The sequence below is a fragment of the Polypterus senegalus genome, chromosome 4 (genome assembly GCF_016835505.1).
Source record: "Polypterus senegalus isolate Bchr_013 chromosome 4, ASM1683550v1, whole genome shotgun sequence".
NCBI classification, from domain to species: Eukaryota; Metazoa; Chordata; class Cladistia; order Polypteriformes; family Polypteridae; genus Polypterus; species Polypterus senegalus.
In genome coordinates this window covers 228,878,438-229,005,412 of record NC_053157.1, presented here as the reverse complement: position 1 = coordinate 229,005,412, position 126,975 = coordinate 228,878,438, and the positions used below count along the sequence as shown (strand labels likewise).

Below are 126,975 nucleotides of genomic sequence, written 5' to 3'. Positions count from 1 at the left end.
TTTTCCTCTGTGTTTTGCAATTCCCTACTGTGTATTATTCTCTACTGTCTTTTCCAGTTCTTCTGTGGTGGTGATCTGTGCCACCACTAGCTGATCAGGGTGCCATGCTGCCCCTTTTTTTTTATATGAATTGAATTCTGAGTGTCCCTGATGTCCACATGACCACCATCATCTTCAGTTTCTTTCATGTGAAACCTGAAAACTGTAAGGACTTTGTTAGCTAAAATGCCCAGTTGGGACGGGTGATCTTTTGGCCTTGTAACCCCTGCAGATTTTTTTTTTTTCTTTTTTTCTCCAGGCTAACAGGTGTTTTGTTGTTGTTGTTTTCTGTCCTCCTGGCCATTCAACCTTACCTTTTTCTTTTTTACATACTGTATGACTTGTTTTGCCTAATCGTGTTTCTTTATTTTTATATTAACTTCCTTTGATTCATTTTGTAAAGCACCTTAAGCTACACTGTTTGTATGAAAATGTGCTAAATAAATGTTATTGTCTTGCCAGGAATCTTTTGCCCAGGCCCAAGTGTTCACTTAACTTCTTAACTGTCGTTTTTCAAACAGTGTTTTTGTATCTTTTGTTATTAATTCTGTACTGATGATGTTCTTTTAGTATTATATCCATGCGATATTGTGTTATTTAATATTATTTTATGAATATATGATCTTTTATTTCTTAAATGACCTGTTTCTAATTTGTGTAGCATGGAGAAGTGGGATCACCTAAGTGTGCATTTATGGGACTGCACCTAGCAGAATCAAACAAGATACTCCTGTTTTCACTGCACCTTTGGCATTGACTTAGTTAAATTCCTGTGTGATTTATGATTTTGTTCTTTGGATTTCCATAGCCTTTGTCCCCTGCATTATGTACTGTCTCCTGTATTGCGTTATTTGAATTTCATTAGCTAAATGCCAAAACCTATTTTTACTACACTGTTTTGGAATTGGAGGTTAGTACGTCTGAAAGAGACAGTACTGCTACAATAAATCATTTCATCGAAGGTCGCGTATGGAGCAACAGCATCTTCTGTGAGACATGAACAATCACTGCGCCATCGTGTTCTCATGTTTAATAAAATGCTTTTATTCCAATCATCATGAAAATGATATCACATATACATCTCAGTATTTTAATTATTCAGAGAGCTGTAATATCATGAATGTAATGGATTCTGTGTCCCGTCAGAGAAACAGAAAGAACGGAAGCATGTAGTGATTCACAAACATAGAGCACATTGAAGAACAAATAAAAAACAAAGTATTTAACATGCTACTTTAGTTACGATGGGATTTGAGAAACTACAAAGTAAAATGAATTTAGGATGAAGTTTATGATGTTCTACTTTAATGACAAAATAAACTACGTGATTAAAGTGGAAATTTCGAGATTAAAGTTGACATTTCATGTTTTTTTTTTTTTTGTCTGTACCCTAATAAGCTCAGACGGTGGGCTACAACTCACCTTTTCACGGTGACTTTGATATGTGACTTCTTTTTATTTTGGCACTCTGTGACTTTGTGAACTTGAGCTTTCGAGTTTCTCTGGCACACTATGTCACTCGATCAACTTCCTTTTGTAGTTTATTCCATGGTTCAAATCAACAAATAGTATATTTTTCCTTTGCCTCCACTTGGTATTCACTGAAATTCTTATATTTCCCCCCATGCTTTTCCCATTGTCTTTTCACAGAACACTGAGCTTAAGGGCTATTTAGATTGATTTGCATATTCAAAGAGGCGTAATTCTGGGAGGAGTTTGGGTGGGACAGCACGCGTGTGTACGAGCATTACTTTTCATGCTGACCAGGATTTATTGAGCAGAAGAAAGCGTAAGTTGGAGTACGCACAGATTCCTGCATCTGGATTTTTCTGTGTGTAAGCACATTTCGGCTTTTGTGCGTACGTCATGTTATAGTGTGAATTCTACACACAGCGTTATGCATGAGGCCCCTGGTGAGTGGGTTTACCACCGCTGAGGGAAACACGGTTTGGGATGGTGAAAGTAGCCAATCTGACAGTGTTATTCATTTCTCCTTGCTGCTGATTGTTTCCTGCCATGTGACACATCTCCGGGTGAGTGGGTTTACCACCATGGTTTGGGATGGTGAAAGTAGCCAATCCGAGAGCGTTATTCATTTCTCCTTGCTGCTGATTGACTGCTGCTTTGTGATGCGTCTCCAGCTGAGTGTTCTCGTGTTTTCCATTTTGTTATTGTTTTGTTATTCTTAAACACACACAATGTCGTTGAATTGCCCTGCGCCTTCTAAGGCTTCTGGAACTGAGCCTAAGCACCATAAGAAGTTTAAAACACTCCAAAAGAAGGTTGAACTACTGGATTTGCTCCGGGAACTACAAAGTTATGCTGCAGTAGAACGCTACTATGGCATTAAGGAAAGCACCGTATGCTACATAAAGAAGAACGAAGCAGCGATCTGGAGTACCGTATCTGTAAGTTTCTGTGATAGTGCCAAAAAGGTAATGACTATAAGGAAAAAAAATATTGTCAGGATGGAATCTGCCTTGGCACTGTGGATCACCAACTGCAGGAAGAACATTCCCTTGGACGGTAACATCATCCATGAGAAAGCACGGAAATTGTACCAGCAGTTCGCTACAGGAGACAATGTAGCAACTTCCTATCACAATGTTCCTTAAACCTATAAAGAAAAGCCAGCACAAAATCCCACCAGAAGAAGACCGTACAAAGATAGGACTCCTCCTGAAGCACCTGAAGAAGAGGCGCCACCCGAGGACTTTTAAATATTGTGTATTGTACTGCACAGCTAACTTCATCATCATCAATATCATTCATCATTGGTGACTACCCGTACATTTTACTGTATTTTAATTAAATGAAATTATTATGTATTGCTGTACTTATAACAAAGAAAACATGCTTGCATGAATTACAATACATATAGCGGTAACATTGGTATTTTACATTCTAGCACCGCGGGAGACATGGCAGTACAGTATACAGGTTTACCTTTACATTCTGTTTTTAGGTAATGTATTAAGGTAATTTTTTAGGTAATGTATTAATTAATTAATCTGAGTTTGCAATAAAATTAAAGTGCTTTGTGGGCATACTGTGTTTAGGGATGAAACTATAAAAATAGGCATTTAAAAGGCCTATTTTAACCAGGTCTAACCACATCCAAAAGTCGCGGTTTTTCACAATTCACAGGTGCTCTAGGAACATAATCCCCGCGAATTTTGGGGGTGAACTGTTCTTTTCCCAATGAAGTTGCAGGGGACACAGCAAAGCTTAACTGAGAAAAGCACAGCACTCCACAAAGTAGCACATTACAAGGAGAAAGACTTCACTCCAATGGTAGAAGAAGGTTCCATTTAAACTTGGAGCAACAATTCCAAACTGACAGACATCATCTTTAAAGACTTCATAAAGATTATTTATTTGCGCAAAAATAAAGCCAGTAAACAACTAACTTCTCTGTGTTATATGTTTGTTTGTCTGTCTAGTCTGTCTGCGTTCAGTCTTGTATGTCAACATATATATGTAGTTACCATATTTCTATAATCCTTGAGTTTATCATTAAATTTGTATTATTCTATTTCTTAAAACAAGTGTGTTTTGGTTACCTTGATATAAGTCTGATGGTCGAAGACCACTTCTTACAGACAAATAAATAAGAGGTAAATAAATTATATTAAAATGTATATTTTGTATGTATATATGTATATGTATGAAACTAGTTCAATATTGTTTTGTTACACCACAGAAGGTGAACGATCAGTAAATAAAGCATATTGATTTTCTTTTTTCTTTTTTGAGATTGTTTAACATTTTACCTTAGATGTAGCTGTGTTTTGTTCAAAGTTTCCGAAGTTCTGCAGCTTTAGCTTACTTCATAGAACAATTTTGGCAATAGTGTGACACATGTTCAGATAATTCAACAGTGCAAGTATATTCATTGTAAAAGTTTAAGTAAAATTCAAAGCAAAACAGTTCACACAAAAATAGAAAAAAAATTGATACTACAAAAAAGGAAAAAAATATTGCATAAAGAACGTTCAATTTAAGGCCTAGGTATCTTGTTACATACAGTTCTCTCTATGATGTTCATGCACTATGTTCATTAAAAATTTATAAAATGATCCAGTGGCATTCAGAGAACTGCATATCAGTGTTCTGACAGTCCATGCTCCTAGCAGTAAGACAGTTTCCTAGCTGGTTTCATTAACACTTTGTCTTTACAGGAATAACTAAGATAGTTACATGCTAACTTACAGGGGATAAAAAAATTATAAGATTATCTAAAGAACTATGTGAAACTGATATCCTATTCAAATTAGCAGACACTTGTGTGAATTTAACATTAGCATTGACTTTCTAACTTTATACACTAGGTTTATTGTATCTGGGCTGTACTGTCATATCTCCATTTATTCCTTACTACACCATTGTCCCCGGGCTCTTTATGTTTTTGGTGCGCCCTATCTCTTGGCATGTCAAAGGAGTGGGACTCTGTGAAGTGTATTCTAGCCCACTGTTGGGAGGCAATCTGGTAAAGGGTGTTGAGACGAAGAGACAGGGAGCAAGTTACTATTTATCTAGCTGGACTCAATTATAACCTCATTTATCTGGAATATGTGATGTCCAAGCACTCAAAAGGGAACTCTACAAAGACCTAAAGCAAAAGGTTAGTATGGCGCCTCCTAACTTTAAGTTTTATTACTGGGCGGCAATAATATCAATTTCTTTAGCTTTCTCAAACTTACATAGTATTTAATCAATGGAAAATGTCCAGGACTGAGACACTTAAAGTACTGTATATAGATAATATATTCTTATCTTATGAATAATCCATCCATTATCCAACCCGATATATCCTAACTACAGGGTCACGGGGTCTGCTGGAGCCAATCCCAGTCAACACAGGGCACAAGGCAGGAAACAAACTCTGGGCAGGGCACCAGCCCGCCGCAGTCTTATGAATAATTACACTTCAAATTTAACTTCCCAGAAACATAATGTTTTAATTATTTTCAAATTAGAAATTTGGTAAAAGACGTTTACTCAATTGTCTACACCTCCCACAAATTTCTGCTCCAGGGGAAATACTGGTCAGTCTTGAAGACTCAGAAATCATCTCAGCAATATATAAAATCATCTCCAAGATTCTTCCCTTCAACAATCCTATGGTATGGTGAGAAAAGTTTTCAGAAAATGAGTGAAGGGCAGCAATACGTCACTCTAAATGTGCAAAGCACTCAATAATTCTACTTAAAATCTTTCATCAATAACACTTATCAGGTTTAAAATTGTCAAAAATGTACCCAGGGTAAGCCTTGAGAGGGTTGCAGCCTAGCTCCAGCTTTACTGGGCAAACATGTTTTGCAAGAGCACTAAATTAACATCACTTTGGACAAAACGCTTATGTTGTGAAGAGGGGGGCTGGATGCACCCCAAAGAGACGTGGTCGTTCCTCCGAAACCCCCTCTTAAATGGTGATACAATGGGAAACAAATACATTTTTTTTTACCTCCTCTTTGCCCAATCAGCTGCTGGTTTGCTGCTGCTGTTGCTGCTGTGCCATGTGATCTACATCTCACGCAGCTCTTCAAACATTTAAAAGCCTGTACAGCAGCTGTCCTACTCTTTGTGTTTTATTTCCAGCTGTGGGTCTCGTCTTGATATTTTTTACTTTATAATTTAAAAATGGAATAAGAATATGTAACTCTAACAACATCACATTCGAGAATCAGACTAAGCCAGTGGAATTATATAAACATTTCCAACAAAAAGATCATGAGCCTATATTTTTTGGATTGGAACAGCAGAGCTATTGGAATAAAACCAATAGATTAAGAAAAGAAATGGAATGGATAAATGCTTTGGGGACAATTGTTCCGTATGGGCTAAATGAAAAAAGTTAATGATATTAAACTTAATTAGATTAAACTCAGGTAATTGAGGAAGGACATTATTGAAATTAATTATAATAATTTGGATTAGTGTACCAGTGTGTATGGCTATTTATAGCTATAATCCCCTACCCTAATTCTAACAACATCACATTAAGTTCAATTTTATATAGAGAGATTTTAGGATTGGGATTTTAAATAGAGAGAGTAGATAAATAGAAGTTCTCACTTTTCCTATCCTATTTTCCTATTTTATCAAGTTAAATTTCTTTCTCCTAATAACAGCTGAAATAACCATGAACACCCAGAAAAGCATAATGTAAATCATAAAAATCACACTAAATTATCACAATATATTAGACATAAACACTTACTATATTACAACAAAATTTAGCATACAATTTGTGGTGTGAAGCCTTTCATCTTTCATTGTCGTTGTCCCAGGCGTTTGTGCCACTCATTGTGAATTTTCATTATTAAGATCCATTCAAAGGAAACAGCTACCACAAGAAAAAGGTTTATTCAGAGTAAAGTCACCGTGAGAGTTAAAAACTTAAGACTTTTTAAAATGTATAAATTTATGTCGTGTGGAAATCTTAAAACATTAGTCTAAATGCAGAGTAACAGAAGGAACCAAAATACCCAGCTAAAGAAATGGGATCAATGACGCAGAAAATGGCTCACTCGTTGGGAAACTGGTGGGAACAACAGCCTGCATTCGCAGGACTAACTTTGGAAACCGCTGGTCTGCATACACTTGCAGTTTACTAATACAGTTATTCATCCGAGTAGGGAGGTGGCAGTAGGGTGCCTACTGAAGTGCCCAGTTGACCGCCTTCACCGTCAACAGGAAGAAGCTGCTGTGAGTTGTAACATGTCCTCTACTTCCGTGTTCATGAAGCTGTCAGAGTGAGCTACCGAAGCAACAGAGGTACGTCCTCGTAAGAAAGAGAAATGGGATATGGAGATTAAATATGTAGAAGGTTTAATGCGAGTGCCGGGGAGCGGAGCGGAGCGGCCTGCAAACCCAAGGACAATGAAGAAGGCAGCGCGGACGGGTGAAAGAGCTCGTTGGAGGCCCGATAAAGGAGAGGTGGGCAGTGCGGACGGGTTAATTGGATACATAGAATTAGCGAAAGACAGCAAAAGGAACATGTGACAGAGGGTCGTCGCGGGCAGCAGTGCCCTCCCGCAGCGAATCAGTGCCACTTTCGGTCGTACAAGCAAGTCGGTGTGCCAAACCAGAGTTGTTGAAAATTAATGTAGCGCCCGTTGTCGTGCGCTCCTAACCTCTAATGGCTGCTGTTCTTTCGGTCAGTTTCTCATCCAAGCCGCTTTACCCCGTGTGTTGTCCGGCTGTGGTTGACGTTGGATTCGAGAAGGTTGTCTTTGTCATTTTGTCGAAAGCCTTCCGTTTCTGATCGAATTGGTTTGTTATTACGGGTAACACCAAGCGTGTATCCGACACAGACTGTATTGGTTCTTGTGTTTCCTTTAAATAAGTGATTGACATGATGTTCACGAATAATGTCTGGTGGGTCCGTGTTTAGTCTGCGTGTTCTCCTCGTGTTTACACTCCAGAAACGTTTTCTTTTAAACGAGGGCTGCAGTGACTTCACGTATTCATTCCAGTCACTTTCTTCATTAGAAACCAATTACAATTACATCCTCTTTTTAATTGACTTGCTTTTTAAAGAAATATTACATCCAAAATTGATATTTTTTAATCTGCCCTTTACTCTGTGTTGTTTGTAGTTATGACTTGGGGGAAAATGTTAATGTCATGTTTTACGGAGACAACCAAACTCGTGATCAAAAAATGTTAATGGGAATTGATGGTGAACAACAGCAAACAATATCAAGACACATAATGCATGACAGTAAATGGCTTCTGATCATGCCACCTCCACATGGCATCCATTTTCAATCGAGACTCTTAATGTGCAGCCGGTCGCTGGTGGGACGAGTTGCTTCTGCGTTCATTAGAACTGCTGACTCCCTCGATATATTTCGGGGCATTTTCTTGCTCCTTGTGTGTATGGTTTGTTTTGAATCGGGAGATGATTATGTACTTTGTTTCAGTCACCAGTTAGTTTGATTGTGTTTCACACAGCAAACAGTGAAGTGAGCCAGAAGTAACAATAATCATGTTGTGGACATCTTTCATTGGGTAGAAACAATTTTTTCCTGGGAAAATTTATTATGAACAGCTATCAAGCCACCACATTTGCAATAACTATGTTTTGTTTATTATGTGCTTACTATGCATTACTTTGCATGCCACAGAAAGAATGCAGTACGTTTTATGCAGGCGACTGTACAGAACAGAGCCTGCTCTGTTGAGAGCAAACAGTGTTGTGGTTCACTTTTGTTCAGACAGTGAGCTTGTGATGTGCTTGGAATGTATAATGTTGCATATTAACTCTCCACCCACTATATGAATGTCACCTCTTTTTAGTTCATCTCGGGTCACATGTCTTCTGTCTTTAGGCCTGTAAATTTTAAATATTCAGTTTGGGATGTTTTTAACATTTACTAAATAGTAGCAAAGTCAGTGCAACTTTGGTGCACACATCATGTCCGAGGTGCAATCATATTGAAAAAAAGCCCACCCTTGCACATCACTCATTTTAGTGCAAGTTTATTTGGGGTTTAACCATTAGTCACACAGGGCATGTGTTTCTCTCACCAGCTTGGTATGTGATTTGATCGACCTGATCACAAGTATAATTTTTTTAACATGGTCAACTGCTTTATAATTGTGAGACAGATAATGAGGCTAAATCAGGTGTTTATACTGATCAGTTACAAGCTAAAATGTATCCTATAATGGCCAGTATTTCCTGAGATAAGATTTGTCCGGTGTCACACCACATTCATACCTCATTTGAACTGCTCCAGAGTTCACTCAGTATTGCACCGAGATCACGGTTTCTATAGGGTCTAGATTCAGTTGCTTTGGTCCACACTAGAGTATGATTGTCATGTCAACATCTAACTAAGCGAACTGGACTATGAGTTTGAAAAAATACTTCAAACAAACAAATCGTAAATTCACCTTAGGAAGCATCTGAAGACTTTCCTCTTCTATGAATACCTTCCTAATTGTCCATGTGTTTTATTGCAGATGGACCATAAGAGATGATCCTATTCTCCTGATTAAGTGTTTAAGTGTGAAACCAAAGCATTACTTTTTCATATTTACACTCACCTAAAGGATTATTAGGAACACCTGTTCAATTTCTCATTAATGCAATTATCTAATCAACCAATCACATGGCAGTTACTTCAATGCATTTAGGGGTGTGGTCCTGGTCAAGACAATCTCCTGAACTCCAAACTGAATGTCAGAAAGGGAAAGAAAGGTGATTTAAGCAATTTTGAGCGTGGCATGGTTGTTGGTGCCAGATGGGCCGGTCTGAGTATTTCACAATCTGCTCAGTTACTGGGATTTTCACGCACAACCATTTCTAGGGTTTACAAAGAATGGTGTGAAAAGGAAAAAACACCCAGTATGCGGCAGTCCTGTGGGCGAAAATGCCTTGTTGATGCTAGAGGTCAGAGGAGAATGGGCGACTGATTCAAGCTGATAGAAGAGCAACTTTGACTGAAATAACCACTCGTTACAACCGAGGTATGCAGCAAAGCATTTGTGAAGCCGCAACATGCACAACCTTGAGGCGGATGGGCTACAACAGCAGAAGACCCCACCGGGTACCACTCATCTCCACTACAAATAGGAAAAAGAGGCTACAATTTGTAGGAGCTCACCAAATTTGGACAGTTGAAGACTGGAAAAATGTTGCCTGGTCTGATGAGTCTCGATTTCTGTTGAGACATTCAAATGGTAGAGTCAGAATTTGGCGTAAACAGAATGAGAACATGGATCCATCATGCCTTGTTACCACTGTGCAGGCTGGTGGTGGTAGTGTAATGGTGTGGGGGATGTTTTCTTGGCACACTTTAGGCCCCTTAGTGCCAATTGGGCATCGTTTAAATGCCACGGGCTACCTGAGCATTGTTTCTGACCATGTCTATCTCTTCATGACCACCATGTACCCATCCTCTGATGGCTACTTCCAGCAGGATAATGCACCATGTCACAAAGCTCGAATCATTTCAGATTGGTTTCTTGAACATGACAATGAGTTCACTGTACTAAAATGGCCCCCACAGTCACCAGATCTCAACCCAATAGAGCATCTTTGGGATGTGGTGGAACGGTAGCTTCATGCCCTGGATGTGCATCCCACAAATCTCCATCAACTGCAAGATGCTATCCTATCAATATGGGCCAACATTTCTAAAGGATACTTTCAGCACCTTGTTCAATCAATGCCACGTAGAATTAAGGCAGTTCTGAAGGCGAAAGGGGGTCAAACACCGTATTAGTATGGTGTTCCTAATAATCCTTTAGGTGAGTGTATAATCCCCTGCCTAGGTACCAGTTTGAAGCCATCTGCATTTATCGGCTTACTTCTGCTCACACTCTAACAACCTCAGGGTTGACTACACTGATGTTATTTATTTATTTAACCCTCTAGTAAAGCAGGTGTAAACTTTTATTTCACGCATTATACGTGCTATTGACATGACATTTTCGCTGGATGTCGATAACAACCCAATTAGTCCACACATACAAAGAAATCATAACAAGTAAGTCCATAAGTTATGAGTAATAAAGTGGAATGACACAGAGAATAAGTATGGAACACACTTACTAAAATTTGTTTAATACTTAGTAGAAAAGCCTTTGTTGGTAATGACAGCTTCAAGACACCTCCTGCATGGAGGAACCAGTCACCTGCATTGCTCAGGTATGATTCTTCCACACAAACTGTCTTCAAATCTAAAAGGTTCCAGGGGCCTCTTCTATGAACTCTGTTCTCTCTTCTGTTCTTTCCAAAGACTTTCAATTAGATTCAAGTGGGGTGAGTGACTGGGTCATTCTAGCAGCTTTATTTTTTTTTCTCTGAAACCAATTGAGAGTTTCCTTGGCTGTGTGTTTGGGATCGTGGTCTTGCTGAAATGTCCACCCTAACTTCATCTTCAACACCCTAGTAGATGGCAACAGATTCTTACCTAGAATGTCCCTGTACATTTTTCCATTCATCCGTCCTTCAATTACTCACTGTTGGTGTGGCGTTTTTGTGGTGTTGTGCAGTGCCATTTCTCCTCCAAACATGTTGTGTGCAATGACATCCAAAGAGTTCAATTTTGGTATCTACTGACCAGAATCTTTTCTCCCAGTATTTCATTGATTTGTCTAAATGAATGTGCAGTAAACTTTCAACGAGCTTCAACATGCTTTTTCTTTAGCAGCAGAGTCTTGCGCAGTGAGTGTGCTTAGAGGCCATGGCAGTTGAGTGCATTACTTATTGTTTTCTTTGAAACAACTGTACCTGCTAATTCCAGGTCTTTCTGAAACTCTCCGCGAGTGGACCTTGGCTCTTGGACAACTCTTCGGATTATTGTTTTGACTCCTCTGTCGGAAATCTTGCGAGGAGCACCTTGTCGTGGCCAGTTTATGGTGAAATGATGTTCTTCTCACTTCCGGATTATGGCCCCAACGGTGCACACTGGAACATTCATAAGTTTAGAGATATGTCTGTAACCAATGTCATCAGTATGTTTTGCAACAATAAGGTTGCAAAGGTCTTGAGAGAGCTCTTTGCTTTTACCCATCATGAGATGTTTCTTAGGTAACACCTTGGTAATGAGAAACCTTTTTATAGGCCATCAGTTAGGTCTAAACCAGCTGATATTAATTTGCTTTCTAAATACTGACAGATTTCAGCTGGTTTCTTGGCTTACCATGTCTTTTTGCACCTCCTTTTTTCATGTGTTCAATATTTATTCCCTGTGTCATTCCAGTTTATTACACATAATTTGTGGATTTATTATAGTTCAGGAAACAGACACTTGCTGTCCATTTACGTTTCTGGGCACTGTGTTGTTAAAACCTTAACTGGATCGAGAACATCATATGTATTGTCAAGAAAGCCCAACAGAGGATGTTTTTCCTGCTCATATGAGGAAATTCAGTTTCCCCCAGCAGTAATGGCCCAGTTTTACACAGCCATCATTGAATCCTTTCTGACCTCATCTGTTACTGTCTGGTTTAGCGTTGCCGCTGCTCAGGCTAATGTTACTCTTTAGTGTATCATCAGAGGCTGTAACTTCCCTCCCATTCATATCTTATATACTGTAAGTCCAGGTTAAGGAAGAATACTACAAAGATCATTGCTGATCTGTCTCATCCAGGGCACCACCAATTCCAAAGACATTTCTCTGTCAAACACATTTGAGTGGTAAAAACTAAAACAACCCCTAACTTACATACAGTGCAGTTAAACTGATTAACTGGGTCTGAGTTTTTACTCAGTACCTTTGTACCTCTACACAAGCACGCTTATTTGCACACCCTGCTTAGCAGTTTTGCACTACTTTAATGTTTCATCTTCCAGCTGCTATGTAGTATGTTGTTTACAAGCATTCACACATTTTTTGTTGTGTGTAACTAGTTAGACTGCACCCAACTGCAATTTGATGACTAACTTTTTATTTAATTCAATATATATATTTTTTGTTTTTGTTGTACTATTTTATATTTTATATTTGTGTATTCCTTATATGTTTCTGTTAATGCTACTAAGAGAAAGTCCTGGTACATGCGAGTGTACCTGGCCAATGTAGTGAATTTTGATTCTGACTTTTAGCCTTTGAAATGTTCTCAAAGTAAAGCAAAGTGAAAATGGATGAGACAGCAGCACAACATGGATGGATAGCCATTTCTGGACACTGAATGTGCCCCAGGTATCAGACTTCCATTTCACTTCTGAGCTGATAGGACTTCAGTGCAGCTTGGCCTCTGGATGGATGCTGATGGAAGGGCAGAGATTGGCAACTGCTGTCATGCTATTATACTCCTTGCATGAATGGAGCTTTGTAGTTTAGGGTTTAACACTATTCTTGTGCTCTCTTTGTGTGCCTCAGAAACAGTCCTGAACAGGCACAACATATAGCCTTAAACCTTCTACCAGTCAGTGTTTCAAACATTTTTGTATTCTAGGGTAAAACATGTCTGTCTGCTTCGCAGCCCCAAAACTGTTTAATGTGTTATTTTAGATGACTCCAAGTTCCTCTTTCCATTGGTTTTGCCTTGCTATGCTTTGAACAAAATCAGCAGGCAAATAATGGTTACATATTTATCTATTATATAAAAAAATCCTGTGACTAGACAAGACATTTTGGAAGATTTTTTCAAGTCCTGTGAGTCAAGACTTTGGCTATGAGATATTTTCAATTCCCTTCCTCCTCTCAACCATAGAAAACAACTCACACAGTACTCTCCCTTCTCATTCGTGTAAATGCTTTTATCAGACACACTTCCTGCACTCTCAGCTGTTATACATTTTAATGTTTTCCTCACTTTATGTTCCCAATTAAGGAAGACGTATTATGTCCAAATCCTATTGAAGAATTTCATCACAGAGGGTTATAAACAGTAAAAATGAGTACACAGGCAGTCCTAGCACTGAGAAACGATGAAGTCAAACAAATTAATGCAAAAAATGTTGATTGGTTACACAGCAAATTGGTTAAATGCATATCAATAGACTCTGCTGAAACAGTTGGTGGTGATCATGGAGAAGATGAAAACATCAACTTACAAAATTCCGAAGAATATCTACAACTGTTAACACCAAAAGGTCTTCGTCTGCATGATTACTGTGGAAAGAAGGATGTATCCAAGAAACAATGTAGTACATCTTCAGCGGATAATATTAGACAACAAAGGAGATCTTGATATGCTATTCATATTAAAATGTTAACAGTTTCCCATTACAATAGCTTTTGCAAGGACAATTTACAAATTTTAGAGCCAAACATTTGAAACAGTTGTTTTATTTAATGGAGAGAAAGAAACTAAATTCAATCATGGGCAGTTATACGTTGCGTTGTCACGATGAAAGTCCAAACACAGAATCACAATTAAGTGTGATACTGATGAAAATTTAATTCAAAAAAATTTTTACTGAAGTTTAACAGTAAATGTATAAGTTTAAAAAGTTTTTGCGTGTTCATTTCAAAGCCAAACAGAACAAAATTGTATTGTGCAACAAATAACTCTAATACAATACGAAACATAATTTACTTTCAAATTATTATGTTTTACTAGCAAAATACCCGCGCTTCGCAGCGGAGAAGTAGTGTGTTAAAGAAGCAATGAAAAAGAAAAGGAAACATTTTGAAAATAACGTAACATGATTGTCAATGTAATTGTTTTGTCACTGTTGTGAGTGATGAGTGTTGCTGTCATATATATATATATATATAGCAAAATACCCGCGCTTCACAGCGGAGAAGTAGTGTGTTAAAGAAGCAATGAAAAGAAAAGGAAACATTTTTAAAATAACGTAACCTGATTGTCAATGTAATTGTTTTGTCACTGTTGTGAGTGATGAGTGTTGTTGTCATATATATATATATATATATATATATATATATTTACACACACACACATAAACATATATATATATATATATATATATATATACATATACACATATATACATACATATCTACATATATACACACACATATACATAAATACACACACATATATACACACAAATACATATATATATATATACATACACACACACATATATAAACATATATATACATATACATACATATCTACATATATACACACACAGCTATTTCGATCAGTGCAATACGCTGCTTGTTAAAATGGATAACTCCCGCCTTACGTGCAATAACAAATCAAATCATTCAGTTGTCTTTGCTCATATGTCATTTTAGAGCTGGTCGCCTGGCATCTTTTTTGGCCACAGGTTCGTTTCTGTTTGGTGTGAGGTTCTGTGTTGTGGAGATTCTCAGGATGGATTGCAGGTGCTCATCAGTGAGGCGCCTCCTGTGTGCTGTTTTGTTAGTCTTTATCACTGAGAAGAGCTTCTCACACAGATATGTGCTACCAAACATGCACAAGGTTCGAGCCGCATGTAGACGGACTTTTTGTTCATGAAAGTCACCAAAGCGCCGTGCAAACTCAGTGAGCAGTGCGCTCAGTTTATCAGCAAAGTGCGTATTTGGGAACACCGTAGTGACGACTTGGTTTAACAGTACTTGGCAACAGGGAAAGTGGGGCAAGGTGAACTGGTGCATTTGTGTCTCCCATAAAAGCAGCTTCACTTGAAATCACTTTGTGATTGTGCACGGGTTAAAACGTCCGCTGAAGTGTCAGATTCTTATTTAATTATGCTGTTTTCTGTATCTTCTGAATTGCATTCAGGTTACCCTGATGCAAGGCAGCTGAAGCGCTGCATTATGGGATCTGTAGTTTATTGTGTTACCAGCGCTTCATATACCGGGCTTTAATAACAATAATACAGTATATAAAATGATCTCGCGGGCGGATGTGGCCCCTGCCCTTGAGTTTGACACATATGGACTAAATAGAACTTGAAAAGATATGTTTTTCAAATGTGATCGCGCAATTCAGATAGAGTTGACGCACTACAGCCTGCATGCCTCAATGAGTCATCCTCCCTCGCACTTACTTTTTACCGCTCATCTAATGAATACACTGAGTATGGCTTTACCAAAACAATCATTGATGGCTAATAAAGTATCCATTATTCGAGTATGTAGAGCGGGATATATATATACATATATATATATATACCCGCGTATCGCAGCGGAGAAGTAGTGTGTTAAAAAAGGTAGAAAAAGAAAAGGGAACATTTTAAAAATAACGTAACATGACTGTCAATATACAGTATTTGTTTTGTGAGTGTTACTGAGTGTTGCTGTCATCAAGGATTTGATTATCATTATTTCTTTCAATCAGGTTCGTATTTGTAGGATGTGTTGTGTTCAAGTTACATTCCGTGTTTGTCAATCGCTGTAAAGATGACAGGTTTCATTCATCGATTCGTTTCTTACTGCATCAATAAACAGCTCGCCTTCTTCTTTATCTGAGACCTGACACACTGCATGCACGGGTTTTTTACACTGTCTTCCTTTAGCGGGACATTGACTTTTTCCACCGTGTGTTTTGTTTCCGCAGTAGCTGGATTTATGAATATGCTTATCAGACGCTTCATATTTTTGCTGCCTTTTCAATTGTGTAATTCGGTTTTGTTCAGCCTCTTTGGAACTGTTGCTTTTATCTGTGCACCGCGCCAGTTCACGTGAGCCGCTCGTGTACATGCATCGAAGGTTCCCAGCTGTGCTGGTGCCATCTCGTGCTATGTCCATAGCTTTATTTAATGTTACCTTAGTCCTGGCACTTAAAACTTTCTCTCGCAGTTTCGCTGAGTTTGTGTCAAACACCACCCTGACCATCTCATCTTCCTCTCCATAAGCACAGTTCTTCACCCGTGAATATTTACCCGTGGCAGTTTGCTATTGGATTGCCGCTGACGGACGGCCTTATATGGGCAGGCACTAAATTACAAACGCCAGCGCAGCCTGTCTATGAACTTAATTTAAAGTGTAGGTTTACATCGTGCTTTGTTTCCAAGTAGCAGAACTCATGAATATGGTTGTATATGTCACTCGCCGCTTCTTATTGTTTCGCTGCCTTCTCAATTATATAATGCATGTTTTCTTAAGCGTTCTTTTGAGCTCTTCCTGGTTTTCTATGTACTGCGTGATTACGTGAGAGGTGTGATGATGTCACACGAAACTCCCCACGGCGTTGAAGCTCATCTCCATTACAGTAAATGGAGAAAAACTGCTTCCAGTTATGACCATTACGCCGTAGAATTTCGATATAAAACCTGCCCAACTTTTGTAAGGAAGCTGTAAGGAATGAACCTGCCAAATTTCAGCCTTCCACCCACACGGAAGTTGGAGAATTAGTGATGAGTCAGTGAGTGAGTCAGTGAGTGAGTGAGGGCTTTGCCTTTTATTAGTATATATATATATATATATATATATATATATATATATATATATATATATATATATATATATATATATATATATATATATATATATATATATATATATATATATATACACACACACACAAACATATATACATACATATACATACACACATGCATACATACACACACATATATATAAACATATATATACATATACATACATATCTACATATATACACACACAGCTATTTCAGATCAGTGCAATACGCTGCTTGTTAAAACGGATAACTCCCGCCTTACGCAAGTCTGCGTGGATATTATGAACTATCGATTTGTTCAAGTTCTATTTAAATTTTAAATAGAAGGAATTTTTATTTAGTCGACAGAAATATCTTTGGTAGGAATGGTAAAACAGACAGGAATATTATTCCTGAATAAATCAACTCAAACCTTAAACAACTTATAATATTTTGCTCTCCATAAAAATATATCCTGTCTAAATTATACAAGTTAGAAATAAAGTAAACATTAAAAGAACAAACATTCAAATTTCTTTACTCTTATGTAATTTTATATATAAAAATAAACTTAGATTTTAAATATCCCAAAAGATTTTGCTCTCCATAAAAATATATCCTGTCAAAATTATACAAATTCAAATATGAACATGCTGCATAACAAAACCTGGAAATATAAATAAAATGTGTTCCTTTCAGCAATAACAAATCAAATCATTCAGTTGTCTTTGCTCATATGTCATTTTAGAGCTGGACGCCTGGCATCTTTTTTGGCAACAGGTTCGTTTCTGTTTGGTGTGAGGTTCTGTGTTGTGGAGATTCTCAGGATGGATTGCAGGTGCTCATCAGTGAGGCGACTCCTGTGTGCTGTTTTGTTAGTCTTTATCACTGAGAAGAGCTTCTCACACAGATATGTGCTACCAAACATGCACAAGGTTCGAGCCGCATGTAGACGGACTTTTTGTTCTTCAAAGTCACCAAAGCGCCGTGCAAACTCAGTGCGCCAGTTTATCAGCAAAGTGCGATTTGGGAACACCGTAGTGACGACTTGGTTTAACATTACTTGGCAACAGGGAAAGTGGGGCAAGTGGTTGTGTCTCCCATAAAAGCAGCTTCAATTGAAATCACTTTGTGATTGTGCACGGGTAAAACGTCCGCTGAAGTGTCAGATTCTTATTTAATTCTTCTGCTTTCTGTATCTTCTGCATTGCATTCAGGTCTTTCAGGTTACCCTGATGTTTTGTTCATAGTGCCGCCTTAGATTAAATTCTGTAATTACAGCCACATTAGCTCCACAAATGAGACACACGGGTTCAGTAAACATATACTCAGCCTCCCATCGGTTTTAAAGGCTCTATTTTCAGAATCAACTTTTCTCTTCAGCATCGTGTGAGCTAGCTTCGCAATAACTTGCAGCATCATAAGGTAGACTTGATTAACGCGTAAGTGTTCGCAAGGCAGCTGAAGCGCTGCATTATGGGATCTGTAGTTTATTGTGTTACCAGCGCTTCATATACCCGGCTTTAATAACAATAATACAGTATATAAAATGATCTCGGGTCGGATATAATTACACTGGCCGGATGTGGCCCGGCCCTTGAGTTTGACACATATGGACTAAATAGAACTTGAAAAGATATATTTTTTCAAATGTGATCGCAATTCAGATAGAGTTGACGCGCACTACAGCCTGCATGCCTCAATAAGTCATCCTCCCTCGCCTTACTTTTTACCGCTCATCTAATGAATACACTGAGTATGGCTTTACCAAAACAATCATTGATGGCTAATAAAGTATCCATTATTCGAGTATGTAGATCGGGTATATATATATACATATATATATACCCGCCATCGCAGAGGAGAAGTAGTGTGTTAAAAAGCTAGAAAAGAAAAGGGAACATTTTAAAAATAACGTAACATGACTGTCAATATACAGTATTTGTTTTGTGAGTGTTACTGAGTGTTGCTGTCATCAAGGATTTGATTATCATTATTTCTTTCAATCAGGTTCGTATTTGTAGGATGTGTTGTGTTCAAGTTACATTCCGTGTTTGTCAATCGCTGTAAAGATGACAGGTTTCATTCATCGATTCGTTTCTTACTGCATCAATAAACAGCTCGTCTTCTTCTTTATCTGAGACCTGACACACTGCATGCACGGTTTTTTACACTGTCTTCCTTTAGCGGACATTGACTTTTTCCAACGTGTGCTTTGTTTCCGCAGTAGTTGGATTTATGAATATGCTTGTATGTATGAGACGCTTCATATTTTTGCTGCCTTTTCAATTGTGTAATTCGGTTTTGTTCAGCTCTTTGGAACTGTTGCTTTTATCTGTGCACGCGCCAGTTCACGGAGCCGCTCGTGTACATGCATCGAAGGTTCCCAGCTGTGCTGGTGCCATCTCGTGCTATGTCCATGGCTGTATTTAATGTTACCTTAGTCCTGGCACTTAAAACTTTCTCTCGCAGTTTCGCTGAGTTTGTGTCAAACACCACCCTGACCATCTCATCTTCCTCTCCATAAGCACAGTCCTTCACCCGTGAATATTTAGTGGCAGTTTGCTATTGGATTGCCGCTGACGGACGGCCTTATATGGGCAGGCACTAAATTACAAACGCCAGCGGCAGCCTGTCTATGAACTTAATTTAAAGTGTAGGTTTACATCGTGCTTTGTTTTCAAGTAGCAGAACTCATGAATATGGTTGTATATGTCACTCGCTCGCTTCTTATTGTTTCGCTGCCTTCTCAATTATAAAATGCATGTTTTCTTCTAAAATGCTTTTTTGAGGTCTTCCTGGTTTTCTATGTACTGCGTGATTACGTGGGAGGCGTGATGATGTCACACGAAACTCTGCCCCCACGGCGTTGAAGCTCATCTCCATTACAGTAAATGGAGAAAAACTGCTTCCAGTTATGACCATTACGCATAGAATTTCGATATAAAACCTGCCCAACATTTGTAAGAAAGCTGTAAGGAATGAACCTGCCAAATTTCAGCCTTCCACCCACACGGGAAGTTGGAGAATTAGTGATGAGTCAGTGAGTGAGTGAGTCAGTGAGTGAGGGCTTTGCCTTTTATTAGTATAGATTATTTACAGCAGTATTTTAATTGTTTAATTGCCCACTGTAATGTAAAATAGTTAGTAAATTTTACATCTACATCCCCATACACGAGCGGCAGAACCGCAAAGAGCCTCGCATGTAGCGCAAGCATCGGGGTTGGCGAGCGAAACGAGTAGTTAACTAATAAGTTGCAGTACAAAGTCTCCTTTTTATAATTTATAGTTTTTCTAACTTCTGCCTAATCGCTTATATAATATTACAGTAAAATAGTTTATTATCAAAGATAAATGTAAATCTACCAATCATATGGTCCATCTCCATATCAATTATGGTTTCAATGAGAAATTCTTTTTGTAGTTAAGTTTAACTTGTCTTGATCTTTAATCAATATGATGGTTTATCATCTGTCTTGGTAAATGTTTGTAGTCTAGCATTGTAACACTTGCTTCAAAACTGACCCTTAACTGACATTGTCTTGACTATGTTGACCTCATTTGTAAGTCACTTTGGATGAAAGTATCTACTAATTAAACAAAACATAGAAAAGTTTTCTGTTTAAAACTTATTGTGTTAAGATTAAAGTATGTGACATTCTATATATGTTTGAATCCAAAAGGTGACTCATTGTGTTTTCTGTTTATTTTATTCATTCCTCTTTTGCTCAGTTTTTTGAAGGCAGTCAGTAATTTGTGAGCTGACTGTATTCTTATCCTAGCCCCACATCCACTCATTCTGAACTAACCAAGTCTGTTGTACTTTCTTTCTCCACAGAGGATTAAAGGGACACTGAGTTTCTTCCATAAGGTTTACCACCATGATACACCTGTCAGCCTCTGGGCTAGTGTTACAGTAGTGAAGAGAGCTCTCCGGACCTCTCATTGCAGTGGTAAAGTTTAAGCATGTACTTCCATGAAGCAGATGTGATGGTGCAAAAGATGGGACACATCAAAGAAGAGAACTCTGAGTGGGACACCATTAGACACACACCTTCCCTTTTGCTTGTGAAGCAAGAAGACTGTGACTTGAAGAGTGTTGTGATTAAACAAGAGCCATTTGAGCAGGGCATCAATATTAATGTGACAGATTTAAATCACAAGTCCATTAGTCATAAAATGCAAAATGATAAACCTATCGATATTTGTGAGGAAGGTGGTTCAACAGAGAATGAACCCAGTTTTAACATATGTCCAGCAGTAAAACAAGAGGTGTCTGGTCCACCTTTGAAAAATTCTCTTCCTGTGAAGTATAACTTGCTGGAATCGGAGGACAACATGATCAAGGATATGTGCTACAAGAAAGATGAGCAGGAAGAACCATCCATCAATAAGCATGAAAAGTGTAAGTGATGTAGTTTTTGCCAAACAATCTTTTTAGCACAGGCCTGGATTTGGTTGTGTGAAATTAATATCTTATTTAATTTGTTGCAATGTGAGAAGAAATTTGGTTAATAATTCATATAGTCAAGTCATGATAATTACCAAGTGTACACAAATGCAAAATACATATAGCATGCAATATGTATAATCAAATTTTATTCTTATAATTGACTACTCAGGAACATTCCAGTCTTGTGGGCAAAAACTGTCACTGAATCTACCAATATGAGGGCCAATGAAGAGGAGTGAGAAAAGGGCCATGCAAGATGGCTGAGCTCTTTAATCATTCTGTTTGTCTTTCTACTACAGCAGGTGTGGTATATGTCCTAAACACCTTGGTGCTAGTCTTAATCTGTACCACTTTCACACTCCTTTACCCTCAGGATGTGATAAGACCAGTGAGGGTGGTCTCCTCTGTCCACCTGTAGAAGCTTGTAAGAACAGATGGAGAAAAGTGAGATGATCTCAGATCTATAGAAAAGTAGTGGCGCTGGTGAGCCATCTTGACAAGACACAAAATGTATTGTGCCCATTTTAGTTTATAAGCATTAGTCACTCCAAGAAATTTAAAGTTAATCTCCTTCTTCATGGCCTCCACTCCGAAGTAGATGTTAATTTGATCTACCTTTTGAAGTTTATGACCAGATTATTGGTTTTACTGGCATTAAGAGTTAGACTGTTGTTCCACTGAGTCAGTAGGCTATCTTATTATTGTTTGTGGTCAGGTATGTGATGCTGGTGTAATCTGAAAAATTAATAATGCAGTGAGAGTTCTGTCTGGAGAAGGGAGAGGTACAGAATTGGGCTTGGAACACTACCTTTTTATGCTTTAATGTTATGTTACTATCTTGTACTAAAATCACTTAAGTTAATTTTCCCTTGCATCAAAAACATTCAATACACCAGAGTAAAAACACAATAAAAATGTGCATCTGCAATCAATTGAATTGCCAACAGATGGACTGTGAATGTGAAGCATCTGAGCCAGTTATCAAGTGTCACAGCAAAGTGACTGCATACTTGTGTCAATGGAATATTTCAGGTTTGATTTTTCTTTTCTTTTTTTTTTTTTTTTGAAAGAAACTGAATTCCTTTAATGTGATGACATCCTTTACATGTTCTAGAACTGCCAGTAACATCTCTTCAATACAGAATCAACAAGCTGTTTAAGAAGGCAGGCTCAGTTCTGGGACATACTCTGCACCTGCTAGAATTAATAATGGAGGTGATATTGAAGACAAAAGTGATGGCAATTATGAGCAAGGCTGTACATCCTCTCACTGACACACTAAAGACTTTTTGACAAAAAATTATTCAACAGAAATGTGTGAATAAATTCTACTGGGGCACCTTTATACCAATGGCAGTCGCCTTCTTCCTTCAGCTGTTCCCATTATGTGTTGCCACAGTGGATTATCTTTTTCCATCTCTTCCTTTCCTCTACATCTTGCTCTGTCACACCCACCATCTGCATGTTCTCTCTCACCACATCCATAATTCTTCTCTTAGGTTCCTCTTGCCTGGCAGCTCTGTCCTTAGCATCCTTTTTCCAATATCCCCAACATCTCTCCTCTGCACATGTGCAAATGGCAATAGAGCTTTATAATGCCTTACGGGAACTAACGTCTTATCAAGTCAGATGTTTTCCTTCTTTTTTTTTTGGTATTTTCTGTGTGTGATTGAGGAAGAGAAGGTGCACCAACAAAAGGGTGTAGTGACAAATGTGTGGAGCTAGTAAACAGTCACAGTACTAATTACAGGAACAAAACTTGCAAAATGAAATATGCAATGTGAGAAGAAACAGAATACACAAGTGGAACTGCAACACAAAACCATTTAAATTAAAGAGTAACCATACTGTGCGATTTATAGCACCTGTTTATGTGATCTTCCCTCGCAGAAGGTATAAAAAGGCAAATCATGTTGCAGTGTTGTTTTGATTTTTTGCCCATACAATCAAAAATTAACTTAATCTTACAAGGACAGTTAACAAATTGTATAACCTTAAAACAAATATTTTGCTCAAATGAACAGAATGAATTTAACACTTTAATATCAAAGCATATTCTCTTCCCAAATTGTACCTCACTTTTAAAACAATTTTCAAAACAAAAATAGGATACCAGGATGATGTTTCAGGCTGTCCTGATTACTTTATAACTTGTGAACAGATGGGCACCTGGGACTAAAATTGCCAAATTGGTTTACAGCTTGGGAAAGGAAGGGAAATTGATATACTTGAACTGATTTGAAGAGTTTCAACAAGGACATCCATCGTATTCACAGCCAGCCAATGAAAAGTGTGTAATGTCAAACATATTTTCTATCATTTCTTGTTCTGTTTGGTATTATTATTCATTTAATAAATACCATATTGCTTTTAAATGGCTGTACTTTGTATCTAGAGTGATTGAAGTAATAAACTGAAGATTAAGACAGTGTATGGGAGGCAGCCACATTACCTGCCCATAGGGTTTATGAAAGCTTAGATGTCACTCCTTGAAAGAAGAGACAACTGCAGTAAAAGCAGGGCATGTTGTTTGGTTGATAAGTGGCATAAACAAAAGAGTTGACTTTCAATTGTGTCGCGATGACACCCGTATGTTTGTCAGTGCTGGTGATAAGTAAGTTCTTAAGTAGACTCTTACAGAATATTATGAGATATATTATGGCTCCATTGTGTAATTAAAGATATTTTTCCAAGACTGCTGTAGAATATTGTGAGACATGTTTTCTGTTGTCTATTTAAGGATATTTATGTGTGAATGTGAGAGACTCCTATAGAATATTGTGGGATATTGTATGGCTCCATTGTCTCATTAAGGATATTTATGGGTAATCCCAAGTAAAATCATCACATCTTTGAACCTCATTGTCACAGATTTTAGTGAAACGTGGCGTGCTGATTTGGTCATATTAAGAAAACCCGTGGAACTGAAATTGCATGTGTCTTGAATTAATATTAATGATGAATTAAGCTAACAAAGTTTTAACTTAAGAGTATGGTAAATTATGACTTTGACTGGCTACTGTATATCTCCCTAAATACAAGTTGCAGAGCACTGATTCTCTTATCATTTTAAAGATATTTTCCAGCTGTATATTTTGCCTACATATTATGTCATCCCCAAAATAAAAAATTACCATGTTATGGGTGGTTATAATATTAAAAATTGATCAGCAAAAAAAAAAAACTCTTTAAAAAGTGATTTTTTTTTTTAACTAAAACTAGCTTATATAACATCATGAACATCTCTAGAAAATTTGGTCTTTGGTTTTTCATTCGTTGCTGAGATATCATTACTTATCTGAAGCATGCATCAAAACCAAAATTCCTTACAATACTCTTAAATAATAGTTAGTGATCAGTAAATAGATTAGATTCAACTTTATTGTCATTACACATGTACAAGTACAAGGCAACGCAATGCAGTTTAGGTCTAACCAGAAGTGCAATTAGCAGAAAGCGCAGGATAAAGGTATAAGTTCTACTGTAAGTGCACCTAAAAGGGATATGTGCAGGAAGCGCAGTCCATGTTAAATAGTATAGTGGTAATGGGAAGAGTATAGGGGTTGTGTAAGGTATGGGCAGGTGTCAGTGCGGGGCAGAGTTCAATAAGGAGACAGCTCTGGGAAAGAAGCTATTCCTCAGTCTGCTAGTTCTTGAACTTAGACACCTGAAGTGCCTACCAGAAGGTAGGAGAGAAAACAGTTTGTTGGCAGGGTGAGAGTAATCCTTAAGAATACTGTGTGCTTGACGCTCACAGTGTTTCTTTTGAATGTCCTCAATGGTGGGAAGTGGAGTCCCTATAATACGTTGGGCAGTTTTCACCATCCGCTGCAGTGCCTTACGCTCAGCAACAGAGCAGCTTCCATACCAAACTGTGACACAGTTGGTTAGAATGTTTTCTGTTGTACAGCGATAGAAGTTCACCAGAGTAGTTGAAGACAGCTGATTCTTCTTAAGTGTTCTCAAGAAGAATAGGCGCTGGTGAGCCTTCTTGACCAGGCTAGAGGTGTTGGTGGACCAGGATAGGTTCTCCGAAATGTGGGTCCCCAGGAACTTAAAGGATGAAACAGGCTCAACAACCATTCCGTTGATGTGAATCGGTTCATGTGAACCTCTTCTTCTTTTCCTGAAGTCCACAATGAGCTCCTTGGTCTTATTGGTGTTAATGAGCAGATTGTTGTCCGTGCACCAAGTGGCCAGGTGCTTGATCTGCTCCCTGTAGGTAGACTCGTCGTTGTTGCTGATGAGGCCAATCACCGTAGTATCGTCTGCAAACTTGATGATGTTGTTAGATCCATACGCAGGCCTGCAATCGTGGGTGAAGAGGGAGTAAAGGAAGGGGCTCAGCACACAGCCCTGTGGTACTCCAGTGTTAAGCATGATGGTAGTGGAGCAGATGTGGCCTGACTTAACATGCTGGGGTCTGTTGGTCAAAAAGTCCATAATCCAATTACAAAGTGAGGTGTTATTATCCAGATCTCTAAGTTTGCTAATTAACTTAGAGTGTAAAACAGTATTAAATGCTGAGCTAAAATAAAAAAAAAAACAACAGTCTTGCATAGGTGTTTGTATTGTCCAAGTGTGTGAGTACAGAGTGCAGCGCTATGGAGACTGCATCATCTGTGCTCCTGTTGGCGCAGTAAGCAAACTGGTGTGGATCTAGTGAGGATTGAAAAGAGTCCTTTAGGTGTGTCAGGACCAACCGCTCAAAGCACTTCATAATGATGGATGTGAGTGCTACGGGGCGGTAGTCATTCAGGCACGTTGGGCTAGAGTGTTTCGGCACTGGCACAATTGAGGTAGATTTAAAGCATGCTGGTACAGCTGCTTGGGCAAAGGACATAATAAAAATGTCTGTGAATACCCCAGTGAGCTGCTCTGCACATGCCCTCAGTACGCGCCCAGGGATACCGTCTGGTCCAGCAGCCTTGTGCACATACACGTAAATAATACAGGTTTATGGAAATAAAGACTCCTGTAGAATATTGTGAGAAATATTCCCCATTGTCTATTTAAGGATACCTGTGTGTGAATGTGAGAGAGTCCTATAGAATATTGTGATTTATATTACAGCTCCATTGCCAAATTAAGAATATTTAAGAAAGTAAAGACTGACAATTAGGCTTTCACCTGAGACGTGTGTGTGTATCTGTATGTGTGATAATCTTAAGGTGCAAGAGTAGACCAACCTGATAACAGACTTGACAAGTGTAAACCCCACAATAATACATGCTGTTGATTTTATCTCTTACGTTGTAGAAGTCAAAAGGTGTCTTTACTTGTCTATAGACTTGTCCTTACTCTTGGATTGTATCCCTGAAATTTGTGTTGGCTTTGAGAATTTTTTACTTTTCTATTGCCTGTGTTGCTACACACAGGCTGTGATTTTTTCTTTCCACCAAGATTACTAATTTTAGATTAAATTGGGAATTTGTCCATTAGGTATGCTGCTTTCAGTATTTTTGTTGCTGCCCCACCAAGGCTCTGGTCATTTTTAACATAAACAATCTCACTTGCATATTTAGACACACACCAGATGTAAATACTTTAGAAAGAAGAAGGGGGAAATAAAGACTCTATAGTGGAAATCAGTAAAGCTAATTTGATTCAATTCAGTCTGTTCTGTTTTTTCAATTGAATTGATTCTCGGTTCTCACCCTGGTTTTAATACAGAAAGGCCTTATTCTGTAATCTTATATAGCACATCGATAACTTTTGCAAAGTAGTTTGAGAGATTGGATATGGTCAAACAGGGAGACAACAAGGATTGTGAAAGTGATTTTAATGTATGTTGTGAGTTACTGGGAGTCTGAACCAATGTTGAGATTACAGAGCTGCTGTGTTGTGTCATCTTTAGTTCATGCACAGGCTGCAGTACAAAAATATGTTTAGTCATAATGTCCATGTGTCTGATTAAAGCAGTGCTGATTAAATAAAAGTGATATTTTAGGAGGTGAAAATAGTCAATTAAATTTGCTGTCAAGTTCTTCATTATTTAACTTACTGATTATATTTTCTATCTTAAAGCAGGTCTGTCGGAGAAAAGCTGCATTTCCCCATCTTCATCTTCATGTCATCAAATTTCAGCTCACAGTGAAAGTCAAGGGGAGCAGAACGATGGAACTATTGAGAAATCGGTATTGGGATTAGAAATTTTGAAACCGGATTCTTTTCAATGCTGTTTTCTTCCAGTTGTGAGAATGTCAAGGGACAACTCCACTGATCCTCAACAACAGTGTCAAAAAACAGATTGTCAGCCTTTGTATGCATGCCAAAACTGTGGGAAAATTTTTCAGCCTAAGTTTGATTCTAAGGAACAGAGAGAAGAGGAACCACATGATAACATGGAATGTGGTAAAGAGTTTTCATTCAAATGCAGTCTTCAGAAATATACAGAAATTAAGCCACTCCTGTGTAGTAAGTGCGGCAAGCAGATCTCAGCCAGCATTCTTCTGGACAGGGAATCAAAAAATGACATTGAGGAGGAGGCATACTGCTGTACAGAATGTGGCAAACAAACTACAGGCAACCAGCTTGAGAGATGCACAAAAATCCGTGCTGGAGAGAAGCCACATTGTTGTACTGAATGCGGCAAGCGATTCTCAAGAATTGCCCATCTTAATACACATGCAAGAATTCACACAGGAGAGAAGCCTCATTGTTGTCCTGAGTGTGGCAAACGATTTTCCCAAAGCAGTGTTCTTAATAGACATGTAAGAATTCACACTGGAGAGAAGCCACACTGCTGTTCCGAATGTGGCAAGCAGTTTTCACAAGTATGCCATCTTCAAGCACACATTCGAATTCATACTGGGGAGAAGCCTTACACCTGTTCTGCATGTGGCAAACAATTTGCAGACAGAGGACATTTTCAGAGACACACTCAGATTCATACTGGGGAAAAGCCATATAGCTGCACTGTTTGTGGGAAACGTTTTTTAAGAATTTCTCATCTTAATGCACATGCAAGAATTCACACTGGAGTGAAGCCATATGTCTGCATTGAATGTGGCAAACGATTCTCAACCAAAGGTCATCTCCAGACGCACACACGGATTCATACTGGGGAGAAACCATATGGTTGTTCAGAATGTGGTAAACTATTCTCACAAGTCAGTGATCTTAAAAGGCATGCAAGAGTTCACACTCGAGTTAAGCCATACTCTTGTTCTGAATGTGGAGAACTGTTCTCAGCCAAAGGTCACCTACAAGAACACTCAAAATGTCATACAGACAGCCCTGCAAACCTGTATGCATTTTGTGTTGAACGTATGCATTTAGAAGGTAAATTGTGTGGGTATGACTGACTAGGTAAGAATGTGCAAAATCAAAAACGTGAAAGTACTTACTACAGGAGATTTCTCACACTTCCTCTTCATGACATGACAACGTTTTTATATTATGTTATTTATTTTTTCTTTTTCTGATATGCAGCAAAATGTAATCTTTCTCTCACCTTGCTGAAAGTCTGTCTTTATTATTCCCACCCAAATGGAAAGATTGTGCCTTTAACCTGAGCAAAGCAGAAATGGTTCCAAGTATTGAGGTATTTCCAGATATTAACATTTTGTAAAGGCAAAAGCATGAAAAAGAACCAGCAATAAGCATCTTAAGATACCCTCCATTAAAAAAATAGTTGTGCATTAATTAAGGAAATATTAATCTTTTTTTTCTATCTGAGTACACTTTTCAGGTACAGGTCTATGTGACTGAAATCAGTCCTGGAAACCCTTAGTCACATCGGGCCGTTTGGAATGGAGGAGGAAACTGTGAAATCACAGGGAGAACATGGACATTTCATGCTGAATCAAAGTGGGTCTCGGGTATCAGGAGGCACCAGTGCTATTCTGAATGAAACCCTGTGAAATACATAAATTCTTTGAAAAAGTATTGTTGACAATATTACATAAAGAAATCTTCTCTGTTAACGTTGCCAGTTTCAAGATAATCAGAGGCAGAATTTTAAAATATGTTCAAGGTTTGTAGATAGACCTATATGAGCTTAATGGCTATCTCATTCCAAAATCATAGGCATTAATATGAGGTTTCCAAGTCCCAAAACACTGTAGGCCTGTAATAACAGGATCCACTCTTCTTACCACAAGATTTTGGAGTGTGTCTGTGAGAATATTTGCCAACACAGCCCAAAGAACATTTATGAGGTCAGGTAGTGATCCTGGACAAGAAGACCTGGCTTACAATTGGCATTAAATTTCACGCCAAAGGTGTTCAGCAGGGTTTTGTGTAAGCCACTTGAGTTTCTTTATGTCATTATGGAACCTGGCTTTGTGAACAAGTGGACACAAAAGAGCCTTCCGCAAACTGTTGCCACAAAGTTAGAATCACACAATTGTTTAATGTGTCTTTGTATGATGTAGCATTAACCACAGTCTTCACTGGAACCAAGGAATGTAGCCCAAACCCTCACATTATCCCTCCACCAAACATTAAAGTAAGGCACAATGTAGTCCAGAACATAGAGTTCTCCTGGCATGCAGCAAAACCCACATTTGTCCATCAGACTTCCAGATCGCAAAGCCTCCTCCATCACTCCAGAGAACATGTTTCTACTGTTCCAAATTCCAAATGCAGTGTGCTTTATACCACCCCAGCTGACACTTGGCATTGTGCGTAGTGATCTTAGACTTGGCCATAAATTTCCTGATGTACAGTTTGTCTGCTGATATTGCTTCCCGAGGGAGTTTGGAACTCTGTTCTGAGTGATGTATCAGATGATAGGCCATGTATACACACTTTGTGCTTCAACACTTGGTGGTCCTACTCAGTTTGCATGGTCTATCACTTCATGGCTGAACTGATGTTTTTTGATGCCTCCCCTTCAGACTAATGGCACAGCTAGAAATGTACATACTGACTTGTAGCAAAGGTAAAATCATATGACAGTGCTGTATTTAAAGTCACTGAGCAATTCAGTTAAATTCCAGTTCTACTGCTAATGGAGATTGCATGGATATGTGCTCCATTTCAGTAATAAAACACTCAGGCACAGTCATTTGGAAGGTTGTCCACATAATGTTGGCCATATAGTATACAGATTATGTTCTGTAGATTGTTTCCTGTGTTGCACATATGCTATATAGGTAACCCTATTCAGCAGTTTTCTTGGGTTTTACTAAAAAATTAAGTGCAGGAAACATGCTAAATGAAACAGATTTGACAGGATCAGATCAGTGCAGGTACAAGATTCCTGTGCTTAAAAGGGAACTGTTACATTTTTCTGTCATCTAATGAAAAGCCCTTTGTTTTTCCCAAAACAAGATGTGCCCGTTCACATGATCTCTCTGAAAACTCAGAAAGCTCTCTTATAAATTGGCAGAGAAAAGTGCCAATTTACAGAACGGTGACGTCACTGATCTAGTATTGCGCTCGTGGAAGAACTCAAAATCCCAAGAGTCAATGTGGATTTTCCTCAACTAGTTTAGTGACTGCACCTGTGTTGTTAATAGAATCAGAGCCTTTGTTAAATCACGTGAGCCCATCACCCTATTGCAGCGCGGCGCAAGTATCCTTGTGTTTTATTTTTTGAAAGCAAAACAAGGCCAAATTTACATGGCAGATCAGTTCCATGTCTTCACCCCCTATTTGACACGCATGATATTTTTAGGGAAGTGCAATCAGCAAAATGAGTCCTGGAAGCATAGATTTCTACTAGGATTTGTGGTACTTTGTAGCCCCGTTTTTGAATCAAAACGTTTCTTCTCTCGCTGCCGCTCTGCAGGTTTCTACGCTGTAAGAACTTCGCTCAAAACAAAAGCCGTGTTTTTTTCATTTATGTCCATCCCTTGCGGTAGCCAAAACCTATTTATTATATCGCTTCTTTCTGACAAAATAATTTTTATTCAATGTACATATCCGGATAAAACTCGGGTTAGACATATGTATACACGCTAACCAGGTTTGGATTATTCGTAAAATTAATGTGAAGAATAAAAAAATTAACAAAAACAAAAAAAAAAACCACGGAATAGTCACTTTTAGCTGCAGTACGAACGTATTCTTAAAATCTCGCGCTCGTTTAAAATCGGAAGCTTAGAGGTCCACTGCATGGTTTCAAATTAAGTTGCTGCAACAGTAAGTTTGCTAGTTAACAATGTTTTGCGTTTAAATGAATCCTAAAACTGGCCTCATATTTTTAAATTAAACTGTTTTCACAAGTTTTTGAACATAGAAGATGAGGTCATATAAAGTTCTCACTCTCTCTCTCTGTTTATATATATTTATATATTTTTTCTTTCCTTTTAATCCTTTTATTTGTACTGTATGTCACGCACTCATTAGTCCAGAAAAAGAATAACAGAAATCCTGACACATTGCTCATATATATGTACAGTATATACAATACATTATATATATACATTATATATATATCCCTCCATTATCCAACCCGCTATAGCCCAACTACAGGGTCACGGGGGTCTGCTTGAGCCAATCCCAGCCATCACAGGACGCAAGGCAGGAAACAAACCCCGGGCGGGGCGCCAGCCCACACACACACACACACACACACATATATACACACTAGGGACAATTTAGAATCACCAATGCACCAAACCTGCATGTCTTTGGAATGTGGGAGGAAACCGGAGTACCTGGTCGCAGACACGGGGAGAACATGCAAACTCCACGCAGGGAGGACCCGAGAAGTGAACAGGGATACTACTACCACCGTGTCGCCCCTGTGTATATATATATGTATGTATATATATATATATATATATATATGTATGTATATATATATATGTATATATATATATATATGTATATATATATATATATATATATATATATATATATATATATATATATATATATATATATATATATATATATATATATATATATATATATATATATATATATATATATATATATATATATATATATATATATATATATATATATATATATATATATATATATATATATATATATATATATATATATATATATATATATATATATATATATATATATATATATATATATATATATATATATATATATATATATATATATATGTATATATATATATATATATATATATATATATATATATATATATATATATATATATATAATGTATGTATGTGTGTATGTATAATGTTCCAGTATCAGTTCCTAATGGCTGTAGCGATTTCCATGAAACCCGGTACACATGTTTCTCATTGATCGACTAAAAATACTGTAGGGTGAAATTAACACTAAAACCCACCCCCTTCTGGGTAGGGTGGGGGTGATCTTACGGTCTTGTATGCATGTTATTATCCAGTTGACACTTGGAACGACCACTAGAGGGCGAACTATAGGTGAAGGTGACTGCCAGCATTCTTTATGTTTGAGCGCCACCACCGCGCGCCTGTTCTTTTGAAATTAAATCCAGTTTTACGTTTGGAAGTGTATGTGCCCGTCCGGCCCGGAAGTGAGACGTAGAGTCGGAGTGAGGGCTTCAGCTCTGAGGATGCGCAAGTGAGGCCAGAACACCGGCAACAAGAAACCTCCATAGAAAGACAGTCGCTTAGCTGCTAAAGCACAAACGATCCGAGCACGTTGACAACACGAATCATCATAGCACAATACTTTCAAGGACCCGGTGCTGTTGCTTACACAGTATACAGCAAGCAAATGCCTGCATTCTTTATGTTTAAGCAGCACCGCGGGCGCCTTTTGCTTTTCAAATTAAATCGAGTTGGCCGGTTCCGAGCATCAACGGGATGATAACATACATAAAAGACCGCAAGACAAGCACATTAGTGAGTCTTTATGGTTTGTTAATTTATTTTTATTTTCAAAGTTTTTTTTTTTTTTTTTTTTAATTATGTTTTTCCTAAACAATTACATAAAAAAAAACACTTTTCCTCCCGGGCAACGCTGGGTATTTCAGCTAGCTGACAGATAAAAAGAGAGATAAAAAGATTCCTGATATGTTTCTGTAGAACGACCATTTTGGAAAATTTCTTGCTTTATAGTCATTCCATTGTGTGTGTGCATATTAATTAAGTTATTTACTTATTTCCTTATTTATTGACCTATTTATGTATTATCTATTTAGAGAGCTTCGCCAAAAAAACAAATGTCAACCCTGGGGACAAATAAATTAATATCTATCTATCTATCTATCTATCTATCTATCTATCTATCTATCTATCTATCTATCTATCTATCTATCTATCTATCCTTACAGCATTGAGTGGTAGGCAAAAATCAATTGTGAATGGGAAACCTGTCTTTCACAGATTACACACTCACCTATCACCGACCGAAAAATGGCACCTAGCCTTGGTTGTTTTTAGCCTGATATTAGTGATGATATGGCACACTGTTTCCTCACAGTAGACCAGGGTCAATTTCCTTGTCCTCCAAGTATGAAGTTTGCATGTTGTCCCTGTATCACTGTGGGTTTCCTCTGGGTGTTCTGGTTCCCTCCCAAAGTCATGCAGGTTAGGTAAACTGGCAACACCCTTGTGTGTGTTTGGTGTGTGTCTTCACCATGTGATGGACTAGCACCCTTCCTTGTTCCTGTCTTGTGCCCTGTTCTAGCTGGGATATGCTCCAACACTGACCACGGCCCTGGTCTGGATTAAGCAGGTTAGAAAAACCTTCATTTGTTCATCAGACTGCCAGACATTAATTTCCTGATTTGTCACTCCAGAGAATGTTTTCACTGCTCCAGATTCCAAATGCAGTGTGCTTTACACCACCCCAGCTGAGGTGGCATGACCTTTTTTGAAGAGTCAAACTGAGAAATCCAAAAGTATTGTAAAATACCGATAAACTCTTAAGAAACATTTTTTTGTTTTTCTACTTTGCAAAAAGCCTTTGTAAAAATAAGAAAAAAACTGAAATATCAAGAATTCAGACTCATTGCTTCGTGACTTGAAATTTAGCTCAGGTACGTCCCATTCTAATGATAATTATTTGGAGTCCATCTGTGATCAGTTCATGTCATATTCATATTCATGTTGTGTTGTCATTTCCTTTCAAAGTATTATTGCCTCATGAATGTGTTGTGTAAACTCAAACAGTATTTCTTTGAGCTATGTCTAATACTGAAGCTGAGGGACAACCCAAGACCCTTTGGGTGCTGATCCTAACCGTGGAATTAATTAAAGTTCCTGTTTTGCTATTCTATCTTGATTTTGTGTATTCTGACATTCTTCTTTTTGATATTCTAAAGCTGACATGAAACTCATGCTTCCTTTGCAATGTGTCCTTTTAGACTGCAGATCATACTTTGAACCTATACATACCCTTTTCCATTTACCATGGAGATGATGCAAAGGGGAGGTGCTTTTGTGGTGCAAAAGAGAATTCAATTACTTTCACTAATACTATACATCAGAGTGCACTATAGATGCACACAGCCAAAGAGAACCCAAGCAACAATTCCATTGGCTTATGGTTTTTCAGTGGGGTTTTCAATTTTTGAAGAGTTTGGGGATATTTCTGTTGGCACAGTCAATAGCACATCTGTGCCCAAGGGCATGTTGCTGTCTGAAGCCCTGACAGGCTCTTATACCCACACTTTCTACTGACTTATAATATATGTGGATTTAAGTCTAATGTAGCACATTTACTGAGCTATTTGCAAGTTTTACTATGTATGCATTAGGCTAAGACCCCAATATAGCATGTTTTTTTTTTGTTTTTTTTTTCCCATTATATGCAATTGATGCACCTGCTCAGATCACTAAAAGCATTTAAGGTCTGAAACAAATGACTTCTTGGCTCCAGTTAGTACATGTTTGATAAACCTCAGTATTTTATGCTTACAAATCACAGTATTAAATAGTTATAGTGGTTTTCAATTTTTTTATTGCTTTTGGATTAGGTTTATTAGATTATGGACTGAATTTGCTTGCTTTGGTTTGTCTTTTAAACCTTATCTTTTTGAATACTTATTTTGGACTTCTTATTTCTAGTAGTAATAGTAGTAGTAGTATTTTATTATTTTCTTAAATGTTCATGTAATAAATCTTTAAATATAATTCATATTTTGTATTTTCTCAAGGTGAGACTGGAGTTTTTATGGGTTCCCCTCTCTGTTTTTAGATTAACCAGCCTGATGGCTTGTTGATATGCAGATCAGAAACCCTGTTTTTTGAGTTTTGACCTGGGATGGTTTAGTTTCTTTGCCTAAATAAAAACGTTAGATATACTGACATTTACAGAACATGCTATATGTTATGTTTGGAAGTACAATGTGTATACAAAACAATCCCCCCAAAGGGACAGAGATTAATCTGAACTGACTGATGGCTGTAATCAAAGCAAAAGGTGGTTCCACAAAGTACTGACACAAGGCAGTGATCCTTTAACGATCTGATTGATTCTGTTTATTTATTCATTCATTCAGGCCGCAAAGCAACAAAATGTGAGTATTTTGAAAGGAGGCGATTCTTTTTCATACACACACACACACACATATCTATACAGGCAGAGCCCCAGTATTTCTAAGCAATAGTGCAGGCTAGTAAAGAGAAATGAGGGGAGAGGTGCCACAGGACCTTCACATGTTCTGTACTGCAAAAACGTAAGCCTTGCAAGAGGGTGAACAAAGGAATGAGGTAAGATAATGTTTAGCTTATGTAGTTATGCTTCTATTTTGGCACATTTGCAAAAGCCTGAGATAAAAAACATGGCATGGGTCACCCTAGATTTTCTAACCAGTCCTAATGTTTAACCATTGTATTAGATCCTATAAATCTACCTGGTATCATTCATAAGTTTTTGTGTTTTCTTGGGCTGAGAGCTACTGCAAGAGACAGCACCCCAGTTGAAACTTCTTCCCTGAAAGTCACTGCAATCTTTCTCAACTCCTCTTGTGGTTTGTCAAGGAATGCACTCCCACAGCTGATCCAACATGTACCTCTACCCACCTTGTTTGGCCTCTGCAGTCAGTTGTCTTCCCACTCAGCCCATCTGCCGGCTCTAATATTTTAATGCAAATCCAACTAATATGCAATCAGTCATTTAGGACTACATAACAATGCTTTCAGAATGTATTTTCTAGGTTAAACTTATTTTTATTTTTGGGCTTTCAAGGTATCAAAAGAGTGAATTAAGGAGTCATGAACTACCCCGAGTCCCCTTGTATTTTGTACCTGTCGCCAGATCCCTGTAACCATAAGTTGGACTAAATTTGTGTGAGAATGTTATTTCCTTCACAGTACAGCATGTATATTTGTATGTTTGTTGCATCTGTATTTGGTATGTCGCTGTTTTAAATAAGAATTAATGTTTCACAAAACCACTGCCCCCCATTTTTGGAGGAACATAACTGAGAATCTTGATACAAGTCGGTTGTAGTCCATGCTGTCTTTTGAATACTGCAAAGAGGATGGCACAGTCATTGGAACACAGCAAGCACACATCCAGTATCTTGAGTCAAAATCCCATGGCTGCTTGCTCACTGTGATAAGTTTGAGTCGAAATGGGTATTGTAGGAGTGCATAAGGGATCTCTGTTTTACCTTCCAACTGGGACCCCAGAACTATGAAGAGATGTCTACAATTTAGGAACCGATTTCACACAAATGTTTAGACACATATTTTGTTGACATTTGAAATAAAAAAAATCCAATACAACATCAACAGTAAACTAAAACAACAACATTGTTAGGAAAAAAATAACATACAGATATGATTTATTTAATGAACTGAAAATGTTTAAAAAAAGTAAAAGGTTTTGTCACCCTAATGCATCAGTACTTAGTAATACCGACTTTGGTCTAAAACAGCAACATTCCTTATCCTTTGCTATGTATTGGTTCAAAGTTATGTGTATTTTATGTTTTATTGTTGTTTTTTGTTAATTTGTAAAGTTATTATTTTTCATGTATTTGTTATTTCTATTGATTTGAACTGCAATTCTACAATATAATTATATTCTGTTTCTGTGTCTGGTTGTTCCTTGTTCTTTGTGGGTAGAGTCCCAGGTGCTGGGGCCACCCTGATGTTTCATGTTTCATGTTTCAGCTCATTCTGAGTGAACTGAGAAGGCTCAGGAGCATGAGATCATTAATTTTCTTTGATTACAGGTTTTATTATTTTCTTTGCTTCTGATTAAAGGTTCTAATTTTTGTGTTTTTCTTTTTTTGTGATGGGGCTAATTGGCTTAGGACTGTCTTTTCGGGAAACTCTTTGTGTTTTGCTCTTTTAGAAAATACATTCATTTGTAAAGATTCCTGCTTGCTTTTCTATGCAAACCAGGTGTTTACAGTTATCCTCTTATTTTTAAGGCTTTTTTTGTACATTTTGTGTTGTTTTGCCAGCTTCCCATTTTTGAGGTCTGCTCTAGCCAAACCCAGAAATTAGATAGTGACCTGGCTGAGATCAGGTGAGGATCTGTTAAACTGGAGTTGCCAGGCGGACAGCGAAAACAGGAAATGTCCTCTGTTTTTGGCCTCAGGTCCTCCATCTGGCAGACAAAGCTAAGAAAAAAATTCTAATAAACGTGTATATTATAAATCTAATAAACATTTAGAAAAAAATTGAATGGAGTGAAACAATAAAGACACAGTGATGTTGATTACATTTAATCTTTTGGTATTGTAATAGCTATAATTTGTACTAATTCACTGCTTCATTCTGTTATTAATTTATTTTTCTTTTTGTGGTAAATCTTTGTGGGAACCTTAATAGAAGGTGTCTTCTTATCAATTCATTACAATCAAGTGTGTATCTTACCATATTACATCATGGCCCATATGTAAGTTATTGTGGTCTTGTACGTAATTCTTTTCCATTTTGAAAGACTGATTTACTCTTAAAATATATATTGTAAGTTTTGCTATGTACATTATCTACATTTTTATTAGGCAACGTTAAAAACCTATAAAATGTTCAGCTTTCACATAGTGTGCCAGCCCCATTCTGTTTACTGCACTTCACCCTTTCCAATCTACAAAGGGGAAGCCCCCTACAGAAAACCCTGTCTTTAATATCATTGACATACAGTCTTTAAAGAAATTAAGGTGCCAGAGTGGTTCTTCAGAGTGATGATATAGGGAAACCAATTTTGATTCCCAAAAGACTCATCCACATGAAGGTTCCAAAAGAAACCTTTATTTATTTAGGTTTGTAACAGGTTCCACATAGTAAATAACCATGAATAGATGGTAACAGATTTATAAAATGAGTCATGACTGCAATATGACTCTTTCTGAATATGTACAGCGAGACAGACTAAGTCCAGATTTTCTTAATCTGTTTGAGTCCTGATTACCATACCTTTAAGATTTATTTATTTTTATTTATTTTTTTTTTTTTGCATTTGATCCAGCAGAGTTCAAAGTGACAAACAAGAGGGAGATGACAAATCTATTTTGATTTTATTTAAAAAAAAAACCACCAGAGAAGTGCAGTTGGTTTGAGCCTGTTCTGAAAATTGCATCTATTGTAGGGCAGTCAAAGAGTAAATTCCAGATTAATCAGGATGGTTTAAAGACATCCCCATTCAAATTATTCAAGTTGCCAGAGAACCTGGCTGAAGCAACTCAATACCTTTAACTTCCTTTGTTTTGCAGATCACTAATCAATCATATCCACATAACTGAAAATCAAAGTGTGTACGTTCCACACAAAAGGCATACAAGTTGGCAGGACTATCAGTATGACATTTCACGTGTGCCTGAAGGTGGCCCTTGGCCGAGAACCGTTTCCCACATTCAGTACAAGAATATGGTTTTTCTCCAGTGTGAATTCTTGCATGTCTTTTAAGATCACCAATTGTGAGAATTGCTTGCCACATTCCAAGCAGCAATATGGTTTCTCTTCAGAATGAAATCTGGTGTGTTTTTGAAGATGTCCTTTAGATGCAAACTGTTTGCCACACTGAGAGCAGGAATATGGCTTGTCTTCTTTGTGAATTCTTGGTGGTTGGTGAAGATAAGACATAGGTGAGTGCTGCTGGCCACCTTTGGTAAAGCAATGTTGCTTCTCTCCATTGTGTGTCCTTGCATGCCTCTGTAAATGACCTTTATCTGAGAAATGTTTTCCACAGTCAGGACACCCATAGAGCTTCTCTCCTGTATGAATTCTGCTGTGTCTCAGGAAATGGCCTCTATCAGAGAACCGCTTCTCACATTCAGTACAGCAGTATGGCTTCTCTCCAGTGTGAATTCTTACATGTCTGATGAGAACACTGCTTCGTGAAAACAGCTTGCCACATTCTGTACAGCAGTGTGGCTTCTCACCCGTATGAATTCTCTTGTGCTTTTGATGACTGCCTTTGAATGAAAATCGCTTGCCACATTCACTACAGCTATGTGGCTTTTCTCCAGTGTGTACCCTAGCATGAGTATTAAGATTTAAAATCCTTGAGAACTGTTTGCCACATTCAGTACAGCAATGTGGTTTCTCCCCAGTGTGAATTTTGGTGTGTCTCAGAAAATGTCCCCTGTCTAAGAATCGTTTGCCACATTGAAGGCAGGCATAGGGTCTCTCTCCGGTGTGAATTCTTATATGTCTGCTAAGAACACTGCTTCGTGAGAATCGCTTACCACATTCAGTGCAGCAGTACGGCTTCTCTCCTGTATGAATTCGGCGGTGTATTTGAAGACTACCTTTGAATGAAAACCGTTTGCCACATTCACTGCAGCAATGCAGCTTCTTGCTAAGTCTCTGATCACTAGAAACAGATTTATAGTTAAACATTTTCCCACACACTTGACAGATGTACAATGGTGTAGGATTTGTGTGTCCATAAGTATTGCCTTTGGCTTCACTGGTCAGCTTTACAACAGGAAGAGAACAACACTGCAAAGAGTCCATAGCTTCGGAACCAGCAGTAGCTGTTGTAATGTTGTCCGCATACTCCACCCACTGAATTTCAAAAGGAGCAGATGTCTGATCAAATAAAGATGAAACCAGGGCTCCTGTGTCCTTCTCTACAAAATCTGTTACAAAATATAAATAAACAATTTGGTTACTTTATAAATAAGGAAAATAATGCTTACTGAAATATTTTATTGAGAATGCCTTCAAAAAAGATCAAGAAATTAACAATTTTTTAGTAACTGAAATGCTAATGCACTGGCATTTGGTATTTGGTGCACTATATTAATCCCCAAGGGGAAATTGTCTTTTTGCACTGTAATGCAAAAAAAAAAAGGGAGTCAATACGAGAGCTCACCCTATTGATTACAACATGACACAAATTAAGAATAGAGCCACTAATGAAAAAAAAAAAGCAATATATTTTACTACTTCCCTCAATTAAAATTTTAAAACACAACCAAAACATTTCTACTTGGAAGATTATTCATTTTAAAACCACTCACATTTTTCAGTATTCCTGACAAATGGATGTTCTGGTATGTCACTCTTGTCAACTACATCCTCAATTGTTTTGTCTTTAGGTTCCCATGTGTTTTGTTTCAGAAGAAATGATTTTTCCCAAGCTGTGCTAAGAATCTCTTCCTTTAACTCGGGGTAAGTGCTTAAACTGGGGTCATCCTTTAAAGCCACTTCTTCTTGCTTGAAAGAAGTCATGAAGTCATGTTTGTGCATATTACAACTACCTAATTCATTTTCAGAATGATCAGGTTCTTCCTCTTTAATTACAGTGGACCCCAATACCCAGTCTTCCTGTTTCATGCATTTAGAGTCTGCTGTATACAGCACAGTTTCCCACTCACAATTTTCTTCCTTGATGGAATCCATTCTGTGCTCCACTGCATCAGCTTCAATGCTGTTCACGTTAAATGCTTTCCTCTCCAAGAGTGTTTAAGATTATTTTCTTTACACTTAAAACATTGGTCTTGAGACTCTGACATATTCCTTTAAACTGGCAGTGCATGACAACTATGGAAGAAAAAAAAAAAACACAATTGTTTAAGAATGTCCCAGACAGAGGACAAACCTGAATATTCTGTTATCTCTGGGCCACCAGCCTCTGCCAGTGTAATACTTTTCTTTTTGTTAAATCATTTTTGTCTGAAAAGAAAAAAAACAACTCTTATTTAAGAAATCCTCTGCATAGGGAAAATAATTTCCTAAACTATATGATGTTAATGAGTTTTTCCTCCTATACCTATAATTTACTTTCCTCAATACATTTACTACAGTGCCAATAAAAAATAATGCATCTGCTTGGATTTTTTAACTTTTTGTTGTTATACAACATTAAATCCCAGTAGAATGAATTTGGCAAATTTTGAAAACAGATCTCTGCAGAGTGGTCTAAATTAATTACAAATGTAAAATACAAAATATTTATTGGCATAAGTATTTACCACCTTTAATGTGACAACCCTAAATCCTCACTGGTGCAGCACATTGGTTTTAGAAGTCTCTTTATTAGGTCAATGAAGGTGATCTGTCCAGGGTTTCAGTTAATTATACATAGTCTAAATGTACTTGACTCTATGTAACCAACTTGTGTGGAGTCAGTGTGGTGGGCTGCCCTACACAATGTAGATAAAAGAATACTCCAGGGAACTCTTTGAAAAGCACAGGTCAGGAGATGGAGACAAGAAAATATCCATCTCACTGAATATCCAGTTAAATCAGTCATTAAGAAACAGAAAGAGTATGGTATAGCTGTGCAATGCAGACCATACAAAAAAAACTGAAGAAGATATAGTAAGTGAAAGAGGCCACCAAGATACCACTAAGAACTCTGAATAAGTAAAATGCTACAGTGGTAGAGATAAGGGAGACAACTGTTGCCCAGGGCTTAATCAGTCACAGTGTCATGGCAAGAGTGGCAAAGAGAAAAAGATCCACAGAACACCTTGGCTGAAGACAAATAGGAGACCCTGAAGTCATTTGGAAGAAGGTTCTATGGTTGGATGTAAACAAAATTGAGCTTGTTGGCCATCTGCCTAAGTGTTATGTTACACTGCACATTATCAAAAAATACACACCATACCCACCACAAAACATGGTGGTGGCAGCATCAGGCTGTGGAGATGTTTCTCCGCAGCAGGTCTTGGAAGGTTTGTGAGGGTGAAAAAGAATGCAGCAATAAATGGGGAATTCCTGAAGGAAATCCTGATGCAGTCTGCAAGAAACCTGCACCTTGGAAGAAGACCAGCAAGACAACAAGGCCAAGCATAAAGCCAAATCTATACAAGAATGACTACAAAACAACAATGTTTATGTCCTGAAGTGACCAAGTCAGAGACGACATCTCACTCCAATGGAAAATTTGTGGCTGAACTTGACAAAGGCACTTCACTCACAATCAGCATAAAACCTGATAGAGCTGGAGCAGTTTCACAAAGAAGAATGGGAAAAATGACACAGCTGCTAGAGAAAGAGAGAACCCCATGAGTACAGACTCAAATCTTTCAATGTCTGCCATCCACTAACTACTGACTTAAAGAGATCCAAAACTTATATAATCAGTTATTCAGTGATTTATATTTATAACTAATTCAGTTATCTAGTTTAATTTTTTTAATTCGTATTTTTTTTATTCATCAGTGGTTAAGAAGCCAAAATAAACCCACTGTAATTCAATCATGTAAAACAATAAAATGTGAAAACTTCCAATGAGGTGAATCTTTATCTGTCTGTCTGTCTGTTTTTCACAAGAGAACTACTTAACGGATTTAGATCATGTTTTTTTCTGGAATTTGCTTGAATATTCCGGTTGATTTTGTGACTTCTCTCATTGCACTAAGTATCATAGTACGCTTGCAGTACCAATTTATTTGCGCCAATCCGAGACACAGGCTTCGGGCCGAGGGTAGGAGGGTGGGACCTTCCTCACTCTCGCATCAGCCTCGGGGCGTATCTTACATCCACTTAGCTAGCGAACAAGAGAACTACTTAACAGATTTAGATTGGGGTTTTTTTCTGGAATTTGCTTGAACATTCCAGTTGATTTTACGACTTCTCTCATTGCACTAAGTATAATAGTTCGCTTGCAGTACCGATTTATTTGCGCCAATCCAAGACAGAGGCTTCGGGCCGAGGGAAAGGGAAGCATGACATCAAGAGTGGGGAGTTGGGCAGGGCCCTCCTCACTCATGCACCAACCTCCATTTGAATCACTCTATCTCTCACCACATTTTGGAGTGGACCTGGCCTCTCCTTAGCTAGTGACACCCGTTTGTTTTTTGATTTTTAAAGTTTGTCCTGTTTCACTATTATGCAGGTGAAGTCGCGGGGGACAGCTAGTACTTTAGATATAGACACTGTAAGGGAACTGTTAATTTTATCAGCACAATAAAGCAGGTCAATGTATTATTATGTAGAAATAACTTGAAAAATTATATCTTGCTGGAAAAATTGTCCTTTCTAAATTGTAGGGTTCTTTGGACACAATAAAATAATGTCATATGTGGGTTGAATTTAAATCTTATTCAATCCATTTAGAACATTAATAACGGAACCAAGTTTGAGTCAGACTGCGGATTTTTTATTTTACTTTTCATGTTCATGGACTTGCATGGTGACAAACAGTAAGAAAGCCATTACTCAGTAAGTGGTCAACACACTGAGCACATGGTTAAGGAAATAAAAAGAGTTTAGAATTTTAAATCTTAAAAAGCTAGTCAGTTAAAATGTAAGCAAAATAGTATTACTATCACCCTCAAAAACACATAACTATAACAAGTACTAAAATCACAAAAATGGAAGAAAAAAAGAGTGAATCAAGACAAACAAAAGTCAAACTGGTATCTTATTAACATCTGACATGTTAAGAGAATTAAGGTCTTTGTATACTACTGCTTTTGTGAAGGTAACAGAGAGGCTATCGAAAACTATCTTTAAATGTATTTTAGTAATATAATTAGTGACTTGTAAAAATACAATATTACATTACAATAAATTATACAGTAGTATCCTCAATTTCCAAAACTATCCCAAATTTCTGTTATCCTCATAATTTCCAAGATTACCTCAAATTCTCAGTATTTTTCAGTATGGTACCAAAATAAATTCTGTTGTGCCTTCTAAGAAAAGCATCAAAAGGCTGAATTGTTTTTAAACGAAGTAATTTCTGCTACTTGGCTCCAGCAGACCCCCGTGACCCTGTGTTAGGATATAGTGGGTTGGAAGATGGCTGGCTGGATGGCTAATTTCTGCTAATTTATTTATGCTTGTTTTGTTATTTAATTTAACTTTAACTTATAAAAATGCTTAAAAAAAGCTACTTGGTAGGACTAAGCGAGTTTTTAAAAAGTACTAACATACAGTGCATCCGGAAAGTATTCACAGCGCATCACTTTTTCCACATTTTGTTATGTTACAGCCTCATTCCAAAATGGATTAAATTCATTTTTTTCCTCAGAATTCTACATACAACACCCCATAATGACAACGTTTACTTCAGGTTTTTGCAAATTTATTAAAAATAAAAAAATTGAGAAATCACATGTACGTAAGTATTCACAGCTTTTGCCATGAAGTTCAAAATTGAGCTCAGGTGCATCCTGTTTCCCCTGATCATCCTTGAGATGTTTCTGCAGCTTAATTGGAGTTCACCTGTGGTAAATTCAGTTGATTGGACATGCTTTGGAAAGGCACACACATGTCTATATAAGGTCCCACAGTTGACAGTTCATTTCTGAGCACAAACCAAGCATGAAGTCAAAGGAATTGTCTGTTGACCTCCGAGACAGGATTGTCTCGAGGCACAAATCTGGGGAAGGTTACAGAAAAATTTCTGCTGCTTTGAAGGTCCCAATGAGCACAGTGGCCTCCATCATCCGTAAGTGGAAGAAGTTCAAAACAAGCAGGACTCTTCCTAGAGCTGGCCGGCCATCTAAACTAAGAGATCAGGGGAGAAGGGCCTTAGTCACGGAGGTGACCAAGAACCCAATGGTCACTCTGTCAGCGCTCCAGAGGTTCTCTCTGGAGAGAGCAGAACCTTCCAGAAGGACAACCATCTCTGCAGCAATCCACCAATCAGGCCTGTATGGTAGAGTGGCCAGCCTGGAGTTTGCCAAAAGGCACCTGAAGGACTCTCAGACCATGAGAAACAAAATTATCTGGTCTGATGAGACAAAGATTGAACTCTTTGGTGTGAATGCCAGGCTTCATGTTTGGAGGAAACCAGGCACCGCTCATCACCAGGCCAATACCATCCCTACAGTGAAGCATGGTGGTGGCAGCATCATGCTGTGGGGATGTTTTTCAGCAGCAGGAAATGGGAGACTAGTCAGGATAAAGGGAAAGATGACTGCAGCAATGTACAGAGACATCCTAGATGAAAACCTGCTCCAGAGCACTCTTGTCCTCAGACTGGGGTGACGGCTCATCTTTCAGCAGGACAACGACCCTAAGCACACAGCCAAGATATCAAAGCAGTGGCTTCAGGACAACTTTGTGAATGTCCTTGAGTGGCCCAGCCAGAGCCCAGACTTGAATCCGATTGAACATCTCTAGAGAGATCTTAAAATGGCTGTGCACGACGCTTCCCATCCAACCTGATGGAGCTTGAGAGGTGCTGCAAAGAGGAATGGGTGAAACTGGCCAAGGATAGGTGTGTCAAGCTTGTGGCATCATATTCAAAAAGACTTGAGGCTGGAATTGCTGCCAAAGGTGCATCGACAAAGTATTGAGCAAAGGCTGTGAATACTTATGTACATGTGATTTCTCAGTTTTTTTATTTTTAATAAATTTGCAAAAACCTCAAGTAAACTTTTTTCATGTTGTCATTATGGAGTGTTATGTATAGAATTTTGAGAAAAAAAATGAATTTAATCCATTTTGGAATAAGGCTGTAACATAACAAAATGTGGAAAAAGTGATGTGCTGTGAAAACTTTCCGGATGCACTGTAAATGAAATGAAAACTAATATCAACATTTCAAAATAATGGACAGACACAAAATAGGAGTTATGGTTAAATCTGCAGTATAAATAAAACGCAAAGTAAACCTGGCCATGGGAGATGCACAAACCAGTGTGTTTCTTTGTGCTCTCCCCAAGCCTGGATAAATGAGGAGGGTTAAGTCAGGAAGGGCAATCCCGTGTTAAATGTTGCCAGATCAATATGCGCACAACAATACAGACTCCCATACCGAATTGCACAAGGCCTAGGTTAACAATGGATTCCACCAATACTGTTAGCCAACAGGATGCTACTGTTGGGCAAAGAAGAAGAAGAAGAGTGGGGAATGTGTGTACAGAGGCAGTAGGAGAGGAGGAAGGTAAAGAGAGTAGAAGCGAGGATAGAAACTTTGAATGTTGGTAGTATGGTCGGTAAAGGTAGACATTTAGCCAAGGAAGAGAAGGAAGGTTGATATATTGTGCATACAAGAGACCAAATGCAAGGGAAGTTAAGACCAGGAGTGTGAAATTGTTCTTCCATGGTGTGGATGGAAGGAAAATTGGGTAGGGATTATTCTGAAGGAAGAGTATGTCAAGAGTACTTTGAGAGGCTGATGAATGAAGAGAATCAGTGAGAGAGAGAAGGTTGAATCATATGGACATAGTGAATCAAAAAGCACAATGGGTTAAAAAGGCAGAAGTAAGGAAAGCTATGCAGAGGATGGAGAATGGGAAGGCTGTTGGTACAGATGATATACCTGAGGAAGCATGAGGGTGTTTAAGAGAAATGGCAGTGGAGTTGTTAACCTGATTGCTTAATGCAATCTTGGAATGCGAGAGGATACCTTAGCAGTGGAGAAGAAGTATATTGGTACTGATTGTTAAAAATATGGGTGATGTGTAGAGCTGTAGTAACTACAGAGAGATACAATTGATGAGCCACAGCATGAAGTTATGGGAAAGAGTAGTGGTAGCTAGGTTAAGAAGTGAGGTGATGATCAGTGTGCAGCAGTATGGTTTCCCACCAGGAATAAGCACCACAGATGTAATGTATGCTCTGAGGTTGTTGATGGAGAAGTAGAGAGAAGGCCAGAAGGAGTTGCATTGTGTCTTTGTGGACCTGGAGAAAGCATATGACAGGAAGACCTTGAGAGTGGGAGAGAGAGTAGGAGGAAGTTAAGAGTGGCAGAGAAGTATGTAAGAGTTGTAGATAGATAGATAGATAGATAGATAGATAGATAGATAGATAGATAGATAGATAGATAGATAGATAGATACTTGTACAGGATATGTACGAGGTAAGTGTGACCATGGTGAGGTCTAAAGGTAAGAGTAACTGAGGTATTTAAGGTGGAGGTGGGATTACATCAGGGATCAGCTCTAAGTCCTTTCTTATTTGCAATGGTGATGGACAGGTTGACAGACGAGATTAGACAGGATTACCCGTGGACTATGATGTTTGCGGAAGGCATTGTGATCTGTAGCAATAGTACGGAGCAGGTTGAGGAGACCCGGGAGAGGTGGAGATATGCCCTAGAGAGGAGAGGAATGAAGGTCAGTAAGAACAAGACAGAATACATGAGTGAGAGGGAGGTCAGTGGAATGGTGAGGATGCAGGGAGTACAACTGGCAAAGGTGGATGAGTTTAAATACTTTGGATCAATAGCACAGAGTAATGGGCAGTGTGGAAGAGAGGTGAAACAGAGAGTGCAGGCAGGGTGAAGTGGGTGGAGAAGAGTGTTAGTAGTGATTTGTGATAGATGGGTACCAACAAGAGTGAAAGGGAAGGTCTACAGGATGGTAGTAAGACCAGCTATGTTATATGGGTTGGATACGATGGCACTGACAAAAAAAAACAAGAGACAGAGCTGGAGGCTACAGGATTAAAGATACTAAGATTTGCATTGGGTGTGACGAGGATGGACAGGATTAGGAATGAGTACATTAGAGGGTCAGCTCAGGTTGGACAGTTTGAAGACAAAGCCAGAGAGTTGAGATTGTGTTGGTTTGGACATGTACAGAGGAGAGATGTGGAGTATATTGGGAGTAGGATGCTAAGGATAGAACTGCCTGTCAAAAGTTAAAAATGAAGACCTAAGAGGAGGTTTATGGAAGTGTTGAGAGGGGACATGCAGGTGGTGGGTGTGACAGAGCAAGATGAAAAGAACAGGAAGAAATGGAAACAGATGATCCACTGAGGCGACCCCTAACAGGGGCATCTAAAAGAAAAAGATGAAATATAAAATGCAAAGTTCACTAATTGACTCCATCTCTCACTCATCAAAAAAACATGTTTAATTAAAAAGCTGAAATTTGACAGGATGGTATATTTAGATCAGTAGGCACTCACTAAGAAAAGGAAATTTTGATATATTAATATTTAAGGGTAAAAAAAACTTACAATAGATAAACTAAATACCACAAAATCTCAAAAAATCACTTGACGGATCTGACTGAAAATTGTTGATGGTACAGAAAAATCCAATTAGTTGACACATTTTTCTTTTGTTTAATTTGTCAATATTTCTCAATGTTATGTTAACTTGCATGCTCTACAAGACACTGACAGGGGGCTTTATGGAAACAATGAATGAAGCAGAAAAAATTGACGGCAGTATCAGCCATTAAGGTGAACGAATGACAGAAGAAGAGGTGGTGTTTTGGACAGAGAAAACCAGAAATAATCATGCACATTTGCCCAGTACACTGAGGTGTGAAATATAAAAGAGAAAGTTCAGCTAAGCTGGAGGGAAATTCAAAGCTCTATGGTTAGCAAGAGCTATAAGACTCGAGTGCCAGGGTTAGATGTCTGTGGCAATGCAAAATCAAAAGGGCGAAGAGAGATAAGTAGAGGTGAAAGTGGTGTCCTTGGGTCCAAGTTGAGATGCAGGAGAGATGATGTAAATGTAAACTTAATGGCTCTCCCACGGCCTCTACTCCACTGTAACATAAATTCGCATCTGTGGATTTTGAAAGGGGACCCCGGCCAAAATCGTTTACATTTACATGCGTGTTTGCTTTCTTTAAAGAGGTATGACACCCAGGTCTCTGGAGTTGCATTACTAAGTCTCCCGTCGGAACTGCTCCCCTTCTGTCTCACGCACTCTCTCTTTCACGCATGCATGTATAAACCTCATGATTTCTGACAGCTCCGCACTCTCCGCGGAGCTTCTTTGACGCAGGCGCCTTGCTTTTCTCTCGCCCTATGCGGTCTGCTACCCCCGTGTACTGCCTTCACTCACCAGCCTCACTTCTTAATACCTCCGATTCTGTAAACATTGTCATTGTCTGAATTCCCAGCACATCTTTGTTTCATCTGTTTTGTTTTGGTTTTTTTTAAACCTTAAAATGACGGTAGCAAAAAACGGATCACGATACAGAGCAGACACTTCCTGTTGTTACCGAAGGCCGACGGGGCCGATCAACGTCTCATGCTGCCACCTACCGGTTGAAATAAATAAATAAATAAATAAATAAATAAATAAATAAATAAATAAATACTTCGCTCACTTTTTTCTAAACGTTTCACAAAGAAAATTGGCATAAGGCATAACAAACATAAACATAAACAGACTATTCTGTCATATTCTCAGTCATGGGTGCATCCGCACGGGAACAATTTAAAATTGCCGATCTACTTAAAGCAGATGTCTTTGGAGTGTAAAGTGCGCCTAAGATGGCAGATTTATAAAACATTCACATTAACTTTTATATTTATTCAGAAAGCTGGTGTTTTTATACAAAGTAGCTTCCAAACGAGGTCAGCTTAATCGAGTAAAAATTAGTCTGATGGAATGTTCGGGATACAAGTGTAGTACGAAAAAGTTTATAAGGTCACTAAACCCAGAGGCTCAGTGGTGTTCAACAAATAAATAAATGCAGAGAAAGATGATCGAGAAATCTAACAGAACACATTATTAAGTTGTTTTATTTTAGTACAATTACTTGCCCGTGCATTGCCGGAAAAAGCTCCAATTACAGCAAAACACGTGTCGTGTACGCTTTGTATTATTTGACAGATAATCTATAAGACGCCTGTCATCTGCTTCTCGCAAATATATATATATATATATATATATATATATATATATATATATATATATATATATATATATATATATATTTCTGAATAAATAAAGTCGGTGTCAGAATATATAAAGTCAAAACTTGAATATATAAAGTCAACATCGGAGTACTGTATATAAACTCATTCCTGAATATATAAAGTCAAAGTCAAAATATATTGATTGAAACGACTCAGGCACATTTTTAGTAAACTAAAAAAACTGAAATAAGTTAACAAAAACGTATTCAGAAAAATAAATAAAAAAAAAACACTGTTCGGTTAATGTTTTGAAAATGATGCATGTGCCCTGCCCAGGATTGGTTCCTGCCTTGCGCCTTGTGTTGGCTGGGATTGGCTCCAGCAGACCCCCGTGACCCTGTGATCGGATTCAACGGGTTGGGAAATGGATGGATATTCCACCGCTGACTTTATATATTCAAGTTTTGACTTTATATATTCCGACGCTAACTTTATATATTCAGGTTTTGACTTTACATATTCCAGCGCTGACTTTATATATTCCGACGCTGACTTTATATTATCAAGTTTTGACTTTATATATTCAGAAACAAGTTTTGACTTTATATATTCAAGTTTTGACTTTATATATTCCGACAGTGACTTTATATATTCAAGTTTTGACTTTATATATTCAGAAAATCAATGTATTTGCCTGTTTGGCTCCCCATAATATATATATAGTAAAAATATAAAAAAAATTTATAGTAAAAAAAGAAACGTCCTCTGACTTCCAACTGTTTTTACTTTCAGTAAACTTAATGTGTAAATATTTGTATGAACACTAAAAGAGTCAACACCATAAGACATAAACTAAAAATGTTTCACAATGTGAAATCAAAAGCACCAGTCAGTATCTGGTGTGGCCATCAGCTGCTTGAAGTACTGCAGTGTATCTCCTCCTCATGGACTGGACCAGATTTGTCAGTTCTTGCTGTGAGATGTTACCCCACTCTTCCACCAAGGCACCTGCAAGTTCCTGGACATTGCTGGGGGGAATGGCCCTAGCCCTCACCCTGCGATCCAACAGGTCCCAGACGTGCTCAATTCCTTCGACGATAAACACAAATCCGTCCATCACCCCTGGTGAGACAAAACCATGACTCATCAGTGAAGAGCACTTTTTGCCACTCCTGTCTGGTCCAGCGAAGGTGGGTTTGTGCCAATAGGCGGCGTTGTTGCTGGTGATGTCTGGTAAGGACCTGCCTTACAACAGGCCTACAAGCCCTCAGTCCAGCCTCTCTCAGCCTAATGCGGACAGTCTGAGCACTGATGGAGGGATTGTGTGTTCCTGGTGTGATTCGGGCAGTTGTTGTGGCCATCCTGTACATGTCACACAGGTGTGATATTCGGATGTACCGATCCTGTGCAGGTGTTGTTACACGTGGTCTTCCACTGCGAGGATGATCAGCTGTCCTTCCTGTCTCCCTGTAGCGCTGTCTTAGGCGTCTCACAGTGCGGACATGGCAATTTATTGTCCTAGCCACATCAGCAGTCCTCATGCCTCCCTGCAGCATGCCTAATGCACGTTCACGCAGATAAGCAGGGACCCTGGGCATCTTTCTTTGGGTGTTTTTCACAGTCGGTAGACAAGTCTCTTTAGTGTCCTGCGTTTTAGAACTGTGACCTTAAATGCCTACTTTCTGTAAGCTGTTAAGGTCTTAACGACCATTCTACAGGTGCATGTTAATTAATTGATTATGGTTAATTGAACATGCATGGAAAACATTGTTTAAACCCTTTACAATGAAGATCTGTAAAGCTATTTGGATTTTTAAAAGATTATTGTTGAAATACACAGTCCTGAAAAAGGGACATTTCTTTTTTTGCTGAGTATATATGTATATTTATTTGTATACTAATCAATATTGCCTAATTTGATCTTCTCTCTTTCTTCATCCTGTAAAGCACTTTGAGCTACATCATTTGTATGAAAATGTGCTATAGAAATAAATGTTATTGTTGTTGTAGAAATAAGGAGGTGGGGGAATAGGTGGATTTGGGGTGTTATTCATAAAGTCTTATTTATAATGTGCATGTTCCTCTTTTCAGATTTGCATATGCTGGGTTCAGGTCTAATTGTCTGTTTATGGTGTTTTCATTGGATAGCCACGTTTCAGCCAGCTCTTTGGTATTTTTACTGTTGGCCTTTGTTATGAAGAAATTTTGAGAAGGCAGACTTGCAATACGTTGTAGTCGCTGTGGTGTGTCGGTTAGAACACAGGAACTAATCCAACCATTTCAGGAACATCGCTTTAATGTTGAGATGCCAAAATTTCACATGAAGTAGAACAACTGTACAGGTAGGTGAGTAGGTGTATGTGTGGTTCTAACAGGCAAACAACAAAATAAGACATTTAGTACATACAGTATATACATGTTATCTCACTATGCTATACACAAATGTCCAATAGGTGGCACTATAGCTTCACACTTTCAACGTAAGGTGTTTGCAATTACAATTTCAATGTGGTAACGTAAAATATTAACTTAACTACTAATTCAGAACAGTTCTCTCTCTAACTTTTAACACTTAACTTCTAAATATGTACATAAGCACTTACCTTTGGTCAACAATGCACAAACTTAAACTTTCTCTAGTGACTCCAGAAATTTCCGGCTATCACGAGGTACATCTAATTCACGAGGTACATCTAATTCACGAGGTACATCTAACAAACGCACATGCTCACTGCCCACGCCACGGTTTTCACGTGATCATGCCTTTTTTACAGCCTTGAATTTTATTTGCACTGATCCCCACTTAAATGTGTGTCCGGTTGAACTTGTAGGTGTAAATCAGAGACCGTGTCCTTTCTTCTGACTGCACTGCAATGTTCATGTGTATGTGTGGCAAGTGTTTTCGATATCTGCCCCATGTATACCACTGGATATACATTAAATGGTATGCTACAAACCACCTTCCATGTCTCTGTTGCTGATTTCTTGCTTTTAGCATTAAAAAGGACTGTGCTCAGCGTGTTTGTAGGGTTGTGCCCCAAGCTCTGGACAGGACAAATGCTGTATCTTCTGATACACCATGATGATAAGGAAGTGTGGGATGGGGGGGTCAGGTATGAGTCGATTGTTTGCTGGGGTCTCTGACATCTCCTATGTAAGTATTGTCTGATGAATGTTTTTGGGAAGTTGTTTAATGTGAACAATTGTTAAGGACAGTGACTTTCATTCTTTTTAGTCTCCTTGCTATTACAATGGGTGTGAACTCTTCTGAACAGAGTCTTAGCACAGCTCCATTTATGTGATGACAGGTGATTGCTAGCAAAGTGTAATATTTTGTCTGCATAACATTCTTTACGGTAAACTCCAGTGATCAGGGTGGCATTGTTATGTCTTTCAATGGATATGTCCAGAAAATTGATGTGTCGGTTTATTTCTGTTTCTATAGTAAACAGGATCGCTGGGGATATTGCATTAAAGTGGTTATGACAATCCTTCAGTTGCTCATTTATTAATATCACAAATGTCTTGTCAACAAAGAGTATTCAAATTTTCGGTTTGTGATAATAAGTCTGCAGATGCAAAAGAGAGAGCAGAGAAATCAGAGAATTTGATGTGATGTAACCAGTTATAGAAATTATAAAGAGCACCAAATGCCAAATGTGGACTCCAATGTAAGCTGTTCCCACAAGCAAATAATACCAGCAAAAGATCGAGGCCACGTGTAAACATAATAGTTGACTCTACCCTTAAGTACAACTAAAAATAAAGTCTTGTCAGGTGAATATGTCTGGTAAACAAGTTGGACCTAACAGACTGACAAAAGTAGAAACTGTTAAGAATTCTAAAATAAAAATTACACTCTCTTTCTTAGCATCATTATTAGATCCTTCAATATAATGTTGCTTGTAGTTCCATGAAAGTTAAATGTAAAGTATTATTTAACACATAAAATAATTCATTACTATACAGTAGAGTAAGTTTTATGTCAAACTAAGGAACAGCTTCAACAAGTTCTTTTTTGGTTTGGTGCCTGTGCAAAACTCTGCTGAAGTGCTGACATAACATATTATGAAATCACTGGACCTATACTGAACCTATCATTTCATTAAATTCTGTATGAAGAACCACTGTAGATGCAGCTCTCTTATAGATAACATCTCTGAGTTGAGTGGGGGCTGAGTGTTGAATTTGATAGTTTCTATAAAATGTATTATTGTATCTGTTATATATACTGTAGTGGCAGCAATGGCAACAACAAAGCAGTCCCATTTGAGGGGTCAAATCATAAGAGCAATTGGGGGACTGTTAAGTAAATGTCATCAAAATCACCCTATAAAGAGAAGCATCTAATCAACCATCCTGTTTTCATTCTAGTACTAATGGCTGGGGGAGCAATCCTTGCTGAAAATAGTGAAGCAATAAATAACCATGGAAAAAAGTTTCAATTCATATGACCTTGCTACAATATTTTAGCGAATTGTATTTTGTGATTTATTATGGAGTATATGGTATTCATTCAGAACAAGTCTAGCAAGTGTGTGCCCCACAGTCTGACATCTTGTCCAGGACTGTTTTCTGCCTTGGATACGATGCTACCAAGATAAGAAATGGTTTTGACAATATTCAGAGGGGTAGCTATGGGCGGGAGGAGGCGGCGATCTACCCCGGGCAGCACATTTTTGGAGGCGGCCTTTAAATGGTCTCTCGGTCTAGTTCTGTAGGCTACACAATCATGGGGAAGACTGCTGACTTGACAGTTGTCCAAAAGACGACCATTGACACCTTGCACAAGGAGGGCAAAACACAAAAGGTCATTGCTAAAGAGGCTGGCTGTTCACAGAGCTCTGTGTCCAAGCACATTAATAGAGAGGCGAAGGGAAGGACAAGATGTGGTAGAAAAAGTGTACAAGCAATAGGGATAACCGCACCCTGGAGAGAATTGTGAAACAAAACCCATTTAAAACTGTGGGGGAGATTCACAAAAAGTGGACTGCAGCTGGAGTCAGTGCTTCAAGTACCACTACGCACAGACGTATGCATGACATGGGTTTCAGCTGTCGCATTCCTTGTGTCAAGCCACAAGATACAGTGTCAGAAGCATCTCGTCTGGGCTAAATACAAAACGGAAGGGACTGCTGCTGAGTTATGTTCTCTGATGAAAGTAAATTTTGCATTTCCTTTGGAAATCAAGGTCCCAGAGTCTGGAGGAAGAGAGGAGAGGCACAGAATCCACGTTGCTTGAGGTCCAGTGTAAAGTTTCCACAGTCAGTGATGGTTTGGGGTGCCAAGTCATCTGCTGGTGTTGGTCCATTGTGTTTTCTGAGGTCCAAGGTCAACGCAGCCGTCTACCAGGAAGTTTTAGAGCACTTCATACTTCCTGCTACTGACAAACTTTATGGAGATGCAGATTTCATTTTCCAACAGGACCTGGCACCTGCACAAAGTGCCAAAGCTACCAGTACCTGGTTTAAGGACCATGGTATAGATTTTCTTGATTGGCCAGCAAACTCACCTGACCTTAACCTCATAGAAAATCTATGGGGTATTGTGAAGAGGAAGATGCAATTCGCCAGACCCAACAATTCAGAAGAGCTGAAGGCCACTATCAGAGCAACATGGGCTCTCATAACACCTGAGCAGTGCCACAGACTGATCGACTACATGCCACGCCACATTGCTGCAGTAATCCAGGCCAATGGAGCCCCAACTAAATATTGAGTGCTGTACATGCTTATACTTTTCATGTTCATACCTTTCAGTTGGCCAACATTTCTAAAAATCCTTTTTTGGAATTGGTCTTAATTGATATTCTAATTTTCCGAGATACTGAATTTGGGACTTTCATTAGTTGTCACTTATAATCATCAAAATTAAAAGAAATAAACATTTGAAATACATCAGTCTGTGTGTAATGAATTAATCTAATATACAAGTTTCACTTTTTAAATGGAATTACTGAAATAAATCAACTTTTTCCATGATATTCTAATTTTATGACCAGCACCTGTATAGAAGTTCTAGTTCGTCAGAACAGCTATTCATCTGAGTCGCTAGGTGGCAGTGTGACATTTTGATTCGTTCAATCGGTTAGTAACGCTAACAGGAAGAAGCAGTTTGGTCCTAGGTTCGTCTTCCAAAGAAGTGTGCCTTTGAAAAGCAGTGGCTAAACGTTTACCGGCACAAAAGGGTAGTCGTTTAGCGACAAGGAAGACATGGCGTATAGGAAGCAGGAGAGGAGCGCAGTGCACAGCTGACGGGCGTCCCATTGGCAGTGAGAGACTGAACAGATGGGTGTCCCTGAGAGGCTGTAACAGGATGACAGCGCGTAGGCTCCAGACTTACAGCAAAGAGTCGAACGACATGTCTGGTCAGGTGTGAGATGGGAGAAGAGCACGGACGGTCATCTCGGGGACGGTGAAAGAGGAGAGTCAAGCGGGCGTCACTTGGCATGGTGAAAGACAAGAGGTAAGTGAATGGCTGGCCCAGAGAGACAGAGAAAGCAATATCTCAATAGCGACCCACTGCACTGGAGTCCATAAAAGTCTCGATACATGTTTATCTTGCGGGAACAAGGTTTCAACCAATGTGAAAACAAAATATTGTTTTGTTGGCGCGAGTTATTATCTTGTGGGAGCAAGATCGGTATGTTGTGAATTGAAGTTATTAACGAGAGTACACAAGATAATAAAGGCGTAATTCAGCAGGAGCAAAGAGTAAGTGAGACATTCTTTTCCAAAGAGTAAGATGTTCTATTCCAGAAAGGTGAACATTATTTTTCTTATTTATTAAACAGTGGTCAACATGATCTATAGGTAACGCTGCACCTGCTGAATTATTTGGTGTTTAGTACTTTATAAATCCCCAAGGTAGTACTAAAGTGTTGTACCGTCTTAGCCATTATGGAGGACACCTTTTATTGGCTTGCCTGATTGCCCGAAGAAGAGGCCTGAGTTGCTTGGAAAACTTGAATAATGTGATTATTTTAGTGAGCCAGTAAAAGGTTTCATTTTGCTTGACTTCACACTTACTTCCCAAGGTGAAATTATCTTTTTGCCTGACCTTTCCTCATGATCACTTTAATAACTTCATTTCACAACATACGGATCTTGTTAAACATAACAAACAGGAAACAAACAGATACGACTTGGGAGGCTCCATAGTAGAACTAACATGATGCCTCGTAAGGACACAAGAGGAAAGTCCTGGTGACAAAGTCAGAGAAGACTGTACTGTTGTTTGGCTAGAGCTGTCTATGGAGTGAATTTGGTGTCAAAAAAAAAAACTTGGAATTATTAAAAATCAAATTTACATTTCACACGTGTCTATTATGCTTTCGCTTCTGAAAATTGTTTGCTTCTAAAAAATGCGCTTGCACCTCCAAAAGTTACGCTTGCTTCTGAAAGTTACAAGTAAAATTCTCAAGCGTGAACAAACTGTCAAAAATACGTAATTGGATGTACGGGGCTTTCGCTGTCAAGGAAGAAACAATTGATTTTTGTTACTGTGCATGTGTCATAAAGGTAGGAAGGTGGAGTTATTTTTGACAGCAGTCGTACTTCATTCTTAGCCCCCTTGCAGTGGCTTCAAAGGGCAAAATGCAAAAAACAAAATTAAACCGACACAATGAAGTTCATTATACAATGACAACATGCAATTAGCAATAAAAGGCGAGAACGTGAAGTTAACAAAAAGTGAGAGCATCAAAGTAACAAATTAACACCACCCTCCAGGTGATGCATTTTAAACTTTACATGATGTCTTAGCTGACTGTCCAGATGTTTGTTATATATGTATAGAAGAGCGAGATGTTGCTCCCACCTTTTAGGTTTCGGCACTCTTGGTCAGAGATTTTGGGTTGGGATGGGATGCACAGAATTATGACTTCCCCCGGAGAATATGAATATATACAAAACTACAAAATAAATGTTAAAGATCGGGGGCTTTGCAGAAACCTCTAAAGCAGCCCCCTCGTGACAGCACTGAGTTAGATTAACAACTGAGTGTGGAGACACTGTTATAATGGAGAAATATTTAGGACAAAAATACATAAGCTAATTAAACCAAATGAACTGTGAAATATGACAATAAATTGATAGATACTTTATTAATCCCAAGGGGAAATTGTATACATTAAATGTATAATAACATTAAATAATGGAGTCTTCATGTCCTCCTCATGTCTGAAGATATGCAGGTTAGGTGGCCCGTCTGTATGTGTGTGTGTGTGTTGTTGTGTTCGCCCTGCGATGGACTGGCGCCCTGAGCTGTCTGGGATAGCAGACCCCTGTGACCCTGTCCAGGACTAAGCAGGTTTGAAAATGATTGACCGACATAAAGGAACAAAAGGCATATTTTGTGACCCATTTAATTATTTATACTTGCATTTCATGTTGTTATTATTTCTTTAGTGTCACATTTCACAATACTGTTGTCTATTTTCATTTTATTTGTGTATTTATCCATTCATCCATCCAATTTCTAAACCCACTTTATCCTGAGCAGAAGGAAGCTGGAGTCTAACCTAGGAAACATAAAGCTGTGCCAACTTTGCCAGTCAGTTAATTTCCTTCATTGCCACGTTTGCCAGCCAGTCTGACCCATGTAACTGCACTGCGACAGCAAAACTCAACTGCACTTTAACAAAGTTACAATTTGGGTGGGTCAACGGCATACAACCCTGTTTGATGCCATTTGAACATCACATTGAAATCTGTTCATTAGGTATATGGGAATATGATAGATTTGCCAGTCTGTTTGATCCATGTACTCACATTGGGTTGGGCCAAATTCAACTACAGTTTACCAAAAAGGTATCTGTCTTTTCTCAAAACTAGTGTAGTCCAATGCCATCCAACCCTCTGCAGTGCCCATTAAATGTCTAATTCCTTTCACTAGAATGAATGGGAATGTGCCAACTTTACCTGTTAATTTGACATGTGCACCCAACTCGGATATAATAAAGGCATCTGTCTTGTTGCAAAGCCGTGAAAATGAGGGCTGCCCATCATCCCCAAATGCCTTACTCTGCCCATGAAACGCCAGCGTTGGTCCTACTTGATGTAACTCCTTTTTTTCCTCAAAGAAAAGACCCATTTTAGTGATTAATATCTTTTTATGCTGCAGAATATTTTGAGTCACTCTTAACATTGAATAAATAACTTCTTTGTACAAGTTGTGTGGACAAGGAACTGGATGGATGCAAATAACTTCAGGCTTGCGTGAAGCAGCCATGTTCTCCCTATATCACTGTGGGCTTTATGTCAGACCTCCCAAAGTAGGTAGAGGGCCCAATGGCGCTCACCCGTGATGGATTACAATCACAGCCTGGGCTGACTGCCCATGAACATTCACTAAGTGCCGCTAGGGAAAACTCAGATCCCCAAGACCTCCAGTTAGATCACAAGCACACAACACCGAGTGTCAATTGAACTGACGACCAAAGCTTTAGCCTGTAAATATGGAGTTGGATCTCTATCAAAAATAACTCCCATCTTTTCACCTTTGAAATTGATTGTTTCTTCTCAAACAGCGAATGCCTTGTGTGTCCAATAACGTATTTTTGATCCACCCTTGAGAATTGAAATCCATTTTCATAAGCAAGTGTCATTTTCAGAAGCGTAACTTTAAGAAGCGCAAGCGTATTTTTCAGAAGCAATCGTAATTTTCCATAGCAAAAGCCTATTTGACACTTGTGAAATGTAAATTTGACTTAAATTAAGTTATGTTTGACAGCTACCTTACTCCATAGTTGTCTTTGTAAGAGTGCTGGGAGGCATTTGGCACATTTGTTAACATCCTGGTGACAATGAGAAAGAGGATTTCAGCACATCCATTTCAATATGGTCGAGCTGTAGAGCAAGCCTAGTGAGGGTCTGAGAGGGGACATCTGGTGACAGAAGAAAACCACACAGATTGTTGTTGTAAGAATGAAAAAGTTGGGAGGGGGGGCTCTGCTGTGAAAGCCAGAGATATCTGCGCATCCTCACTAAGGTTCCGCTAAAGAGAGTGGACTGGGTTGTCTGGTGAGGATGTGAGACAGGCATGCAGGTGAGAGAGAAAAAAAAAAAGCAGCTAATTATGGTAATGATGAGCATGGAAGTATAGTTAGGCCTTGTTCACACGGGCGTTAAAATCAAGCGTTTTTGCGTTCGTAGCGTCTGGTGAGCGGATCAAGCGCCGAGTGTTTTCTACACGTAGGAGTCAATGAGAGTGTTCACACGGGCTTTGGTGACGTGCATTTGTCCGGCAGCGCGTTTATACGGCATCAAAAAAACGTTGCATGCAGCTTTTTCTTGGCGTTCAAAACCCAACAGACGCAAGGAAACAGCCTTTAGTTCGTTTTCTGCGCGTTTATTTTACGCTTCGGAGGACCGGATATTTTTATGTTTTCATATACAACATATATATTTTCATATATGCTTATTTTATTTTATTGTCTCATGTAATTTGTAAACCATGAACCTATTAATTTATGTTCTAATATAATATTTGATAACGATTATGTAGGGGGGCAATCCATGGCGGGGGCATTTCAGTGCATAACACTGGTGTAAGCGCACACTCGACTACTGTTTCCTTACCTCAAAGTGACAAGTAGTCTCTCTTCGGGGATGACACCAAGTCGCATATTGGTTGATCGGCGTGCAATGTGGCATTGCACCAGCTGCAGCAGACAATCAAAAGTGGAAACCGACATCCGACAGTAATTAAAAAATTGCGCGGAAAGTTTCGCATTTCTTCATAAAGCACAAAAAAACTTCCTTTAACCCGACGTTGTGCAGTCAGAGGATGAACCCAGTAGCGGCGGCGATTTTTCTCTCCCTACAGCCGATTACGAGTATTTTTAAAACATGAAGATTAATATCTAACATAGCAAAATGGTCCATATTGAAAGGAGGCACCTCAAATAAAACGACAAGGGCTTTCATATCCAGTTCCCGACACTGCCTCCACAGGTTAACACACAAACTACAATTTGGGCTGCAGGCTGGCGTTAGACAGAGACAAACGAACGCCGGTGTAGAAGTCAATCGATCGCCACCACAAAATGCAACATAAACGTCTAGGACGTTCAGAGCAAGTTCGTTTATCCAAAAACTTAACGCCCGTGTGAACAAGGCCTTAGTCACAACTTGTGATTCTGATTCCCAGCTGTAGCAAAACAGTTTAATCTAGGGGACTCAAGCTCTGATCCTGTAGGGTTACAGTGACAGCTAGTTTAGTTTCTATCCTCTTTCTTACATAGTAGCCAATTATTGCTGCAAACATAAGATCCTCTTTGTCCCAAATTACAGCAGTCACTTACTAGAGAGGCATCCCAAGTGACAGGAGTCCCTAATCACTCCATGTCCACTAATGTCTGATAGTCAAAGAGGACTATCCAAAAAAAACAGACAGTGTATTAGCTCACCTAGTGATATGGAGCATGCCTCTAGTCTTCTGTGTCCTTCTATCTTTCCTTGGTTGTGACAGTAATACTGCATATTTGCCAATTACACAAATTTTAACCAAGTGAATAATATAATCATATTTAAAATATGCTTGTGAAATCTTATGGCACAGAACTCTTACAGGGCGTTCTGGGTTTCTAGATGCTGGGGGTGTTCATAATCTGCCCCATAACCAAAGTCAGATCCTTTTATAACATTACACTTTAGTGCAAGGCAGAAAGGCTCTTTCTCAAGTTTTTATTTTTTACCTAAAAGAATAGGAGAGCAAATTTGACTGGAACACGCCAATCAGTCCAACATAACCGATTAATCTCTGTTCACCTAAATCTTGCAAAACAGCAAGTTAAGGTTTCCCTAAAGATCTTCAGATACACAATGACCCCTTAGCCTGGAGGACGTATCCAGAATGTGTCAGTTACTTGAGTGGTTTACTGTTGGAGGCTTATTAGGCAATCGCTTGTCATATGGCTGGAGTAGAAGAATTTTTTGTTAATATAAAACAATGTTGAAAGATTCAGTGTTTAGAAATTTAAATGTCACAAAGAGAATGAGTTTAATATAGGATTTCTTATTTAGTAATTTTAGAGAACTGGTCAGGGGCATGAATTCTTCTGATACTGGATAACATTGACGTATGTCAGAGGTAACTGACGGGAAAATGGCTAATAACACTGGTTAGCATTGCTATATAGGAAAAGTGAAAATTGCGGCTACTTGCTCATGTACTTATTGTCAAAGATGCTAGAACCAAGCTATGTGGTTTTCACATGAGTTCAGAGTTACTAAAATGATTTGCAGCATACATATACTGTATTTTGTGTAATGGTAAATTTTCTATAATTAATAAAATGCACATTGACAAGTCACATCTAAACACAAAAGAGCAAACCAGCGCTATGACCGAGTGTGATATGCCATTTTATCTGGGCAAATCTTATTTAAACACACATGTTTTCCACGGCGGATAATTTTGATATTTTATTTGTATTTTAATCATTTTTCCCCAGACAAAAGAGGGAAGCTCCATTTTAAATCAAAATGGTCCCACCATGAGTCATGTGATAGCCAAAAGACCAAAATTATAAATGTGAAAAGGAAACCTTGGAGGTGCTCTCTGGTAAAGGATTCAAACATGAACTTTCTTGAAGCAGATGTTATGGAGCAAAGGACAGCCTCTGTCAAAGAAGAGGATTGTGAGTGGGACACATTGTATCATGCACAGGAGTCGCTCAGCCTGAAACTGGAAGAAGTGGTGATGAACCAGGAGGAGTATGAGATGGCATCAACAAGCTTCAAAGTGGAGACTCCTGAGTGTGAATTCTTCGATCTTAAAATGCAAAACCATGAAATTCTGAATGTTTTACAGCAAGACGTGTTTTGCAAAAACGACTCAAGTTTAAGTCCATGTCTAGCATTTAAAGACGAGATACTGTTGTCATCGTTGATGTCGCCTGTCTTCAATAATAACTTAACAGAGCTTGATGATGTGATGCTGAAGGAGATGTGTTATAAGACAGATGAGCAAACACGGATCTGTGCTAAAGAAGCTGGGAAATGTAAGTGGGGAAATTTTAACATTTTTATTGCAGAACAAATTGTTTGGATCTTGTTGATTTTATATATTGTAATATGGAGGGCTTTATTAATTCTCTTTGGTTGCTTTAAATGATATACTAAGATAACTTAAAAAGCTCATGATGAATGTCAATAATTATTGCTGTATTTCTCATCATTGCATCAAAGGACAAGTTTTGAGATTTGTTTTATCCATATATAGATAAGGAAGTCTTTTGTAGCTGTGGGAATGCAAAAGCAACACATTTTATTTGGTAGTTACATAACTAACCACAGTTGTTAGGACTTCCCCAGAGATTCCTATACCAGATAATACTAAACATTTTGTCCACATATAACATGAACATTTGGTTTCCTGCTTGTGTTAAATGCTGCTGCTTTGGGTGATCATTTGGCTATTAGCACATCTGTTAATTTCTCTCTCACTCTCATTCTATTTTGTAGACCACACACTCTTTTTATTTAATTATATGGTTGGGTTTCACGTAATGAAACAAGTTTCTTGTTAGGCAAAACAGGTGTCAGGCTGAAAAAACACACTATAACTTTATACATGGAGAGAGAAACCATGAACAACCCCTAGCCCAAGCAACAAAAACCATTTAAATGATTCTTTTTGGAAAAATGCAAAAATAGACAAACAAAAACAGAAATCTCAGAGCTAACCAAACCAATCCGAGATTCAGAAATCAAAAACCAAAGATGAATGCAAAATGTCAAAATCATAAAGTCAAAAGAACACTTACAAGTGTTGAAATTCTAAAAAATGCAAAAAATAGCTGAATGACAGATCTTTTCACTAATGTCACAGGGAGGGACTGAAGTCACTCAGCTCATTGTAACAGATGTAGATGTTCCCTCTTTTTTCCTTAAATTGTACATGCCTAATAGTTGAGCCCCCTGCAGCAGTTTAATAAAAGAAAGAGATAAAATTATCAAAAGAACCTAGACATTGGATATTGATTTTTTGGGTGATTCCAAACTTTTGAATGCTGGTGTGTTTGTATAATATATTGCAAATAAACTGGAAGAAAAAAAAGAATGTGGGCTCCAGAGAAGGGAAAAGTTGGTTATGTAGAATAAAAGGATAAGTGTCACGTCTGACGTATGTTGGGTTGCTAAAGCCGTAGAGTAACTTATGGGAATGTGGAGTTCCACCCTTTTCAGAAGCTTAGTCCATAGTGATTGGCTGCTTCATGTCATTTAGGTGACCATTTAAGTGGAAGTGGAAACAGAAGGGCCAGGGCTAAAGATGTACAAAACAGAAGTGATGTCAGAAATCTCCTGGATTGTACTTCTCCATTCTAAAGGGGAAAGAAATTGTGTCAGCAGAAGTATCACACCAAAACCCTTCCCCATGTTATTACTTAAAGCAATATCCGTGAGAGATTCCGATGCTCATGCTTGTAACTATATATATATATATATATATATATATATATATATGTTTGTGTGTGCATACAGTGCCTTCAGAATTTATTCATACGTCATGACTGCTTTCACATTTTGCTATGTTGCAGTCTTGTGCTAAAATCGTTTAATTTTTTTCCCCCCCAATACCCTAGAATGACAAAGCGAAAACAGGATTTTAGTAATTTTTGGAAATTTATTTAAAAAAAAAAATATTCAGACCTTTTTGTTTGAAACATGAAATTTGCAACAGGTGCATCTCATTCTGTTGATCACCATTGAGATATTTCTGTATCTTGTTTGGAGTCCTCCTTTGGTCAGTTCAAGTCATGATTGGACGTGACTAGAATTGGCACACATCTGTCTAGAGAAGGTTCCACAGTTAAGCAAACCCCAAGCCATGAGGTCAAAGGAATTGCTTTCAGTTCTTAAATACAGGATTGTATCAAGGCACATGTGCAGTGAAGGCTAAAAAAAACTTTTCTGCAGCATGGAAGGATCCCAAGAGTATTTGTCCTCAGTAATTCTTAATAGACGGAGTTTGGAACATCCACAACTCTTCCTATAGACCAGGAACCTGATGGTCACTCTGGGCCGAGCTACAAAGAACCTGTCTCTAGATGGTACAAACTTAAAGAATTATAATCATCCCTGTAACACTTCATTAATCTGGGCTTTATGGCAGAAAGGCCAAAAGACACTTAAAATCCAGTGTGGACTTCGTGAAAAATTACCTCAAGGATTCTTGGGATGTATGAGACTTGATTGAAGTTGTTGGCTTCAATTCTAAGTGTTATGACTGGAGAAAACCAGGCATCACTCATCACCTGTGCAATACTATTGCAACAGAGAAGCATAGTGGTGGCAGAATTATACACTGCTTTTTTCAGTGGCAGGGAAAAGGAGACTAGACAAGGTCAAAGGAAAGCTAAACAGAACAAAGCATTGAGATATACATAATAAAAGCCTCCTCCAAAGTGCTCTGGATCTCCAACTTTGGTGAAGGTTCACATTCCAACTGGACACAAAGCAAAGATAACACAGGAGTGGTTCTGGGTCAACTCTCTGAATATCCTTGAGTGGCCAAGCAGTGTCTGGCGAGACTTAAAAATAGCTGACCATCGACAATATTCAACCAACCTAACAGAGCTTGAGAGGATCTGCTGAGAAGAATGGCAGAAAGTCCACAGCTTGGTGTTTCATATCCAGAAAGATTCCAGGCTGGAATCACTGCCAGAGGACCTTCAGCTACTTACTGAATAAAGGTCCTGAATGGTTGTGTCAATAGGAGATATGAGATATTTATTTATTTGTTTACTAAGGGGCTTTGCTCCCTGCTCGCTTCGCTTGCCAACCGTCCCAGCCTGTGCTATGCACCAGCCAATTTGCGTCTCTGCTGCTAGAGTATGTAGATTTTACTTTTACCAAACAACAAATCTTTTAATTCTCGCAGATACGCCTCTTCATTGGGAAAAAAACACTACTTTTCCCTGATGGCAACAAGAATTAGATGATCTACAAGTCTGCGACTTATTAAATCTGAACAATATATTCAATCTCTTTTCGCTATTCCATTATTTCACCAAGTTATAATTGCCATTTGTTTGTGCTAATGCAATCTTTACTATCATTTTTTGAGACTTTAGAATTTTAGTACTTTCATTTTCTCTAACTTGCTCTGCATGTGTATCACACCAACGTTTTTGAATTTTTTATGATGTTCTACTTTTTCATCTACTCTTTGTCTTTTATTTCCAACCCCAGGCATGGTTAAATCTCTTGGTACAAAGTCTCGTCTCGCAGGACGTGAAAGTGTCTCTCTGAAAAAGTCGCGTCTCATCCCAGACTAAAAAGTCGCATCTCGTCCCAGGCTAAAAAGTCTCGTCTCGCCCCATGATTGTTTTATTATAATAGAGCTATTTATTTATTTATTTGTTTATTTATAATTTGCAAAATTTCCTATAATTATATCTTTACATTGTCAACCCAAACTGGATAATTGCTATTTCCTTATATTAAAAGAGTGCTACCCAAAAATGCTTTGAGATAAAGACATATCAATCAGGTATAGTTGATATATATTTCTGATTGATGCAAGATTTCATTTGTACACTTTTGTAACTAATTTTTTCCTGAACATTTATACGGTAGCATTGGTCACTTAGACATAGGCTGTTCTATTCAACTAATGGATTTCTTTAAGTCATTGTTTCTGTTTAGTTGGAGTATTCTGTTGAAAGTAAAGACTAAGAGCTTGAGACTATAATTTTTATCAGTCTATTAATTCATATTGACTATTTTCAAAACCTTTATTAATCACACATTGTGTTATTTTTTTAAACAAATCTATTCCATTTGAAACTTTTCTAATATGCCTTTTTTTAACAGCAGATCTAACAGAGAAGGACTGTGGCTCACTAGCAGCTTCCAAATATGGTCACATATCTGGGAAACTTGAAATTCAGTGGGAAAAAACTGATGAAGCTTTGAAAACTTCAACTATCTCTACACCTGTTGACCCTGAATCTTTTCTGTGCTGCTCTCTTCTTCTTGTGAAGATGCCAATGGAGGATGTTGTCAGTCTTCACCAGCACCAACAGTGTACACCTTTGTATGTGTGTCAAGTTTGTGGGAAAGTTTTTAACCAGGAATTTGCTTCTAAAACTCAGGTTGTTCCTGCTGGAGTTAAACCATATGGCTGTAGTGAATGTGGGAAACGCTTTTCTTTCAAGGGCAGTCTTCAAAAGCACAGACGAATTCATACAGGAGAGAAGCCATATTGCTGTACTGAATGTGGTAAGAAATTTTCACGCAGTGGTGTTCTTAGCAGGCATATAAGAATTCACACTGGAGAGAAGCCATATACCTGCACTGACTGTGGCAAACGATTCTCAGACAGAGGCCATTTTCAGAGACACAAAAAAATTCACACTGGAGAGAAGCCGCACTGTTGTACTGAATGTGGTAAACGATTCTCCAGAATTGCTCATCTTAATACTCATTCAAGAACTCACACTGGAGAGAAGCCATATAGCTGCTCTGAATGTGGTAAACGATTCTCACAAATAAGCAACCTTCAGGTACACACAAACTCCCATGCTGGAGAGAAGCCACACTGCTGTTCTGAATGTGGCAAGCAATTCTCACTAGTGAGCAGTCTTGAGAAACACATGAGAATTCACACCGGAGAGAAACCATATTGCTGTTCTGAATGTGGGAAACAATTCTCCTCCAAAAGCCATCTACAAACACACCTAAAATTTCACTCTGGAGAAAAACCCTACCCCTGTTCTGAATGTGGCAAGCCATTCTCACAAATCAGTGCTCTTAATAGACATGTGCGGATTCACACTGGTGAGAAGCCACATTCATGTTCTCAATGTGGAAAGCTCTTCTCACAGATTAGTGACCTTAATAGACATGCAAGAATTCATATGAAAGAAAAGCTGTATGCCTGTAGTGAATGTGGTGAACTGTTCTCCACCAAAAGCCATCTTCAGGAACACACAAAATTGCACACTGACAGTCCTGCCAGCTTATATGCATTTTGTGTTGAACGTACACATTTTAAAGTCAACATACGTGGGTATGATTAATTAATCAAGAGCATTCAAAATGGAAGAGGTTTTTAAGTGTTGATTTGTAACAAAGAGCCCTTTAAAAATGAATTTGGATGTTGGCACACATTAGGCTGTTCTTCTTATTTCAAGTTAGCGTCAATGAGTCTGCTACTGCCACCTTGTACAGGACTAGTTACTACTTTGTGCTGGTGGGGTCAGGAGAGGCTCAACCTCCCTTGACCTGAGTTGCATTATTGTGGGTTTGAGTATGTTATGTTTTTAAATCAGTCTTTGTTTCATGAATTGACGGTTATGGTATACACTAGTAAAGAAAATTTGAATGAGCAAACAAGATGGCCTTAATAATTTACTGCTACTTTGATGACAAAGTCTAAGTGTGTTTTTCTTTACAATTAATTCATTTACAGTAAAACCTTGGATTATGAGTAACTTAGTCTGCGAGTGTTTTGCAAGATGAGCCAAAATTTTTAATAAATGTGAACTTGATAAACGAGTGAGGACTTGCAATATGAGTAGTACGTATACACTTTGTCTGCCGAGCGTCACGTGATCACAACTGAGCCGATGGTGGTTCTCTGTTTGTGGGATTATGGGTAATCGTCTCCCATGCACGGTCTCAGTTGGTGTGCCTCACCCATATAGTCAACATCCATACGAGCGTATACCATTTACTGTAGTATTGTGACCACATGTGTGTGCTGTAACGTTTGAGTCCCTGTCTTGCACCCCAAAACATGAAGCTGAATCTCAGTACTTTATCAAAACCAGCTTTTATTTAGCTTGAAATGGGAACAGCACGTTTATTTATTGTATTGTACCACTCTCCTATACACAGACAGCAATCAGGCACTGTCTCGGCCAGGTTAATTGCCATGTAATACTGTGTCCTTGCATTTATAATGTTCCTTGCATCACCCATCGATAGCAGGCACTAATAGCATGACCGCAGTCTTTTCGGATTCACTTTTGTGGCGAACTGCAACAGCTCTGGGAGCCTACAGTTCCTTCAGGATGCTCTTCCGTGTGTCGTCCTGTTGGGGGGAATCCCAAAAGAGTTTAGAAACCTTTTGGTGCCTAAAGCAATTTTTAACTTTGTTTCCAAGTGTAGTGACTCTTCAGCCAAAATCAACTGTCATTGGATAGGTTCCTTGTTAAAGTCGCCAAAAAAGAAAAAGATTCCAGTGAGCCAACAGATAGCAGTGATTCCGTTAGGTAGAGTGAAAGTCGTCCTACACAATAACCCTCCTCCTCCTCTCCCCTCTCTCTCATCTCTCTCACACCAGCCACAATTCTTTTTAAAGGTAAAGTGCAGGTTAATTTGTTTTATGTATTTTTACTTTAGATTTTGTATATTAATCATTTTTATATGAATATTTTTTGGGTTGTAAAACGAATCATCTGAGTTTCCATTATTTCTTATTGGGAAATTCGGTTTGATTAAAATTAGAGTGTTTTGGATTACAAGCACGTTTCCGGAACAAATTATGCTCGCAAACCAAGGCACCACTGTATTTAGATTCTATGCAATGGATATAAAGTATCAAATTAGCCAATTATTCAGTTCAATTAAATCAATAAAAACCAACAAAAATACAGTTCAAAATGGTTGCGCTGATAGACACCATCAAATGCTAGAAAGTTTATCTAATGGTTTTTAGTATCAAAATAAGCAGCAATATATCGGGTATATCAAACCCAGACCCTGGATGGTCATTCCGGTCTGAAGGTTTTTGTTCCAGCCACTTTTTTTTCATTAGTAGTGAATTACTGCTGCAGATATAACGGACTTCTTTTGCCTTACAGTGTGCAAAGAAAGGAGATAAAATGAAAAAAAGGTTTGGGGTGCAGCAGGTTACCCATTCAATGTCTGGTGGTAGAAAATCCAAAGCAAATGGTAAAATGAATGCATGCTTCACTAGGGACATTTTGATGTCTTTTTCCAACCTATAAATGACTTTCTTCTGGGTGGCGTTCCTTTCTGGTCAGAAGCCAGGTCCACAATGACATTGGACTTCCTATGGTGATGGACTATGCAGGAGAGTAACCAGATGAGGAGAAGATGATGGGGTCCAGACAATAAACAATGCCTGTAGTCCTCAGGCTAGATCTCCTCCATTTCAGAGTAAATGGATGTTGTGTTAAAGGTAACATCACACCCAAATTATTCCCTATATTTTTTGTTGGAATCAAAACTGTGAAACCCACCAGACACTACTTGAGGATTCTTTTTGGATGTTTTCCCACTTTATTGTTACACAACATTGAATCATAGTAGATTTAATTTGAATTTGATAATTAAGATCAAATCTTGATATGTCCCATCTTCTTTTAACTGCTTCCATTAGGGGTCGCCACAGCGGATCATCTTCTTCCATATCTTCCTGTTTTCATCATCTTGCTCTCTCACACCCATCACCTGCATGTTCTCTCTCACCACATCCATAAACCTCCGCTTAAGCCTTTCTCTTTCCTGGCAGCTCCATCCTTAGCATCCTTCTCCCAATATACTTAGCATCTCTCCTCTGCACATGTCCAAACCAACACAATCTAGCCTCTCTGACTTTGTCTCCCCACCGTCTAACCTGAGCTGACCCTCTAATGTTCTCATTTCTAATCCTATCCATCCCCATCACACCCAATGCAAATCTTAACATCTTTAACACTGACACCTCCAGCTCTGTCTCCTGCTTTCTGGTCAATGCCACCGTCTCCAACCTGTCCTGTAGACCTTCACTTTCACTTTAGCTAATATCCAAATTACACAAATCACAAATTACTCCTGACGCTCTTCTCCACCCACTCCAATCTGCCTGCACTCTCTTTTTCAACTCTCTTCCACGATCCCCGTTACTCTGTACTGTTGATCCCACGTATTTCAACTCCTCCACCTTTGCCAGCTCTACTCCCTGCATCCTCTACATTCCACTGACCTCCCTCTTATTCACACACATGTATTCTGTCTTGGTGGTCCTACTGACCTTCATTCCTCTCCTCTCTAGAGCATATCTCCACCTCTCCAGGATGTAACAATGTATATATGTATATATATATATATATATATATATATATATATATATATATATATATATATATATATATATATATATATATGTATATATATATATATATATATATATATATATATATATATATATATATATATGACAGTGACAACACAATGACATTGACAATCATGTTACGTTATTTTCAAAATGTTTCCTTTAATTTTTCATTACTTCTTTAACACACTACTTCTCCGCTGCGAAGCGCGGGTATTTTGCTAGTATACAATATTTACAACAGTTCAGTGCACATCCCAGTGCCTACAGCACCAATTCCCCCAAAGTCCAGGCCTCTCACAGTCTTTCTTGCCCTTCTTCTGGCCGCCTCCAGTCCTCTCTCCAGCACCGTTCTCATCCACCCGACTTCCGCTCTCGACTGTTGGGAGGCGGCCCCTTTTATCACACTCCGGATGGGCTCCAGCTGCTTCCCGGCATTCCTCCGCGGACACGCCCCAGTGTGGCGGAAGTCCTGGCTGCGCACCCGGAAGCCCTCTGGGTGTCCCCATTCTTCTTCCCCCCAGCACTTCCTGGTATGGCGGAAGTGCTGTGCTCCAGGGTTCATTAGGCACCAGGGCGCCACCTGGCGGTGGCCACGGGCCCCTACAGGGTTGGGCTTCCAAGCCCCCTACCCGAAGCCACCAACAAAACCAGGGCGGTCGCCCCCTCGTGGTCGGGAAGAGGCACCAGCCCTCCTCTGGTCCCCTCGGGCGTCCCGGCTCGGCTCCACCTCTAGCCGCCTGTGACAATATATATATATATATATATATATATATATATATAGCATTTTAATGAAGGTAGATCATTTCGACCTGGTCATTTTAAAAATAGATCGCAAGCCGAAAAAGTGTGGGCATCCCTGCTGTTGGCTAACAGTACTTTTAGTGGTCATTGTTAACCCGGGGCTCGACAGATCCAGTATGGAAATTTGTATTGCCCTCATATTGATTTGGCAATTTTTTACACTGGATGCCTTTCCTGATAAAGGCCAAACACTTACTTACACCCCACTAAAGCTTTATGCTACTGAAGTCACCAGGCATGTCGTAGTTTGGTGATACAGTGCCATGTGCATCAGTTTCACTATCTTTGTGAAAGTCTGGTAACCAATCACTATCACTTCAACTAATTGTTCAGTTTCATTTGATTCTAACGCAGGCTTTACAGTTTCTCATTTACACGTCATTGTGTTTTGGTTGAACGATCCTCCCCACTCATGAATATTGAGTCATAGAAACATTCAAGATTATTTTTACAGCATGCTGTTTCTACATCCACTAAATGACAAGTAAAAGAGTTATTAGGGTGTTAGACTAAAAGCAGACCATTAATGGTCACCATAAATCTGACTTGGATTTAACTGTATTAAAACAGAATCACAAATATAAGTCAAGCTCGAGGGTAACCCTAAGGAGGTTAAATGCCAGATTCTCTTGATGAAAAAAAAAATGAAAGTAACATAAATCATGCCAGAAATCAAACCCCCATTATTGTGAAATTGCAACCTATATAAAGATGGTTTTAACAAAAAGCTGAGATGGAAAAAAGGTTATGAAAAATAGGCTGCATAAGTGTGCACACCCTGTTATCATTAAAGATGTGGTTGTGCTCAGTCTTGTGTTAAGTAATAATTTTAGTTTGTACCTGAAAACAACTAAAGTGACTCTGATTGCTTCCAAATAAAGTTTAGTTGTTCCTGTAGTTAGGATATAGCGGGTTGGATAATGGATGGATGGCTGTTTCTGTCTGACTATCCTGAGATTTTCTTGATTGCACCCTTCTGCTGAAGATATGGATCACAAAGAGCATTCAAAAGAGGAGTAGGTCCTCATTGTTGAAAGAAGACAGGTTTAAAGAGAATGTCCAAGGTCTTAGATACACCCTGGAGCACAGGGAAGGCAATCATCCATAAGTTTTGAAAAATATAGCACAACACTGCCACTACCAACAACAGGATGTTTCCCTGAAACTTATAAGACAAGCAGAAAACCAGTCAGGGATGCTTCCCAGTGGTCTATGGCAATATTAAAGAAGCTGCAAGATATTATGGCAAGAGCTGCTTCCTTTCTACATTGTGACTATAATCTCTGAGATTCTTTATAGGTCTGGTTTATGAAGTAGTGTAGTAAGATAGAAGTCTTGTCTTATGAAGTAAAACATCAAGCCCGGCTAGGTTTTGCCAAAAAATACATCCAGTCTCATGTAAAGCATAAAAACAAATCTGTACATTACCAAAAAAATGCCATGGTGAGGCATGGTGGTTGTAGTATCAGGTTGTTGTGTCTGCTTTTCTTCAGCCAGTGCTGGGACTGTAGTTAAGGTGGAGGAACTCATAAATAGATTGAAATACAAGTTGATTGTGGCACAAAACATTCATGTGTCTGCTAGAAAACTCAAGATGATGTGGGCTTTCACTTTTCAGCATGACAATGACCCAAACACATACATCTAAATCAAGAAAGGAATGGCTTCACCAAAAGAAGATCAACATTCTGGAATGTCACGGCCTGAGCCCAGACCTCAAAATCTGTAGGATGACATAAAGATGGATGTGTACAGAAAATGCCCTCACGATTTGATTAATGAAGAACATTTGTGCAAGCAAGAGGGTGGAAAACATGACCAAGTTGAGGTGGGCCAAGCTGACAGACCTTTTATCTAAATAGACTGAGTGCTGTAATCAGATCAAACAGGAACTTCAGCAAAAGTGGTGTACATACTTAAACATTCCTGGTTTTTGTACTTGTGCCAGGTCCTAAAAATGCCTCATAGGGGCACCGCCATAATAAAACACAAGCGCAGCCACTGAATACATTTGTCCAAGGATAAAAATTTCACAATCAAACCTAGCTTATAGTGTTCATACAAGAACTCGTGTTGACACCACATTTTCAAAAGGCTATTAAGAACCCCTCTTAGATCACTGACAATTGGATATAAACTAAAAGAACAGCAGGCTGACATTATGATTTATTTGAAATAAACCTTCAGTAATATAATAATTATTATTAGCTAGCTTAGCTAATGATAGCATGACATGTTGCAGTCCCAGTGAAGCATTATTCCGGTGCATTGCCATTGGTGTAAAGAAGGAGCAGTAGTGTTTCTTGACACACCTCTGTTGATAAATACATTAGCTGAGGTCCTCAATACTCGTATGTCAGAGGGAGGATGTACAGCTTTGGCACTCAGTTCTGTCTTCATTCTCCCCTTCACTTCAGGAGTATGTCCCATAATTGAGTCTCCCTTTTTAATCGGCTTGTTGATTCAGTGAGCCCCTGTTCATGAGGATGTCACTACCCCACATTAAATGAGCACAGTCTCATAAGAATAAAAAAAGCTGTTCTGCCTTGTCTTTTTAAGTTCCTCTATGTTATGAGTCCAGCCCAGCCTGTCAATGATGTCGACACCAAGTACTTGAAGAAGAACATCACTTCCACATCCCCTCCCTTAATAGTGACAGGGCATGGAGGTTCTTTAGCAGTTTCTTGGTTTTTCTGATATTAAGTTGTAGTTATTGCATAACCATCTAAGTATTTATATTAAGAAGTGTACAGGGTGAACAGAAAAGGTGACAGGACTATAGTTAAATACTGTATTTTTCCTCTTTCAATTTGCCTATTTTATAAGACACCACACTGGCAACTATTCCTAAACATCCTCATACTTTCGCTCCGCTAGATGGCAGTTGCGGAAGGTTTCGCAGCTCTGCCCTCCTTGAATAAAACCGAAAATGCAGTAGGCGGAGATTCAATGGATCGGAAAAAAAGACTCCCAAAAAAAGATAAAAGTGTTTTTTTTTTTTTCTTGTTTGTTTTTTTGAATCACAGAAGTTCAAGTGCTCGTGTTCTGAAGAGGCTTCCTACTTAACGTGAGTAAACTATAAGCAGAGAGAACCTGCGTATCTCAGAGTTAAATGTAATGCACAACTCAAGAAAGAAGGGCGAAGCGGGTGGGAGCCTGGGAAAAGAGGGGAGCAGTGGGCTCGGAGAACCTGCGAGAACTGGAGGCGATCAATGGGTGAGAAATCATCATGTTAAGAGGAGTGGGTGAGCAGGTCTTCCTGTCAGGAAATAGTAAGACCGCCAGCAATGAACGGGCCTCTTCGATGAGTTATGCGGGAAGTGCTGATGATCGGGGAGGGTAGGAGAAGTTCATATTTAAGCGTGTCATTCGTCCTGATTTCAGAACCCGTTGAACCCCATGCAGGATTGTGAGAAAAGGCAAAAAGGAAAGAAAAAGAAAACGGACTGATCATACGTTAAGAGAGAATGGCAGTGGACGGAATTGAGAACGGGAGAGAATGACGAGAGAATGGCTGAGTGTGACAGAACAACAACAACAACAACATTTATTTATATAGCACATTTTCGTACAAAAATAGCTCAGAGTGCTTTACATAATGAAGAATAGAAAAATAAAAGACACAGTAAGAAAATAAAATAAGTCCACATTAATTAACATAGAATAAGAGTAAGGTCCAATGGCCAGGGTGGACAGAAAAAACAAAACAAAAAAAAAAACTCCAGACAGCTGGAGAAAAAAATAAAATCTGTAGGGATTCCAGACCATTAGACTGCCCAGTCCCCTCTGGGCATTCTACCTAACATAAATGAAACAGTCCTCTTTGGATTTAGTGTTCTCACGGAAGGACTTGATGAGAAAGTTAACAAAGTTAACAAGTGGCCGTGGCGTCCAGCTATCTGTCACACCCTGCAGCTCAGTTAATATATTTTAGCGTTGGGGATGCCGGCTTAAAGTAGAACATCCATCCATCCATTATCCAACCCGCTATACCTTAATTACAGGGTCACGGGGGTCTGCTGTAGTCAATCCCAGCCAACACAGGGCGCAAGACAGGAAACAAACCCCGAACAGGGCGCACACACACCAAGCACACACTAGGGACAATTTAGAATCGGCAATGCACCTAACCTGCAGGTCTTCGGACTGTGGGAGGAAACCCGGTTCTCCTAACTGCGAGGCAGCAGCGCTACCCACTGCGCCAACGTGCCGCCCCAAAGTAGAACATACTCGAATAAATAAAAATGTACAAACCAACCAAATCACTAATTTAGTCAATTCCCAAACTTGTTTATTTTTGGTTGAGGATACGGGAAGACGCTGCCAATACTGGCATTTACAGTGGGTATAGAAAATAGTCATACACACCCCACCTCAAAATATTCACATTTTGTTGCTTTGCAGCCTGAAATGACACACAAAGAAATTTTTTCAAGCTGTATTTTCACAATGCAACTTATAATAGCCAAGTGAAGGATATAATAGCAACAATTCAGAAAAATAATACTAATAAAAAAGAGAATCACAGAGATGGTTAAAGGATCACCCGCATCCATCCATCCATTTTCCAACCCGCTGAATCCGAACACAGGGTCACGGGGGTCTGCTGGAGCCAATCCCAGCCAACACAGGGCACAAGGCAGGAACCAATCCTGGGCACACACAAAAACACACTAGGGCCAATTTAGAATTGCCAATCCACCTAACCTGCGTGTCTTTGGACTGTGGGAGGAAACCGGAGTGCCCGGAGGAAACCCACACAGACACGGGGAGAACAAGCAAACTCCACGCAGGAAGGACCCGGGAAGCGAACCCAGGTCTCCTAACTGCGAGGCAGCAGTGCTACCACCATGCCGCCAGATCACCCCCTGTGTCAGTAGTTTGTGGAACCACCTTTTGCTTTGATTACACCCTTCAGTCTGTTGCCCACCAACTTTGCACATTTAGACCGTTCAATATTTTACAGAATTGTTCAAGCTCAGTAACATTGAATGGTGACCATTGGTAAACTGCGATCTTCAAGTCATTCCACAGATTTTCAATAGGGTCTGGGCTCTGACTAGGCCACACAAGGACAGTTGCCCATTTCTCCTTCATTCGGTCTGTGTTTTGGGTCATTGTCATGTTGCAAGGTGAACCTTCTTGCCATTAACAGCTTTCTGGCAGGAGGCAGCTAGTTTTCCTCATTTGATGGTATTTTACCCCATCTATTTTTCCTTCTATCTTGACAAGTTCTCCAGTCCCTACTGCAGAGAAACACGTCCACAACAGCATATTTTTGTGGTTGAGGCCATATAATTTAAATTTGGTCTCATCTGACCATAACACCTTTCTTCATTTAGCCTCAGAATCTTCAAGGTGCAATTTGGCAAAGCTCAATGGAGACTTGACTTGGCCTTTTTCCTTGTAACCCTCCCATACAAGCCACATTTGTGATATTGTTGTCACATGCACACAATGATAATTCCTTTAACTACTTCAATGTTGCCATCGGCCTCTTGATAGCCTCTATGACCTCTCCTCACCCTTGCATCCATTTTGGAGAAACAGCCTGATTCAGAAAGGGACCTTATAACACCAAATGCTTTCCACTTCTTCATTATCATTGGATGACAGATCATTTTTTACAACTTCATCCTGATAAAACAAATCATATTAATTGGTACCAAATCTGTCCTCTCTACCCTTCGTGGGCTAAAAATTGACGTTGATGGGACCATGGTTCAACCCTCAGCATCAGTCCATAATATGGGTGTTGTCTTTGATCAGCTCTTCACTTTTCAGCCACACATTAGCTCAATTGTACAGCTAGCCTTTATTCATCTTCGTAATATTGGTCATCTGCATTCTTTCCTTAGTGTGAAGGATACTGAAACACTCATTCACGCTTTCATCACTACCCATCTGGACTATTGCAATGCTTTGTTTTATGGCCGCCCGACTAAATATATCATTTACAATATGTTCAGAATTCTGTTTCTCGTCTAGTTACACACACTAAAAAATCTTCTCACATCACTCCTATCCTTTATGATTTGCATTGCTTGCCAGTCTTTTCAAGAATCAAATATAAAATTATTCTTCTCACCTTTAAAGCCTTTCATGGTTTAGCCCCCTATTATTTGTCTGAGCTACTGCTTCCTTACACTCCTGCTTGTGTATTAAGATCATCGGACGCTAACTTACTCACTGCACCTAAACACAGGTTAGTAACTGTGGGTGGGAGAGCTTTCAGTGTGATGGTCGCAAAAATTTGGAATGCTGTTCCTCTCAGCCTTTGCGAGGAAAAATCTATTATTCATTTCAAAATTCTGTTAAAAACACATCTCTTCAATGAGTATTATTCATTTTCTTGTATGTAATTTATATTGTCTTTTTAACGTGTTTATTGAATTGTACAGTGTCCTTGAGTGTTTGAAAGACGCAACATAAATAAAAATTATTATTATTATTATTATTATTATTATTATTATTACAGACTTAACAAAGTTATTGTCTGTTATACCTGCATTTTAATCATTCTTTAATATTGGTTTTGTTTTTTTTAATCAGTATGCTGCTGCTGGAGTATGTGAATTTCCCCTTGGGATTAATAAAGTATCCATCTGTCTATCTATCTATCTCTTAACTGTGCTCCTAGGGATTGATAAAGCCTTTTAAATGTTTTTGTACTATGCAAAAAGTCATGTATTAGCACAGGGATGACCGACTCTAATCCTGGAGGGCCGCAGTGGCTGCAGGTTTTCATTCTAACCCTTTTCCTAATCAGTGACCAGTTTTCACTGCTAATTAACTCCTTTTCCCTTCATTTTAATAGCCCTGTTTTTAAGGATTCAGTCCTCTGAATTGATTCATTTTTTCATTAAATTGCAGCCAAACAGAACTGAGATGTGAAACGAGCCAACAGATGACTATGTCAACTGGAACGTCAAACTCCAAACATTTCACTCCAACCAGTTCCTTAAAGAGAAGCCAATTCTTGCTGTTAATTAAAGCCGTTATTGAATATCAGGACTCGTTGTTGCCCTCATTCTGCTACAGCAGACTGTTGATTTTCTGTTTTTTCTAAGACCAACATCAAGATGTTTTGGTGACTTGAGCTGACCAACAGCTTTTTTTATTTTCAGGTTAGCTGGTTGTGTGCAGCTCATTTTGTGTCTCATTATTGTTTGGCTGCTCATTAAGGAAAAAGAAACAACTAAGAAGTCTGAGTCACATCAATTAATACTAAGGCAAAACCAAGTTAATCAGCAGCAAAAACAGCTCACTGATTAAGAAGGTGGTTAGAATGAAAATCTGCAGCCACTGCGGCCCACCATGTCCGGGGATGGACATCCCTGTATTAGCATAAATAGACATAAAACTAAGAGCTTCTGTAAAAGTTAAAACTTAGTATGAATTATATATGTCAAGCAAATAGTTAAATAAAGGCATTTGCCATATTTCTTTTTTAGTTGAGCTCAGAGCTCAACCACCAATATTGAGTAACTCAGACAGGCAGAGAAGGAATAAAGTGACGTACGGAAACTGTCCGAGGACAGAGAAGATGGAACAGGGAGAACACCTGTTGTTTGAAGGTCAGTTAGGAAATAATGGAAGCAAGGAATGATACTGAAAGATGAGGTACAGAAAATATTGGTGGCCAAGAAAGGGTCCGTGAGAAGCCAGCTGGAGTAGTGAATCAGAATAGACAGCAAAAGCATTGTTACGAGCGAGGTCAAGATGATAAGAAATGATTACATAAACTGTGATTTTTAGCCTGTTTAGGGCTCAGCTCAGTTTGGCCTAATTGGGTTGAATCCATGTTATTGTTTATTGCAACAAACCTAATTACTTTGTTTACCTATCCGTCGACTCCTTGAGCCTTCATTTAAAGTGAGAATCTTCAGCATATTTTTCGATTTCACAGTACCCACCTGATGACGTTGTGCCTGTCCACAATTTATCCCTGAGATCTTTTGACAGTGCCTTGCCACCCATGGTTGGTTGTTTGCTCACAGTTGCACTTCCAAGCACTGGGATGCTCGTGGAGTAGCAGCGCTAAGCAGAATGATGGCAGCTGATCAAAGGTGGATGCCAGTTAGCTCGACGTGCAGTGATGAGGGTGAGTTTACAAGTAATTTTTAGGAGGGGCTGATCCATTAACCTTCTCAGTGGTTCTGTGTTTTTTTTCCCTGAACTGTTGCTATTACATCGTTCACTCGGTTATAAGTTGTATAGAGTAAATACACCTGGAAAAAATATTTGTGTGTGTTCATTTCAGGCTGCAAAGCAACGAAATGTGAATATTTTGAAGAGGGGTGATTCTTTTCTATACCCACTATGCAATTATTAAAATAAATGATTGCTGCTGGAACCACATTGTGTGGTTATCTAGGGCCCTATGGAATCCGTTTTATTTTTTCACAAATTCTGTTTTTTTTTTTTTTTTCGGTTTTCACCGTTTTATTTTTCCTTGATTCAGATTTTTGGGTTCTTCTGTTTTTTATTTTGTACTGTAAGAAAGTAATAACAGCTATAACAAAACAATAATGAAATGGCACACTAGCCAAACTGAACATTATTTTGCAGTTCCATTCATGACGATGCTGTATGCTGAGACTATAGGACAGTGAGTGCCCTCCAGAATTGTAAGAGCCATCACTAGTTAATGCATAATTCTGAGATGAAGAGTAACTCCACTTTAAGAAATAAGAAAGAGTGACCGCTTTTAAGGGCTCGTTGTGTCTGAGGAGAAGCCTGCTGTTCTGCCCAACTTTGTAGGTGCCAAGTTTATAACGGAAAAGTCAGCTGTGGACCTTGCGTGCCTTAAAACATTTATTAAATCCTAAAAACATCATTGTGAATTTTTAAAAGGGAACCCGTCTTCAAAAAGTGCCATTCAATAATAACATTTTTTGGCACTTGTGTACTAAACAGATGGCTAGTACCTTTTTCTATTATCGTGACACAAATATGATTTTCGTTTTTAACATTAGGCCCCCAAAGGGGACATTACCATTAGAGACCTATACGCAACTATGCTCCACCCCCACTAACTTTAAGGTCACTCTAATGATTTAAACTCCAAAAACGTGGCAACTGGGGCGCCACCCCCACGGAGCCCAGCACGAGAATGGGTAGGAACTGCAGTCAGTACCCATTTTTCTACAGGAAAGACTGTTAATACCGGTTAAATAGCTGTATAATTTAATCGGTTAAATGATTCGCAGTAAATACATCACGTACAATTAGAAGTGGCTACATAAAAGAATTACCATACAGCCAAATGTTTACTCACCTATCACTATACTGAGAACGCTGTGGTCTGGGCTATCTGTGCTTCATCAACTACAACATATATTTTCTTGCCATGAATCTTTCAAAGAATGGCGTCCATATGTTGTTCAAAGACACTGGGTAGATGAGCTTGACAAAAACGGCTCTCATTTTCTGGCACCGTGCCTCCTTGTTTCCAATGCTTAATAAAGAAAGGACACATCTTTGTCATTTTTTTCAAGCGTTATGTCCAATTCGCACAAACTGGCGTCTTGTACCTGACGAGTTTGTTGTTTCCTCTGTTCGGGGAACACTTTTTGATCTTAATTTCTCCGTGTTCCTGAGATGGCTTTTTAGATTTGACGTGTTCATTGCAAGTATCTTTTCGTGTCCAGTCTATTGGTATGCTGACAAAACTTGCAGAAAAGTTGTCCAGATTCGTAAAAGTCGCCGGGATCTCCTTGTGCCCTCAATTTTGCAGTTAATCTCGTGTTCCTTAGGTTTTTCTGGTATCTGATACTGCTCGTTTCAACATTTCTGTCTCGTTCAGCTAGCTAATTAGCAAGCCTTTAACGAGAAAACATATAGGAAACCCACGCACAAACAGACAGATGGCACAACTAGATTTCTACGATGAATTACATTCGCTTCAAAAACAACAAACTAGAAAATAGTATTGGAATGATAGAACTACAGATTATTCAATCATTTAATTACTGGGAAGTTTTGTAACAGTCACCCTTCAGTCTCCAAATTCTGCACAATTCCGTTTTTAAAATCTAAAATTCATATGTAAGCGTTAATTCTGTGATTCCGGCCGTGTTTTCCGCAATCATAGTGCCCTAGTTATCTGATCCTTGGTTTTACAGGCTTTAATCTTAAATCCTATTACTGTTCTTTGTTTTTGACAGGATCAAAACCAGAAATGAAAAAATGGCAAAGTATACAGTGATAAATAAGTGAATAATAGTAACTTAGATGTGTATCCTTTTTATTTTAGCATGAAGGGGAGTTTTTCTTAATGAACAAAAGCATCACTGCCTTGTTCTCTTTCCATTGACCACATTAGAAGTGACGCAGAGCATTTACTGTCCATATGTATGGGACTGTCAGCTGCTTTGGCAATGGCAGGTAACTGACTGTAACTCACGACCACAAAGCATTCGCAACACAGACTCCCTACCTATTTTCAAATCTCATTTTCAGTCTTATCTGTTTAGATTAGCTTACACTACATGACCTTAGGTTGTATTCTTACTGCTGTATTTTCAGTTCCATAGATATAGAAGTATGTACATGTGTGTGTGCACATGCATGTTTTTGTTGGTTTTATGATTTTATTACGTGTACAGTGTCCTTGGGTGTTTAGAAAGGCGCATTGAAATAAAATTTATTATTATTTATTATTATTCCAGTATTGCAGTGGATTTTCCTTCATTGGAGTCTGCGCTACTCAGAAGCTGCCATTCTATCTGCATTTCATCTTTTCTTGTATTTCTGCTCGCAGTCAGCCCCTCTTATTGCTTGCATCTCACAGTATTTAGATTCAGGACTCTTGGATGTGGATGGTTAATGTTTTTTTAAGAAAAACTACTCACTGATCCCATTGAGGGTGCAAGAGTTTGGCAGTGGTCCTTGAAAAGCTCTGTGGCATTTGCTTCTGACAAGCAGATTGCTCTTTATACAGTTGATGTACCCATTTTGATGATCTCACATAAAATGTGAATGCATAATTAATGGAAAAACTGGATAAAATTGCACCTTGTAGTTTGAGTAATTAACTATGAATTGTAGGCAGTTTGAGCAGTGTAAAAAGCCACTAAGCCATTGCACATAACAGTACAAAGTCCTTCCTTTTTCTTTTTCTACCCTGCTTATGCAATTCAGCATTGGAGGGAACCAGCATCTACCCTGGCAGTACTTGGGCACAAGACAGAAACCAGTTTTGAAGAGAGAGAGAGAGAGAGAGAGAGAGAGAGAGAGGTTAGAAGCAAGCACTGATGCCGCGCATTGCCACACCCAGCAACTCAGGATCCCAGATTAGGGCCCGAGTGCAGCCATGCAACGGGTGACAACTCAGCACCACACTAGTTCAGATGGAGTGGAACACTGGGAGTTTTTTTATGGTGGCTGGAGTGCCAATTCTGCCACCAACCCCCAGGTTTTTCCCTGCAAGTTGGAGGGCCTACATGCAGGGCTGGATGCAGATTAACGTCATACCCAGGACGAATTTTGAAGAATTGTTATTAATTAATATAATACCATTTACATCATTAACAGCAGGGTAGAATACTTTGTTTGGTTATTTAGTATGTTGGATGTCATGCGATTTCAAAGAATGAAATTAAAGACTCTAGAAGTTTGCTTTCTGGGTGACCTACTGACTTGCACAATTGCCCTGGAAAAAAGCTTAATTTGTTGATAAATCGGTCTGCATTGTGTCATCTTCTCTGAATTTTTAGGGCCAAAGAAAATAAAAATTGATGCTGTGAAGTGTGTCACCTTTGTACTTTATCTTCTTTTCACATGCAGAATGTCAATGGCCATACACAAATTTTACTGGAACGGTTGATGTTATGAGGACATTGTCAGTGAATTTATTTTTAAAAACTATTGACAAGCACATTATTAATGTTCACATAAGCAAACCTGAGCATCAGAGAAGGCAGCACTTTGAAAATTAAGGCATGTGGGGAAGGATATTGCTTCCTAGCTAAGATTAATTGTCATGAAATTCACCATCATTTAGGGGTTAATAAATATCTCTCTGTCTGTAAAATATTATCTTTTATTGATATAGAATGTATTATATAGTGCTTGTCAGATTTATGACATACTGTTTACTTTAAGCTATTTTTTATTTTATAGCACATTTTACACCTATGGTTTAGTGTCTATGTTTTTATGATATAGAATTTACCTCTTTTACGGTATTTTTCACATTTATCAATAATATATTGTCCATATCTCAATGACACACCATATACTTATTTATTACATTGCACCTTTAACAATTATTTTATGATGATGTGTCTATCTGTAGTGTTATTATTTAGCATTAATGTTTTGTACTGTGCAGTCCATCCAGTCATTGTCCAAACCCCAGATATCCCGAGCAGAATCGCAGGGCAGAAGCACAGAAGGCAGGAATAACATCTGGACAGGCCGATAGTCCATGACAGGCTATAAACACACACGCGGGCCTATTCAGTATTGTCAGTCTATCTGACCTGCATGTCTTTGGACTATGGCAGGGAACCTACACGAACATGGAAAGAATATGCAAACTCCACACGAGGAGCACCCGAAGCATGAACCTCAGACTTCTTCTTGGGAGACTGCAGTGCTGCCATCATGTCTCCCTTGGTATACTGCCTTGTACATCAATCGATGATTTAGTGTCTATATTTTTGATAAAGTATGAACATATTAATTACATTTATATAGCATCTTTTTATTGTATAGTCATCTTCATATTTATTTATGATATAGTGTTTATCCAAATTTTATGATGCAGCTTATATTTATGTGTTATTTAGTGCCTTTCATATCTGACTAGAATATCTATCTATGATATCTGTTTAGTTTTATATAGCACCGTCCATGTACATCAATTTATAATATAGTATCTATCTTTTTTGATGGTTTCTGTTTTTATCTAATCCTTATATAATAAAATATATATGAATATATATATATATATATATATATATATATATATATATATATATATATATATATATATATTGGCCCGCTACGGCATCCTAAGCCTAAAAGTGCAGCGGTGACGTTTTTATGTCACGTTTTTTGTCATGCTTTAAATCAGGCTTATATTAAAATCTACAGTGCATCCGGACCCGCCGCAAGTATTCTAAAGCGCATCACTTTTACCACATTATGTTATGTTACAGCCTTATTCCAAAATGGATTAAATTATTTTTTCCTCAGAATTCTACACACAACACCCCATAATGACAACATGATCCACACGCGGGAAAAAAAGTTTACTTGAGGTTTTGCTGGGATCAATGAGGAGGTCCGGTTCTGTCAATCCTGTCCGGAGTGCCAGACCCGCCAGATTCCTAGGAGGGACCGTGCTCCTCTAGTCCCTATTCCCCTCGTGGACATCCCCTTTGAAAGGATAGGGGTCGATTTGGTGGGACCCTGGAGCCCTCAACCCGTGGCCACAAGTATATCCTAGTCATGGTGGACTATGCCACCCGGTACCCAGAGGCGGGTCCCCCGCGCTCGCTAATACTAAAAACATCGCACGGAACTGGTTAACTTGTTTTGCGTGGGCATACCCAAGGAGGTCCTCACGGACCAGGGTACGCCCTTCACTTCGGATACGTTCAAGGAGGTGGCCAAATTACTGCAGATAAAGCACCTGAAAGCGTCAGTCTATCACCCGCAAACTGACGGGTTGGTGAGCGATTTAATCAGGCGCTTAAGCAGATGCTCCGCAAGGTAGTCAGCGGACGGCAGGAACTGGGACCAGCTCCTCCCGCTCGTGCTTTTTGCCTACCGGGAGGTACCCCAGGCCTCTACGGGCTTCTCCCCTTTTGAATTACTATACGGGCGACAACCCCGGGGAATCCTCGACATCCTAAAAGAAGGCTGGGAGGCCGAGGCTCTTCCCTCCTCTAATATTTTGGAGTACGTAGCGCAACTGCGCGACCGACTCACAAAGATCAGGCCCCTCCTAAAAGAGCACGTGACTCGTGCGCAAGCAGCGCAGGCCCGGTGTTACAACCGCAACTCCGTCCTCAGGGAGTTCCGCCCGGGGGACCGAGTTATGGTGCTCGTCCCGACCTCCCACTCGAAGCTGCTCGCTCACTGGCAAGGGCCTTACGAGGTTAAGGAGAGAAAAGGACTCGTCGACTATTTGGTAAACAGCCCAACGTCGACCGAGTGAGAGGATCTATCATGTCAACCTGTTAAAGCCCTGGAGATAGAGAGGAGCTCCCAGCTCCGTAGGTCACTCTCCCTTTCGCAAGCACAACTGCCCTTAACCTCGGCGAAGAGCTGACCCCAAGCAGCGGCAGGAGTTAGCCCAAACACTCCGAGCCATCCCGAGGTAGTGGCGAGTCACCCGGCGGACGCGCTGATTGAGCACGATATAGTCACGGGCCCGGGTGTCGTCCGGAGAGGCCCTACCGACTCCGGAGGCAAAGCGCGCAGAGGTCGAACGGGAGGTGAAGCGTATGTTGGACATGGACATAATTGAAGAGAGCCATAGTCCCTGGTCCAGCCCTATTGTCCTCGTCTCCAAGCCAGCCGGCTCCTGGAGGTTCTGTAATGACTTTAGGCGTCTGAATCAGATCTCCAAGTTCGATGCCTACCCCATGCCCCGCATTGGCGACCTCCTTGGCGGCTGGGTGCGGCTCGATATCTGACTAAATTTATGTCATCTATTCCGGCACCTGGGAGGAGCATCTACTGCAGGTCGAAGCTGTCCTCCGAACACTGGCTAAAGCCGGCCTCCGCATAAACCCCGGAAGTGTTTTTGGATTAAAGGAGGCCAAATATTTAGGCTACCTCGTGGGACAAGGACAGGTGCGCCACAGAGCTCCAAAGTTAAAGACATCTTAGAATGGCCCGTCCAGTACCAAGAAACAGGTGCAGGCTTTCTTGGGGCTTGCGAGTTACTACCGCCGGTTTGTTCCCGTTTCTCGAAGAGCAGCACCCTTGACTGACCTGACAAAAGGCTCCCTATACGTGGTGTGGACCGACAAAGCAGAACAGCGTTCAGTGACCTAAAGAAGGCCCTAACGTCGGCACCTGTGTTACGGACGCCCGATTTTGGGCTCCGTTTATTCTCCAGACCGGCGCCGGACACAGGCCTGGGTGCCGTGCTGAGCCAAAGCGTCGATGGTGTAAAATTAAAAAAACTGAGAAATCACATAAGTATTCACAGCCTTTGCCATGAAGCTCAAAACTGAGCTCAGGTGCATCCTGTTTCCCCTGATCATCCTTGAGATGTTTCTGCAGCTTCATTGAAGTCCACCTGTGGTAAATTCAGTTGACTGGACATGATTTGGAAAGGCACACACCTGTCTATATAAGGTCCCACAGTTTTTTCATGTTGTCATTATGGGGTGTTGTGTGTAGAATTCTGAGGAAAAAAATTAATTTAATCCATTTTGTAATAAGGCTGTAACATAACAAAATGTGGAAAAAGTGATGCACTGTGAATACTTTCCGGATGCACTGTACATACAGTATACATGTTTGGTATCATTCTTTTCAGAATTTATCGAACTTTAATATGATATTGATATATTTTCAGATTCTTATTCCATTTTTAAATTCTAAACTAAAAAAATATCAAGAGCTCACGTCACGCGAGATGAGACTGTGTCAAAAAATTTAACCAGGCCTGGGGCCGTAAATGAAAGACAAACAGTAGGACACTGCTGTAGAGGCTTTTAAATGTCCGAAGCGCCACACAAGTTGAAGCTTCTGTGGCACGGCAGAAGCAGCAAGGGAGGAGGTAAAAAAAACTGTACTTGTTTCCCAATGTATCACCGTTTAAGAGGGGGTTTCGGAGGAGCGACCGCGTGTCCTTGGGGTGTGTTCAGCCGCCTCTTCACAACACGAATGGCAGAGACGTGAAGTGGCTGGCAAGCAAAGCGAACAGGTGGGAAACCCTCACGCATTATATACAGTGGGTACGGAAAGTATTCAGACCCCCTTCAATTTTTCACTCTTTGTTATATTGCAGCCATTTGCTAAAATCATTTAAATTAATTTTTTCCTCATTAATATACACACAGCACCCCATATTGACAGACAAAAAAAAGAATTTTTGAAATTGTTGCAGATTTATTAAAAAAGAAATACTGAAATATCACATGGTCCTAAGTATTCAGACCCTTTGCTCAGTATTAAGTAGAAGCACCCTTTTGAACTAATACAGCCGTGAGTCTTCTTGGGAAAGATGCAACAAGTTTTTCACACCTGGATTATTATTATTATAAAAAAAAAAAGATTTCAAAAGATCATAAAGGGCTGGGGTATCATGGTGTGCCCTATTTAAGGTCCACATGAATAAAGAAAGGAAATGGTGAAAAAAGTATGGCAGAAATAATGAACGTGACTTTTCCTCCCAAGAAATTACCTGCTGTCTAGAAGTCCAGCCTCATTGGTAGCTGATTGTAAAGTGAGTGTCAACTTCTATTCAGTGAGGTTTTTAAATAAGTCAGTTCTCCAGAAGTGACATTTGATCTCTTCCTGTGGGAGTTCCTCCACTCTAGAACAGGAAATGAAACCGGGGTTACTACTGGTGTCACTTTAACAATCTTCCCCCTTTGTATAAATTGATTGTGACCCATCATACATTCCCTAAGCTCACGTGTGTGACTGTCGGTCTTTCTGATATACTGCCTTTAATATCACCGATCTAGATAGATGGACAACTATATAGAATATTGTTATGAGACTACATTTGTAAAGTGCGCCCAGACAGCCTTTAGCATAGGACAATAGCAGTAGTAGTTTTGTCACTGGAAATAAAATAACCATTAACAACATTAGCATCTTGTGCTTCCTTTCTAGCTTTAGCACAACTGCAGATAACGTTAAGATAATTTGTATGGAAAGGATCATCCGAACAACTGGAAATTTTCTGGAAAAGTGACAAGTGTAGCTTCATAAAGAAATGCTAATAATGAAGCAGCAATATTCTTGGAGCTAGATTGACCCATTCGGTTTTCAAATGCATCATTACTAGTTATGTTTGGGACAGTTGTAAGGTAATTCTGTTCTGCAATTTCCCTACAGGAAATTTCCAGTATGAGGGGTGACAACACCAAGACAAAAACTGTTATATATGGGAAGAGGAAATCCTGAGAGTCTTAGTTCCTGTTCAATCATTTTCTTTGTCGCTATTTTTGAACATGGTCTCATGGAACAACCAAAGAACTTAATCAAGAAGGAGGATTGTGAGTGGGAGACACTGCCTTTGGCAAAGAAGCCTTTGTGTATAAAGCCTGAAGATTTTGAAATGGGAACAGTTGAAATTAAACAGGAATATTCTGAGAAAGAGTCTGTTAGGATGAAACTTGAGAACTGTGAATACATATTCATCAATCTTAACATGCCAAACCACGAAATGATGAACTTATTTAAGCAAGACAAATCTTTAGAACATGACTTCAGTTTAAACACATACCCAGCATTCAAAGAAGAAATGCCTTGTCCTTCTCAGAAGCATTTCATGCCTACTGAACTCAGCTTACTAAAGCTTGAAGGCAAAACTACTGAGGAGATCATTCACAGAGGAGAGAAGTGTGAATTTCAAGCAATTGCAAAAAAGCCAGAAAAATGTAAGTGATGTGATTTAATAATACATAAAAAATGCTAACATTTCAGGATTTGGAATTTTTTTTTTTTTTTTTTAAGTTTTATAATTGTCTTTCTCTTTTTGGGAACCACTGAATGTTTGAGTTACAAATTGATCAATTTAAATGAGATTTTCTAAGTCCCATCCTGATATTTATGGGAAAAAGCTGAATACTTTTTCCGGGCACTGTAGTGACTTCTAAAATAGACTGTTTACTTGTCTTCTCAACAGATGCACCAAAGCAAGTCAAAGGGTCCCTGTCTTCAATTGATCAGACATTCTTCAGAGTGTTATTCAGTGGGAACAGCTTGATGAAGATAAGAGGAAACTGCTAGCTGCATCTCATATTGTGAAACATAAATCTGACTCTAAAAATCAGAGACTGCAAACTGGAGAGAAGCTGTATGGCTGCAATGAATGTGGAAAAAGATTTTCATTCAAATGTAGTCTTCAGAAACAGACTGATTCATACTGGAGAGAAGCCTTACTGCTGTATTGAGCAGTGTTCTTAGTAGACATATAAGAATACACACTGGAGAGAAGCCATATGGCTGTAATGAATGTGGCAAAAAAATTTGAAGAATTACCCACCTTAATATATATGCAAGAATTAATGCTGGGGAGAAACCACGTTGTTGTACTGAGTGTGGTAAACAATTCTCACAAGTATATCTTCAGGTACACATAAGAATTCACTCTGGTGAGAAACCCTATTGCTGTGCTGAATGTGGCAAACAGTTCTCACAGTTATGGCATCTTCAAGCACATACACAAATTCACACTGGAGAGAAGCCTTATTTTTGTTCTGAATGTGGCGAGAAATTTTCTTCCAAAGGCCATCTTCAGACACACATGAAAGTTCACTCTGGAGAAAAACCATATAGCTGTTTTGAATGTGGTAAGCGATTCTCACAAGTCAGTGATCTTAATAGGCATGCAAGAATTCATACTGGTGAGAAGCCACATTCCTGTTCTCAGTGTGGTAAACTTTTCTCACAAATAAGTGATCTTAATAAACACACAAAAATTCACACCAGAGTCAAGCCATATGCCAGTCCTGTGGAGAACTGTTCGCAGCCAAAGGCCATCTTCATAAACATTCAAAATTGCACACTGACAGCCCTGCCAACCTCTATACATTCTGCATTGAGCGTATGCATTTTAAAGTTAAATTATGTGAGTATGACTAATTGTTCACAATTTTCAATGCAGCAGTTTAATTGCAACAGAGTTACAGTTCCATTAAATGTTTTTGTCCCCTTTATGACTTCCTAAATTATTGCAAATGTTTTGATTCTGAATGTTTCAGGCCATCAGTCAAAATCTAATATTAGATCAAGCAGAGAACAATAGTACTTTTATAGGATATGTTATTTAATGAATGAAGAAAGCTGTCTAACAAGAACTGACACTCTAAAAGTAATTGCTTCCTTACAGTTAATAATAGTTTGTATCACCTTTAACTAAAATTATTGCAATTAAGACACTTCCTACCTTTCATTAACAGTGTTTGGTATCACTGTGAGGCGTTTTAGCCCACATTTCTTTAATGAATCGCTCTAATTAAGAAATTGTGGTAGGCTTTCATGTATGAACTAGCTTTTTCGTGTCCTAGCACAACATCAATGTGGACTTACTTAGATTAGATCAATTTCATTTTACTTTAATGTTACTTCTTTTCATCCCTTCTGATGTAGACATGTTTTTATGTTTTATGTTCCATCCTATTCACCTGGACAATCTAAGTGAATAGAATTTACAAGCTTGTTGGGCTAAATTGTCTGTTCTCATTGTAATATTTTGCATAATTGTGTTGCTTTATAACTCAACTACAATTCAACTTCAGCTCCCAGATAAATAGCTTGACACTCTCCTCAAGTATTTTTTAATCCAATACAGAGTCCATGCTTCGTTAATGTGTGGCTAGTCATCCTAATACTGAGACAGGAACTTATGCCCATACTATCATGCCACTACCACCATGTTTAACTGTTGGTCTAATGTTCTTACTCTAGAATGGTAATGTTGATGTATGCCAGACAAAATGAGATCCTTGTCACCCAAAAAGTTGTGTTTTGCCAAATTTGTCTTCAGAATACTCTCTCAAGAGAATTGGGGATAATCTATCTACAAATGAGAGGAGACCATATGTGCCTTGATTAGCTTTTGTTTCTGCTTTACTACTCTCCAATAGAGTTATTTTGTTCCTGTTTGTTTTGGATTTTTTGACATTGATCAACAGAAAAAAAAACCCTAATGTTTTTTGTGAAAACTGGTCTCTTCAAAGTGGTCTAAATTAACTACAAATATAAAACACAAAATAATTGATGACATAAGTATGCAGCACCTTCAAGTCAGTAGTTAGCAGATGTCAGCTTTGACTCTGGGCTCACAGGTCTCTCTCTGTATCAGCTCTACCATTTTTCCCCATTTTTCTTTACAAACTGCTCAAGCTGTGTCAGGTGGATTGTGAACAACCTTCATCAGGTCCAGCCTCAAATTCTGAATTAGATTAAGAGTATGAATTGGTCACTCCAGGCCACAAACAGTGTTGATTTTTAGAAATTTGTTTCTGTGTAGCTTTCGCTTCATGGTAGGGCTCGTTTTCTTGGCAGACATTATCAGGTTTTCCTCCAGGATTTCTATGTAATTTATTTTTCTGCATTCATTTAACCTTCACAAGGCTTTCAGGGCCTGCTGCATACTGTAGAAGCCTCCCCATAGCCTGATTAGCCTGACACTGGCACCAAGTTTCACAGTAATGATGGTGCTTTGTAATAATGTACAGTGTAACATGGAATTTAGTCTGATGGTAAAAATGCTTTGGTCTCATCAGGCCAAACATGCCTTCTTCCAGTTGACGTCAGAGTCTCCCATGTGCCTTCTGGCTGAGATACCCTGTGCATTTTTCCTCTTTACCACTCTCCGTAAAGCTGTTAATGGTGAAGCAACTAGGTGACAGTTGTTGTCTGCACAGCCTCTCCAAATTATCCACTGTAGGGTTTCTTGGTGACCTCTCTCACTTGTCTTCACAGTTTTTGTGGACTCCCACTCTAGCAGATTCCCACACTCTCCCCATTCTAAATGATCAATTTAACTAGTTTTTTCTTGTCTGCCTCCTCCTACTTGTACTTTTCAGTCACCTTTTACAAAGTTGGTTAAAATGTTGTTTTTTTCTTCATTAGACCACCATCCTGACTCCTCATCAGTTGGACCTTCCACATACAGTCCGGTGCACTTAGACTACAAGCAACTGAAACTCCAGACAAATGATCTCCATTGAACTAATGATAGGACTTCTTTTTTTAACATGTTATTAATTTTATTAAAATCGGATAATTCCATACATGCAAGTCAAGTTTAACAAATCTAAGTTTGAAACAAATTGACCCCCACCCATGAAAAAGAGAGCTAGGCCAACAGAGTAAAACTTTAATAATAGTAAAAATATGTAAGTAAATAAATAGAATAAAAAAGAGGGGAGAGAATTCACTTCCTCAATTTAAATGCTTATTATAAAATGTTATTAATTAGATTCTGCCAAGTTTTGAAAATGTTTTATACAGATTCTCTAGGTGAGAATTTGATTTTTCCAATTTTAGATAATATATACCATCAGTTATCCACTGACTTAAACTGTAATTGCTTTTACTTCACTATTAGTACATAGACTTATCTTGCTTAACTGGAAAAATGCTAACTCACCACTTTTGTTTGTCCTTCTCCACCTTACGCCCATCTAGAAGTCCACCAAACACAACTGTTAATGGTTTAGGAGGGATTGTGACACCAAGGCTGTCTGAAAGGCATTTAAAGATTTTGGACCAGAATGATGTTCATTTGGTGCAGGGTAATGTGGTCTGTGATGCAGTGACCGTGTCCCTCAGTATCATCCCTAAACTGAATTGTGAATTTCCCCTTGGGATTAATAAAGTATCTATCTATCTATCTATCTATCTATCTATCTATCTATCTATCTATCTATCTATCTATCTATCTATCTATCTATCTATCTATCTATCTATCTATCTATCTATCTATCTATCTATCTATCTATCTATCTATCTATCTATCTATCTATCTAAACGATTCTTACATCATTTCCCAATATGTTATTTGGTCCCCATATGTCAAGTAGTCTTTCAGAGGCATTCCAGTCTCCAGGCTCCACTTCCTCACTATCCTGGCAGTAGCAGGTTGCCATCTAATAACAGGCTTGTAGCTGGGAATAAGGTGAATCGAGTTATGGCCAAATAGCAGAGTCAGAATGACAGGACTTCTGAAACCTGTTGGCAGAACCAAGGGGGTTCATGTTACAGGGAGTGAATTCTTGTGCCATCATTTTGTGTTTTGTATTTGGTGTTAATTTAGACCAGTTTGCCAAGATCTGTTTTCACTTTGACAAGAGCCTTTTCCTGTTGACCTTTGTCAAAAAAGCCAACTTAATTCCACTGTGAGTCAATGTTGTGCAGCAATAAAATCTGCAAGCGTCCAAGGAGCGAATGCTTTACTGTATTTATAGTAGGTAGAGTAACTGAGGTTTATATTGATCTGTAAACCAGCCTTACTGTGCTCAAGCAACTGAATGCAATGATCTCTTTAAATTGGGTTGATTTAAAATTAGTAAATCATGCCCTTTTATCTTTGATTTGAAGTAAGGTCCAAAAACATTTAAATCTGCATTAACAGATGCAGTCAAAATGGAGGCAGAAACCTTTTCACAGTACTGTGCTTTATTCTTAATATCTCTGAATAATGGTTGAAGCTGAAACTTCTTTTTTGAAGAACACTTAAACAATTTGAAGCTATTATTGTGCCGTTACTCTGGCGTAATGGCTTTGCACATTATCCCTGTGGTTTCCTCAAAGGGTGGACGTGTTAAGTGGCCATTCTGATTCAGCACATTTTGTGAGTAGTGAGAATGCCCTACAATGGCCTTAATGACAGGTTTCTGTAAGACATTTTGTCATTAATAACAGTAAACTGTTCATATCAGTTCCTAGCAGCGATGTATTGGAGTCTGCAACTTTTTAAAAGTTTTCATAAGCAAATTCAGAAATTTGTGAAGTTAGTTCTTTATACTGTGTATACAAACTGAAGAAAACCTCCAATATTGCAACTACTAAATTGCCCAGTGTCTACTTGTACTTCACTATGACCCCCATGTTAAGCAAAACAAGTGTTTCCAAGTCAAGCTACAGTGAAACACTTATGTCGTAAAAGCTAAGCTTTATATCATGTTTTTGAACAATAAAAAACACAATGCTGATGTTTGTGGTCTTGTTTTTTGTTCCAGTTTTTTTAATCATTCTTATTCTGCATCAAGTGTTTCTTTGTAATTTGCATCTGTCTGAGAAATACTATCAGTCATAGATATTTTATGTGCTTTTCAGACAGTCCTGCACTCTTGCAAACATGTGAGCTCTGCTGACACCATAAAGGACTGGGCCATTCTGAGAAATGTAAATGAGAAAATTGTAATTAATAGTTTGGATTTTCTGGGCTATTCCTCTTTATGGCAAAGACTTGCTGATTGAAAAATTGAGAAATCTGAAAATCTTTTCAACTCATAGTGAACATAATTCATAGTACCAGAAAGACCTGGGGCCTCATGCATAAATGGTGCGTACACAAAAAAATCTTGCATACTTCCAATTCCACTCTCAAATGGCGATCTATAAAACCTAAACTTGGCGTAAAGCCACGCACATTTTCACATTAGCTCAAACCCTGGCATATGCAAGTTCTCCACTCGGTTTTGCAAACTGGCGGCACCAAGCATCAAAGCAGTGCTTTTGTTCTTGTGTGGTTTCCGTTTCTTTTTTAGATCCACATCCCTGACACGGCTTTATAAATACAATGAAATTAACCGCATATTGTTTAGTAGTTTAAGGCATCTGATTGTAATTAACCTGTAATAATATAATGGTTCATGGAATGGCCAAACTATTCCAAATACCATAGCTGCTTTAGTGTTGTTACTCTCACTGCACCTTCTTTTTCTTCTTTTAGCTGCTCCCGTTAGGGGTTGCCACAGCGGATCATCTTTTTCCATATTACTCTCACTGAACAAGTGGAAAGAGACTTATCAGTATACAGCATCAAGTGCACGCTGCCTCAGCCATGCTGTCTATTGATCTGCTCTCATATGGCAAACGCTTCAGAGCCTTTCCTGTACAGACATTGCGGTTCAGAAACAGTTTCATCCCAAGAACTATAAACTCACTCAATCAGTCCATCAATTGCTCCTTATACAACTGTTTGTACTTATTAGTACAGTCACCTCACTGTAAACTTGCACTACAGTTATAATATTACACAAATTGCGCCACTTTATAAAGCGCGTATTTACATATGATGACAATATCATTTTAAAGATGAAATGCAGTAAAATATGTTTATTATATTATACAGATAAAACTTTAACTTCATTTAAATAATCTACTGTATATTGTCAATAATTAAACATGTGAGGACACGGTGCCGCATAGCTAGCAAGGAGGTGGCGCTCCGTTCATGGATTGTTCCTGCCTCATGCTGTACGCTTGCTGTGGCTGGCATGACACTGGAAGGATAGATGGACAGAATAATTAAACACGTAGTACGAAGATAGTTCAATGTTCCTTAAAAGTTTTGAAGAATCGGCGTTCTAAGCTTACAGATGGCTTAACGTCTATTACAGAGCTGATTGTGTGGTGATTGGGTATTTGGAGAAAGAAAAGGAAGGACAAGAATTGGGGATTAGTACATTTGAAAGAGACAGTACTGCTGCAATAAATTATTTCATCGAAGGTCGCGCATTTCACAGCAAGCATTTTGTGGGAGGCAGGAACAATCTCAGGACAGGGTGCCAGCTCGTTACTATCACTGTGCCACCATGTTCCCGTGTTTAATAACATGCTTTAACTCCTATCATCTTGAAAATGATATCAAATATACATCTCAGTATTTAAATTGTTCAGAGAGCTGTAATATCAAAAATGTAATGGATTCTGTGTCATGTTGGAGGAAGAGAAAGCCTGTTTAAGGAGCACGTAGTGATTCACACACACAGAGCACATAGAAGATCAAATATAAAACAAAGCATTTAACGTGCTACTTTAGTTCCGATGGGATTTGAGAAATTAGTAAATTAAATGATTTTAAGTTGAAGTTTATGATGTTGTACTTTAATGACAAAATAAAACTATGTGATTAAAGTGGAAATTTTGAAATTAAAGTTGACATTGTGTGCTTTTTTCCTACTGTGTGCCTATTCTTTTTTTCTCTGTACCCTAATAAGCTTTCATATGACACTCAGACGGTGGGCTATGACTCGCCTTTTCATGGTGACTTTGATATCTGACAACTTATTTTTTTTATTTTGGGCACTGTGCGACTTTATGAACTTGAGCTTTCGAGTTTCTCTGACACTCTATGTCTCTCGACCAACTTCCTTTTGTTATTTATACCACTTTTTAAACCAACAAATAGTACGTTTTTCTTTGCCTACACTTGGTATTTGCTGAAATTCTTCTGTTTTCTCCAAGTGCTTTTGCCATTGCCTTTTCACAGAACGCCAAGCTTAAGGGCTATTTATATTGATTTGCATATTCAAACAGGCGTAATTCTGGGAAGAGTTGGGGAGTGGCAGCAGGCACGTGCATGTGTGTGGACCCTGGTGAGACTGACATGTTTGCAAATTTATTTCTATGTGTAGTTATAGGTCAGAAGTGAACACGCACAAGAGTTTCCTTAATAATAAAATGTTCACAAAAGTAAATAGAGTTGTGCAGGAAACTATTCCATTAGAGGACCACACTGTGTTGTAGATGGAGCCCAAAGGTTCTTAGTTCAACAAGACGTGTTCATTAATTCTATATACTGTATAAATTCAGACCCTTCTAGAAGATTACTGTATTATTACTGCGACAAAAAGATCCACTTTGTGGATTGAATGTGGCTGCAAAATTCTTAAGTACAAAACAGACAACAATGGTGAAACAAGTGACTTGATGTTCAGTTAATTGTAGAATGCAAGGTTTTTCCACAGACACCATTGTGGTTGGTTGTTAATCTGCTGTTTCTCATTCTGCTTTCCTGTATTGACACTTCACATCATTTCAAGTTTGCCCAAGTTAACCAGCAGAACCGGGTGGGACATCTTGGAATTTTCCAAGCTTGATTGTGAGATTAGACCTGAGTCCACCAAAATAAAGTAGCTGGACAGACTGTTGGCCTAACTTTCCTAATGGCTCTCATAAATTTATGTTTTCTGGAATCTGTAGACTGGATTCTTTTTTCCTCCCCATGCTATCTATCTATCTATCTATCTATCACATAATAGAAAGGAGTACTAAGCTAATTTACATAAACATTTGAACATAGTTTTACATGGGAATGGTTCTTTCAGACTTTAAGTTTTCATTTTCTAAATACTTTTATTGTAAAATTTAATGTCCACTTTAAACTAGTAAAGATTTGAAATTGACTTCATCTCTCTCATCATATAGATAAGTCATTTCCCCTTAATAAAATTATTATTATTATTATTATTATTACTTCTGGTAGGTATCATGTCAGAGGTGATCAGTGGCAGGACATCAGCATGTTTTTATGCCATTCTTTAAGTCATGTGGCAGTTGGTGCCTGCTCACCACTGAAGGCTAGTAACTGTTATCTATGTCAGCCATCTTGTGTTTGACTTGCAGTGGAGCAGCTGACAAAACAAGAGGTGCATTCTCTTAATTTCTAGTAAGGAGACAATCTACCCCAGAAGAAAGAAAATAGGCAAGTGGTGTGAGAGTCAGCATCCTGGAGTTGGGAAGAATGCTGAAAAAGCCTACATATGTTTTTGGGTGAGAAAAGGAGACAGGCAGGCAGCCTCAAGAAGTGTGGTAATGTGGGACATACCCAAATCAGGTTTTGTGAAAGGCAGATCAATACATAAGATTCATTTAGTTCTGGATGTGCTTGAATAATTTGATGGCTGGCCATCACAGAATTACTGAACATGCAACGGATGTCACTATCCACATTAAAGGAGTACAGTCTCCTAAGAAAAAAGATTCTGCTCTGCCATGTCTTCTGTAGTTCCTCTATGTTATGAGACCAGTCCAGCCTGTCAATGATATGGACCCCCAGGTACTTGCATCAGAACACCACTTCCACATCCGTTCCCCCTTAATAGTGACGAGACACAGAGGCAATTAAGCAGTTCCTTCGTTTTGCTGATATTAAGTTGTAAACAGTTCTCGAAGTTATCCCCCTGAATCCTTTCCTCTATTTCATCATTTTATCAATGCGCTTCATTATTGCATAATCATCTGTGGGTTTCTCCAAATGTCATAACCTGGCGTTATTGTTATAGTATGAGGTGTAAAAGAGGAATAGGAAAGATGACAGGAATATAGTTACAGTTTCGTTTCCTCTGTTAATTTTTCCTTCTGGAGCAAATCCCGTACAAGACACCGCACTGGCAACCATCACTAAGCGGCCTCATACCTCCGCCTCGCTAGATGGCAGTCACGGAAAATGTAACTGCCGCAGCTTCTCCTTCCGTGAATAAAAACGAAAAGGCAGTAGGCGGGATTCAAAAGACCGGAAGGAAGATTACAAAAAAACAAAAAAAAAAAAACAAAACAGAAGTGCTTGCGCCACAGAAGAAGTTAAAGTGTTCGTGTTTTGAAGAATCTGCCAACCTAACGTGAGTAAAGTATAAGCAGGGAGGGCCTATGATGAAGCGCATAGCTCAGAGTTACGGGTGGTGTACAACTCAAGAAAGGAGGGCGATGCGGGTGGGACCCTGTGGAAAGAGGGGTTTGGTGGGCGCGGAGTTCCCACGAGAAATTGACGCTACTCTTTACGAGCAGTTCTTCCTGTCAGGAAATAAAAAGACTGCCAGCAATGGACGGCCCTCTCAATAAGTTCTAAGAGAAGCGCTGATGATCGGGGAGGGCTGGAGAAGTTTCCATTTTCCATTGTTATTCGTCCTGATTTCCGAACCCGCTGAACCATATGCAGGATCGTAGGAAAAGGAAAAAGACGAGACTACTGATAACTGTGAGAGAGAAGCAGCGGACGGACCCGAGCCCGACAGATGATGTCGGTGTCTTTATAAGCTGACAAAATCACTAATTTAGTCATTTCCCGAACTCGCTTCATCTTAGTCGAGGATGCGGGGAGACGCAGCCAGTCCTGGCATTTATAATTATTAAAATACATGAATGCTGCAGAGCCACATTTACTTGGTTAATAGATCCTTACTTTTAAATGCTACATTTAAAAGTTCTTTCTTTTTGATTGAGTAACTCAAACCAGAACAGAAAGAATAACAATTAAAAATGGGGAAGTATACAACAAAAAGGAATTTTTTTTTTTTTTTGCATGAAGGAGAGGCTTTTCAAAAGCATCACTGCCTTGTCGAGGAAATTCTCTTTTCTTTAACCGCTTTAGAAGTGTCACGGAGCAGTCGCTGTACACACGCATGGGGCACTCGGCTACTTTGGCAATAGCAGGAAACCGAATGTAGTGTTACTCCAGTATTGCAGTGGATTTTCATTCCTTGGGTGTCTCGGAAGCTCTGAAGTTGCCATTCTATCAGCAGCTCATCTTTTTATGTACAGTATCTCCGTTCACAAAAGGCCCCTCGTTTTGGTGGCATTTGACAGTATTTAGATGTGGTATCTATCCATCCATCCATGCGAGTATATTTATGAGGCCACTATACTAATCTGTAGTGGTGAAGAATGAGCTGAGTCAAAAGATTATGCTTTGTATTTATCAGTTGATCTACGTTCCTGTCCTCACCCGTGGTTATGAGCTTTGGGTATTGATCGAAAGAATGAGATTGAGGGTGCATGCAGCCAAAATGGTGGCTGGGCTCTCTTCCCCATTTAAAGATAGGTTGAGAATAGTGGACATCTGGGAGAGGCTCGGAGAAGAGCCACAGACCCTCTGCATCTAGAAGGGCCAGTTGAGGTGTTTCTGCTACAGATGCCTTCTCAACGCCTCCCAGTGGAGGACCCAGGAGAGGGAGTATATCTGAGAGTGAGTCTGGGAACACTTTGAGATCCCACAGTATGAGTAAGGAGGAGTGGCTGGGGAAAAGGACGTATGGGTTTCACTGCTAAGACTGTTGCCCCAGCGACCTGGCTTTGGATAAGCAGTAGAAAATGGATGAATGGATAGATGTAGGACTCTTGGAAGGGGAAGGATTCATGTTTTTTTCAACAAAAAGTACTCTTTGATCTCATTGAGGGTGCAATGTTTGGCCGTGGTCCTTGAAAACTTGAGTGGTGTTTTCTAATGATAATCAGATTTTACGTTGTAGATGTACCAAGTATCAGTCCTGTTCAGTCTTAAAACGACTGCATTGTGCAAATGTTCATTTATATTTACTAGCAGTTTTTATGATCCTGTGTGACTTGAATTCACTCTGCTTGCATAATATAAGGCAAAACTGTCTTCTCTGTAGTCTATATTACTAAACGAAGGTTGTATATATGCACGGATGCCAGAGGCCAGCAGCACCGAAAGCACACATGCACAGCGGCTTCCTAGAGTCATTAGGTATCGCCCAAACAACACAACCTATAAACTAAACTTCAGGTCACAATACAACCGCCGCCCGAACACGAACTCGCACACCACCACATATACAAGCTTCGTTTAGTAATGTTTGTATAATTGCACAGATGGCAGAGGCCAGAAGCAAGCCGTGCACAATACAACCACATCCCGAACGCTACCGCGCACACAACCACCGCATATACAACCTTCTTGTAGTAATGTAGATCTCCAAGTCGAGATCAGAGGCCAGAAGCAAGCCGTGCACAATACAACCACCGCACGAACGCGCTCACCACCGCATATACAACATATTGACGTTTGACCAGATAAATAACCAAGTGATTGGATTGTTTCCTGGAGAAAGCCACGTCTTTCTAAGTACTGACAGTGTTGATTCTGAACACGAAACTGAGCTCCTTAATTTCCCATTATAATATTTAAACACTATTAGCCCGGTCTGGTTACCACAACACAATCTTAACCTTAAAGTTGGGACAAAATTAGCTTTTAAAATTAAACAACTCCAATTTCCATTAAGACTGCATTTGCCATGACGATCAACAAATCCCAAGGACAAACCATAGACAAAGTAGGGATTTACCTATCTGAGCCTGTATTTGGACATAGACAACTTTATATTGCCTTATCAAGAGTCCGGCATTCATGTGATGTTAAAGTAAATGTTTTAACTACTCCATACCAGGGAGAGCTAATTCAAGGACAGGAAACCATCTGTACCAAAAATGTTGTTTATAAGCAAATTATTGATTGACTATTTTGAATTTACCATTTTATGAATTTTTTGTTTCCAGTTTACTTCATTTAAACCTTTGCCACCCTGTTATTTGTTTTACTTCTAAGTGCAGCAACTCAAGACATTTTGGACTTAAATGATATAACAATTACATTTCAATTTTAGTTTTAATAAATTGGTTAATTTTAGTACAAATATATTTTTTTAATTAAATGAAAGCTTTCCCAGGACGCTTCCACCCTCCATCATTTTTCATCCCTCCAAAGATCAGAGGGAACAGAAAGTGATTGCCATTCTTGGTTTTGCGATTCTATAGAGAATCGGGGGTTTACTGGTTTTACTAATAATCTGTAAACTATAGGCAATTGTGCAATTTGAGAAGATGTTGGCCCCCAAGCAATTGCACATAGCAGGAACAAAGTCCTTCCCTTTTTGTTTTTTTTTTTCTTTTCTTAACTTGCTTATGCAATTCTGCTTTACCTGGGCACCAGTGACTACTCTGGCAATATGTGGGCACGTGAACAAATTCTGAAGAACTGGTATTAATTAACATAATAACTGTAGGATAGAATAATGTTTACTTTGTTTGGTTCACAAAATTATCAAGCATGTTGAATATCATGAAATTTAAAATAGTGAAGTTAAAAACGCCAGAAGTTTACTTTCCGGGTGACACACTGACTTGCATGTTTGCCCTAAAGAAGAGCTCATTGTGTTCTCTGTTTTGATTTCTTGGGGCAATGAAAATAAACCTATTGATTATTCAGTATGCCATGAAGGGTGTCACTGTCATGCTTGTCAACTCCTCAGATACAGAATATTGATGTGGTGATACCCACACCCAGATTTTACAGTAACAACATTATGCCCATTGATGTGATGGCCTGTGGACAGTGTCGGTGAATTTACTTTTAAAAACTACTGGCCAACACATTCTTAATTTTCACATAAGCAATTTTGAGCACCGGAGACAGCAGCATTTTGAATTTGAATGCATGTGAGACAGAATATTGTTTCCTAGATAAGCTTTAATTTCATGAATTTCACTCTCATTTAGAGATCAATGAATAACTTACTTGTGTTTTTAAGATATAGAATGTACTATATAGTGCTATTCAAATCTATGATTACCAAACATCAAAGATAACAGGCAGTAGCAGAGTTAAATTCATAATCGATATGCCAGTTTGAAGAGAGACATTTTGAGGGCAATTTTAAATTGTGTTATTGAGTCTAGTGATGGATAGGAGATGGATGAGAATTCCAGAGTTGAAGATCTTTGTGAGAGAATGCTGTAGCTCCCATAGAACAGAGAGAACTTGTGTACTAAATGGACTGCTAGTACACTTTTCTATTATCGTGATGCAAATCGGATTTTCATTTTTAACATTATGCCCCCAAAGAGGACATTAACATTAGGGACCTATAGGTAACTATGCTCCACTCCCACTAACTTTAAGGTTATTATTTGTGGTTGGGGTAGGTCAGTCTAATAATTTAAACTCCAAAAATTAAGCAACCGTAGAGCATCCCCCATAGAGGCCAACACTAGAATGGGTAGAAACTTCCGTCCGTTTAGTACACAAGTACTGAACAGAGTTTGACATGTGGTACAGAAACTAGAGCTGCAGATGAGGATCTGAGTGAGTGAGAGGGAGTGTAAGTCTGTAGGAGATCAGTGAGGTGGGGAGATCTTTAAATGTTAAGAGCAGTATTTAGTATTCAGTAGTAAACAGGGAGCCAGTGAACTTGGGAGAGAAAAGGTGTAAAATGTTGAGTGGATTTATAACAGATTATTATCCTAGCAGCAGAATTTTGAATAAGTTGTAACTGATAGATATGTTTTTGTGGGATGCCAGATGGAACAGCATTACAGTAATCTATACGTGAGGTCACTCTGGCATTAACCAATACTTCAGTACTGTGTTGAGTAAGAACAACAACAACATTTATTTATATAGCACATTTTCATACAAACAGTAGCTCAAAGTGCTTTACATATTAAAGAATAGAAAAATGAAAGACACAATTATAAAACAAAATAAATCAACATTAACATCGAATAAGAGTAAGGTTCAATGGCCAGGGGACAGAAAAACAAAAACTCCAGACGGCTGGAGAAAAAATAAAATCTGTAGGGATTCCAGACCATGAGACCGCCTAGTCCCCTCTGGGCATTCTACCTAACATAAATGAAACAGTCCTCTTTGGATTTAGGAAGAGGGTGAAGTCTAGAAATGCTTCAGAGATGGATGAAGGCAATCCAAGAAATGTTACTTATATGAGATGAAAAAGAGAGGGTACTGACTAGAATGACACCCAGGCTCTTAACCTGGGAAGAGATGTTTGTGTTTATATTGTTAATTAAAATGGAAGAATGGTTAACCTTAGCAAGTGTGGATTTAGAACCAATGAGGAGCACCTTAATTTGATTGCTATTTAATTGGAGAAAATTGTGAGTCATCCATGACTTTGTCTCGGAGACATGCCAGAAGAGTATCTAGAGGGAAAACAGAAGTTTATTTAGTGGATAGATAAAGCTGTGTGTCATAAGCATAACGATGGAATTGAATACCATGGTGCTGAAAGATATTACTTATTGGGAAGATATAACTGAGAAAAAGAAGCGGCCCCAAAACAGAGCCCTGCAGAACTCCCTGAGTAATGACTGCATTCTCAGATTTAAAGCCCTTTATTTGAACAAATTGCCTCCTATCAGTTAGGTAGGCAGAAAACCACTGGAGGGCAAAGTCACAGACTCCAAAACTAGCTAGCCATTTCAAAAGTATCTGATGAGATATGGTGTCAAATGCGGAGCAAAGTTTAAGAAGAACAAGAACTAATATAAGTCCCATGTCAGCTGCCCAGAGAAGATAATTTGTGATTTTGACCAGGGCAGTTTTTGTGCTGTGTTTAGGACGAAAACCAGATTGGAACTGTTCAGAAAGGTTATTTTGTCACAGATGGTGCCAAAGTTGGGAGACAGCTATCTTTTCGAGAACTTTAGAAATGAATGGAACTTTTGAAATAGGCCGATAATTGTTAAGGATATTAGGGTCTAAGCCTGGTACAGTGATCCCTCGCTATATCACGCTTCAACTTTCGTGGCTTCACTTCATCGCAGATTTTAAATGTAAGCATATCTAAATATATATCACGGATTATTCGCTTGTTCGCAGATTTCTGCGGACAGTGGGTCTTTTAATTTATGGTACATGCTTCCTCAGTTTGTTTGCCCAGTTGATTTCATACAAGGGACGCTATTGGCAGATGGCTGAGAAGCTACCCAATTAGAGCACGTATTACGTATTAAATAAAACTCCTCAATAATATACGATATGCTTCTGGCGCGGTGCTTCGCACACTTCAAAGCTCTAACAGCCCGTATTGATTTTTGATTGTTTGCTTTTCTCTGTCTCTCACTTTCTCTGACGTTCTCTGCTCCTGACGGAGGGGGTGTGAGCAGAGGGGCTGTTTGCACAGAGGCTGTTTGCTTAGAAGATACGGACACTCCTCAAAAAAATGTTGAAAGACTACCTTCACGTTGATCCCTTCATTGCAGCCGCTTTATGGTTCGCATACTTAAAAACCCAACAGCCCTATTGATTTTTGATTGTTTACTTTTCTCTCTGTCTCTGACATTCTCTGCTCCTGACGCCTATCCTTTGAAGAAGGAAGATATGTTTGTATTCTTTTAATTGTGAGAAAGAACGGTCATCTCTGTCTTGTCTTGGAGCACAGTTTAAACTTTTGACTAAAGGGTGTTATTTCACGTCGTCTAATGGTCTCTAATAATGTTAAAAAGCATATTTAGAAGGTCGTAAACAGGTTTTCTATGCTCTAACTGCAAATAATTAGATTTATAAATAAAGAATCCGACTTTGTGGAAATTCATTTATCTGTCTGGAGCGGATTAACCATGATAAACAAGGGTTTACTGTATAACTGTGCGGAGAATATTTATAAACCATATGGGAGAGTTTCTAAGGGCTTAAAATATATACAAATAACCATACAAACTTTTGGTTTCTACTTCGCGGATTTTCACCTATCGCGGGGGGTTCTGGAACGCAACCCCCGCGAATGAGGAGGGATTACTGTATTTTTAGACTTGAAGTAATTGAGGTCGTTTTTATTGGTGGAGGGAGTGGTTTGGGGGAATTGTGCCTGAAGTAAGGAAAGAGATACCCATAATAGTTATCATGGGGGAGATAGGTGACAGGCAGGACTTAACAAAGCTTGGAAGTATTTGGATCTAATTGGCATGTGGAAGAATTAGGGATGTCATTTTCAGCTGGTAAACTGAAATCTGAGAATAGGGTGGTTGGTAAGGGAATATGGGTGATAGTGGAGAGTATGACATTTTCTGCAGAAATAGATGAAGCAAGTTGCTGGTGGATTTTTTCAGTTTTTGAGTTGAAGAAATCCAAACAAGTACAGCAGTATTTAACAGAGAGGCTATGGTGAGCAACATTTTCTGGTGGTGTAATTAGCCTATTCATTGTGGAAAAACGAGCTTGTGTTTTTCCCTCTTGTATTGATAATGTTAAGAGTAGTATACAGTTTTGGCAACAGAGAGAGCATTTTTGTATTTTAACATATCTGAATACATTTCCTTATGTACAACAAGACCCGTCTTCTTAGCTAGACACTACAACTGTCGACCCATAGCTTTGAGCGGACGGAGTTCAGATGTAAACCAGGGAGCAGTGTGAATAAATGAGACAGTCCATGTTTTTAAGGGAGTTAGTGTATCCAAGGCAGAAGACAGAGCAGCATTGTAATCGTCTACTAATTCTGATGGTGTGGTAGCAGGGGGAGAAACAGGCTATAATTGCAATAAATTATTAAGGCTCTCTGGGTATACATGCTTCACATTACGAAATAAAATCTTAAACCACAACAACCAATCGAGGTTTATCATAGTAGATTTCCAGAAATCGCCCAAGCAAATTCCAGATTGGCAGCAAAGCAATGTACCCCTTGTGTACCTACTTGGCGCAATTAAAATAACATGTTGGCCAGTATACTATCACCACTGGGATTTCCACAAGTACTCTGCAATTAACAAGGGGCAGTTTCTATCACCTATTCATCAAAGCTAGATACCTGAGCAGAGAATCAGTGAGAAAGTTTCCACTTGCCCACGCAGATTGCAGCCAGCAGAGAACAGTTCTATGATGGTTTGTGTGAAGGCCGAATAGGAATAGGGATGCGTGATACCAGTTTTTAATCCAATACAAAGGCGAAGACAAGAGCAACAGAGCTCCCGCTACAGTAGCAGATAGAAATGCCAGCGTTCTCTTCCGGTTCCAGAAAGATGCTTTTATGTTTGCCAGCATCCATTTAGTGAGTTTGTTAATTAAGACCACAGGCAGAGGGGTCAGTTCTCTGGAAGTGACATTTGATCTCATATTGTTTTAAGACTACTGTAAAGTGCCCTCAGGCAGCCTTTAATATAAGACAATAGTAGTAGTAGTAGTTTTGTCACTGGAAATAAAGTAACCATTAATAACATTAGCATCTTGTGTTTCCTTTCCAGCTTTAGTACAACTGCAGATCATGTTAAGATAATAATTTGTATGGAAAGGATCATCCCAACAACCAGAAACGTTCTGGAAAAGTGACAAGTGTAGCTTCATAAAGAAATGCTAATAATGAAGCATCATTAATAGAATAGTTATGTTTGGGACAGTTGTAAATTAATTCTGTTCTGTGTTTTCCTTACAGAGAAAAGAGCTGACATGTAATCTCCAGTATGAGAGGTGACAACACCAAGACCAAAACTGTTGTATACATGAAGAGGAAATCCTGAGAGTCTTTGTTCATGTTCAGTCATTTTTCCTTTGCAGTTTTGAAGACGGTCTCATGGAACAAACAAAGAACTTAATTAAGGAGGAGCATTGTGAGTGGGAGATAATGCATTCTGCAAAGAATCCTTTGTATATAAACCTGGAGCATTTTGAAATGGGAACAGTTCAGATTAAACAGGAACAGTCTGAGAAAGAGTCGGTTAGGATGAAACTTGAGAGTCGTGAAGACATATTTATCAATCTTAACATGCCAAACCCCAAAATGATGAACTTCTTTGAGCAAGACAAGTCTTTAGATCATGACTTCAGTTTAAGCACATACCCAGCATTCAAAAAAGAGATGCCTTGTCATCCTCAGAATCATTTTATGCGTACTGAACCCAGTTTGCTGAACCTCAAAGACAAAACTACTGAGGAGATCATTCACAGAGGAGAGAAGTGTGAATTTCAGGCAATTGCAAAAAAGCCTGACAAATGTAAGTGATGTGATTTAATAATACATACAAAATGCCGACATTTCAGGATTTGGAATTTCATTTTTAAGGCTTATAGTTGTCTTTGTCTTTTTGGGAAGCACTGTTTATTTGATTTACAAATAATAAAAAATTTCATTTAAGTTGATTAAAGTCCCATACTGACATTTATGGGGAAAAATGAATACTTTTTAAGGCACTGTAGTAACTTCTAAAATAAATTGTTCACTTGTCTTTTCAACAGATCCACCAGAGCATGTCAGTTACTCCACATCTTCATTCGATCAGACATCTCTTCAGAGTGAAATTCAGTGGGAACAGCTTGATGAAGATAAGAATAAACTGATGGCTGCTTTTCACATTGCAAAGCATAAATCAGACTCTAAACAGCAGAGACTTCAAATTGAAGAAAAGCGGCATAGCTGCAGTGAATGTGGAAAACGCTTTTCATTCAAATGCGATCTTCAAAAACACAGACGGGTTCATACGGGAGAGAAGCCTTACTGCTGTACTGAATGTGGCAAACGATTCTCACTGAGCAGTGTCCTTAGTAGACATAGAAGAATACACACTGGAGAGAAGCCATATAACTGTAATGAATGTGGAAAACAATTTGGATACAAAGGTCATTTCCAGAAACACAATAGAAGATTTCACACTGGAGAAATTTATATCCGAGAAAAGCCATATGGCTGTAATGAATGTGGCAAAAAATTTTCAGTAATTGCCCATCTTAATATACATGCAAGAATTCATACTGGGGAGAAACCGCATTGCTGTACTGAGTGTGGTAAACGATTCTCACAAGTGTGTCATCTTCAGGTACACTTAAGAAATCACTCTGGTGAGAAGCCCTATTGCTGTACTGAATGTGGCAAACAATTCTCACAGTCATGGCATCTTCAAGCACACACACGGATTCACACTGGAGAAAAGCCTTATTGTTGTTCTGAATGTGGCAAGCAGTTTTCTTCCAAAAGCCATCTTCATTGGCACATGAGAGTTCACTCTGGAGAAAGACCATATAGCTGTTTTGAATGTGGTAAGCGATTTTCTACAGTCAGTGGTCTTAAAAGGCATACAAGAATTCATACTGGTGAGAAGCCGTTTTCTTGTTCTCAGTGTGGTAAACTCTTCTCACAAAAAAGTGGTCTTGATAGACATACAAGGATTCATACTGGTGAGAAGCCACATTCCTGTTCTCAGTGTGGTAAACTCTTCTCACAAAAACGTAGTCTTATTAGACACACAAGAATTCACACCAGAGTCAAGCCTTAGACCTATTCTGAATGTGAAGAGCTGTTCCCAGCCAAAGGCCATCTTCATGAACATTCAAAATTGCACACTTGACAGCCCTGCCAATCTGTTTACGTTTTGCGTATGCATTTTAGTGTTAAATTATGTCAGAATGACTTATCGTTCACACTTTTCAATTCAGCAGTTTAACTGCATCAGAGTTTCAGTCTCATGAAAGGTTTTTCTACCCCTTTTTCGACTTCCTTTACTATTCCAGAAGTTGTAACTCTGAAGGTTTCAAGTCATCAGTCAAAATGTAATATTAGATTAGGAAGTGAACAATAACACGTGTATAGCATATGTTATTTAATAAATGAAGAAGGATATCGGATAAGAACTGGCTCTGTATGTGCGTAATTGCTTCCTTACAATTTGTTATGGCTTGTATCACCTTTAACTGCAATTATTGCAACAAGACACTTTCTGCCTTTCAATAAAAGAATTTGGCATCACTCTGAAGGAATTTTAGCTCATTCTTCTTTAATGAATTGCTCTTGTTCAGAACAGTGGCTAGTTGTTTCATGTCCCACCACAACATCTATGTGGAATTAGACCAGGCAATCAACATTTAATAATTTCACTTTACTTTTTTCATCCATTCTGTTGTAGACTTGCTTTTATGTTTTTGTTCTATCCTATTCACCTGGACAATCTGAGTGAATAGAAAGGAGAAGCTTGTTGGGCTGAATGGCCTTGTCCTAATATTTTTAATATTTTGCGTAATTGTGTTGCTTTCTTTTTTTTAGAATCTTGTTGGCCTGAATCATATTTTTGTCGTGAGAATATTTCTAATGATTTGTGTAATTATTTTTATTATGACTCAACTATACTTCAACTTTAATTTGCACATAAACAACTCAATACTCTGCTTAAGTATTTTTCTAATACAAAGCAGAATCCATACTTCCTTCATGTGTGTGTAGTTGTCCTGATACCGAAACAGCAAAGCATCCCCATACTATCACACCACCACCATATTTGACTGTTAGTTTCATGTTCTTAGTGTAGAATGCTAATTTAGATTGTTACCAGATAAAATGAGACCCTTGTCTCCTAAAACGGTCTGCTTTTACCTCATTTTTCCTCAGAATACTCTCCCAAGAGGTTTGGGGATAATCCATGTGCGAATGACAGGTGACCATTTATGTCTTAGTTAGCTTTACTTTCTCCCTTGTTCCCCTCCGATAAAGCTATTTGTTCCTGTTTGTTTAGCCCTGAAATTTCTAAGGCAAAAGAAGCCTGCAAATTATTTTATATCTTAGTTACGGAGTAATTTGGCACTACCCCTGGAAAAGTGGTCTAAATTAACTACACACACAAAACACAAAGTAATTGATGACATTAAGTATTCACCCTCTTCAATTGAGTATTTACTAGACAAGAAGGCCTTGAGTCTGTGCTGACAGGTCTCCTCTATATCAGCTCTGCCAAGTTTCTTCTTTACAAACTGCACCAGCTCTGTCGGGTATCATGAGGATTGTCAATGAACAGCCTTCATCAAGTCCAGCCTCAAATTCTCAGTTGGATTGAGATATGGACTTTGAATTGGTCACTGCAGGCCATGAACAGTGTTGGTTTTAGTATTTTTTTTATTATTTCTCTGTAACTTTAGCTTTATGGTAGATTTCTCTTGTTGGTCTTCTTCCAAGGCACAGGTTATTTGCAGACACTATCAGGTTTTCCTCCAGGATTTCTCTGTATTTTATTTATAAACATTCATTTTACCTTCACAAGCCTTTCAGGGCTTGCTGCACAGAAGCATCCCCATAGCCTGCTTCAGCTACCACCACATTTTAAAGTAGGATGGTGGGTTTGTGATAATGTGCAGTTTAATTTAACATGGCATTTAGTCTGATGGTAAAAATGCTTCATTTTGTTCTCATTGGACCACAGAGCCTTCATCCAGTTGACTTTAGAGTCTCCCATGTGACTTCTGGCCGAGATATCCTGTGCATGTGAATGGTGAAGCACCTAGGTGACAGTAGATGTCTGCACAGCCTCTTCAAACTTCTCACTGTAGCTTGTCACTCCTTCAGCGTTCTTAATGGTCTCTTGGTGGCCTCCCTTCTCTGTGTCCTCTGACCTGTACCTTTCAATCCCCTTTTCACAGAGTTTCTTGGAATGTTCTTTTTTTTTTCCTTGATTGTGTAGTCCTGACTCCCTATCAGTTGAACCTTCCACATGCAGTCAGGTGCCGCTATTTAGACTACAAGCAACTGAAAGTCCAGACAAATGATCTCCACTGAACTAATGATGGGACTTCTAAAACCAACTGGCTGAGAGCCCTTAGCTATGAGGGATTTGGGGGTTGTGGTTTCGTGTTAAAGGGGGTGAATACTTGTGCCATCAGTTATTTTGTATTTGTTGTTAATTTATACCACTTTGCCAAGATCTGTTTTCACTTTGACACGATAGAGCCCTTTCTTTCCTGTTGATCTTTGTCAATAAAGCTGAATTATCTCTTTCAGGGCTGATGTCGACTTTTGTCAAAAATTCAGAGGTAGAGGATGGTAATCCTCTGTAAAGTGCGACAAAACTTGCCCCTACGTTTACATTTGACTCTCTTTGCTAGAAGGAAAGTTAAGTAGCTTTGTTGATTTAACCTCGATTCCCTGTATGAGTAGCAAAGAGGAAAGCACGTCTAAAATGGCATCGACATCTGGCGAGAGACTAAATACTCAATGAACGTAAGCCTTAATCAGCAAAATGAAAAGAAATAAACACTTGAAATATATCACTCTGTGTGTAATGAATCTATATAATGTAGGAGTTTCACTTTTTGAATTGAATTACTGAAATAAATTAACTATTTGATGATATTCTAATTTATTGAGATGCATCTGTATATATACACAAATCAAGCATCCAATCTAAAATGTTCTTTAATGGATTTGACATCCACTTCCGCTATTTGGTAGGTATCATGTCAGAGGACCTCCGCCTGCCTATGTGTTTGGGTGAGAAGAGGAGACAGGCTCAAGAAGTGTGGTGACATAGGACATACCCAAATCAGGTTTTATGGAGGTCAGATCAATACATAACAATATTCAGGTTGAATACAGGGATAATATACTGTAAATAAAGACAGTTTTCAGCTAACAAGAATATGAGAGCAGATGTGATTTGCCTTTGAACAAGCCACTCAGATCAATATGACCCATCCATCTTTTTTTCCCCCCTAAATCTTACAAAATAATAGTGCAGTACTTATAGCTTAGTATCTTCAGTAGGTGGTACTTCAGCTATTTTTAACATTAATAAATGAATAAATAAAACAGGGATGCCTTAATGTCTCCAGCTACTTAAAATTGTAGTAGAAATGCTTGCTATTCTTATTAAAATCTCACGGTCATCAATCAGTTTGCAGATTTTTGAAAAATGTACATCAACTCCCTAATACTTTACAGATCATATAGTTAATTTTTCAAGTCTCTGGCCTATACAGTATGTGAACTCTTAGCAATACATAATTACCATTTTAAAACAGCAAATGATATTCATGTTGAAACCTTTGCCAAAATTTGGATGAGGTTGTTACCAAGAATATCAAATTTAGGAAAATCTTGAATATATGGAACAAACTTAAGGAATGTAAATCCAAATAAGAACAAGTTATAAGATGTACACAACGTGTAACATTCAGGTGCGTTTGAGGGCTACAAAGGCTGAGCAGGTCTGTTCCAGAACTTTCTCAATCCATTTCAGGGGTTGCTGGGGCCACAGGCTATCCCACTGGGACTGGGCAGGGCTATGGTCCATCATAGGGACCACCATCACACACGGTGACAATTTGTAAGTGCCATTTAGCATAACCTTGATTAATTAATTAAATTCTTTTGTATTTCCTCCTGTGCCTGAGCATGTCTGACCTTAATAATTTTCATGAAAAAGGACTTGTAAAGCCGTTCAGCTATGTTACGGAATAACAGAAGTAAAAACCAAGCTTTATTACAGGGACTGTTCATTACGGATGTCAATTGAATGTGGCAATTGCTGGGTGGTCAGATTTTCAAATTCTCATACCAGAACGTGTGTGCAGCATGTAAGTCCGTGCCTAAAGCCCATCCTCGTGTGTTTAATGGCTGCTTTATCAGATCATCATCAGGGTGTGATCAGGGCACGAAAATAACACACTTTCATAAATGAACGCTAAGGAGCCCACTCGAAGCTTGAAGTCTAAACATGTCAATGGCGGCTCCGTCTGTATTTAACCCTGTTCTTAACCCTTAACTACTCGCACGGTGTACTTTTTGCACCTATGTTTGGGTTGCCAGATTAGAAAATTACAAATACAGGACACTTCTTAAAATCTCTCTCTATATTACTATATAAATAAATTTATACATGCCCCCTACACACCCAGACCAATATATTATATAAAAGTAGAGACATAAGTTAAAAACATAACGTAAGGATTTTATATACAAGCTATAAAAATTCTGTAAAAGTGAAATAATTTGTATTACATATTTATTTAATACAGACAACAGAGAAATATTATTATGATTTAATACAGGCAGTTACAAAAAAAGTGGGCCGTGGCAAGTAGTAACAACACACTTTGTTGTTATGTTGCAATACTGATACAGAACTACACAGCAGCGTGGCTGGAGAGCAAAACGGTAAGAGTGCTGCTGTCCTCAGCCAACCATAGCAAATGAACAAGCTGCAAACACTTGTTTCCTTGTACTATTTGGGTTATTTTCATCAAGAAAACCTGAGAAAAGAAAGTATAATTTCTTATAAAATTACAACTATGTACTGTAAGAAGGTAGTAAAAATATATTTTTATTACGAAATTGTAAAATGAACTAAATACGGGACATTTGGGTGTCCCTGAAAGGTCAGTACGGAACAGGGGACAAAATTATCAAATATGGGACATGTCCCCTATATAAGGGACATCTGGCAACCTTAACCAGTGTTACAATGGCTATTTATGTGCACATTGTGAGGTTGTAATGTAAAATATTGCAATAATTTAAAATTGCATGTTGTTAATATCATTTAATACCATATTACTGAATAGTATGACACGGTCTTAGGACTCTCTGAAAATAAACCTGATCCTCTTCTCCAGTGCTCATTCTTCACTGGTCACACTTTTGCACATGCATCACGTTTCACTTCAACTGTTGAGTGTTCTTTGCAGACAACATCATTGCAAGAAGAACATCTCATCATTTTCATAAATACGTAAGTACCTATGCGGTGTACCAAATACGTATATCAATCTTGGGACTGTGCATGCACTCATAAAAGTGGCGAGGGGCACACCTGGAGGGAAACCATTCTGACACTTTACTTGTAGAGAATGAAGCTGAGGAGAGATGGCGGATGCTGCCGGTAGATGATAATAATAATAATAATAATAATCATACATTTTATTTATATAGCACCTTTACTATGCTCAAGATTCAAGTAAAAAGGACGTTGGACAGAAATAACTGAGATTGGTGTACAAAAGACAACAGCGCGAGTAGTTAAATTTTAATGAACCCTTTCCCGTCTGAGCTTTGATTGCATTATTACAATATTCGTAAATTAATTTTGGGTGGGGGTGAGGGAGGGAGTTTTGGAGTTTTGTAAATATATTTTAAACCAGTAACAGTGTACTGCATGATAACGTGCAGTGAATCCACTTAACTTATAGTTTTCATCCTCTTTCTCTGTACGTTTAGCATTCATTTGCTTCGAGGTTGATGCACTTGCTCCTTCCTGACCAGCTCTTCTTTTCTCCACCATAGCGACCCACTTCTTCTCTTCTTCCGTTGGCATCTTTTCACATTAAAACTGATTAAGTCAGTGTTTGTATTGCAATTACGATGGCACTTAAGTCTTCAATCTGCCTCAAGAATGATTTAAGATATGAAGAGGTAGAGGAAGTGACGGCGAAGGTGATAGAGATGAAAATGGCACCTGTACGTGTGCGCCATATGGCTGCCCTGCCTCCCACTGCCAAGAGTTAATTTTACAATAAAATAAAATAAAAAGAGGAGTGACTTTGGAGGTCAATCATAGACCGAAAGCAGATAGTAGTCGTCAAGTAGTATATGTGTACCAAATTTCAGGTCGATAGGTCAAACGGTTTGTGAGCTACAAGTGATTTAAAATCCTGGACAGTTAAACGAACAGCCACGGTAGTGTGAGTACGTTTGTATCAGCAAAGCAATGTTTTCTTTGATGGGCAGCCTATTAAAAGCAGACATTTTGATATTCTTCAGTTATTTATTAGGACACAGAGCCTAAAATCGGGACTGTCGCTGTCACCAGGACATCTGATCATCATAGTAAGTTGCAGGGTTTTAAATAGTAAATCATCATACACTGCAGATAATGGAACTGTGAAGCTGGTTTAGTGTAAGGTAAGTACTAAGCAAATGTAAATTCCCACTGTGCACCACGGCTTACACGCCACAGGGTACTTACATTCCTATTTACTCAAACATTTGTTTTCCATGCTTGCATTTTGTACTTTTACAGTTAGGAAAGTCATACTTACCTGTTACCACCTAAAGCATCCAGAGGAGTGAGATCCTGGTGCGCTGCTTCACTTCTGTTTGAGATCGGCCACTGGGAAGACTTAATAAATCAGAGATAACTTGCTGATGTAGATGTTTCCCCACACGCGGCCATCTCGACTTGCCATGGAGGGCAGCGTTCCGTGCCCGCACAATGAACCAGTGACAGCGACTTTCTACCCGCGCACACATTCTGCAGATATCAGACAGCAACGGACAGCAGCATCTTGTGGTGATTAACCCTGGCCTCAAACGATCTGTTATGGACATTCTGTTATTCATCCAAATGGTTGATTTGGTACAGTTTTTAATGTAGATGATCTTCCTGACACAACCCTCTTCTGTTTAACCAGGCTTGGTACTGGCACTAAGACCACACTGGTGGAGTCTGAAGCTATCAGACTTGAGAAAGTGGAAAATATACAAAATATGCAAGTTGATGTAAGCGCTGTCTGGGTAAAATTGAAACAGTAAATTAATTCGGAGTTGAGGCACAGAATGTTTTCCTGTTTTAATATAGATGAGCTTGCATATCGTCAATGCTTTTCAATGGCAGATTTTGAAATTTTAAAACTATCTCCGTTGAGATAAGTCAATGAAATTTGAACTGCCTTGAAAACTTTCCCTGAAGAATAACTGTTTCATATTTTAATAAAATTGGTCTGCTTGGGAGGGCCGAGTTGCTCCTTGTGGACAGACAGAGAGAGAGAGAGACAGACATGAGCTATCACAATAGGTGCTTCACGCATTATGTGTAGATGCACTTAAAAATGGTTATGTGGGGATTCCCACCTCCTGGGTCACATTTATGTAACCAAATTAGAGAGGATCTCAACATCTATTTTACCAGCTTATTCCATCTCCATCTCAAACGGGGCTTCACAGACAACCAATAGAATGATTTTATTTGGAAAACAAAAACTTACAGTTTGAAGAAAAAAGCCTTACTGAAGGATTATCAGGATGGTGGTCTACAGGACATTGACTTTGATTGTATTAATAGGACTTTAAAAGTCTAATGGTTACAGTCTTTTAGAACAAATAATGATAACCTATGCTATTGTGTTTCAAGTGTAACATTCAAAAAGCTGGGTGGTATTCAAATTTTTTAACACTGTGATTATTTCCTTAGAAAAGATCACTTGTGAAATCAACCTTTCATAGCCAAATTATGATGTATTTTGTAAAGCAAAATTTCACACTGCACAATATTCCTATCTGGAACTGTAGATACAGTATATCAATTTTAAAAACAAATCTCCATTTTAATGATTGGATGAAGAGGAACATTTGATCTGTTAGATAATTATGCTGACCTCTTACTGCTGGATGAGTTTTGTACAAAATTTAATTTCTCCTGCAACATATTCAAAGTAAATTAATGTCCTTTATTGTAATGTTTAAAATGACCCTGCTTGATACTAATACAGGCCATTTTTCCTTCTACATTTACTCAAGGAGGATCACATTTTTTAAAAAGAGATTTTGCCAAATAATCTCATTTGTGATTTTTACACAAATAAATGCTATCTGATGTTTGTTACAAACTCACTTTTCTCACTTCTCTGCCCACAGTTAGAGAGCTGGCTGATGTCTTAAATGAGGGAAATTGCTCAATTACATGGTTTTCCATCATCTAGGATCATCAGACCAGGATGTGGCAGAGTGCACTGACTCTTTTTCTCCCTTTCCTGCAGACCATTCACAGGAATTTCACCTGGCCCTCTTGATGTCTTGATTCCAGGTCTGAGCCTATTGAAAAAGACCTTGCCGGCTCTGGCCCCTGTGATGTCACGTCCGTACTTAAGCCTATGGCTGAAGACCCCTATGAGCCCGACCCCTTTTATCTCACTTCCTGTCTTCCCCTTTAAAAGCTTCCATCTTTTCCCTATTTCCCTAAGTTCTGTTTTGGACTCGTTTTTGTGCACATCAGTGCTGTTATACATTTTGCAACTTTGCAGCCAGGATACCAATATACGGGTGGCTGCCCCAGACCTTTTTATGACTCTTATGTCTGGTTTTTGCAACAATTATATACTGTATATATATATATATATATAAACACAGTGCATCTGGAAAGTATTCACAGCGCATCACTATTTCCACATTTTGTTATTTTACAGTCTTATTCCAAAATGGATTAAATTCATTTTTTTCCTCAGAATTCTACACAAAACACCCCATACTCAGTGCACCCCCTCTCGGGAATTGAACCTCGGACGTCGGCGCTACCATTGCGCCACGGCGTGTGGTTTGTCTATTTGAGCGTATGTAGATCGGTGTATATATATATATATAGGGGCACAGACATACTGTATATAAGGTGACACAAAATGTCAGCACATCCGCCATATTGCGTGTGGCAAAAGTGCCATTTAAACTAAGGCAGGTAGACATGGAAACCAGGTTTTCTGATGAAAAAAGTGGAAATGTCGAGAATAAAGTCAAAATGTCGATTTTATTCTCATCATAAGCATCAAGATTAAATATATCCTTCATCATCACCACATCTCCTTCTTTTCATGTCAGTTTCTTGAAAACTTTTTGGTTAGTCTGTGATGGTAGCTGGGTCTTTTGTCAGTGAGGAGAGCCAGAAGAACCAGCAGCAGCCGCTTTTTAACAAAATAAAGTACGGTAAAGAGTTGACAGGTGCAGTGCTGACAGGATCGTAAAGCGATGGATTCCCTCTAAGAAACTTAATGTTGGCACATCATTCCGGTAAATAGATTTATTTTTTATATATTAGATAATGCCTTCACTTACCATCTTGGCGGAGCATTCTTTTTAAGATGTCTAACCACTTAGTGGTCAGTTGACGGGAAGTTTTCATTCTACGCGCGCGTGGCTGCGCACTCCCTTTATGCTGCTAAAAGCTGGCAAGCAGCTGATTTCGCAACAGTCAGGAAGAACAAAACAGGAAAGGGGGAAAGCAATCGCAGTATGGGTATGGTAATAATTTTACTTCATTCATTTATGAATATTATGTCTTGTTGTTGTTTAAAAGTTTAGATATAATCCCTGGGGATGTGTGAGATGTATGTAAGATAGTATATATTTAGGAATAAAGTATGGATAAGGCAGAGATCACCACAAAGAACACATTCATTTCATGATATTCCTCCTCAATGATATCATTTTCATGATGAAATGCATTAGAGCATGTATTAAACATGCACGGTGGTGTGGAGGTAGTGCTGTTCCCCCGCAGTGAGGGGCACAGACATACTGTATATAAGGCGACACAAAATGTCAGCACATCCGCCATATTGTGTGTGGCAAAAGTGCCATTTAAACTAATGCAGGTAGACATGGAAACCAGGTTTTCTGATGAAAAAAGTGGAAATGTCGAGAATAAAGTCAACATGTCAACATGCAGATCCAGGTCGTCTTGATGACTTTGATTTATATGCGGACAATTCCAGTTCGGCACAAAGACGCTTCTTCATGTCAACAGTTTGCATTATTGCAGAGGAGGCCTTATAGGTGCATGGGACCAGTTATGTCAAATGCTGTTACCGGTATGTGTGGACTATATAAACGTGCGCGCAAATTTAATAAAAAATAATGTTAACATACACTCATTACAGCATTCAAATGATATATTCTATTTAAAGAGTGCAATTCATAATTCATGACAATACCACGACAGTGCGAAAAGTACCTAAATTGCAATACTTGGAGTCTCCATATGTGATTATTGGGTTCCCCTTAGAAGCATCTTAAATATGTATACTGTATACCGGAGAATACAACTTGACAAATCCACTCGAACGGGACATGCGGACCTCAAAAGCGGGGCCTGGGGCAGTCACCCCACTTGCTACCCCCAAACGCAGTTCTTGCTGGTGAGTAGTACCTTTTATGTCAAACCACAAACCAAGCAGGGTTCATTCCATTTCTGTTATGTTATCTATACAGGCAAGGGGCCACTCGCCCTGAAAGTAACTTCAGGACTGAACTCTGAAGCCAGGGACATAGGCATCATTCGGCTAGGCACAGGTTAACATTGTGCACACAGGTGACGTGGTGCGAATCGGTAAGACCTACAGAATTGACTTGACTGGTGCCTCACATGTGCTGAAATCGTTTTGTTTTAATGTCCGTTTCAACCACTGAATATGCACGCTTTGCAAGCATGCATTATGTAATTAATAATTTGTAAAGTCTGTAATTTTCCTTTACCTCTGCGATTTGAGGCTGCACTAAGTGAAGAGCTCCATACAAGGATAAACTGAATTGTGAGCAAAATCGTCTGTTCTTTTGACAACTGAAGATATACTGCATTACTCATCCCAACCGGTAGATGTCAGTAATTAAAAACGGTTGCTAAAAGGTTCAGAGTGTCGCTACTGGTAACAACAGTGCCGTGGTCGGCGTGGATTCAACTGGCCTGTAGTAAAAGTGTAAAGTTGAGCTACTGAGAATTCGCAGATTCAAGCTGAGTTCTTACATGGACTGAAGGAGGGCGCCATGGGAGGCCGAGGCTTTGCGAAGACAAGGAGCCGATGACGGGCTGAGAGAGACGTGAAAGACTAGCAGACAGAGGAGAGCGTCAGCCTACCGAAAAGATAGGATCGCAACGTGGACAGATGTCCCGGTAAGAGTGCCAATAATCAGAAGGGAAAGAGCTGATATCCGGAGAGGGAAGTGAGCGATGTGCTTTGGGAGCGTGGGGAGGAGATTGGAGGGATCGAACGAACGAGCAGGTGCGAATCCAGATAAAAAGGAGAAGCGGGTGGCTAGGTGAGAAGTGAGCAGCTCTTTTGTGAGAGTCCCTGAGACAACGATAATGAACGGCATCGTTCAGAATGGAGAAAAAAACATGAATCCCAATGATAGGGATAAAGGAGGCGTCAACGACAGAGAAAGAGACGAGAATAAGCCAGCGTACAGTCCACTCATGTTGAAAGCGGCAAGCAGTGCAGGGCGGTACGTTTTGATGACAAAGAAGGGCATAGCAGCGCCCGTGACAGCTCCCCATCTTATTACTAATTCGGAGCGTTGTTAAATATAGGTATATGGAATAGTGAACGATCTGTTCTGCGTGGAATCAACCTTGGACAGGACACATGGCTATTACAGAGCGCATTGACGCACACGCTTCAGTCCGCAAACCTGGCCACGCAGACAAGGCAGAAAACTTGGCGCAAATGATACCAGAGTAGAAAATGAACCCAGGTCTGTCAAACATTCAAGTGCCATTATGTTATCATAGGGGTGAACTCAGATCGGTCTAAGCTTGCCATCATTCTGCTGTAATGTTTTAAAACAAAGTAACATTCAATGCAAACTTACGAGATGTACTGATAGACATACAGTGGTGTGAAAAACTATTTGCCCCCTTCCTGATTTCTTATTCTTTTGCATGTTTGTCACACAAAATGTTTCTGATCATCAAACACATTTAACCATTAGTCAAATATAACACAAGTAAACACAAAATGCAGTTTTTAAATGATGGTTTTTATTATTTAGGGAGAAAAAAAATCCAAACCTACATGGCCCTGTGTGAAAAAGTAATTGCCCCTTGTTAAAAATAACCTAACTGTGGTGTATCACACCTGAGTTCAATTTCGTAGCCACCCCCAGGCCTGATTACTGCCACACCTGTTTCAATCAAGAAATCACTTAAATAGGAGCTGCCTGACACAGAGAAGTAGACCAAAAGCACCTCAAAAGCTAGACATCATGCCAAGATCCAAAGAAATTCAGGAACAAATGAGAACAGAAGTAATTGAGATCTATCAGTCTGGTAAAGGTTATAAAGCCATTTCTAAAGCTTTGGGACTCCAGCGAACCACAGTGAGAGCCATTATCCACAAATGGCAAAAACATGGAACAGTGGTGAACCTTCCCAGGAGTGGCCGGCCGACCAAAATTACCCCAAGAGCGCAGAGACGACTCATCCGAGAGGTCACAAAAGACCCCAGGACAACGTCTAAAGAACTGCAGGCCTCACTTGCCTCAATTAAGGTCAGTGTTCACGACTCCACCATAAGAAAGAGATTGGGCAAAAATGGCCTGCATGGCAGATTTCCAAGATGCAAACCACTGTTAAGCAAAAGAACATTAGGGCTCGTCTCAATTTTGCTAAGAAACATCTCAATGATTGCCAAGACTTTTGGGAAAATACCTTGTGGACTGATGAGACAAAAGTTGAACTTTTGGAAGGCAAATGTCCCGTTACATCTGGCGTAAAAGGAACACAGCATTTCAGAAAAGAACATCATACCAACAGTAAAATATGGTGGTGGTAGTGTGATGGTCTGTGGTTGTTTTGCTGCTTCAGGACCTAGAAGGCTTGCTGTGATAGATGGAACCATGAATTCTACTGTCTACCAAAAATCCTGAAGGAGAATGTCCGGCCATCTGTTCGTCAACTCAAGCTGAAGCGATCTTGGGTGCTGCAACAGGACAATGACCCCAAACACACCAGCAAATCCACCTCTGAATGGCTGAAGAAAAACAAAATGAAGACTTTGGAGTGGCCTAGTCAAAGTCCTGACCTGAATCCAATTGATATGCTATGGCATGACCTTAAAAAGGCGGTTCATGCTAGAAAGCCCTCAAATAAAGCTGAATTACAACAATTCTGCAAAGATGAGTGGGCCAAAATTCCTCCAGAGCGCTGTAAAAGACTCATTGCAAGTTATCGCAAACACTTGATTGCAGTTATTGCTGCTAAGGGTGGCCCAACCAGTTATTAGGTTCAGGGGGCAATTACTTTTTCACACAGGGCCATGTAGGTTTGGATTTTTTTCTCCCTAAATAATAAAACCATCATTTAAAAACTGCATTTTGTGTTTACTTGTGTTATATTTGACTAATGGTTAAATGTGTTTGATGATCAGAAACATTTTGTGGGACAAACATGCAAAAGAATGAGAAATCAGGAAGGGGGCAAATAGTTTTTCACACCACTGTATATACAGCACTGTACCAATTATTTTTTGCAGCTTAGAAGATAAAGACAAAACATAATGACCAAAAAAAAATGAAACATCATGGAGCATTTACAAAATTCAGTACTTTTGTTGAAGAGCAAACCAAAAATTAATGCTGAATGTGACGACTGCGACTGGCCTCTGGAGCACCTCAAGTAGAGCGTTAAATCTAATTTGATTGACAGTTATCTCGCTCCTAAATCTGCCCACAATGTCTCTGGTCCTCAGTAACCCCTGCTCCACTGACACACTGAGGAGATCGTTCCTCCCCCACACTATGCGACTCTTCAGTTCCTACATGGGGGGTGGGCTTGGGGAGGTTAACGTTAATATTATGCAAAAGTATTGTCAGCCTGTTATACCTTCATTGTTATTACTCTTTAATTTAATATTGTTCTTTATCAGTATGCTGCTGCTGGTGTATGTGAATTTATTCTTGGGATTAATAAAGTATCTACTTATCTATCTAAAACATTTTAAATGAAATATAAATGAAAGTTTTCCTTCTAGCTTGGTTGTTGTCCCTTTTAACTGCAAAGTGTACGCAACATTTTTTTTTTTTAATATACAGGTGCCGGTCATAAAATTAGAATATCATGACAAAGTCGATTTATTTCAGTAATTCCATTCAAAAAGTGAAACTTGTATATTAGATTCATTCATTACACACAGACTGACATATTTCAAATGTTTATTTCTTTTAATTTTGATGATTATAACTAACAACTAATGAAAGTTCTAAATTCAGTATCTCGGAAAATTAGAATATCAATTAAGACCAATGCAAAAAAAGATTTTTAGAAATGTTGGCCAACTGAAAGGTATGAACATGAAAAGTATGAGCATGTACAGCACTCAATATTTAGTTGGGGCTCCTTTGGCCTGGATTACTGCAGCAATGCGGCGTGGCATGGAGTCGATCAGTCTGTGGCACTGCTCAGGTGTTATGAGAGCCTATGATGCTCTGATAGTGGCCTTCAACTCTTCTGAATTGTTGGGTCTGGCGTATTGCATCTTCCTCTTCACAATACCCCATAGATTTTCTATGGGGTTAAGGTCAGCCGAGTTGGTTGGCCAATCAAGAACAGGGATACCATGGTCCTTAAACCAGGTACTGGTAGCTTTGGCACTTTGTGCAGGTGCCAGGTCCTGTTGGAAAATGAAATCTGCATCTCCATAAAGTTCGTCAGCAGCAGGAAGCATGAAGTGCTCTAAAACTTCCTGGTAGACGGCTGCGTTGACCTTGGACCTCAGAAAACACAATGGACCAACACCAGCAGATGACATGGCACCCCAAACCATCACTGACTGTGGAAACTTTACACTGGACCTCAAGCAACGTGGATTCTGTGCCTCTCCTCTCTTCCTCCAGACTCTGGGACCTTGATTTCCAAAGGAAATGCAAAATTTACTTTCATCAGAGAACATAACTTTGGACCACTCAGCAGCAGTTTTGTCTTTAGCCCAGGCGAGACACTTCTGACGCTGTCTCTTGTTCAAGAGTGGCTTGACACAAGGAATGCGACAGCTGAAACCCATGTCTTGCATACGTCTGTGTGTGGTGGTTCTTGAAGCACTGACTCCAGCTGCAGTCCACTCTTTGTAAATCTCCCCCACAGTTTTGAATGGGTTTTGTTTCACAATCCTCTCCAGGGTGCGGTTATCCCTATTGCTTGTACACTTTTTCTACCACATCTTGTCCTTCCCTTCGCCTCTCTATTAATGTGCTTGGACACAGAGCTCTGTGAACAGCCAGCCTCTTTAGCAATGACCTTTTGTGTTTTGCCCTCCTTGTGCAAGGTGTCAATGGTCGTCTTTTGGACAACTGTCAAGTCAGCAGTCTTCCCCATGATTGTGTAGCCTACAGAACTAGACTGAGAGACCATTTAAAGGCTTTTGCAGGTGTTTTGAGTTTAATTAGCTTATTAGAGTGTGGCACCAGGTGTCTTCAATATTGAACCTTTTTCTGAGATACTGAATTTGGAACTTTCATTAGTTTTCAGTTATAATCATCAAAATTAAAAGAAATAAACATTTGAAATCCATCGGTCTGTGTGTAATGAATTAATATAATATACAAGTTTCACTTTTTGATTGGAATTACTGAAATAAATCAACTTTGTCATGATATTCTAATTTTATGACAGGCACCTGTACATTTTATAAAGAAATTGATTTTTCTTTTCATTATAGGGCAGGATTTCAAGTGAAAAATATCTCACCATGAGGAAATTCTGGTGAATTTAAGCCAAGAGTTAAACAAGTTAACAAGAACTTCATTGAAGTTGATGTCATGGAAGAAAGAACAGGCTCCATCAAAGAAGAGGATTGTGAGTGGGACTTGGTGCAACATGAACAGGAACTGGAACTTGTGCACCCAAAATTAGAAGGCCATGAATTTGGATTTGCCATAATCAAGCCGGAGCATTTTGAACAAGAGTGCATCAGAATCAAAGTGGAGGATTATGATCAAATGCCTGTTTTCAAGCAAGATGCCCCTTTACAAAATGACTCAAGTTTAAGCATGTGTCCAACATTTAAAAAAGAAATGCACTGTTCACCTCAAAGTCACTCTTTTCCAATGGAGCACAGCTCACTGGCTCTTGAGATCAACATGGCTGAGGAGCTGGGTGACAGTGCAGGTGAACAAGAAGAACAAAGTGCAAGGGAACTTGGAAAATGTAAGTGATGCAATTTAAAAAAAAAGAAAGAAACAAAAGATTTAATTTTATCTCACAATTGTATATTGCAAACAAACTAAAGCTGAAGTAGTTTAATAACTAAAATATTTTTAGACAATAATTGGGAAAAGAAGCAATTTGATTTTACTCAAAGGGGCAACACATTCAAAACAGAGATGAAGATGACAGTAAGAGTCAAACTGGGCAGGCAAACAGCTGGAAGATATATTGGCAGAAAAGTAAAACTGAGCAGGCAGTTCAATGCATTAAAAGATACATAAAGAGACTTCATTAGGCTGACCATAATGTTACTTTAACAGTTAGCAAATTTGATGAGCCATTCATGGTAGATATAATTATTGGCTTAAGTTTAAAAACAGGGCTCATTGTGCCTCTCCAACAGTTTATAGAGGTTGGAAAAGAATTAATTTGGATTTAGAAAAAGCCAAGAAGTGGGAAAAAAAACAAGGATTTATTGTGAGAGACGACTGGGGTTTGATAAAGGGCTCTTAACTTGCTTTGTAGATCTTGTGAAAGCCATCAGGTTAGAAAACAACCGCTACATTTATTTGTATGATGTACTTTCCTATAAAAAAGTTTAGTTGCAGCTGCTTTATAAGTAGTAAAATAAATACAGTAACACTAAATTTCATCTGCCACAAACCTAATCTAATATGCATTTTCTCATTAAGGTTTGTCTGTTAAAAACAAACATGTTCTGAGACTTTTCAGTTATGGAAGATAGAAGGTTTGAGGTCATGCAGTTCTCATCACTAATCATGGCGTCAAAGTGTGCCAATGTGTAGCATGTGGATCTGCACATGCAAGTAAGAATTTCACTGTGCTCTGTACACATGACAATAAGGACCCAAGCCAACTTTCTGTCCAAGTCAATCTGTAATAATTACAGCTGATTATATAACATTATTCACTTAGTTTGACATAATCTGCAATTTTTATTTTCTTTATTGTTTATATTTATATTCAGTTTTGTTTCATGCTGATTAAATACATCTCTATTATAATAAAATAATCCTGGGACGAGACGAGACTTTTCAGAGAAATACTTTCACGTCCCGTGAGACGAGACTTTGTGCCAAGAGATTTAACCACACCCGGGGCTGGAAATAAAAGACAAAGGTGCGATACACAACCAGAGCAGGTTAGCGATAATGAAAGTACTAAAATCGAAAGCCTCAAAAATGATAGTAAAGATCGCATTAGTGCAAAAACGGAAATTATTAGTCGGTGAAATAACAGAACAGTGAAAAGAGATTGAATATATTGTTCGGATTTAAACTGTAAGTTGGAGACTTGTAGATCGTCTAATTGGTGTTGCCATTAGAGAAGAGTAGTGTTTCTTCCCAATATAGAGATGTATCCACGAGA

At 38.9% G+C, this 126,975-nt stretch overlaps 4 protein-coding genes across 7 annotated transcripts; 3 read left to right on the top strand and 1 right to left on the bottom strand.

Annotated features, from left to right (window-relative positions):
* Window positions 1-6,469: 6,469 nt before the first annotated feature.
* Window positions 6,470-28,927, top strand: LOC120528100 (gastrula zinc finger protein XlCGF57.1-like). Of its 3 annotated transcripts, none has more exons than XM_039752124.1 (3): window positions 6,470-6,819; window positions 20,666-21,232; window positions 27,308-28,927. In XM_039752124.1, exons 2-3 carry the CDS (start codon window positions 20,794-20,796, stop codon window positions 28,585-28,587), a joined length of 1,719 nt encoding a protein of 572 aa, XP_039608058.1. In that variant the 5' UTR covers window positions 6,470-6,819; window positions 20,666-20,793; the 3' UTR covers window positions 28,588-28,927. The 3 variants fall into 3 exon arrangements, with proteins under 3 accessions (XP_039608058.1, XP_039608059.1, XP_039608060.1); XM_039752125.1 differs by having other exon boundaries at window positions 6,470-6,981; XM_039752126.1 differs by having other exon boundaries at window positions 6,472-6,819; window positions 27,311-28,927.
* Window positions 28,928-38,668: 9,741 nt separating this feature from the next.
* Window positions 38,669-49,391, bottom strand: LOC120528101 (gastrula zinc finger protein XlCGF57.1-like). Its single transcript, XM_039752127.1, has 3 exons — window positions 49,271-49,391; window positions 40,581-41,103; window positions 38,669-40,196 (listed from the first exon to the last, which is right to left on the bottom strand). Exons 2-3 carry the CDS (start codon window positions 40,960-40,962, stop codon window positions 38,920-38,922), a joined length of 1,659 nt encoding a protein of 552 aa, XP_039608061.1. The 5' UTR covers window positions 40,963-41,103; window positions 49,271-49,391; the 3' UTR covers window positions 38,669-38,919.
* A 6,756-nt stretch (window positions 49,392-56,147) lies between these two features.
* On the top strand, window positions 56,148-68,420 carry LOC120528102 (zinc finger protein OZF-like). Of its 2 annotated transcripts, none has more exons than XM_039752129.1 (3): window positions 56,148-56,538; window positions 62,531-63,079; window positions 66,900-68,420. In XM_039752129.1, exons 2-3 carry the CDS (start codon window positions 62,656-62,658, stop codon window positions 68,102-68,104), a joined length of 1,629 nt encoding a protein of 542 aa, XP_039608063.1. In that variant the 5' UTR covers window positions 56,148-56,538; window positions 62,531-62,655; the 3' UTR covers window positions 68,105-68,420. The 2 variants fall into 2 exon arrangements, with proteins under 2 accessions (XP_039608063.1, XP_039608062.1); XM_039752128.1 differs by having other exon boundaries at window positions 66,897-68,420.
* Window positions 68,421-99,104: 30,684 nt separating this feature from the next.
* LOC120528099 (zinc finger protein 501-like) lies at window positions 99,105-109,892 on the top strand. The gene is made up of 3 exons (XM_039752122.1): window positions 99,105-99,239; window positions 107,589-108,147; window positions 108,389-109,892. The coding sequence occupies exons 2-3, from the start codon at window positions 107,727-107,729 to the stop codon at window positions 109,420-109,422; spliced, it is 1,455 nt and encodes a 484-aa protein (XP_039608056.1). The 5' UTR covers window positions 99,105-99,239; window positions 107,589-107,726; the 3' UTR covers window positions 109,423-109,892.
* Window positions 109,893-126,975: the final 17,083 nt, after the last annotated feature.

Coding starts and splice junctions, on each gene's coding strand:
- LOC120528100 (XM_039752124.1), top strand. CDS start 20,794: ATGTACTTCCATGAAGCAGATGTGATGGTGCAAAAGATGGGACACATC. Junction 21,233..27,307: donor CATCAATAAGCATGAAAAGT/GTAAGTGATGTA, acceptor TCTATCTTAAAG/CAGGTCTGTCGGAGAAAAGC.
- LOC120528101 (XM_039752127.1), bottom strand. CDS start 40,962: ATGGATTCCATCAAGGAAGAAAATTGTGAGTGGGAAACTGTGCTGTAT. Junction 40,197..40,580: donor TGTCAGGAATACTGAAAAAT/GTGAGTGGTTTT, acceptor ATTTTGTAACAG/ATTTTGTAGAGAAGGACACA.
- LOC120528102 (XM_039752128.1), top strand. CDS start 62,656: ATGAACTTTCTTGAAGCAGATGTTATGGAGCAAAGGACAGCCTCTGTC. Junction 63,080..66,896: donor TGCTAAAGAAGCTGGGAAAT/GTAAGTGGGGAA, acceptor TTTTTTTAACAG/CAGATCTAACAGAGAAGGAC.
- LOC120528099 (XM_039752122.1), top strand. CDS start 107,727: ATGGAACAAACAAAGAACTTAATTAAGGAGGAGCATTGTGAGTGGGAG. Junction 108,148..108,388: donor TGCAAAAAAGCCTGACAAAT/GTAAGTGATGTG, acceptor TCTTTTCAACAG/ATCCACCAGAGCATGTCAGT.